Consider the following 142,570-nt stretch of genomic DNA (forward strand, 5'->3'; position numbering starts at 1 on the left):
GTCTCACTAGCCCCCCTTGGAAGAGCACACCAGGCATTCATCAGCCCACACCAAGGGGTCTGGACTTTGATAACCAGAGAGAGAGCTCAGAGGACTGCTGACACAATCCAGGGGTCTTTTTACAATCAGCGTGGATCAGTGAAACCTGGAGAGAAGAGAGCCTTGTGGCATTTGGGAAACACAACAATGACGGCCATTATTTGGCTGAGGTGCTGAAATCATGAGCAGAGCCGCTGGGCTCTTGGCATGACATTTGGGGTCAGAGGTGCCTGGGCAAGAATGGCCGGTTGGTTTGAGTTCAGGGCGCCCCAATTCCAATGGCTCCAGTCTCCACCAAGAAACCTGGGCAAACCTCTCTGTTGGACAGCCCAGGGACTGCCACTGACCTGAGCTGCTACCAAGTATCAGGAGAAGCTTTTGGAACAAATCAGGAACAATTAGACATTGTGCATGCAGGTAGATCGAAATCTATGTCCAAATTCCACAGCCAGTCTTCTGGGATATCAGTTTACAGTCCCTGGGGAGAGGAATTGCTCCCCCGGGGAGTTCATGCCTCAACCCAACTAATTTGAAGCCAAGTTCTTGGTGCTCACCTGTCCTCACGTGGCTCTTCTTGAGCAGTGGGGCCAGGAGAACCCTGGATGGTGAGCTGCAGTCCCACTTGCCCATTTCTTATCAGGGGCTTGTCCGTCTTCTCCTAATCTAGACAGTCTAGGGCGGGTCTGCAAGCACACCGGGACATCTTCCTCCTCGTCTGGATAGTGACTGAGGTTCCGGGTCCATACGGTCTGAATCAGACCAGCCCAGCCCCCTCCCAGCTCTCCCTACTCTACAAGAATTTCCCAAAGTGTGTATGCAAATTTTCTGTAGTATGAGGATTAAAAAAAAATGTATTTTATTGTCATGTGTTTAATTAGAACAGAAAAAAATAGCACACTAAAGAGAGGATTTCGTGGATACGATTACTTAGGACAACACTGATTTAAAATTGAGCAAATTTAACATAGATCTAAAAATATACTGAGCAAATGATGGCACAGGTGGGCCATGCTGCTAAAATAAAGATGGTGCTGGAAAAGCGCTCTTCACTAGGCTCATTCTCCAGCTGAAAAGGAAAACTAGGGTCGCTCAGTTGACCCAAACATGTTTTTTGTTTGTTTTGTTTTTAAGATTTTATTTATTTATTTGGCAGAGAGAGACACAGCGAGAGAGGGAACACAAGCAGGGGGCAGTGGGGGAGGGAGAAGCAGGCTTCCCACCAAGAAGGGAGCCCGATGCGGGGCTCGATCCTAGGACCCCGGGATCACGACCTGAGCCGAAGGCAGACGCCCAACGACTGAGCCACCCAGGCGCCCCTTGTTTGTTTTGTTTTAAAAGATTTTATTTATTTGAGATAGAGAGAGAGCATGAGCGGGGGTGGAGGTTAGAGAGAGAGGGAGAAGCAGACTCCCCGCTGAGTATGGAGCCTTATGGGGGGACTCGATGGGGGCGGGCTCCATGAGGGACTCGATCCCAGGATCGTGGGATCATGACCTGAGCCAAAGGCAGACACTTAACCGACTGAGCCACCCAGGCGCCCCCCAAACACTCTTTCTAACTAACAAGGGCAGTCTCTTTCCAGGAGGATTATCTACCTGGGAAATCTAATTAAGATAACAGTGGTTTAAGCAAATCAGACTTGCATTTCATGGAAATGATTCTGAAATCGAGTTACCAGAGAACATCTAGGACCCCCCCGGTACAATTTGAACGTTAGATGAACTATTGCACATTGCACATTGATACTAAAAAATTATTCGTTGATGATCTGAAATTCAAAATCATCTGGACCTCTGCCCTGTGTTTTTGTTCAATAAATCTGGCAATCCTCCTCTGAAAGTTTTAGTTATTCTCAGCAACTCCAGCTTACCCCTGCATGGCAGTCCTAGCTAATCACTAAGACATTTGTAAAGTCTTTCAAACCCTCCCCTCCGTTCCAGGTTAGGTCTTTATCATGTCTCAGCTGACGTGGCCAAGATCCCCTGATTTGTTGCCCTGTCTGCAAACATATTGCCTCCGATTCCATCTGTGGCCAGAATCCTCATCCCAAAATGCAATTCTGACCCCTGCAAAACAGCCTCTCCCGGGGTTGCCCCTTCTCCCACCGAGGTCCAAGGTCCTTAGCATGTCCAAAACCAACCCCATTCTCCTCCACCATCCCAGCCATCCAGGACTTTGCTTTTCCCTCCCTAGAGTGCACGCTTTTATGTATCCTCTGGTTTGCTTCTGCTGACCTCAGTCAGCAGTCTGGAAAAATCTGCTTTTGATTTTTCAAGAACATTCAAGGCAGCATTTTCCTCAGAAGAGACTTGCTGTCAGAGTCAGGAACTTAGGTGTTTTCAGACCTTAAAATTATCTTAAATTACACATCACTTAGGTCTCTCTTGGAAATTCCAAACACTTCAAATCTGCTTTGGGTCTCCGTCATTAATCCCAGTGTCACCTCCGCAGCACCTCAGCGCTCTCTGCACGTGGCAGAGGGCATCTGGGGGGCACTGGTCACACCGCTGACTCTGGATCTCAGCGATCCCATGGAGCACTTGAGAGGCACGGGGTGGGGGGGTGGTCCTGACTACGGCAGGAGTCTGGGGACCCTCAAGGCACTGGGAGGACAGGAAGAGAGAAAAGTACTATTACAAAGTAGAAGATGAAAAAAAGAAGAAACTTGGCCATGTGGCTTCTTCCTCCTCCTCTTAATTAGAATCACCCCGTATTGAGCAACAGAAGCTGCACCAACCGCTGTGTGCACACGATCTTAACCCACGCGACAGCCTGCAGGCTCGCCACCCCCGATTCTCAAATGTGGAACTGATAACAAGAGACGGGGTCGCATGATTTGCCCCCGGATACCTAACTAGTCAGGGAAATAGCTAGACTTAGAGCCCAAGTCTTCTTACTGTATGTCCGGCACTATTTAGAGAACTCTGCCACCCAACCCCCAAGGCCCCCCCAACCCCTCACTGTCCCAGAAGGAGGTCCTGGACAACAAATCATTTCTTCTTTGCTGGCCGCATGCTCATTATTTTGTACATGACATCTTCATTTGGCTTGGTGTATTGAATTGGTGATGATCAGGAATTTGCCATGAATGTTTTCAGAAGAAAAACAAAATAGAAAAAAGAATGGGTTCTTTAATTGCTACTGGGGCAAACAGCTGGGTAAACAGGGCTGATGTATTTTGCAAAAGGGAAAAAGCAGGATGGAAGTCTGGGGTAGAACTCGAACACTTTCCCTGACCCCGGGGACTATAGAACATTCAAGGCAGCATTTTCCTCAGAAGAGACTTGCTGTCAGAGTCAGGAACTTAGGTGTTTTTAGACCTTAAAATTATCTTAAATTACACCATCATTTAGGTCTCTCTTGGCAATTCCAAACACTTCAAAGTTTTTTTTCTTTCTTTTCCTATTTTTATTTATTAAAGAAATTTATGTATTTATTTGTGACAGAGAGAGAGAGAGAGAGAGAGAGCAGGGAGGGGTGGAGGGAGGGGGAGAGAGACAATCCTAAGCAGGCTCCACACTCAGCACGGAGCCCAATGGAAGGCTCGATCTCACGACCCTGAGATCACCACCTGAGCTGAAATCAAGAGTGGAACACTTAAATGACTGTTCACCCAGGCGCCCCTCTTTTCCTGTTTTTAAAAATTACTTTTTTTATTTTAAGATTTTTTATTTATTTATTTGACAGAGAGAAACACAGCGAGAGAGGGAATACAAGCAGGGGGAGTGGGAGAGGGAGAAGCAGGCTTCCCGTGGAGCAGGGAGCCAGCCCGACGTGAGGTTTGATCCCAACACCCTGGGATCATGACCTGAGCCGAAGGCAGACGCTTAACTGACTGGCCACCCAGGCGCCCCTGTTACATGTTTTGAAGGCAGGAAGTGTGAGCCTCCAACTTTGTTCTTGTTTTTCAAGATTTTTTTTTTTTTTGGCAATTCAGGCAATTTGAGATTCCATATGAATTTTAGGATTTTTTTTCCATTTCTGAAAAAAATGCCATTGGGATTTTAAAAGGAAGTGTATTGAATCTGTAGGTAGCTTTGGGTAGTATGGACATATTAGCAATATTAAATCTTCCAATGGACATACACATAATGTCCTTCCATTTATTTGTGTCTTCTTTAGTTTCTTTTAGCAATGTTCTGTAGTTTTCAGTGTATAGGTCTACCACTTCCTTGGTTAAGTTTACTCCTAAGTATTTTTTTTTATGCCATTGTAAATGGGACTGTTGTCTTAATTACCTTCTTGGATTGTTCATTGTTAGTGTATAGAAATGCAGAACTGACAACAGATCTGTGTATGGATTCTCTAGATGTGGTTTCCGGAGACATAAGGGACCATACCTGTATTATGAGCTATGTTAAGTTTTAATGATTGACAAAGCATCCCCAGTCTATATGACTGTAAATCATTTGCCTCAGGTACTCCTTTAAAACCAACCCTGGCAGGGGTGCCTGGGTGGCTCAGTCAGTTAAGCATCTACCTTCGGCTTAGGTCATGATCCCAGGGTCCTGGGATCCAGCCCCATTATGGAATCTCACCCGGCTCCCTGCTCATTGGCGAGTCTGCTTCTCCCTCTCCCTCTCCCTCTGCTCCTCCCCCAACTTGTGTTCTCTCTCTCTCTCTCTTTGTCAAATAAGCAAATAAAATCTTTAAAAAAAATAAAAATATAAATAAATAAATAAATAAATAAAACCCTGGGAGTTTACATGCGTGTTTAATGGGCCAGCTACAATCATGGATGGGGGACACTCTTCTTGGGTCTGTTGAGGCAGAACCTGGAGAAAGAATAATCGCCGATAACCACCTTCCTTGTAGACATGAGGGTGCTTTAAAGACCCTAGTCTCTGAGTTTAGAGCTCTTTTCTCTCTAGACTTGAATGAGAGGCAGTAGAAGGCAAAGAAAACTGGACAGAAAAAAAAAAAAAGAATGCCTGATGAGTCTTAGAACAGTGTTCTGTGAACATAATTTAGACATTCAGCAAGGAAGGACCAGTGAATTGCAGCTACCAGAGATTAAGAGAACCAAGTGGGATCAAGGTGCATGTGTAAGCTGTGTTGTGGTTTCTTAAGTGATAAGCTGCCTAGCAATAAAAGAAGGGAGAGAAGCTTCCTGAGTGAGAATAAGTGTGAGTAAGGCATCTGCCAAGTAGACACTCTAGAATGTTGAGGAAAGAAGACATGCCCACATGGTGATCTGAGGGAGACATAAGCACCATGAGGGGGTGAGGAAGGAGATATGGGCAGGGCACATTGTTAATGATTTAGGAATTCCTCCTCAGCATTTACAGTTTCTCCTGAGTAATGATCCCTGAGCAAATAGTCACCTTCCTCAGCTCATCAACTGCTACGATTACAGTCCCTAAAGTGCTTTCTTACCACCCTAATTCCTTCTTATCAATCCTGTCCCATTCCGGTCCACCAGCCTTATGGTAACCATGACTTGGTGCATGGGTGTCAGAGAAAAAGCACCAAGCAGACAAACAGGCAGACCCAAGAGACAGAGCCAGAGAGAGAATTCATGAAGCCTTAAACACAGCTGCAGAATTAAAACAAAAATGTCAAGGGAACAGAGTGTTCCAGCTGACTTAACTTCCTGTTGATAAGTCTCCGAAGAGGAGGGGTGAGGTCTGGAGTTCTAGAATTGTGGTAGAGGGAGGGCAGGGGGCCTGGTCAGGGTGCAGGGGGGACAACTGGCAGGCATGGTCACTCGGGAGTTGGGTTCCCATCTGCAAGGCTGTTGACACTCACTTCCTGAGGCTGGCCATGGTCAGAGGAGGCTTTCAGCTACTGCTGTGCCCAACCTACAGAAAACAGGATGTTAGGTTTCAGATCTGATTAAGCCACAAGATGCAAATTCCTTCTCCACCCCACCCCCACCCTGCTCCCGATCACTGCCACCCACACCATCCCCCTTTGGGCAACAGAGATGCATTCATCTCCCTGTGTGACTCCCATCAGGGGCTGTTGGCTCCTTTGCCCATTGCCAGCTAAGCTGTGTGAGATCGGATTTAGTGCCCACCCCATTTTCATTTGAGATTTATGGTCATTTCCATTAGGAGTTCCTTCCTACGTCCTCGGGTGACTGATGAGACTCAACCTCAAATGAGGAAAGAGAACGGTGAAGTAGCTTCGCCCTTTAGGAAGCACACATGTGCTAGGGGCCTGGGGTCCCCAGTCCTTGGAGTGGCCCCTCTGCCCTCAGTCGCTGCAGGTGCGTGGTCGTCCTGTCTCTCTCTCTCTTTCCCTACTCACCCATTGTCTTTCTCTTTGTCGTTGCCTAAAATGCCCATCATAGTGCAAAAAGAAACAAGACAAAACAGAAGCAATTCTGCTCAAGGTCAATAATCACTTATTTTTCAGAAGCAAATACCAAGCATAAAGCACTCCCAGAGTTGATAAAGCCCCCTATAACGAGCCCAGGGTGGATTTAACGTAATGCCTACTCAAAGGGCTAATGTGTGCCCTGGTGCAGCAGACGCTTGCAAACCTGAGCACTGTCCAAGCTGGAATCTGACGATCCCTCATGTCCCCCTCCGCCGCCCTCAGGCTCCTGGAGCCCTTCTTTGCTCACGTGGTTCTTCCACCCAGAGCCCCAACATCCCCATCTCCACCAAGCTCGCCTAGGCCAGCTTCCTCTTCTCTTGCCCCCAGGCTTTCCTCAGGACCCAGCAGCCAAGGTTAACACTGCTTCAGGATATTTAGTATTTAGTTCAAAGTATGATTCAAATGTTCAAGGGTCTACTGTTTACTGCCTTCTCAGATAAATGACACTCTTACAAGGTCGGGACCCGGTGTGGGCCTCCCCAGGGCCGAATGGTATTGGGTCCACCAAGATGAAAAAAATCTTTAGAAGTCTCAAATACGGGGCACTTGGCTGGCTCCCTCAGAGCATGCGACTCTTGACCTCGGGGTTGTGAGTTTGAGCCCCACGTTGGGTGTAGAGATTGCTTAAAAATAAGATCTTTTAAAAGAAAGTCTCAAGTACTATCACAGGTGGGGAAGCAGAAAAAGTGAATGAAGAGACACGAGTAAAGGAAATGTAATAATGACATACTCCAAAACTGTAAAATCGCAGGAAAGCCTTTGGCACTTAACAGTTGTGAGGTTATCCGATGAGATGCGGCAAGTAAACAAGTTGATAAGTGGTTACATTCAGAAAAATAGGTCAAATGCTTGACTATTCCAGAAAAACCCCATAGTTCCTATGCATGAAATGTATGGCATTATTTAAATGAGGGTAACTTAAAACTAGTTTCCAAAATGAAAAAACACCGCTCAAGATAGTGAAATTTCTTCACAATTGAGATATGAAGCCCCTTCCTCCCCCCGCCCCCTGTTTTTTGGCACGTGCAAGCAAAAAAATGCAGAACTGAATCTGAACATAGAATATTCAAGAACTGTTGAATAAAGTACGAACAAGGAGAAATGTGACAAAGATGCATCTGTCCTCCAAGGTAAGGCTGCAGCCAAGCAGAGAACTTTATAAGAAGTGGGTGGAAATCGTAAGCGGATAGCTTGGAATTGGGAGATGGACATGGATGGACTCATGTTGGGAAGGAACCTGCCCCTGGTCATAATCATTCCTTCATGACACAGTACCGATCCCGCTCCCATTACCGCTATGTCAAGAACCAACCACCACTCATCTCACTATTCACTGGCAACTATTTTAAGCCTTTCACATGTATTAACTCAATTAATCCTTACAGCTCTATGTGGTAAATTCTATTACTTTACAGAAGGAGAAACAGAGGGGTGAAATGGTTAAGTAACTTGATCAAGGTCACACAGTAGGACCCAGGAAGTCTGGTTTCAATGCTGGTCTTTATAAACCTCTGTGCTACCCTCTATGTTACTCCTCTTCATGTTCTTATCACATTTTTAGGTGGATGTTCAAGAAGTGGATCACAGTGTGGATTATCTACTTCTTTTGCATGGAGTCAGTGTCCACTCATTCATCCAACCTGTATTTACTCACCAAAGTTGAACTCGGCATTGATCATAGAATTCTGACCAAGGCAGAATGGAATGTGCCTTCATTAAGCTTCAAGTTCTGCAAGAGGATAAAGAAAGTAAACAGGCAATTAGAAAGCAACCCTTGTAAAGACAGGAAGAGTCCAGGCAGGAGGTGCGAGTGGGAAGCCTGTCCCTGGGGGCAGGGGGAGGTCGGGGAGTGGGGGAGGGGCAGCACAGTCAGGACCCTCTCCCTGGGGGAAGCCTAACCCAGAACTGAGGGATGGATCAGAGTTCACTTTGGGCAAAGGAAGAAACTGTTTCAAGCAGAGAACAGAGCTCTTTCAGAGACTTGGAAGCAGTTCAGGACGCCTGGAGTGTGGAGGATTGGGTGTTCTCTGTTGAGAAGAGGCCACTGACTGAGGTCAGCAGGGCCTTGTCAGGAAAGGGTGCGAGGTCCACGTTGGAGAAAGACTGCTGTCTGTAGCGTGGGAACTGTGGGGGGAGATGGTGGGTCAGGCTGAGTGCAAGCACAACAATTGGGAGATACGCGGAGACGAACCAGGACATCTTATCTAGACGCCCTTGGTGGTCGGCGGGGGGACCGATGGTAGGGTGTTTCAGAGCTGGAATGGCAGCACCTGGTTGGTAAAGATGAAGGAAGAATCAGGAATGACTCCCAGGTTTCTGTCCTAACAAACGGATACCCCAAGAGGAAAAGAGAAACTAACAGGTGGGGACACAGGTTTTTAGTAAATTTTTGCAAATGTGCACTTTGCTGGGGTTGAAAAATGAGCATGTAGTGTGCAGAAAACTTCCTACTTTGGGACTCCTGGGTGGCTCAGTCGGTTAAGCGTCTGCCTTTGGCTCAGGTCGTGATCCCAGGGTCCTGGGATGGAGCCCCGCATAAGGCTCTTGGCTCAGCTTGGAGCCTGCTTCTCCCTCTGCTGCTCCCCCTGCTTGTGCTCTCTCTCTCTCTCTCTCTCTCTCTCTCTGACAAATAAGTAAATAAAATCTTTAAAAAAAGAAAAAGAAAAAGAAAACTTCCCACTTTATTCTTTGCCTGTTGTCCGTGTCAAGAAAGCAAGGGGAGGAGTGGTAGGTGGGACCTGGATACTATTCTTTCTCATAGCGTGCTTCACTTTATTGTGTAGAACCATTGCAGATATTTATTTTTAAGGCCATGTGGGTAACCTCCAGCTTTGGACAAGCTCCTGCCCAATCCAAGAAACTGATTCATATTAGTAAATGTCTTTACTGGCAAAACTGCAACAGCACTTAACATTACTAAAAATATCCTAAAAGAAATTGTGATATGAAAGTACTCTATGAAAATATACTTTAAAAAAAAGAAAATGTACTTTTAATTCTGTCAATATGATCCACTTTCTTTCTAGGAGAAATCAGTTTGGTTTTTTTAAGATTTTATTTATTTATTTGACAGAGAGAGACACAGCGAGAGAGGGAACACAAGCAGGGGGAGTGGGAGAGGGAAAAGCAGGCCTCCCGCGGAGCAGGGAGCCCGATGCGGGGCTCGATCCCAGGACCCTGGGATCATGGCCTGAGCTGAAGGCAGATGCCCAACCGACTGAGCCACCCAGGCGCCCCTAGTTTTTTTTTTCATTTTAAGAATAAGGAAAGAGGGGTGCCTGGGTGCCTCAGTCGATTTAATGTCCAACTTTTGGTTTCGGCTCAGGTCATGATCTCAGGGTCGTGAGACTGAGCCCCACACTGGGGCTCCACACTCAGCTCGGCGTCTGCTTGTCCCTCTCCCTCTGTTCTCCCCTGCTCGCAAGCTCTCTCTCTCTCCCAAATAAATAAATAAATAAAATCTAAAAAGAAAAAAAGAATCAGGAAGATAAGGGTGCTTGGGTTGCTCAGTCTGTTGAAGGTCTTGGTTTTGGGTCAGGTCATGATCTCTTCATGGGTTGTGGGATCAAGCCCCGCATCAGGCTCCATGCTCAGCATGTCTGCTTGAGAGTCTTTCCTCCTCGCTCCTGCTCTGCTCCTCCCCCTGCTTGTGCTCACTCTCCCTCTAAAAATGAGTAAATAAATAAAATCTTTGGGGGTGAAAAAAAGAATAAGGAATGATAGAGGATGAGCCACATCTGCTGCCCAAAATTCAGATAGGAATGAAGACACTTCAAATTCTGACAGTGATTACTCTGATTTTTTCAAACTAAATTTTTGTGTTCTCCAATAGGTATTATTTAGTTCTCCCACTCTCTTTTTCTGCCTCATATTCTCCCATCTCTGTTTATCTGTGTGTGTGTGTGCGTGCGTGTGTGTGTGCGTGCGTGTGTGTGTGCGCGTGCGTGTGCGTGTGTGTGTCTGTGTGCGTGTGCGTGTGCGCGTGTGTGCGTGTGTGCGTGTGTGTGTGTGCGTGTGTGCGTCTCTCTCTCTGTCCTTCCACGCCAGTCTCTTTCTCCACATCTCCACTGAACATTTTTTTGAGGAATGCTTCTTTGCCTATGCTGGTATGGATGTCTGATTTTGTCTTCTTGTAAGTTTGTATCTATCTTAATCATTTGGATGCTTTCAGCTATCACAACATACTGTGCTCAAATGGCTTAAACCACAAAGAAATGTGTTACTTCACGTAAGAAGAAATCCAGGGGATAGTCCCTCTACAATTGGCCAATTCAGTGCTTCAACAGTTGTCGGGTTCCTTAGTTGATGAATATTTACTGAAGACCTATTTGTGCCTGGCCTTGATTTAGGTACATGGGATATACACTGACCAGGAAAGAAACAAAAATCCCTGTCTTCGTGGAGCTTGTCTTCTGGCTCTTTCCAGCTTTTCTCATGGTAGCAAAATAATTGCTATAGTTCCAGACATAGTATTAGCTAAGAAAACACCCTATATTTATAGGGCATCTCTTCCTCTGTGTTTCCTTATCCAAAAGCCTAAAGATTTCTCCTTTTATCTCACTGACCAAAATCTCACTTATTTCTCTCTAAACCAATTTCTGGCAAGAGGAATGTTATTTCCATGATTGGCTTAGACTATTCAGGATTTACTTCTTTACTGAGGCTTAAAAAAAAGGGGCGCCTGGGTGGCTCAGTCGGTTAAGTGTCTGCCTTCAGCTCAGATCATGATCCTGGGCTCCTGGGGTCAAGCCCACATCAGGGTCCTGCTCAGCAGGGAAACTGCTTCTCCCTCTGCCCCTGATCCCCGCCCCCACCCCCACCCCCACCCCCGTGTGGGGCACAGGGTCTCTCTCCCAAATAAATAAAACCTTCAAAAAATATATACTTTTTAATTAAAAAAAAAACAAAACACTGATACCAGGTGCCACTCCCTATTGACAAGTGTGGGGCCCAGGCATAGATTTTTTTTTTTTTTTCAAACCTCCTTGGGTCATTCTAATTTACAGCTAGAGATGAGGCTGGTGCTCAGGTGCTCTGCATGATACAATAAGGTTCCTTGGAGGGCTGCATAATTTCCTTTCTAAACATGGAATCTGCCTCAGAAGAAGGCGGCCACAAACTGTTGGGGCCTGCAGACTACCTTCTTTGGGTTTTTGTCAACTCTGTTTCTTGGCATTGATAATCAGACCAGTGTCCTCTCTGGGCTTCCCCCTGCCCCACCCTGGGAAATCCCTGATGGGGCCTTCTCTCAGCTTTGGACACCCAACCCCTTCCTCAGTGCCCTGGAGGTGAGCACAGTCTCCGTCAGTATGTACAGCCTTCCCTCAGTCCAGTTCGGCTTTTCATTTTCTTCTTTAAAAAAAAAAAATTAAATCTCTCCTCCAAAATCGTAAAGATACATGTGTTTGCTAAAACCCCGCAAAGATATTTGTACAAAGAAAGGCTTGAATAGTCTTCCCCTTCCTGTCTCCATCCCCTGTCATACAAGAAGACTAGGTGCTCTCTGCCTGTTGCCTTTCTCCATCACCGGGGACACCAGGCCCCTGGCCACCTGGGGGTGTCTGGGGTGGGGGTGGATCGGGGAGGAACAGATGTGGAGGGACTGGGCAGGGAGTCTGTTGAAATCAAACAAATGGGACAGTTCAATTCTTCCCCCACCACCTTTTCCCTTCATGTTTCAGTTTGAAATAATTTTAAGCATCGAGAAAAGCTATAAGGTTAATACAAAGAATTCCCACATATCCTTCACCCAGGATTCTTTTTGCCAATTATCCTAATAATTTCTCTTTTTTTCAGCTCTTTTGAGGTATAATTGACTAATAACACCGTAATATACTTAAAGTGTACATTGTCATGATTTGATACATGTATATACAATAACCCTTTAATAGACTCTATAGTCAAAGGAGCTAACCCAGAACCACACATTGAACCAGTGGTCCTGTCACTTTCATCTCCTTCAGCCTAGGACCCTTCCTCGCCCTTCCTTTGACTGTGTTTGGAAATGATAGACCAGTCACTTTGAGGAATGTCTTCTTATGTAGCTTCTCCAATGTTTCCTCATGTTTAAATTCAGTTTATGCACCTTGGGCAAGAATATTCCAGAAGCGATGTTATGTTCTTGTATCCCATTGGGTAGCGTGTAATGTCAATCTGTCCCACTGTTGGTCATGTTTACTTTGATCACTTGATTAATATGATATCTGTCAGGTTCGTTCTCCGTAAAGGTACTTTTTCCCCTTTATAATTAGTGAGTACCTTGTAAGGGAGGTATTTTTAAATTATGTAAAAATCCCATTCCTCGTCTCATTTTTACCCACTAGATTTAACATCCAATAGTATTTTTTACCTGAAATTATAACTATGATGATTGTCAATTTTCCTCTAAACTTTATGTTCGTTCATTGGTATTGTGCTGTAAGAGCTTTCTCTTCTACTCACTCCCCTGTTTGTATCAGTTTGGACTCTTGAACTTCTACTTTATTTCATGGGTTATACCTCACTGCTATCATTATTTCTTTTGATCCTTATATTATCCCCAAATTATCCCAATATTGCCAGTGGGAACTCCTGCAAACAGAGTTCTGTGTCCTTTTAACACTTCTCTGTCATTCATTGAGAACTTCCATGTTTTCTGTCAAAACAAGATGTTCCAGGCTTATCGTGTTTGTTTTTTTCTAATCTGCCCCAGCCCTATAATCAGTCATTTTCTCCCAGAAGCCCTGGTTCCTTTAGTGGAGAATGGTATTTAGAAACCAAGATCTGGGTTCTGTGTGCACTGATTGCTACTGGGATGTCACGGCTCCTAGGTTCCCTCGGTGGCTCAAACTAAGAAATATATGCATGTATCTATATATATTGGTATTTACAGCTATCTAGAGACTGCAAACCATGATGTCACACCCATACCTCCCATTCCAGTCCAGGGCCAGAGTTCATCCTAGGCCAGTCTAGTTCATTCTAGTCCCCCCACCCAACCCCTGCATGTTTGTACTTCCCTTGCCCAGAAGCCTGGCTCCCATAGGCCTCAATATATCGACTTATTTGCTCGGTTTCCCTATGTAGCCAATCTCCTGATCCCCAAAGGGCCAGTCAAAAGCCTTCCTCATGAGGTCTCCAATCCCTGCTGACTGTAGTCTGCACACATGAACGTCTTCCCTGTGGTCCCACTGCTACCCTGCTGCCTTCCTCCTCAATTTACCTTCCACACATTAAAAACAGCTACCGGGGTGCCTGGGTGGCTCAGTCATTAAGCGTCTGCCTTCGGCTCAAGTCATGATCCCAGGGTCCTGGGATCGAGCCCCGCATCGGGCTCCCTGCTCAGCGGGAAGGCTGCTTCTCCCTCTCCCACTCCCCCTGCTTGTGTTCCCTCTCTCGCTGTGTCTCTCTCTATCAAATAAATAAATAAAATCTTAAAAAAAAAAAAAAGACAGCTACCATCTTCCATCTTCTGCCATCTGGGAAACCCTCCAGTGCCACTCCTTAAACACATAAAAAACATGCTTTCATGTCAGTGTTTTCAACGCTGTTCCTCAACGATAGTCACTTATGGCAGAATTCACTGTTTTGTTTTTACCACATTCCCAGAATTTAGGGCGGAAGATATACATTAATATTTGCAGTCATGAAAGAATGTTTGTTTTTTGCTCTTAATTTTAAGAAACGGTTAATCAGCAGCACAGTGTGGTCACTTACTAAGAGCTGATTGATCGAGTTCTTGACAATTCTGCTCAAAAACTAATTAAATTACAGCTTAACTTATCATGGCCTTCCGTGATCTTTTCTCCCAGTGGGTCTTTTCTCCCGTTGGGGACCCATCTATGGAAAGGGCTTTGCCTTTGATTTAACGACAAAGATGCTACTAATCTGCTCCACTTATTCATTTATGCACTCATTCATTCACCAAATATCCATCGAGGACCTGCTATGTACCTATGGTTGTCCGTGGTAACATGGGATCCACGACACACAGACTCCCCTGTCCTAGCTACGTCTCTAGTGTTCCTTGTCTTCATCCTGCACTCTCTATTTACTGCCTAGCTGGTCAGACTGCAAGGGTGTGTGAAGGGGGCGTGGGAGAAAGTAAAGGAAGTGGGTCCTGGTGAGACAACCAGCCCCCCAGAGAGGGAGGGGATCCACCTCCTCAGAGCCACTTTCCCTTCCCCTTAGGCTGTCAGAGCAGCAAGTCACAATCCCAGGTGACCCAGCAAAAATAGAGTGTTTACCAGCTCGGTTATCTCCACTCTGGCTTCTGGGGATCTTCTGGAGGGGCAGGAGGGGGAAAAGAGAGGAGCACATCCCCCCGCACCTACTCATGGCTGCTGAAACTGAGCTCTGGGCTGTCTCGCCCTTCCACCCCTCTCTCCGCATTTTCCATTCCTTCCTCCAGCGAAGGCCTCTGCCTGGGGCCCAAAGAGCTACAGAGCAGCTTTCCACTCTGCAGGTCTTGAGACCCCAGAGCAAAGCCCAGAGCATGACAGAGGCCAAGCTTGTTCGCGCTGTGGGTCACGGGTTCTCACTGGGCAAGGGAAGGCCTGAGCAGGGCGTGGGGTGCAGCTGCAAGGTACTTTGGGTGGTTGTGATGCTATCTGGGCCTAACCGTTTCCTTTGGGTAAGCACTTCCGCCCTCCTGTTTGTGAAGCCAGAAACCTGTGCTGGGGCAGCCCCATTCTGAGCCAAAAAGAAGACTAGTGGAGGCAGAAAGAAAAAGGCGCCATGAGTCAGGGTTAGAAGACATGGTAAGAGACTATGTTCCTATCACCCGCTCAGTCCCGCACCTTTAAAAGGAAGAAAAGAGTCACAAGCACAAGGATGCATTGTAAGGTACCAGGAAATTTCCTTTCCTGCTGCCAGCTCTGCCCTAGGGTTCTCGCCTCTCTCTCTCTGTGTGACTGAAATGGGAGGGGAGTCACCCTTAATTCCTAAGGGCAGGGGGCCCGTTCGTGGGTCCCCAGAACGCCCTGCTCTAAATAAAAGAAATATCTGGTCCCTATTCATCTGAGCTTGTACACAAAGCTAAGCATTACAGAAATAGCTACTCTTCTCAGAGTGCCGACTACACTGTAGAGGTCAGGAAGCTGAGGATCAGAGAGATTAAGTGACTTGTCAGAGGAAACCCAGCTAGAAAGTAGCAGAGCTGGAATTCAACCTGCAATCCATTTCTGGAAATTGAGGTCTTGCCCCTATGTTCAGAACTGGAAAACGCTTTGGCATTTGGGCTGTTAGTGTTTTAGAAAGTCAGGCTTTAGAAGGTTCTATGATAGGAAGAAGGTCATGTTTCTAAGACTGGTACCCAAAGCAGCAATCTAAGTGCCTGAAAGACCCACCCATAGTGTTGGGATGAAGAGCTGAATCAGAGCAGGTTTTCCTAGTGTGAGCAAACTCTCCACTTGTTTGCTTTTTGGGATTCTCTGTATATTTCCCTTCACAGGGCTCACCCTGGCCCACCCTGCTGTTGCCCTCTGACACTGCTAGCCCCTGGTAGGGAGTGAACTTGGGTGAGGCCTTGGGATGGGGGCAGGGCAGGCAACCGGACACGGAGGCACCCCTCCCTGACAGCCAATCCCCTTGTATTCACAGTCTTGCACGCATCTCCGCTCTTCCCTCTGTCCTGGGGAGAGGGATCCAGAGCCCAGGGCTGGTGGCCAGTACACAAGCTGGTAGCGGAGAAAGCACCTACTGCAGATTCCAGGTCCCACATCCCTCCCACGCAGCCTCCTCTTCTTCAGGCTCTTCGCAGCAGCCGGGATGACTGGAACAGCCCTGGGGGAGGGCTGCAATGCTGGGTCTTATGGGAATCGGATGTTCAGGATCCTGCCCTTTACTCTAATAGGAACGGCAAAAAAGGCCCTTTAGCAAGCAGCACGTGGGAGCTGAAATTCCCACAGAATCCAATGCATCAGTCAAATCAAGGGGAGAGAAAAAGATTTAATGCTACATGGAACTTGAAAATCCTTGCTTGGACTCCTTGTGGTCCTTCACCCCCCCCCAAACACCTCCCCCCACGCCCCGTACACAGATAAGAGATGGACAGATTGATCGGTGTTTCCTGAAAACGGGACCGTGCACGTGGAAAGAACAGGAGATGAAAAATAGGAAAGGGGGTCCTGTGGGTTCCACACAGAGCGCTGAAGACTCTGTTGAAATAGCTCCGGTCCTGGGGCCATGAGAGAACACAGCCGCATCGAAGGTCCTCTCAATCCCACGCAAGAATGCCGGGAAACCCAGGTATGACATGAATGCCATAATTTTTTTTTAAGGAGGAAAGAAAGCAATAAGGATGCACGTAAAAGAAGGAAACAGAAAAGAGGGGAGATAAAAAGAATAAAATAACAGCTTTAACGTATAGGGCAAGAAAAAGGTATTTTAAAGGAGGGCGAGGTTGAGAAGGGCTGGGACCCCGGCAAAGACCAGGGTCCTGCAGAAACTTCGCGAGGAAGAGGGGCCAGACGGCTGTCCCATCCCCATGTTTGGGCAGATTAATGGAGTCGTGACTCCCTCGCTCGAGTCCTGCCCTGGGAGGGGACAGTATCTGTTTAGATTTGTGTCTAAATTTAAACCCTGATCGCCGGCCTCCCTCCCCCGCTCCCCACCCCTTCCCCCTCCCGCGGCCTCCCCCTTCCTCGTGCTCTCGCGCAGGGCCGGGCCGCCCGCAGTCCCGAGGCAGGCAGCCGCCGGCGCGCCGCCCGCCCCCCACCCCGCCCCTGCCCTGCGCGCCGCAGCCCCGGGTCCGGCGGGCGCGGGGAGCCGAGCGGACAGCGAGCGCGGCCGCCGCGGAGCCGGCACCTGGAGGCCATGGAGGTAAAGCGCGGGGCGGGCAGCGCGGACGGCGGGCGGCGGCCGGGGCGCACGCAGCTGCGGGGCTCGGGGCGGGGAGCGCGGGACTGCTGCCGCCCAGGCGGGGAAGGAGGGCAGATGCGCCCGGGGCTCCCGGGACACCCCGCCGGGCAGGCCGGGCGGCGGGAGGTCCTCCGAGGGAGGGCGCGGGGGCAGGGGGGAGGGGAAGGGGGCCTCCGGGGGGGGGGGGACGGGGGGGGTCCAGGTGCTGGGTTCAGGACGTCTGTGCTTCAGAAGTATGAAGTTAGGTGCAGCGACTTCGTAAATGGGCAAACATGTGGGCCAAAAAAATCTCAATAAAGCAGAAGCCCCTGAATCTGGAGAGTCTGAAGAGATGGGTATTGAAAGAGAAACAGAGCAGGCGACGGACGTGAGGCGCTTCTGTGCCAGGCTGCGGGCTTCCCTTTTCGACTGAAGATTGACCTTTAGGAGAGTCCTCTTGCCTCTCAAGTCCGTCTCTGGCCGTCACATCTTCTGTCAGAACTTTCTGAAAAGCTCCCCTCGCGGGCAGTCAAATGGCGCTGTTTCTGATCAAACTTGAGACTCCCGTGTATGTCCCTGCCTTCTGAGACTGGCTGTGTCAAGGGGTGCTGGCCGCATCTGTGGGGTGCCGGCGGCTTTTCTGCGTGGCTCTTTCCTGGCGCTGTTCCCACCCCAGTGGGGTGCAGGCGCCACCCGCCAGTGGAGGAATGCCCCGTGTATTCCCCTGTCCCGCCCTTCTCCACATTTTGAGGCTTCCATAGATTTTCCCCTTGAAATGGAGACCTGACGTTTAGCCCTGAGCCAATCTTAACAGGACGGGGCTTTTGAAAAAGATGAAAGGAGAAGGTGCAAATGTTAATGTAGCTTCTAAGGTGATTCCCACCCACACTCAAAAGGAAGACTGTTCCTCCTGAGGCTGTAGTCACAGTGTTCCTTCCTTCCCAGCTCCAGGCTCTGCACCGGAGCCCTGGCTGGCTCTCCTGAGCTAGACCCCTGCTGGGCCTGTGAAGCCCTGTGATTTCTCTGCAGGGCTCTCGGTCTGTCCTGAGCAGGCATCCTGCATTCGGGCATCTAGCTCGACTTTGTTGTTGTTTTCAAGGAACAGGGACCATTTTCAGGGAGCCTTTAGAGTGTGGGATCCACCCTCCTTGGAAACATTGGCAAATCAGGGAAACTCATGCAGATTAGGGCTGGGGAAGTGTGGTGGGGACCACACAGCAAAGCTCAGCAGGTGGTGTCCAGGTCCGCCCAAAGACCATCCAAGCCCAAAGCATCAGGATTCTCTCCGGCTGGCTACAGCTTCAGGGCAGAGGAGGGAGATCGCCCAGGGGGGTGCCCAACTTGTCAGGCGGGGTGAATGAAGCCTCCTAAAGAAGTTGCTTCAGAAGTGGGTACCCTCCTCTGGGAGAGTACAAGGGGCTTCAGGCCCTAGGTAGAGGTTCGATATGATTTAGGACCCACCTAATCTCTTGCAGAAATGGACTGGGGATAAGAGCAAAGCAAGCCTTAGGAGTGAAAGCATGTTGCTGCTTGGGGGGCCAAATGCGTGTGTGAAGCCAAATTCGTGTGTGAACTTTGTTCTCGGAAGACACAGAGGGACTCATTCCACAGAGGCACTGTCTTCTCCCTCAGTTGAGGAAGGAATGGTGTGTGGCAGAGGCCCTGAAATTGTCACCTGAGCAACTTCCCGTGTGGCTTGGGGCTGGGAAAAGACAAGGCCCTCCGGTCTACATCTACAAAGGGAGACGGGTGGTAACTGCTGGGGGGATTTTACCAAGATGGGGGTTGGGAGGGAATTGCTTAGCCAGCCAGGAAGCCTGTCGGTTTGCCCTGAGTCTGCTGATTGGCAGTGACTGCTTTTGAAGTTTTCTTTGTCAAAACGACTGAAAAAAGAACTGCAGCTGCTAGCCCTGGAAAAGGAAGTAAAGAGGAAACCGAGAGGCTGGGGAAGTGATGATTCGTAGCCAGGAAGTAAACTTTTTATGGTGGGACATGATATGCAGGAGTGGGATTTGGGAACTCCTGACAAATCTCAGAGTAAACCCCTCTTTTGAGAGATGAAACTGACTTTTGAGGCATGAAGGCACCACTCTATTTGGGGAGAAACTGAGTTATATGACTTCTCAGTATTAGGAATTCAAGCCAGATCAACAAGGCTTACTCAACATTCATTCTCTAGAACCCACTTATCTATTGGAAGTCTTTGGGAAATCTGTTCTTTTTTTTAAGTCACTGTTATCAATATCAGTCATTACTTCAGCCCTCATTAAGCCCTCTGGAATAAACAAGATTAAGATGCCTTTTAAAAGCTCACAGTGCAGTAGGGCAAATGAGACTTACTAGATCCTGTCATGTATGTATGAGTTTTCAAACATGTAAATGCCAAACGAATGACTACTGCAGATGATAAGTGTGCTGGTGTTTTGAGGTGAGACCTGGCAGAAGCCTTGAAAGAATAGTGGGTGGTGAGGAGGAGAAGGCATAGGAATGGGTACAGGGAGAACATGTCAGCTTTGTTCAGGAAAGTAGGCCAGTTGGTTGAGAGGAAGGTAGGGAAGCAGCAAGAGAAAAAAATGAAAGTAATAAGATAAAAACCACAGGGCCTCCAAGTGTAGTGGATGCTGGCCAAGTGGGTGAGTGGGAGCCGGAATCCAAGCCATCGGAGGAAAGGGTTACTTTTTCTTCATACAAAGTCTCCTTGTCTAGCTGTGCCCCCAAAGGGGTGCCTTTTTCTAATTCAGGCAGAGGCCAGCTGCAGGCCTCCAAGGCCAGATAGGGGATGGCCCTGGGTTCTGCTCCACGGAGAGTAGGAAACTCCACAGGGCATTTAGTAAGATGGTGGTCATGAGGAAGCAGGGATGAACTGGCAGAAATGCCAATTCATAGAGTGAGCAAGGGAACCAGGCTGAGAAGCTTCTCTGAGCGTCCATGCAGATTCTGCCTTCAAGAGAAAATAAGGATGGAAAAGATGGAAGAGTAAGGTCCGTGTGTCCAAGGAGAAATCAGAAGTGACATCTGTGTTTCTTTGAGCCCACCAGGGTGCCCAGAAGGGTGGAGTTCCCGAGACACCAAGGAGAATAGTGCAGCTTTTACCTAAGCCTATAAGCCCTTTGTAAGCAGGATCTGTCCTGTTGGTCCTCCGGTCTCCAGAGATTAGCACAGTGCCTCGAATTATAATCCTCTCACTTCTCAAGAAAAGTTTTCTTGGTAAATGAAGTAAGAGAAACAGGGAAGTCCTTGACATCTCAGTGCACCGCTCCAGTGCCTTAGCCTGGGAGGCCTTGGCAGATGCCCTCAGACCCCGTGGCTCTCTCCCCGAGCACTTTGTGCAAGCTGGGCCCCAGTACTAGGCCGACTTGTAACTGCCCAGCTGGCTCTCTCCCTGGAAGGTCCAACAGACACTCAATAAATGCTTTTTGAATGAGTAAATAAATGACTGATGATGGGAGAAAGATGAGATTTTTTTTTTTTTTTAAAGCAAGGTTTAGGTATATTGGTTTTGAAATGCCCAGCAGTCCCCGAGAAATACAGACCTCTTAGGATGCAAATAGGATTCTTCTTTAGAAGAGCTAATGGGGGACATCACTGTGGATAGGAGCCCAGAAGAGAGAAATAAATAGTAAAGAAAGATATGGAGACTTAGGACATCCATATTAAAATAATATTCTTAGTTGTTTAACTATAAATTGTAGGCCCTACCAAATAACCTGAGAGTGCTTGCAAAGAGTTTAATCTTCACGGATGAAATCCTTCATTTGTTCAATGAGTAGGAGACACATGAAAATTAAACTTATTTCCCACAACCACGTGTCTACTATTTAGTTGAACATATGAAGGATTTCATCTGTGAAGATCAAACTTTCTTGCCACTAAACAGATAATCTCTAATTTAGATGGGGACAATTAATGAATCCTTTTCTTTGAGGCTACGCCAAGTCCTTTCCAGATATCATTTGTTCTTCGTCCATTTATTCAGTATTTATTGAGCATTTATTCCATACTGAACCTTGTGTTTGAAATGTTACTTAAAAATCACTGGGCTATCATGTCTTTTTCTCCTCGCAGACTATCAGTATTACTGACGATGACAGAGAAAGAGAGGGAGGGACAGAGAGTGTCTGTGTACCCGTGTGTGTCCCTGTGTATATAATGTGTTCAATTTGTAACCTACTTTTTCACTGATTTTTTTTTTAATTCATTAAATTTTTTTTACCACAATTTCACCAACAGCCTTTGCTGTTTTTGGACCCACCCTCTCGCTGAGCCATATGTTGGCTGCTGGCTGGAGCTTATGGGTCATAATTAGGGATTGCATGGCCTCTGGAAGCTGGGGTTTAGCTCGGACGACTTGTGGGCATCCCCAAGTACCCTCACGTTCCTGTGTGGCTCCCGGGTGCTCTGTGGGACCCCCAAAGTAACACTGGCTTCCACTTAGCCGCCACCTTTCATTCACTGGCCTGCAATGACAGGGGGCATTTGGGGCAGTCCGACTGGAAGGGCCCAGGCCGAGATCACAGGAGGGGTGAGTGTGCATTCCCGGGATGGAGTCAGGTTTCAGAGCCTGATCCGCAGTGTGCCTGCTCGAGGCAAGGAGAGCCAGAGCAGGGTGCCGTGGGAAATCTGAACGCTAGTGGCTCAGCGGCCCAGTAATCTTATCAGGGCCATAGGCGAAAGCATTTTTGTTCCAGAGAAATCTGAAGGCAGCCCTGCCTTCCTCTAGTAATAGCTTTAGGTTTGCAGCCAGCCTGACCACCCCGACTCGACTCACTAGAATCAAAACATTTCAGAGCTGTGGGTGAAAGGATACCTTCTCTAGCTGCCCCCGCCACGTTGTGAGGGAGAAAAGAGAGCCACCGAGGCTGCTGGTGGACCTTTGGAAAGCCAACAGCTTGCAGTGTTTCTCTCATCTGGGGAGCAGAGCAGCCTAAACCTTAAGAAGTAAGATCATCAGTTTCATCACAAAAGCAATATCCACCTCATGTTTGGCCTTCGGGGTGTTATGTAGACATGTTTATTTCTCTGTGCAAAAGAGGATACAAGGATCCTGCTGATACAGGGCTCAGGCTTGGTGGCCACCATCAACCTCACTGCTCTAGGACTTTCCAGGAGCTCATCTCCTGAATGGATCTGCCCTTGTATGCCGGTCATTTGGGCAGTGAGCTCCCCATCTTCTTCCTTTCGGGCTTCCTGAATACGTGTCTTCTGGGAATTGTGGAAAATGACTGACGAGCCAGTGAGGCCCCCCAGATCCTTTTTGTAGAGGAGGGGCTCCAGCCACTGCAATCACAAGGCCCAGTACCTCCTTGGGGAGGTGATGTGGACATGCACAACATGCAGGAGACACTTGTGAGATGCCATCAGAGCCCATCCTTAATGGATAATGTTGGCACCCCCAGGCTGGAAGCATGGAGAAATTCCAAACATTGGAACTCAGCTAAGTATCTGCATTGTCAGATGTCCCCAGCCCTTTGTTTCGAAACTGCTTGTGCCATATCAGGGCCACCCTCCTGGCCTCGGGGTAGCAATCACAGCCCTTTCTCAGACTGGCTCTTCTGTAATCCATCGCTAACAATTCACAGGACACCGCACCCTCACTCTTTAATTAGGTCCAACGGACATGCATTGAGGCCAGGCACCGGGGACACAAAGATAAATGCCTCACTCCGCCCAGCCTTGAAGAACTCAGGTCTAGGAGTGGGGCAAGCACCTAACAGGTGAGTGCAGAACAGAGGTGTGAGCTCGCAAGGACAGAGGAGAAGCGGTGTACCCAGCCCAAGGTTCAGGGGGGCTTCCTGTTAGAGGCAGTTTCTAAGTTAGGTCTTGAGGGATGAGTAGGAGTTGTAGTGCAGAAAATTGGGACGAGCATTCCAGTCAGAGGGAATGACGAGAGCAAAGCCTCTGGTTCTAGAAACAACATGGTGTGCCTGGGGGGACTCCCCGCAGTTCATTCCTGGAGGACAAAGCGAGATAAAGGTATTTGAAGTTGGGGGACTGGATGAAGGATACAGAGAAATAGAAGTTACAGTTCCTGCCTTAAAGGAGCTCTCTTCTATTTGGGGAAACAAGATGTACACACGTGACGTGACATACAAAAATATAAGATAGTATCTTGATAATTTCTCAGGTATGTAGGGGTTCAAAGTCAGCTTCTCTAATGGCAGCTAGAGAAAACTTGCTTCCTCTGCTGGGGATTCCCCCGCCAAATGTGGCAGCCTCCTGGCAGCCCTGCGGGTGCACGACCATGGGGACTTCAACCTAGTGATGAGGTGCACTGCATTGGGCCTGCACGTACACGCTCTTGCTGAGGAAATCCACTTGAAACAGGCTCCAGGCCCCAAGGGAATGCTTTTGGTCAGCCTCACCAAAAGCCACCGCCATGGCACTCGCCTCCATCAGAAAGAGGCCTCTGGGAACAGCCATGCTCACGAAAAACCGCCTTGTCCTGTTCACACCTTTACCTGCAGCCCCGCTCATTCCTCCCACCGTGGTCGCACATCCTGTGCATGGTCTGAAAAGCCAGCGTTTCTCCTCTTCGGCCCAAGGCAGCGCAAGGACAAGCTGAGGTGGGCTCAGTAACAGCAGCCAACCACAGGCACCAGCCAGGGCTGGGCCCAGCAAGCCCAGCGCAGCAGAAACAGGAAGCTGAGCCTTGCGGCCGCTATTACACAACCCCAACTCCCACACCAGAGGTCACCGAGAATTTACATGTCACAATATGCCACAGAGGACTGAAGGCCTCCTCGGGTCCTCCCCTCCAGACCCCCACTGGCTCGTTCTTTCCAAGCACATGAGCTAGAGGGCAGGTCTCCCACCCCCACCTCGCCCCACCTCTGAAATGCATTCCCAGGCTTCAGGTCCCTGGCTCATCTTGCTTTTGAGGTACATTTCGATGGATAATGGGAAATCATTTCTGAGCAGCCACATCGATGTCAGTGTGGGGAGAAACCTAAAGCTTGTCATCTGGGTGATTCCTTCCACTTGTTGAATGCTTCCTAAATACAGATGTTTTGCGTAAGTTTATCTTGTTTAGTCCTCATAAAGTCTTGTTACCTCTGTTTTCTAGAGAAGGATGCTGGGGCTTCAGTATGATTAAATTATGTTCCCAAGGCCTAGAAGGTGACTACCAGAAGAGCCAACATTGGAACCCACCCTATCGGGTGGGATCCTATGGCCCTATTCTTTCTCCTGCACTGGGGAAGCTCTGGCCGCCTCCATAGTATGTGTGTGCTCACAGGGAGGCCACAGGCCCCTGGGCCTGGCCAGTCCTCCTCCAGCTCAGGGCCAGCCCACAGTGGAGGCCAGGTGGCTCAAGGCATGGGGCTTTTAAGGTCTGGCAGAGATTCACTCTGAGCCCTCACTACGTACCTGAAAGGTTTCTGAAAGGTTCCAGCTGTGTCGCTGGATGAAACTAGCGCGGACGTCTGTGGCAAAAAAAGGAAGTTTAAATAAAAATGCAATTTTAGGGCTTAGAGTTTTGAGAGCAAGAAAGAATGTTAGCAATTTCTCCAGTTCCCTTGGTTTTAAAGATGAGGAAACTACACATAAAAGCTTTACCGATGGTCACACTTTAAATCAGTCAGTGGCTAAGTCAGACCTGAGATGAAGGCCTCCTGGCCCTCAGCAGAGGAACTTCCCCTGCACAGGGCGCTGTAGATCGTGTGTGGAAGTCAGCTCATCATCACCATCTCACTGCCCCATTTCTGTGTATTGTCTCCTTGAGGCTCTCCCAAGTCCACACTGGGGGTGCTTGGTTCTCTAGGCTTTACCTAGCAAGCACCATTATCTCTGGGGTGACACAGGCAGGGAGAGGAATGGCCTTTATTGTCATTCTTCTAGCCCACAAGGGCAAGAGATCCAGGGCTGAGGCTGGGAGGCCCAACCCCACAGGTGCAGCCCTGTGCCTTGTTCCTGTTCCTATTGGTCTTCCTGGGAGAGCCCCTGACCCCTGTTTCCCAGTTGTGCCTGAATCACTTTCCGAGGGCTGGACTGAAGTCCTTGGGAGGAGAAAAACAAGGTTGGTTCCAAGCCCTTGTGTTTCCGAGGGGACATGAATGGGAGATGCAGGGAGATGGGGTGCCCCAGACCACAGCAGAATGCCAGGTTGCTGCCCACATGGGGAATCTAGAGCCAGTGAAGGGGGCAGGTAGAGGAGTTGGCTAGGACTGCCATCACACGGCTGCAAACTAGTGGCTTAAAACAATAGAAATTTATCGTCTCGGTGCTAGGGGCCAGATATCTGAAATCAAGGTGCCCCAGGGCCACATTCCCTATGGAGGCTCTAGGGGAGAAATTGTTGCACGCCTCTTCTAGCTCCTGGTGGTTGCTTGAGGTTCCTTGGCTTGTGGCCACAGTAATCTCTGCCTCACACTAACTTCACCTTCTCTGCTCGTGTGCCTCTCATGAGGACGTGTGTCATTGGATTTAGGACCCACACTGATAATCCAGGGTGATTTCCACATCTCAAATCTATAACCCTTTACTAAATAAGGTAACATTCACAGGTTCCAGAGATTAGGGTGTGATCACGTGTGATCATATCTTCTTGAGGGGCCACGGTTTAGGCCACCATTCAGCCCACGACAGCAGACAACTTGCTGTCCATTATAGGGGTGGGGGACTTGGGGGTTTGGCAGAGTGAATCCTTGGTTATTGCAGGCCATATTAAGACACCACCATCTCTGTCACTGCCCTCAAGTGAATTACCAGTGACTACTCATTGGTATCTGTCTTGTGACTGATTTCCTGCCTCTTGGGGAGCCTACAACACCCATATTGGGGTGGGTCACAAACACAGTTCTTTCTGGTCAGACCCACAGTTGGGAGAGGAGGTCCACAGGGTGCTATGGAGCATTTCCATGGGGCTATAAGGGTTATCTCTTCCCAATGAGATAAATATGGTGTTAGCAGCCTGGGAAGAGCTACTTAAGATCGTCCAGGATCATCGCCACCTTCAGAAAGGATTGTGCCTGGCAAGATTATAAAACCGCATTTTGTGTGATCTCATTTGATATTCTGCTGTCAAATGCCTTATTCTTGATTCATCCCTTTATTCGTGTATTTAAGGACACGTTTTGAGCAGCTACCAAATGGGAACTAGGAAGACACAACACCTGCTCTCAGACCCATACAGTCTGAAGGTGGAGATGGGGCAGAGACGGAAGAAATGATACCAAACAATGTGATTGGCAAACAGTTTGGGGGCACATTGACAGGCACCTCTCAGGGTTCGGACAGGCTCATGTGGCTGAAAACAACACAGGCTTATTTCTCTCGTGCTACACGTCTGTCAAGAGTGGGGCTGGGGGCTCTGCTCCATGTCGCTGTTGTCCAGGTCACTGCAACATTGTCAGGTGTCATGGCAGAGGGAAGGAAAGTTCTGGAGGCCCTGCACTCACTGCGGCTCTGGCCTGGAAGGGTCAGAAGTAGCCCACGGCTACACTCAACCACAGGAAAAAGGAGGAGCGATCCTCCCATGTGCCCTAAGTGATGAGAGCTGGAAGTGTCTAATGCACATCATCGGGGTCCTGGAAGAGTCTGACAGAACTTCCAGATCTGGTGATCATTGAACGGGGTCTGGAAGGAAGACTGTGTCTTTCAGGCTGACAAAGGTGTGAAGGCTGAGGAAGAAAACTTGTATCTGTGCCCCTCACGTTCATTCCCTGGGAACTTACACAGGGAGTGTATCAGGAGATATTTTTCCTGATTTCCTATGGTTATTAATATTCATTAAGTGGATATTGTGGGAAATCGTAACATCCCTGAGTGTGTCTTCTGTAAGAAGGTTCTGGTGTTCTCTTTGCCCAGTGGAAGGTGGCAGAGGGAGTGCAAAGGAGGTGACAGTGGTGAATATGAGCAGAGCTAAGCCTTCCACCGTAGGTCAGATGATGCACAAAACGTGAAGAAGGACAGTACGATTTTACCACGCTTTCTTTTTAAAACATTCTCCCATAGCTCTTAGACTAAATGATAAGCTCTAAAAATCCCCCTCATTGGCGCTAGTTCTCCTACAATGAGCACCGCAGGTATTCAACACACCCTTTTGAATGAGGACCAGAATACAACATGAGGTAAGGCTTAGGGGCACAGACCCGGGAGTCACACAGCTGGCTTTGAATCCAGATTTTTCCAGTTTCTACTAGCCTGCGACCTCTCTGTGCCTTGGTTTTCCCATCTGTAAAACGGAAATAGGAATCGTACCTACAGGATTGGGTTGTTCTGAGGATTAAATGAGTTAATATTTGTGTAAAGTGCTTAGAACAATGCCTGGTGCCTATTAGGTGTGACGTGATTGTGCCCTGGGGTAAATAAGTCGGTTTTCATAGACGCCCTTGCTTTGACTGGGACCCAGGATGGACAAGAAGACGTCCCGAGTCCTCCTCCAGGAGAGCGTGTGACTCCCTGCGTGTGTGTGGGTAGGGGGTGGTTAGTGCACACTGCGTGCAGACCTCCGCTGTTACAGCTTCTGGAGGAGGCCGGTCCTTGGGGCAGTGCTGGAACAGTTAAGTCCAGACCAGAAACTGGGAAATGGGGGAGACGCAGACGTGGAACAGCAAATGCAGGCTGCAGGCTCCCACAGCAGCCACAGCCTGCCAGAGGAAGGGAGTATCATGGGCTCAATACATGCATTTCAGGGAAAGGGAGGGAAAAAGAGGAGACAGCAAGCGTATTTTGTGGGTTCATCCTGATAGAGCAGTGAGTGAAATGAGGAGGGAGGAAATGGGAAGGAGACAGTCGGACCACTGAACTATTGCTCCCCTCCCTCTCCTCCCCACCCTCTCCCTCTCCCCCAACCCCCCCCCCCTACCCCCCCCACCCCCCCCTTCTCCTATACCTTGGTTACCTCTTCCCTGACCTGCCCCCACCTTTCACACCTGCTGGGGGGCGGACCAGCATGGGACGTGGGATTCTGGGACTGCTAGGGTAGCTGCAGGGATTGGAGGCTTTGCCGCTGACGTCCATCCTGAGCTGTTGGCTGGGCTGAAGGAATTGAGGGCTTTCACGTGCCAACCAGGGTATTCCGATTTTTCAAACAGTTACATTACTTGTATTACGAAGGATTTTTGGCAAGATGAATTCAGAGCAGGATGAGCTTCCTTGCCCAAAGTGTAGTGAGCTACACCTTGCATCTCAGGTTTTTCCTGAGGGGTGTCTCCAGGGACAGGCTCTGTCCTTAGCCCTGGCTTGTGAAACATTTTTGTTAATGACTTGGATGAAAAATAGAAAGAATCCAGATGACCCACAGCCAGGATAGCTAATATGCTACATGACATATTCAAGTTCAAGTTGATTTATATAGGGTGGGGTGCTGGGCCAAAACCAACCTAGTGAAATGCAACAGGGACGAATGTAAAGTCCTCTGCTTAGCTTTAGGAAAATGTCATGCAGCACTATAGGAGAGACCTGGCTTAGAAATACACATTCGTTTGGTCAGACTTCCACGTGTATTTATTGGGCCTACTGTAAGAAGATGCTGTTGGGATTCTCGGAGTCAAATATAAGGACAGTACTCAGTAAGCTGAAGGTTTAGTAGTGGTGGTGGGAACCTAGACGATGCAGCTCTGAAGACATGCAAGGCACAGATTGTTATGTAAGCAACAAGACCACAGCGCTGGAGGACCTTCTCAGAGGAACAGCATCCTCAACTGGTGCAACTGGGTGAGGCTTCGTAGGAGGGCTGACTTCAGAGTGGGCACTGAACACTAGGAAGATTTTTTAAACAGGAGGCAGGGGTGCAGGGGCAAAGAAGGAACGGTGGGGAGAAGCTAATGTGACGAGGAGAAGGGGATGAAGGACGTGTGTGGGCAATGATGGGTACCTGCAGTGACCAATATGGAGGGTCTCTTAAGGGAGTGGGTGTGAAAGCAAACATGCATGTATGTGTACGTGCACACGGGGGCGTGCGTACAAATGTGCACACATGTGTACAACTACACGGAGGGGGCGTTCCTGCATACGGGGATGGGGAGGGGTAGGGTGGACACTAGCACAAAGACAGGATGAAACCAGACTGTGCTCTGACTAGAAAGACAATGTTGGTGCTGTGGGCATTCTTCAGGGGGAAATGAAGGCCCTCGAGGAGAGGGGCTCTCAGGGTCAGGGGGCGCCGGGAGGCCATACAACTGGTCCCAGCGTGCAGGGGGGGGGCAGATGGAGAGGCTCTAGAGGCCGAAGTACCAGTCGAGGGGCTAAAGCATCAGTGAGAGATGGCCTGAGACTGGAGAGGCGAAGAAGCTGTGGAATAAACTGAGGGAGGGATCCCCAGGGGTTGGTGTTTGGTTGAAGGCTGCCGTGGAGGCAGTGGTGAGAGAGAAAGGTATGCACGGTGCACAGGGAGTGCACTTTCAGTCCGGGCGCAGGGACGAGAATGTTGCTGGTTTGGGCGGGGAGACGCCACGTTTCGGTGGAGGCGTTGTCCGGACATTTAGCCCCAGAGCTTGGAGGGGCTTTGGGCGGAGACTCAGTCAGCGGCCACCTGCACAGAAGTGCTCTCTGAAGCAGGGGAGGTGAGAGCAACTGCACGGAATCAGGCCAAGGACAAGGCCATGGACACCCCTTGCCTGTGAGGGACACCAGGAGACTTAAGAACAGTGAAGGAGCACTTCAGTTTATATGCAGAGGGTGGGGAGTTTGAACCCACCATTAACTTCACACAAACTAACACTCAAGAAAAGAAAGGCTCCATCTCAGGCTTTCCCTCTGTACTCCCACCCATGTAGGACCTAGAGTTTCCACCCCGCACAAGCAGCCTCCCTAGGTCTCTCCTTGGTGGGACCCCACCTTCCTTCCCCTGGCTGTCTCTCACGCTCAAGGAAGGCAGGCCCTGGGGACTGGGATTGTGGTAGTCCAGATGGAGAGAGTGGAGGGAGAGGGGACAGAATTCTTTATCCACTGGGCAAAGGTCTTTGAAGTGCTTTTAGTGGCAATCAGGCCACAGGTCCCACCCCAGATCATTTATAGACCTCCAGCCACACATAGGGAAGGTCTGAATTAGGGATATTCTTGCTAGTATTTGTAAAACAATGTTAAAACCACGATTAACAAAAAAATCCTCTTAGAAAACCCTAGGACTTTGTGTTCAGGGTATTCGCTTTAGCTTTAAAATGTTATTTTATTATTAAACTAATATTACACATCTTAAGGTAAAATTGTAAACATTCATCCTCCTAAGGTAACTATTTTCTTCTTATTTCCTCGCACCTTTCTGATCCTCAATTTGAATCCCTTTATCATTTAAAAAAAAAAAAACTGGGAAAGACAAGTCCCCTTAATGCAACTACTTCCAACTTTGTGTGTCTTTATTACTTTCTGCCACATACATAGTTCTTACAAAATTGTAATCAGTGTATATGCAAGTCCGTATCTTCTGTCTTAATATTATATTATTTCCAAGGCAATACGCTTATTTGACATGGTCCTATTTTCATTTTAAATATTTGAATGGTATTCTGTTATACAAATATACCATAATTTATTTAATTCTTTTTCTATTTTGGGACATGGCATTTGCTTTCACTGTCTCCTTATTGTAAATAACAGAGCTATAAACAGTACATGTATCTTTTTTGTTGTTCTTTTGAATTATTTCTTTGGAAGCAATTCCCAGGAGTGGAATTATTAGGTCAAAAAAATATGAATGTTTTTATGGTTCTCAGTAAGTGTTGCCAAATTGGCCCCCTCCTTCCTTCCTTCCTTAAAGGCTCACTGTACCCGGTGGGCTCAAATTGTTGGCTCAGTGAGATGTGCCAGGAAGGGAACGTGAGCTGAGAGCGACCCATGGGGCCCGGGTCAGTGCAGAGCCCTGTCCTCCCAGGTACTCCTGTGGGTCCCTCTCCACCAGCAGGGAGGGGCAGTAGAAGGCAGGAAGGGGTTGTTGGCACCGTGGGAAATGAAGCAACAACCCGGTACTTCCTGCTGGAGCAGCGGTAGATGGGGGGATATTACGTACCAGTGAGAGGGAGAGTGAGCAAGAACCACCAGAGCAGAGTGAGCAAGAACCTTACCCCCCGGTCAAGGATAGGGGCAGAACACCCTGAGTGTTGAGAATGGCCTCTAGGGAGCTGTGGGCTTGCTCCTAGGAAATCCTTCAGGGTCATGGGCAAGAGTGGTCTGGATTAGGGAGGAGAGACACTCGCTTGCTTCATGAATATTTAATGAGTGCCCACTATGTCAGGTTCTGTGCCAGAAATTCTGCACACAAAGGGAGTAAAACTTGAGCCCTGCCCTCAAGGAGCTTGCAGTCCAGTAAGGAAGTCAGGATTGCAACAGCGTGATCACCTCTCCTTCCAGGTCCGTGCTCAGGACACAGATCTGGGTGTGACCTGCAGGGAGGAAAGGTTTCCCAAAGGAGGTAACACCCGAGCTCAGGGCAGCAGGCTGAGGAGATGGAGAGCCTCTGAAGAGAAGGATGTTCCAGCTGGGGACGCAGGAGAGAGGGGAGTGCGTGAAGTGGCAGACCATGCAAGACCCCAGGAGCCTCTTTCAGACTTTGGTCGAGGGGGCATGAGGATTTCTCTGCCGGGGCACTTAGCTCACAATCACAACTCCAAGGGGGAGCCTGAGGGTCCTTGAAGCTGCATTTGTAGCTCATGCTTTTTAATGTAAATTGGATGTTTCTTTGGCATGACTGATGAGATTATGGGAAACTTAAAGCTCTCCAAAGCCATCTCTTTGGGTCACCACTGATTTGATTCTCAGAGCACTGGGGGGCAGGGAGTCATGTGATCAGATTTACATTTTAGAAAGTTTGCTGTGGCTAGGGTTCGAAGAATGGATTGGAGAGAGCATGGCATGGGGTCCTTCAGGGGGCTGGGCAAGCCATCTGGTAGAAATCAGGCAAGTGTGCAGATAGAGGGAGGTGGAGGGGGCCCCTCCTCCCAGGGCCAACAACTTTCTCCCTACAGGCCTCACTGAGGACTAAGGGAGGGAGAAGCCTGGTTCCAGGGACATGTGCTCTAATGGGGATGCCCAGGTGTGACCATAGCATTTAGAGGGAGGAAAGCCCTGGGGCTGGGTTTCTAGTGTCCATAATGGAAGGCAGCTCACCTGTGCCTCCCGGGCCTGTGAAGGTGTCCTGTGTGTGCTGGAAGAGAGCCAAGCGAGTGTTACAATCTAGCTGGAAGAAGCCAGGCACGGTGGTGCCAGAGTTCAGGGCTCTGGACTAAATTCCATCACTGAATTGCTGTGGGATCTTGGATCAATGGCACAAGATTCGGGGTCCTCACCAGGATGATAATTCCGTCCCTGCCTGGCTTATTGGGAGGATTAAATGAGACAATGCGTTCGTGGTCAAGGCCTTGGAGAAGGTACAAAGGACGCCACAGATCCAGAGTGTTGTCACCTCTGCACTTTGGAAAACACAGGGAGATATCTGGAAATAACTTGGTCCCTCAAAGAAAGGCAGGCGCCCTGGAGCCTGAGAGAGGGAGAGAGGGAGAGGGAGGGGGCTGCAGGGGGAGAGTGGGGAAGCCACAGGGTGTGCAACTCTGCTTGGGTCTCTGCTTCCTCCTCTTCTTGTGGTTTGCCTTTGAAGTTCCAAGAAGCTGTTAGATGAAAGACCAGGTCCGGCCCAGCCCAGGTCACTCGGCTCGGAGGCAGAAGCCATGTTTGAAGCCACAGCGGGGGGCGGGGGGGGGGGGGCGCGGACCAGCAGGGGGCTGGCAGGACTTCTTGACTCTTTGAGTGTTTGGACATCTCTGACCTGATGCCCCCAGAGCCGCACCAGGAGCCGCTGGGTCGTGGGCCTGCCATCCGTACCCGGGGGACCACTGCCCCATCACTCCAGCCGGGAGCTCCGTTCTAGCCGCAGTCAAGCGCGAAGTTCAGGAGCTCTAGGGACCCCTCTTCTACCCAGTGAAGTGTTTTGAGTTTTAGAAACGAAAGTCCCAATTAAGAACAGAGCAGGGAGCTGGGAAGGTCACAGTGCCAGCCCAGCCAACGTCTCTGCTCGTGTGAAGTTGGGCAGTTTTGACAGCGTAGGGGAGAGGGATGCGGGGCACTTTGGTCCTGACCCCATGCGTGAGCAAAAGCACACGTAGTCTGCTGGCGTGAGAGGGACGTTGGGGCACAGCCCAGAGTCAGCTTGCACGGGCCAGGTGCACGGCCTGCTTTAGCTGGTGGGTTTGCTACAGACAGCGGGCTTACTCGGCAGAAGCGCCTCCTCATGGCTCTGGAGGCCAGAAGCCCAAGGCTCACCGCGCTGCGTTCTTCTGAGGCCCCTCCTCTTGGCTTTAGGATGGGTGTCTTCTCCTGCATCTTCACGGGGTCTTCCCTCTCCAAGGGTGTGTCCTAATCTCCTTTTCTTGTAAGGACACCAGTCACGCTGGATGAGGAACTACCCTGAGGACCTCATCCTAACTTAATTCTCTCTTTGAAGACCTATCTCCAAAGAGTCTCATTCTGAGGTGCTGAGGGTTAGGACGTCAACGTCCTATGGGGGACACCATTCGGCCCATAAAAACATCCCCCCACCCGGAGCCTCACCTCCAGCCACAGGTGAGAATGGACAGGTTGCAGGGGAGGTCATTGGCTCTGGACACCAGAGTGGTGGCCCAGGGCCCACCTTCCACTCCATGCCCGGCTCCTCGTGTGACTTCTGTCATGCCTGTCCCTGGGCCATGTCCTGGAAAGAGGGCAGCAGGGCAGCAGGGCACGCTGAACCCTGAGTTGGCAGTGCCACTGCCTGGCTCTCGCCACGTGCCCCACGCTCCCCTCATCCAGGCACAGCTTCTGCCGCCTCCTTCTGGCCCCTTCTCCTGCCCGCGCAGAGTGCAGGGCTGTGCACTGCACCCACGGCATTTTCCAGCCCCTCTGGAAAATTCTCGCTGCTTCCTGGCTGGGAGACCTTTGCTCGTGCTAGTCCCTTGGTCTGGAACTTCACTGCTCCTCCCCAGCATCCCGGGGGGAGCTTTGTTACTATGGGGCTCTTCCTCCCCAGTCACTATCCCTTTCGGGAGGCCGTGTCTACCCGGCGGGACGAAGGGTGAGGCCTGGCAGGACGGCGGCCAGCATGGACCAACCCACTGCCCGTCTGCCCTGGGGGGCCGGCAGAGCCTCTAGGCCTCTCCCAGCTGGTTCTGAAGGGGCTGCTCTCCTCCCCACCTCCACTCTTATCTGGCGGTGGGTCCCAGATGCTTCCTCTCACACAGACAGTCACCAGTGCCTTTGCCCACAGGAGGGCAGCGCCCCGTTTCCAGGCCCCGCGGTAGGGGGGGCAGGGGGTGGGCCCTAGATTCCTCCACCCCAGCTCCTGCTCTGCTCACTCTCCCCTCCTCCTGACCCGTGATTCCCTTCTTATCATCTGGACTGGCGACGACTTGAGTTTAAAAGGAACTGGGCCCCTTTAACGTTGAAACCTCCCTGCGGCCAGATAGGGGAGTGTGTTTTCAGCCAGGAGGCCTAGGTAAGGATATGAGCAGCTGTCAGCCTGGAGCCAGGCCCACCCCTCCGTGGAGAGACCCTGACCATTGGCTGCCCTCGCTGGGGACACACGTGCTCTAACGATGAAGACTGTGAACGACTTCAGAGCTGATGAACATTACATTTTCTTGCCCATCCTTCCGAGTTCACTTCTCGTCTTTGTCCATTTTTTTAAAGATTTCATTTATTTATTTATTTATTTATTTATTTATTTATTTATTTATTTATTTATTTAGTGCGAGCCAGGGAGGGGCAGAGAGAGAGAGAGAGATAATCTCAAACAGACTTCCCCCTGAGCACAGAGCCCGACACGGGGCTCGATCCCACAACCCTAAGACCATGATCCGAGCCGGGAAATCAAGAGTCGGACGCTTAACCGACTGAGCCACCCAGGCACCCCTTGTCTTTTGTCAATTTAGATTTATGTGTTTCTGTGAGTCTCATCACTGCACACAAAACACCGAATTTCTCCAGCCCTTGTTTTCTTTTTGTTCCATACACAACTCTGCGTTAGGAACGTTGAGGACTTGTCATTTTGAATGGGAACGTAGTGGTATATTGCCTTCATGCTCTCTATAGTTTCTCCGACAGTTCTCTCAAATTTAATATTCAGATGGTTTCTAATTTTTCACCTTTATGTGAATAGCAGTGCTATAGATAATTTCGTAGAAACTGCATTTTTCTTATTTCCTTAACGTCTATTCTAAAAATAGAGCGAAGCGTTTTCAAGCTCTTGTTACCCAGTGCCAGACTGTTGTCCCAGGAGAGGGCAGAATTAATCAAGATGTAATGCTAACAACAATTTTTAAAGAAAGAATTTTCCCTGTAATCCTGGCAACTCTGGCTTCTTATCGTTGTGACATATTTTGCCAATCTTTTCTCCCTTGGTTTTGGAGGTTTATCTGCCCCATTGCCTTGTGGGTGCTTATTTTGCAAAGATTTCACATGTATACACATGTTGTGTGATTTCCCTTAATGAGGATCTACCCCAGCAGCCTTGCCATCACTATGTCATCTTCAGATTGAGCCCTCAGATGAATCGTCTTCAGATTCAGGGGCCCTCAGCGATGGTTCTCAACGCTGGACACATGTTAGAGTCACGTGGGAGAGTCTCTAAAACACAGACCTTAGCCCCGTCGGAAGTACAGGAGAGGATCTTTGGTTTCCTCTAACAAGTAGAGGTCCTGGAGTCCCAGAGACTTGATCCAGAAACCAGAACCTCAATCTTTATCCAGTGGCAGATGTCTTCAAACCAATAAATATTTGTTGCACCCCTACTATGAATTGGCCCATTCTGCTAGGAACGGGGGAAAGCCTGAGTAAAGTCTATGGTACATGCCTTCAAGAGGAGTCACGCCAGTGAGAGGGACAGACAGTTCATTGTAGCCGGGGAGGTACTATGGGAGAGGGCCTCGAAGGCTTCTTGGAGGAAGCAAGAAGCTGGGGCTTGGACAAAGAAGAGCTATCCACGTGGAGGGAATAAGGGTGAAGGCTTCTGTGGTAGAGGAACAGCATGTGCAAAGACACAGAGGCATGAAAATGGGTGGTGTGCTGGGGGCATTGCAGGAACACATGGTGGGAAGGGCAGGGCATGGAGTCGGCCTGCCAGGGCCGGGGTCCCAGCTCCACGACAGCAAGTCACGTAGCCTCTCTAAGCTCCCAGTCTGCCATCCACCACATGATGATCATAATGCCTGTCTGGCTGGCTGGGGATTGACCAAAGGAGATCATCTTTATTGAGCACTAGGCATTATTCTTGGCACATAGTAAATGCTCTAGATGTATTGGCCTTTGTTAGTGAGAAGGTGTAATTTTTCAGGAAGGAGGGATGGACAGGGGCCTTAGATTCTATACTGAGAGGATTTATCATAGAGTAGGGACTACAGAGTAGGTAACAGAGTAGGTAACAGAGTAGGTAAGCCAAGCAAAGACATGATCAGACAGATTTTATTTTTTTAATCATTTTAATTTTTTTTTAAGATTTTATTTTTTTGACAGAGAAAGACACAGCGAGAGAGGGAACACAAGCAGGGGGAGTGGGAGAGGGAGAACAGGCTTCCGGCGGAGCAGGGAGCCCAATGCGGGGCTCGATCCCAGGACCCTGGGACCATGACCCGAGCCGAAGGCAGACGTTTAACAACTGAGCCACCCAGGCGCCCCCGATCAGACAGATTTTAGACAGACTGTTTGGGCAACAGAGGGGAGAACGGACAGGAGGGAGAAGAACAGAGGCAAAGAAATCAAGTGGCCATAATCTCTCTCCCAATCAAAGGAGAGGTGAGGGGGCCCTCAGGTGCAGTGACCACTGTGGGAATGAAGAGGCCAGACCAGAAATACAGATTAACTAGAAAACAGCAACTAGGCTTGGTGACCTCTTGGATGTGGGAAGGCCGGGGACAGAGAGCAGAATCTGATGGTTCCTAATTCCACCACCGGCAAGTCTGCTCCCATGCTCGGCCTAATCAAGCAGACGCAGCAAAACCATCCTCTCTGAATGGCCCCGTTGTCCCTGATCTTCCTGGTTCCCAGAGACCAATTCCCAGGGGTTAGGAAGACTGGAGAGGAAGAGCTCAGGGGCCCCTTGTTTCCAAAACTAGCTGGAGGCTACACCTCTCCCCAAGGAAGTGAGCTCAGCTTCCTCAGGCCCCCACTCCTGCAAAAGAAATCTCAAGCTTGGTGACTTGGAAGCTGCTCAGGACCTTCTCTGACAACCATCTCAGGCATCCGGATGTCTTGGGCTGTTGAAGCATATGGGCCAGGCACATCTCTGCCTGGGGAGGGTAGTCCATAGGAGGGAGGTGCTTTGCAGAGAGGAAATGGCTCAAACCAGATATTGCCTTGTTTGTTTTCACTGTGAAGAAAAGAGACCATTTTACTTTCCTCTTTTATTTATTTTTTAGGGATGAGGCAGATATTTTTAATTCCTCTAGTTTCCTGCTGTCTACAGGTGTTTCCTTTGGTCTTGCTGTCAGAAAGAACAGAGCGCATGACATACTCAGCTCTGTTCCTGAGACTTTCAAAAAGTCTCCCTGCTGTGACCTGCGGGCGCCACTTCAAATCCCCTCTGGGCAAGGTGAGGGGAATGCACGCCCCCCCCCCCCCCCTACCTGCGTGTGTTTTCCACCATTCACCTGTGGTGCAGGCAGGGCTCACTCCTGAGAGCCCCTGGTGAGAGGTGCCCATGGGGGGACTGGAGAGGAGGAAGTCTCTGGTCTCCAGCAGCCCCCCCAGTTTTTGCGTCCCTAGCTGATGTGACATTCATGACCGGGCTGCCCAGTAGCTCCAGTAGAATCATTCTCTACTTCTCATTTGTAGGACGGTTCTCCCACCTCCTACAATAGCCTTGTAGAACAGCTATTGGAAAAGCAGAACGTTTATTTTTACCCCAAAAAGTTAGGCACAAACTAAAATTTTGAGGAAAACATCCTGTTTTTCACGCACCAGAGAAACCTTTTGGTGACGGGAAATCCTTTTATAAAGTGAAGAGACCATCAGTAAAGCAACATAATCTCTCTCAATTTATCTATTTTACAATATACATGAATTTATGGAGCCTCCTATCTGTCTTTTACAAATATTTATTGAATACTTTTATTACACAGCTTCTCTTTTATTTTTTTTTAAAGATTTTATTTATTTATTTGAGAGAGAGAGAGAATGAGAGATAGAAAGCACGAGAGGGAAGAGGGTCAGAGGGAGAAGCAGACTCCCTGCCGAGCAGGAAGCCCGATGCGGGACTCGATCCCGGGACTCCAGGATCATGACCTGAGCCGAAGGCAGTCGCTTAACCAACTGAGCCACCCAGGCGCCCCACAGCTTCTCTTTTAAAACCTTCCCCGCCATTCTGTGAGTTGGGTATTACTGGTCCATTATCCTGAATAGGAGACCAACGCTCAGGATGGGTAAGGGGTCTGGTCGCTGCTGAGGGGCAGGAACAGAAGTCTAACAAGTCCCTCCCTCATCCTGTCTGCAGTTCACCCTGATCCCCCTTAGAATTCGATGAGGAAGTCATAATGCCTGTGATATTATTTAATATTAAGAGCAATGAATCAGTGACATCCCTAAAAGAATTACAAATAAATTCACATAATAAACCCAAAAATACCTCCTGGGATTATCCAGGAAAACAGGTCAAATAGGATGAAACATTGTTCCCCTAAATCAGAAGTTGCAAACTCCTGGATCACATGCTGCAGGTGGACATGTTCTCTCCCCAGCGAAACAGGGGTTTCTCCCACCCCACCCCACCCCCACTCTGTGCGTTACCTGCTGGCCTCTGAGGGCGCTGGAGTTTGCATGCGAGGTGTTGCGGGACAGGGGCATGAAAACAGTGCACGGAGGTGCACTTGGGATCAGAACAGGTCTTGTACACTGGGAGCGGGTCCCGCTGACTCTGAAGGAGGTGGCCGCCCCCAGGTGGCTAGCTGCGTTCTCAGAATGGCAGCTCCGGATCAAAACTCACATCATCGATATCTAGAGTACAAATAGACTTCAGAGAACGGAGGATGGCTGTGTCATGTTCAGAATCAGACTGGCCAAGTTTTGAACCCAGCAGCTCCACTACAGGGCATGGGACTGTGGGAAGGCTACTCCACCTCTGCGGTTCCTTGTCAAACAGGATCATAGTAGTTATGTCTTCTTCACGCGGCTGTTGAAGGGATTAAGCGAGCTGCATTCATCCTTGATGTGCCTTGCAGAGAGTAAGCACTCAGTCAATGTTGATTCTTGTCCCCCATTTCCAAATTGATAAGTACACGACTTCGCCGGCGACATAGTCTATTTATCACCAAGGATGGAAATGTCTCTATGCTGAGTTGTCCAAGATCTGTAGAAAATCGGGGTGTGGGACCTAAAGGCAATTACCTGTTTCTCCTTTCTCTTGTCTTATGATTTGTTTTTTTCTGAGTATATTCTGAGATGGAAGAGGACGTTTTGGCTTCGGATTGATCATTTCCTTGAGCAGAGAGCAGTGTGTAATGACAAAGCAACAGCATTTAAAAAAAGTGTATTTGGGGCTCCTGCAAATGGGATAAATTGGCCTAGATTTTACTAAACCTAAAAACAGCTTCAAGGAGCATATATTTAAACTTAGTGACACAGTATCTTTTTTTTTCTTTTTATTTTAATTCCAGTATAATTAACATACAGTGTTATATAATTTTCAGGTGTACAGTATAGTGATTCAACACTTCCATACATCACCCAGTGCTCATCACAAGTGCGCTCCTTAATCCCCATCGCCTCTTTAACACATCCCTCCACCCACCCACACCGCCCCCCCACCAACCATCAGTTTGTTCTCTATAGTTAAGAGTCTGTTTCTTGGTTTGTTTCTCTCTCTTTTATTCCCCTTTGCCTGTTTGTTTTGTTTCTTATATTCCATATGCGAGTAAAATCATATGGTATTTGTCTTTCTCTGACTGATTTATTTCACTTAGCATTATATTCTCTAGCTCCATCTGTGTCATTGCGAATGGCAAGATTTCATTCTTTTTATGGTTGAATAATATTCCATTGTATATATACCACATCTTCTTTATTCATTTGTCTATCAGTGAACACTTGGGCTGCTTCCATAATTTGGCTATTGTAAATAATGCTGCTATAAACACCAGGGTGCACGTATCCCTTTGATTTAGGATTTTTGTATCCTTTGGGTAAATACCTAGTAGTGCGATTGCTGGATCGTACCTTAGTTTTAATTTTAATTTTTCGAGGAAACTCCATACTGTTTTCCACAGTGGCTGCACCAGTTTGCCTCCCCACCAACAGTGCAAGAGGGTTCCCCTTTCTCCACATCCTCGCCAAAACCTGTTGTTTCTTGTGTTTTTGATTTTAGCCATTCTGACAGGTGTGTGGTCATAACTCATTGTAATTTTGATTTGCGTTTCCCTGATGATGAGTGACGTTGAGCATCTTTTCATGAGTCTGTTGGCCATCTGTATGTCTTCTTTGGAAAAACGTCTGTTCGTGTCTTCTGCTCATTTTTAATTCGATTATTTGGGTTTTGGGTGTTGAATTGTATCAGTTTTTTATATATTTTGGATACTAACCCTTTGTTGGACATGTCATTTGCAAATATCTTCTCCCATTCCACAGATTGCCTTTTAGTTTTGTTGATTGTTTCCTTCACTGTGCAGAAGCTCTTTATTTTTATGTAGTTCCAGTAGTTTATTTTTGCTTTTATTTCCCTTGCCTGAGGAGACATATCTAGAAAGGAGATGTTCTGGCCAGTGTCAGAGACCTTACTGCCTGTGCTCTCTTCTAGGATTTTTCTGGTTTCAGGTCTCACGTTTCAGTTTTTAATCCATTTTGAGTTTATTTTTGTGTAAGTGTAAGATAGTGGTCCAGTTTCGTTCTTCTGCATGTAGCTGTCCAGTGTTCCCAGCACCAGATGTTGAAGAGATTGTCCTTTTCCCATTGCATATTCTTTCCTCCTTTGTCCAAGACTAATTGACCACATAGCTGTGGGTTTATTCCTGGGTTTTATAGTCTGTTCCATTGATCTGTGTCTGTTTTTGTGCCAGTACCATACCATGATGCTTACTGCAGCTTCATAATATAACCTGAAGTCTGGAATTGTGATAACGACACAATATCTTTATGGAATTACTGACTTCATCTCCTCCTCCTCCCAGCTCCCTGCTGGGCATATGTGTCCTGTCCGCTGACACTCAGGCCCTGGTTTTGATATCTGGAGAAGACTGACAACTCACTCCAGAGTTGTTTTCACATATTTATTCCCCGCTCAAACCATACCTTCCCAAAAGATTTGGAAAGTAGAGTTTAAAACTCTCGTTTCAGTATTTTAAACATTTTTCTTTATGTTTATCTTATTATATGTCTTGGCAACTTCCCTTCTTTCCTTTGAAACCAGTCATGGGTGGGGTGCCTGGGTGGCTCAGTTGGTCAAGTATGTCCAGCTCTTGATTTTGGCTCAGGTCATGATCTCAGGGTCATGGCATTGAGCCCCACGTCGGGTTCCATGCTCAGTGCAGAGTCTGCTTGAGGTTCTTTCTTTCTCCCCCTGCCCCTCTCCCCATTCACATTCTCTCCCTCTCAAATAAATGAATAAAATCATTTTAAAAAGGAAAGAAAAGAAAACAATCATGGGCAACTCTATAAATCAGTTATAGTTTACTCATTCAAATACACATACGCAATTTGACGTAACTGAAACCATAGCAAGCCTGCTGGGTTTTTACAGGCCATGTTTTTTGTTTGATTTGCCCCCTCCAAATCAGCTTGCCTCCCCACACCCCAGCCTCCAGAAATCTCATATAACACTTTCTGTAGGACACTTCGTATTCTGTAACTATGCAAATGATTGCATATACATTATACAAACACACTCATGTAGATATACACATACACCCAATATGGGGGTGGCTTGTTGAGTTGTTGCTTCATAAAACTGGGGCCATATCATAAGACAGACTTCCGTGCATCTTACTGTTCTCACTTTGCAATTTTTCATGGAAGTTTGGAGGGCTCTAATTCATTCTTTTTAATGGTTTCATAATAACCCGCTCTGTGAATGGACCATAAACCATTTCCCTCTTTATGGGTATTTGCTTTGTTCCCAGTAACAGGGAATCAGCCTCCACGTCCTTATATACTGGGCCTTTTATGTTTATGGAATAGATTCTCAGGAACACGGGGCTGAGTTGCAAGGTTTGTGTAATCTAACTTAATAAATGTTGCCAGATAACATTCCCAAAAGGCTGTAACAACTCACGGTCCCTCCAGCAATGTATGGTGGTTCGGTGCTTCCTTTTCCCAATTCCCAAATAGCAATAGCTGCTTCTCTCTCTTCCCTCCTGCCTCCCCCACCCCCTGCCTGTCTGATAAGCATGAAGAGAAGTCTCAGTGTTAATTTAATTCATAGTTCTCTGACAACTTATAAATTTGAGCATCCTTTATGTTTCTTGGACTTTTGGGGTTTGCTTTTTTCTGTGAACGGCTTATTTATAGATACATTGTTCTTGTCATTTTGTGAGAGCACTTTATGTAACAGACCCCATCTCCTCTTCATCCATGTGACGAACACTTTTTCCAATCTATTGTTTTCTCTTTGCTTCATTTACAGTACTTTTGCCATAAGATTTTTACTTTTTTTTATATTTAGAGGGCCTTTTTTAATAGCTCCTAGGATTTCTCTCTTGGTTAAAAAAGGGAAATATTTCATGTTAACACTCTTTTATCCTGTACTCTGCTGTTATACCGTATGCTTCAGCTAGCTAATCTCAGTGCCTTCAAAATGTCATGAACACCAGAGCCAGGCGTGGGAATTTAGCAAAGCATGCTGTTATTCCAGGCTCCCCTCAGGCCACGTGTCTATCCTCTGGCTAGATCCTATCGCTGATACCAGTCTGGAATTTTTCTACCTCCAGCTCTTAGCCTCTGTCTTCTCTTCCTGCCCCTGACAGCCCCCTCCCCCATTTGCTCCTTAAATGGGATTTTTTTCCTTCCCTTGTCCCAGCTCTCTTCTATATTTTGTCCTTCTTTCTGCCAGGATAGATATGGAATGTCCCTGAACTCTCCATGCCCTTGCTCCAGGGCCTCCGAGGTCACGGTGGGTGGGTAGGGGAGCCCTTCCTGCCGCCTGAGCCGCGTCGCCCACCCTTCCCTGAACATCCAAACTTGTCTCCAAAAGGATGTCTTCACCACCGTGGGGGCTGCCCGAGCGCCTCTTTACGGTGGGGGTTTGCATTGTAAGAACTCAGGACAAACGTTTTTCTTTCAACTCCCTGCTGGATTTAACCCTTCAGGATAAATTCTCACTGCTTTGGCTTCATGTTTACTAACAGCCTGCATTTCTCAAACACTTATTCCGTGCCAGACTCTGTGCTAAGCACAGTGCCCGTGCTCTCACTTGATTCTTAGACAAGACTGTGATGTAAATGTTGCTACCCTCACTTTCCACATGAGACCCCTGACATTTAACGAGGTTCAGTCGCCTGCCCACGGTCACATAAGGAGCAGGGTGAGTATATGCATCAAACATGAGGTTCCAGAGTACTGTCTATAGCAACCTTCGGATCCTGTCTTACCCCCGCATCCTGACCCTATTGTCACTTCTGCTTTCTGGGGCCTCAGATGCAGCAACACTTACAGCCTGTCTTACTCCATGGGTCCTTCGTCATGCCCCGCAGGGATACAACTTCTGTACCATCGTCTTCTTTTTTTTTTTTTAATTTTATTTATTTATTTATTAGAGAGAGAGAGAGAGAGACAGCGAGAGCGAGAACACAAGCAGGGGGAGTGGGAGAGGGAGAAGCGGGCTTCCTGCCGAGCGGGGAGTCCGACGCGGGGCTCGATCCCAGGACCCTGGGACCATGACCCAAGCCGAAGGCAGACGCTTAACGACTGAGCCACCCGGGCCCCCCTGTACCATTGTCTTCTTAACTCACTCCTTATTTACTCCACTCTTGTTTCAAATTTTCCCAGCTGGACTCAACAGAGCAGGGACCATGACTGAGTTTGTCTGTCACCACACCCCCCAACTCTGTTGGTTGATTGCTTTTTTTTTTTTATTTCCATTATAGTTAATATACAGTGTTATATTCGTTTCAGGTGTACAATACAGTGATCTAACGATTCTATACAGAACTCGGTGTTCATCACTATAAGTGGACTCTTAATCCCCATCACCTATTTCACCCATCCCCCACCCTCCCCTCCAGTGACCACCAGTTTGTTCTCTGTAGTTAAGAGTCTGTTTTTTGTTCATCTCTTTTTTTTCTTTGTTCATTTGTTTTGTTTCTTAAATTCCACATACGAGTGAAATCATATGGTATTTTTCTTCCTGTCTGACTTACTTCAATTAGCATCACAGCCTCTAGATCCATCCAAGTTGTTGCAAATGGCAAGATCTCATTCTTTTTCATAGCTGAATAATATTCTGTTGTGTATATATACCACTTCTTCTTTATCCATTCATTTATCAATGGACACTTGCATCGCTTCCATATCTTGACTATTGTAAGTAATGCTGCTATAAACAGAGGAATGCATGTATCTTTTCAAATTAGTATATGAATTTCACCCACTCTCTCTTTTCTTTTATATTCAAATTTCACCCACTCTCTCTTTTCTTTTTCTTTGGGTAAATACGCAGTAGTGAAATTACTGGATCATAGGGTAGTTCTATTTTTAATTTCTTGAGGAAACTCCATACTGTTTTCCACAGTGTCTGCACCAGTTCGCACTGCCACCAACAGTGCAGGAGGCTTCCTTTTTCTCTACATCCTCGCCAGCATTTGTTGTTTCTTGTGTTTTTTATTTTAGCCGTTCTGACAGGTGGGAGGTGATATCTCACTATAGTTTTAATTTGCATTTCCTCAATGAGTGATGTCGAGCATCTTTTCATGTGTCTGTTGGCCATCTAATTGCTTATTTTTCAGGAACTTCTCTAACCTTCACTAAGATGAGGTTTAGCCACGACTTCTGTGGGGATATTGAATCTTCTTAAATCCCACTTGGCTTTAAAACACCTGCAATGATGAACCTACAGAGAAGTCCTTGCTTAACTTAAATGTCTTGACTCCCAAGCAAGCTCTAACAAGGGCCAGTTCTTGGCAATATCAAGTAAAATCAGTGGAAATTAGGAACAGTAACTATTGGCTTCTAAGACACTTCCCACACTCATTTTATTTAATCTTCATAATGACGCTATGTAGCAAGTCTCCTCATTTTACAGAGGAAGAAATGAAATCTAGAGGAGATAAGTCCCTGCCAAGAGGAGCAGATCTTGGGACTAGACTCTCCTTGGGACTCTCCTTGGGATTCCTCACACTGCATCTCACCAGCTGGTGCTTGGATGTCTGACCTCATTACCAGCGCCATGCTGACCCTGAGATGGAATTGAGCACCACTTCCTCTCTGCTTTCTGTGGGCGTCAAGGGGGTCCTGTGGCATTCCCAGATCCTCTGTGTGTGAAGGGGCCTGGAAGTCACTGAGAGTGGAGCCACATCCCCTGGAAAAGCCGTAGCAACGGCCATCCTGTGCTCCCTGCAGTCAGTGAGCAGGCCAGTGGGGGTGTGCTGGAGTGATGGGGTTAAGTATTGCCTGGGATGGCCACAGCCCCATTGTCAAAAGAAAAACCAAATCATCCTGTGAGTCATCTGCCCAGATACCTAGGTGAGGAGCGGATTGGCCGGTGTCTAAAGAGAGCCTTCTCGTGTACAGGCTGTGGGGACGGAAGAGAGGCGGAGAAGAGTATGACAGGAGGTGGGTGCGTTTGTGTCTTGGGCCTGTACTTGCTTCCTGGGCTGGGATCCGTGTATTTGTGGGCTCACCACTGGAAGGACCCTTCTCGGGTTTCCTGTGAGGAGCTTCTGCTCAGACCCTGGGAGCCCCCTGTAGAAATGGAGATCCCTCCTCCTTCCCACGCAGGGGGTCTGCATCACCCCCCAGGGCTTCCCTGTGGGCCCATGAATTCTTAGAGCCCTGGTTCCTGCCTCAACCCTTCCTGCTTCAGACCTGGGGTGCTCTCAAGCTGGCCGAGACGCCGAGCCTGTCCCCTTGGTGTAGGCAGACAACAGTAGGATAACATGCTGAGGGGCGTGAAGGAAAGAAAACCAAAACCGTCGTCACTTCTTTGTATGACCTCCCCAATACATAGACTTCCCAAGAAAACCAGAGTGAGGGTTATTCTTTGCCCAACTGGCCGGCAGCACAGGGAAGAACCTGAGTTCTCTGGGCGTATTGACTTTCGCCCTTTACAGTTGTGCGTCTCTCAGCCTTGTACCCCGGGATCCAGTGTGTGGGTTGTTCTTTGTTCCTGGGTTTTCACCCACTCTCTCTTTAAGGGCTAAACCCTTCCTCAGCTGTTTGAGCCATGCCATCTTGCTGCTCTTCGACTCTTCTTGCCGAAAGAATCACCGGCCCCTGGCTTGCTAACTTGGAAGGAAGGGATTATATCGCATTACCGGTTTGATTCCCGGATCGAGAGTGGGAAAGGGTTCCACTCTTGGACTCATCTTTGGGAAGAGGAGGAGAAGAGCTGTATGCAAAGCTGTTCCGGGTTACCACAGCATTTCCTTGGGATTCCTGGGCTTCCTGGCAGTGTGCTCCCATTCTGCCCGAACTGAGCGGGGCTGCCTGCCTCCATTGCCATCTACCCAAGACAGATAACCTAAGTGTTCCCATTTCTCTTCGTGGTGGCGTTAACGTGAAAAACTAAAGAGCGAGCTAGCTCAGGGGGCCTTGGTAAGCCCCTCATCTCACAGATGAGGAAAGAGAAGGGCAGGGAGGGGCGGGGAGTTCACACAGCTCCCCTGACCTCTGGGTCAGTGGCCTCCCCGCCCCCAGGCTGCTCAGCTCTTGAAATAACTCATCTGGATCTCCCCTTCTGCGGGACAGAGCATGTCTTCCCAGGAACTTAACCTCTTATTCCCACTCCCTGCACCATCTGGACCCACGCATGTTCCCTGGAGAGCTGCCCAAGCCATTCACCTACCGTAGCCCCAGAGGGCATCTGCTCCCACTTGAGACACTGTCCTGCTCAGACTCGGACCTGCTGGGGCAGGCACAGCCCTCGCACTCTGGCTCTGGGGCTTTCCTTTTATGGCCCCTTCATGGTGCAGGGTCCTGGGTAAAAGGCAAGACCCTTCCCCACCTACAGAAGCCTGGTCCTGTCCGCATCATCGCACTTCACATCCTCGAGACATCCACGTGACCCCAGCGCATGAATGGCCCTGCCATGAGTTAGGCTGTTTGTGGCTGAAGTCCAGAATCACACTTGAGTTAGCCAGTCTGCTGTTTTGCGTGATTCAGAAAATTCCTGTTTGTAAATTCCTCTGGTGCTAAGATGCGGTGCCAACCCACCTGGTCTGCCAACTTGTTCTGCAGGGTGAGAGGAAAAATGATCTGGCAGCGGCAGATCTCTACCCAGCCCTTGCAATGCTTCAAAAGCAACTGGCAGCCGCCTGGCATCCCTGTAAGGAGTGCAAGTGGGGCCACGTCCCAACTAACACCGACCGTGTGGCAATCAGTACCTTAGGGGACAACAGCGTGACGGAAAGCTTATGTGCCGGGCACTATGTGCATTATCTGCTCTGGGCTTTATAACCCAAATAATATAATATAAGATGAGATAAGCCTTATTTTATAAGTGGGGAAACTGAGGCTCAGTGAAGTTAAGTGTCTTACCTAAGATCACACTTCCGGTAGGGGGAAGGGTTTGGATTTGAACCCAAACTATCTGACCAAACACTAATTCTCAGCATCCCCATGACCCCGTAGGGGCTGTTATTTTCTGCATTTTACAGATGAGACTCTAAGCAGGGGAGTTGATTGCCTGAGATTCCACCACCCGTGGTGGTAAAAAAAAACCTGGGCTTCTCAGGCCTCAAATTCTGTGCTTTCTTCACCATTCTTGCTTGCTTTATCACATTCATAAGGTAAAATTTGTACACAATAAAATTCACCTATTTTAAGTGTACAATTTGGTGTGTTGACAACCGTATACAGTCATGTAACCACCACCACAAGATACAGACCACAATCGAGAGATAGAACATTTCCATCACCTCAAAAGTTCTCTTGTACCCTTTGGAGTCAATCCCCTGTCCCTACCCCTGGTCCCAGGCAATCAGTGATCTGCTCTTGGTCATTATAGTTTTGCCTTTTAAAAATATCATGTAAATGGAATCATACTGGTAGTGTTTTGTGTCTGATTTATCTCACTTGGCATACCACTTTCGAGATTCATCCATGTTGTTGTGCGTATCACTGGTTCATTCCTTTTGGTTGAGTAGTATTCTATGATACAAGACACAATATGTCTGTTTACCCACTCACCAGTTGATGGACATTTGGGTTGTTTCTAGATCTGGGCCATTAAGAATAAAACTGCTCTAAATATTTGCATACGAGTTTTTATGTGGACATATGTTTTCATATCTCTTGGGCAACTACCTAAGAGTGGGATTGTTGGGTTGTTCAGTTAGTATACGTTTAACTTGGTGAGGAGAAACGGCCAAAATATTTTTCTAGGTGGCTATCCCATTTAGCATTCTCACCAATGGTATGAGCGTTCCAGTTGTTCTATAGCCTCTCCAACATTTGGTATTGTCTCTGGTTGCATCTTAGCCATCTTGTGGGTGTGGAGTCTTGTCTCTTTGCAGTTCCAGTTTGCGTTTACTTAATCACTCATGTGCTTATTAGCCACTCAAATATCTTTTCTGGTGAAGTGTCTGTTCAAATCCTTTGCCCATTTTTTTACTGGGTTGTTTGTCTTATTATTACTAAATTTGATGAGTACTTTTTAATCCCAAAATGTGAATTGCCAAATGCTTTTCTGCTGGAGGCAGAATGGTATTGTGGTTAGGAACACAGGCTTTAGTCGAGCATCTGCGCGTGGATGCTAAGCCTGCCATGAGTAGCCCTGTGATACTGGACCAGTTACTTGAGTTCTCTGTGTTCCCATCAGCAAATTGGTGGTGATTATGAAACCCATGTCCCAGGGATGTCATGAGAATCGAAAGAGATGATCTTAGGGCACCTGGGTGGCTCAGCCGTTAAGCGTCTGCCTTCGGTTCAGGTCATGATCCCAGGGTCCTGGCATCGAGCCCCGCGTCGGGCTCCCTGCTCCTTGGGAGCCTGCTTCTCCCTCTCCCACTCCCCCTGCTTGTGTTCCCTCTCTTGCTGTGTCTCTCTGTCAAATAAATAAAATCTTAAGAAAAGAAAAAGATGATCTTAACACAACACCTGGCATGATAAACATTCAGCAGATGAGCTGTTTTATTACTGTGGAGAAAATACGTAGGAGAAGGTTGCTATTACTAATTAAAAACCAGTTTCTAAAGAGAGACGTGTGAGCGATGGTAGTAGGTGTGGCTAGAAAACTCGGAGCGTCGACAGCGCTGGGTACAATGGGGACCCGAGCAGCAACCGCCCCCCCCCCCAACAGTCACTGCACGCAAGTGTGGATGCAGGTGGGACTACTGTCCTGGAGTGTTCTCAGGTGGCACCTGGAGGGGACCCTCGCACTGTGAATCAGCCCCAGGCCCAAAGGGAGCATCTAGAGCGACGCGCAGAGGAAAAAGAGAGGTCTGGCCATCCACAAGCCTCTGAAGGCTGAAGGCCACACTCCCTTACCCTTCCCAGTCTCCCCTTCTCATGCCAAGGAAGCGAGCAGTTTTGCTCTATAAAACCCAACAGCTCTTTCAAGCGAAGCCACTGCACTCAGCTAGGCAGTTTTCTTTTCTCTTCTTTGAAGGATGTGGCAAGAGGAGATAGGAGTGATCAGTAAATAATAGCTTCAAGACCCATTTGGCCCCATCCCAGCTGAGTAGGCTTCTAGGGCAGGTAGAGCCTGGCCCACGCATGACGTGTCTTTGATGCACGGAGATTGGGGACTTCTGCCTAGAGCGGCCCGGGCAGCAAAGGCGGGGAGGACAGCTGCGGAGCCCGGACCAGGGCTGTGGATTTCAGACCCACTCAGGCAGATGTCCTTCTACTTCGACAAGGGACCCGTGCCTCCCTTTGCCTCAGTTTGCTCCTTGATGAAATGTGTCTGAAAATATCAACAGCCAACTCAAAGATTCCAACACTCAAGACACAGAAATAGACACGCTGTAAGTGTGTTTTAAGTATGTCATGTTTTAGGACAAATTGGGTTGTTAAAACTGGAGACGACAGATACCCAGGGATGGGAACCTGAAATTATGATGGATTGCCTAGCATCGAGTGGAGACCGGAGGCTCAGATTGCTAAGTATTAGACCCAGCAAGGAAGATCTTATTCTCTACCCTCTAGTTACTATTCCAGTGACCTCGGATGAGTCAGTGAGCCTTAATGAAAATATTCAAGTGTGGTAAGCCCACAGCCAACCCTGGCTGACACTTTGTTTCCATTTTCACTTCAAGGTCCTGATCTATATTTATCGAGCTTTTATAGTGTCAGCCCAGGCCTGCTGGCTAACCCTGCAGCACCCTTCATTTCTTCATTCATTCATTTACTGGCATTTATTGAGCACTTAGTGTGGGCCAGGCAATAGGCTGGGGCAGGGGAGGGGAACATGAATAATACATGGTCCCCGTGCTCAGAGATTACAGCAGAAGGAGACAAGCTTGCAGAACTGTGGGCATTGGATCAGCTCTCTGAGCTCCAGCCTCCTTCCATTTCCTCAAACACCTGTTCTTCTGGTTTCTTGGCCTTTGTATCAACTCCCCTTGGAATGCTCTTGGCTACTCCCTCCCTTCCACACACACCTTGCTTGCGTCCCTTCTACTTCTCTCCCCCAGTCCTTTCCCTCCGCATCATTTTCTGCCCCGATGAACAATAAACTGGGGGTAAAACTAAGGATGGTTGTCGAATGCATGGCTCCCTCGCTAGCTTCCGTGAGGAAAGGGCCAGTGTCCTCTGGTTCATTGTCATATCCCGGCGCGGGGCCCGGAGCACAGGAAGGATGGATGGATGGATGGATGGATGGATGGATGGATGAACGAATGAGCCCTAGATGTGGCAAAACAACAGGAGGGAGCAGAGGGCCCAGCACTGCGCCCTGCCCGTGGTGACCCAACCCACAGAGCGTCGGAGGGGCTCCCTGTGGAGAGTCCAGCTTCAGCCTGTGGGGGAGGACGGGAGGCCAGGGGAGCTGCTGTAACAGGAGAGACTGCGGCTGACGGGGAGGCAGGCCCGGGTCCTCGGGTGACTCGTTCTAATCTTAGAAGGTATGTCTCGGCTTTCTGCTGCGGCCCGAAGGACACATGTCCCAGACCCCAGGACACACGCTGACAGTCACTGTCACTCGAGAAGCAGAAATGCCTCCCCGGGGGGGTGGGGGGGTTACTCACAGTGGCTCAGGTGGCTGCTGCTAGCCCGGGTGGCTCCCTGGCCCCCCCCAGACTTCGAGGGGCCCTCAGTGAAATCGGCTTTACCGTGGGACTAAGCAACCTGAGAGGGGTATAGGGGAGGGCATTTCTGGCCTCACTTCGAGGAGCCAAGGATGGCAGTTTGATTTGTCAGCCTCCGTGGGCGAAACCCCCTAAATCACCCCTGCCGGCTCGGCAGTCACTTCTTTCACGCCCTCCCCCTTTGCCCTACAGAGAAGGGACAAAAGCAAAGAGAAGGCCCACCAGACGCTGCCTGACGCACAAGGCTGGGGTTGACCTGCTCCTCTGCCCCGCTGTGGGAGGAGGGACGGGGACAGGTGACAGTGTGTGGGAAGCCCAGCCTGGAGGCCACCTCCTCACCCCAGCACCCTCTCCCCCTCTTTGCAGCCCCCTTTGCCCACTGTCACCTTGTAGCAGGAGCCAGGTTTCAAACGCTTTGGCCCCCTGTCACCAGACTTTCTGTTAACCTGGCCACTGCCCCCAGAAGTTGTCGGCCCTCGACGTTTCTCGGGGCTCAGCTCCTTTCCCGTTCCTCCACATTCGCTCTTCCCAAATGCACCTCATGGCTCCCCTGGCAGATCCAGAAGCAGCAAGGAGGCTTGGCCCAGTGAAAGCATCATTCAGGGCCAGGGTCCACCTCTGTGGGCAGCGGTGGGTTGTCCATGTGCTCATTGTCCCCCTTTTATCACAATGGCAACAGCCTCCAGACTGGGCTCCCTATCCCCAGCCCATCCATTTCTCAGCCAGAGGGAGCATCAGAATAAATCCAGTGGTTTTGCTTAAAACGCTCTGATGACTTTGCACGGCCCTTAGAACAGGGCCCCGGCTTAGGGGGCCCTTCCCATTCTGGCTGCTTGTCTCATCCCTCGTGCCTCAAGCCCTGCACCAGGCTTAGGGAACTCTTGTGCTTCCTGAGCCGCCCCTGGCCTCACAGCCTTCACACATCCTGCTCCCCCCCGGGGGGAGCGGGACCAGCTGTGCTCATCCCTCAAGCTTGGCCGGGTGGGTGCTTCTTCCTGGAAGCCTTCCCAGATGCCTCTGGCCAGGTTGCTGCCCAGGCTGTCTTTTCACCCTGGCCTTCTCCAATCACAGCATCCTCAACTCAATGTCACCTCTCCCCACTTCTCCTCCTCTTTCCCTCCCCCCACCCCAGGGAGGTGTCCTGTGACCACAAGCACCAAAGCTGCACCCAGCGCCCCCTCTCTCGGGCGAACCGCTCAGGGAATTAGCACAACTCCCATACTCTGCATTCACTCACTCATTTGTTCACTGCCGGTCCCTCCACCAATTGTGGGTCCCAGCGAGAGCAGGCACCTTGTCTCCACCACTACGGGCCCACAGCTCAATGCGCACACGGTGGGGCTGCTCAGCAAGCCTTAGCCAGCTTGCCATAGTCTTTCCCCAACGTAGCAAACTGTAGCTTAAACAGTGGAAGTCTATCACCTTGCAGGTCCGGCAGTCACAAGTTTGAAGTGGGTCTCGTTGCACTAAAATCAAGTTGTTGGCAGGGCTGTGTTGCTTCTGAAGGCTCTAGGGGGGAAAGCTGCTTCCTCGCGATTTCCCAGCTCTAGGCTGCCTGCCTGTCTCAGCTGTTGCCCCCCGTCCACCTTCAGGGCCAGCAGGGATGGACTGGGTCCTCCTCACAGCCTCACTCGCTCAGACGCTCGGCCCCCTTCCGCCCCACTCTGCCACATCTAGGAAGCCACCTGACTGCACTGGGACCACCCAGCTCATTCAGGACCATCTCCCTATTTTAAGGGCAGCTGATTAGCAACCTAATTTCATCGGCTACCTTCATTCCCCTTTGCCATGGAACCAACCATATTCACGGGTTTCAGGGATTAGGATGCGGACTTGTTTGGGGGCCATTTTTCTGCCTACCATGCAGATCTATCACACTTTAAATATGTTTTAACTGTCCCTGTTTCCCAGTAGCGCATAAACTCTGGGGTGCAGGCAGCACCCATCGTGGCCATTTCTGTCTCCTCCCACCCAGTGTGCATTCACCGTCATGTCTGTAGAGCCTCACCACTATCCCATGAGGAAGGTGAGGCGGGCATTATTCCCACTGTACAGATGAGGAGGTCGAGGCTTCAAGAGCCCATGTGAGTTGACCAGAGTCACACAAGGAAAGGGGCAGATCCAAGACTATGCTCAGGACCTCCCCAGTGGCCTTACCAACCAGCCTCCGAGCGCTCCCTGCATGAGGTGGTAGCAAGCAATAATCATAATCAGGAGCAGGAGAAGAAAAGGAGGAGAGGAGGAAGAAGATGATGATGGAAACACACTTTCCTTCTCAACAGCACCGCCTTCAAAGAGCAGCGGCAGATCCCTCTTGTGGCCCAAGGACTGCAGAATGGGTGGAAATACATGCTATTGTCCCATCTGCTTCCAGAGGGATCCCCCTATACAGCAAAGCCTGTAGCTGTCCCATCACAATGTTATCAGCTCACCATCGCCTGGGGACCAAAGCCCACACTCCGGAGCACCTCCGGAGCACCGTGGCTTTCTTGCGCACATCCCAGGAGGTAAGGGTCAAGCACAGAGGACGCTCACAGCAGGTGTGGGCTCTGAGGGCCCCTGTCATCTCATGTCTTCCTCATTACAACACGGCAAGACAGGGATTATCAACCCGATACCACAGGTAACGAAACTGAGACTCAGAGACATAGGTTTGCCCAAGGTCACCCATATAGCTGAGACGTAAGTGCTAGTGCCTGAATTAAAACCTGGATCTGCCTCCCCCTGGACAAGCCACGTCTTTCTCTTTCTCTACCTCTCTTTCATCCCCTTTCCACTTAGACCATATTGAACCAATTAAAGTTTCCCAAAGACATATTCGTCTTCCACGCTTTGACCCTTTGCACCTGCCAGTCCGCCCCTGTGCCTGGTCTGACCTCCTCCCTCTCCCCCCACCCCCTCCTTCCCTCCTGCCAAGCTCTTATTTACCCTTCAAGGTTGCTTAAGCATCACTTCCTCCATGAAGCTTTCCCTGATTCACTCACACAACCCAAGTGCCCCTTCTCCTAAGCTTCCACGGCAATGACATGCATTTCCCAATTACAGCCACGGCCTTTCTGCATTATGGTGATTTTATTATTCTGTCTTTCAGCTCCTTGAGCTCCAGGACCATGAACTTTCAACTTTATATCCCCACACTTAGCCAGTGTTGGGCACATGAAAGATGCTCAGGAGATATTCACTGAGTGAGTAAAGAAGTAAACGACCATGAATTGAGTGCCTCCTAAGTATAAGGCCCTTCCCTGGGTGCTTGACCATCAAACTCGTTCTGACCTCCTCACAAACTTATAGGGTACCTGACTGCATAATCAGCCCCTCCAGCAGCAAGTTGGAAGAGACTCCTTAGATGAGTCTGCAGCTGTAAGGCATGCTGGGACCCTGGGAAAGCCGGAGCCTGTGGGTGGAGGATGCTAAACACGACGGAAGGGAAGTCAGGAAAATAGAAACAGAGCTGGTTTCTCTCCATTGGCCTCTCCCACTCTCAAGCCAACAAGCTCTATTGAGAGAGAATTTACATACCATACAATTTTTTTTACGCACTTGAAGGGTAAAATCTGATGGTTTTTTGTATATTCACAGAGTTGTGCAACCATCACTATGGTCAATTTTATAACATTTTTGTCACCTCACCAAAAAAGATACCCCATACACCTTAGCACTGCCCCACCTCCTGTCCCACCCCCTCCAGGCCTACACAACCACTACTCTCTGTAGTAATCTATGACAGAGTAATCTATTACTGCTAGGAATCTACTCTCTGTCTCCACAGATTTGCTTATTCTGGACATTTTGTATAAATGGAATCATGCAATATGTGATCTTCTGTGACTGGCTTCTTTCACTGAGCAAACATCATGTCTTCAAGGTTCATCCACACTATAGCGTGATCAATACTTCATTCCTTCTCGGGTGCCTGGGTGGCTCAGTTGGTTAGGCGACTGCCTTCGGCTCGGGTCATGATCCTGGAGTCCCGGGATCGAGTCCCACATCGGGCTCCCTGCTCAGCAGGGAGTCTGCTTCTCCCTCTGACTCTCTTCCCTCTCGTGCTCTCTATCTCTCATTCTCTCTCTCTCTCTCAAGTAAATAAATAAAAAATCTTTAAAAAAAAAATACTTCATTCCTTCTCATGGCCAAGTAATAGTCCAGTACATGGGTATGCCACAGTTGCCTATGCATTCATCAGTGAGTGGCCATGGACTTGATATTTTGATCAACTCTTTTGATTTGACACAGAGCTTTGGACAGTTGGGATGTGTATATACTCATGACCTATGTCATGACCCTAAGAAGCATAAAATTAAACTTAGCTTTGCTTATTGTTTTAATCGCTCATTATGGTGCACATCAGTTTCTCAGGGATGGTTTGAACACTCAGTGATGGAGTGTCTGTTGAGAGTCTGCCTTGGTAATAAGATAGCCAACTAAAATGGTGGAGTCAAGATGGCCCCACCTGAGCAACAGATTCCTGAGTACAGGAGACAGCAGGGAGCACATCTTAGCCAGCTGGAGCTCCCCCTGAGGCTTCGGTGACCCAAAGGGAATGGGAGAGCGAGAGTAGGCACCAGCCCCATAGCCAGCATTTGGTAATAGCTAACAATTCTGGAACGCTGACTTCATGCCACACCCCATTCTAAGAATTTTACATGCATGAACTCATTAAATCCTTCCAATGACCATATATCACAGGTGCTACCATCATCATCCCCATTTTACAGATAGAAACGAGGCACCGTGCTCACTTGAGCAGCATATATACTAAAAGGGGAGCCTGGGTGGCTCAGTCGGTTGTCTGCCTTTGGTTTGGGTCACGATCCCAGGGTCCTGGGTTTGAGCTTAGCGGGGAGCCTGCTTCTCCCTCTCCCTCTTCCTCTCCCTCTCCCCCTCCCCCTGCTCATTCTCTCTCTCTCTCTTTCTCTCTCTCTGTCTCTCTCTCAAATAAATGAATACAATCTTTAAAAAAAAAAAAGAAAGAAACTGAGGCACAAAAAATTTAGGTACCTCGTCCAAGGCCACAGAACTAGTAAATGCAGAGGCAGGATTTGAACCCAGGCAGTCCGGCTCCAAGCCTGAGCTCCGTGCTCTACTATCCCACGCAGAGCATGAGAACATCGCCAGCTATGCACTCCTCCTGCGATAGACAGGGCTCATTCTGAATCTTCTGGGGACTCTGGGGGATTCTAGCCACTTCCTGGTGTCTCTGGGAGAATGATGGCACAGCCTCCAGGAAACAGGGCACGTGTTGCAGATTGGGTTGGAACAAAGGCTGGTGGATGTAAAGAATTCTGTTTACAGATGAGGAAACTGGGGGTCAGCAAGACCCACGTCCAAGACTAGAACCCAGACTCAAAATAAATGTGTTTTCCTTAAGCTTGTCGAATAGGTAATGGGTTTGATAGAGACATTTAACAGATCTTATCTCACAAATTACATCTATAAGGTCCTACCACTATAATGGCACTCGGGATGAACGTCTCTGTCCCCCTTCTCCGTCGTCCCTGCTGTGACCTGGGAAGGCACCTGGACCCTAACCCAGCCCGTGCCACCGCCACTAACCCAGCTGACCGCACCTGGATGACCTGCCACGCACCTGAGGCTGGGGGCTACGCTGATTCTAAGACCCCTAACGTGTCATAGTGTGTCCCACCGACCGACCAAGGGCTGCTAAATTCTGTCCACGCTGCTGGGCTGCAATCACATCCCAGGAGGAAGTGGGAAGCCCTAAAGGTCCTCAGGTGGGACACGCTGCCTGGCGCAGGGGTCTGTGAGTCCTTCGTGTAAGCACAGTCCCTTACCTGGGTTTCCCCTGGGAGAGACTCTCAGAGGCCAAGGACCTGCTATTTTCAGATCCTTAAAGCCTACAAGTGGGCAGGTAGGGGATATTTGGGGCTTTTGGGGGCTTACATGAAATATTTGAGCAGTGTTCACATACACCGTTTCTATTCCTCTGCCTCATCTTGTTGCTGTTTTTCCCCTTCTTCACCTCCTCTCCATTCCCACCGCCTCCAAAAAGGGCCGTTTACCCTCTAAGGGCCACCACGGTGATCCCAGTATCTGCTGTGACATCTATAGAGGTTCAAGAAATGGTGAAGAAGGGTCTCAGCCGCACGGGGGGCGGACGCGATGCTCTTCTGTGCAGCGACATCCCAGGATTCTCACCGTCTGTCGCCTGAGCCACAGCGCTCTCCCGGCCCCGACGGGATATCCCGTCTGCAGCCTGCAGGCAAATGTCTGCCAGGCCCTCATTGCGGCCACAGGAGAGCCAGCTCAGTACCCGGAGTTCAGTCTGTGGACCCTCTCTTTTCCTTACTCTGTGCATCCTCTGATTTCATCTCGTCCTGTGACTGCAAATACCAGCCCAAACGAGTGCCTTTCCAGGTTCTGGGTTCAGCCTGGACACCTCCTCTGAGCCCCGGACTCAGTTACGTTCGGCTCCCTCTACTGCATCCCCTCCTGGTTGTCTACAGACATTTCAAACTTCCACGACCAAGAAAGAACCGTTCATCCCCCGTCTACCCTCACTCACCTCTCTCTCCCCAACCCAGGAAAAAAGAGCCCTGCATCCCGTTGTCCAGATCAAACTTCCAGGAGTCGCCCTTGGCTGCTCCCTTCCCTTGTTCCCCAGACCCAGTGCATCAGTAATTCCTCACTGTCCTGCCCCCAGATACCCCCTTCTGACCCCCTGCCCGCAGCAAGCCTGGCTACTCCACTGTTAGCGCTCAGCTGGACCGCCTGCAGAAGCTTCTTCCTGGTCCCTCTGCTTCCTTCTCCCATCCGTCCTCCACAGAGAGCCTCTTGTGTGTGACCTAGCTCACACCCCTCCTTGAAACCCTCCGAAAGGCGTGCTGTGCCCTCAGAATAAACTACAAATTGCTTCCCACAGTGTGGCCCCCAGGCTCCCTCTCACTCTTACACACCATGTCTCCCTCAGCCTTTGTTTCTGTCTGTGTTTTCTGCTCAGGAGAGTTTTCCTCCCATCTTTTCCCCAGCTGGGATTTAACTCAGGTGACCCCTCCTCATAAATGTCTTCCCCCACCCCCAGAGATAAAATGCCCTATTTTATCTCTTCCTTAGCATTGAACAAGTCCTCTTATTTACCTGTGTATATATCGCCCCCTGGAAGAGCAACCCCTTAAGTGTAAGGATTCTGTCTTTTTTACCGTGATACCCCAGGGCCTAGAACAGTAGATATTTATTGATGACAGATTATATTAATGACTGAGTAAGCTAACCCTTCCAGAAAAGGTCTAGAGTTCCTTAGCATGTTGGTCTGGAAAGAGCTTGAGCTTTGGTATCTAGATAAGTCTGGTGCTGGCACTTCCTGACTTGAATAGCAAGTTACTCAGCAACTTGGGGTGGTTTCTTCTCCTGGAAGAAGTGTTTTGAGAGTTACTGCAAGTGTACCAAGTGCTATAAAGACAGTGCTTCCCACAAAGCAGGTGCTCTAGGAATGTAGGTAGGTCAAACGGGCCTTCCTGGTTCCCGGTCCAGTGCTGTTTGCATCATCCCAGGATGGTAATGGCTGGACGTTGGGTGAATTGAAGAGTGAGGGATAAGGTAGGAGTGTTAAGGAAAACTCTGGAACAATTGTGGCATCCCAGAGAGACAGTTTGTTGATCCTTTTGAAGTGACAGTTTAAGTATGGTCATGTTGGAAGGGTGTGAATCCCTTAAAGGACTGTGTTAAGATCCGTCGTCGTTCTAAAAGAGCAAAGAAGCAAACATACTCCATACTTTCAAGGCTCTGGTTGTCTGGCCTGTTTCTGGTGAGCAAAGAGAACCTTCCTATTCGCCGAGAGCAGGGGTTCCTCAGCCCCCAAGCCGGTCCTCTCATTGCTTCTCCTCCCAAGCTGTAGATGGAGAGGCCTCCCTTGGTGCCTTTTTTCCCTAATCCAGGGCCCAGACAATGTCAGATACTTAGCCGTTGGACCAAGGAGGAGGGTGGAGACCCCAGAGCAGAGTCAGGGAGGTAGGTAGAGCCTGCGATTCAGGTCTGTACACAAAGGTTCCACTATGTGGATGGTCAGCAGCATGGAAATTGTATTTACTCAACGTGGCAACAGCTCGGGGGAAGTTCCATGCTCTCCAGACACAGGGACTCCTCAGTTCTCAGAAGAAAGTCCCATAGAAATGGAAAGTAAACACCAGAGGTGATTTTTTTTTTTTTCTGGCCTCGGCAAAGTCAGACAGGAACCACACGAGTGGTTTCCAAGCTGGCTGGCAGGGCCAGGCTGGATCGGTGGCAGGGAGGGCTTGGTGAGCAAAATCTGGGCCCAGGAGAACGGAGTGGAGACCCGAAGTCTGGAAAGACGAGTGTCCGCTAAAGTGAGACACAAAGGGAGATGAGTCCAGAAAACAGATTGAAGACATAGAGATTAGCCTAAGAAGAAAGGATGCACTGAGGTCTCAGCAGTGACTCAGACCCAGTCTGGAGGCAGGCCGGGGAGAACCTGTGGCCGGCGTGGTCCCAAGGGGTAAGTTAGGGTGTCAGCGACTCTGGGAACAGGTACAGCCCTGACCCTGTGAGCTAAGTTGGATGTGGGGGTAGGGGGTAGAAAGCACCCTTCGACAAGGACTTTCTACGCTCTGGGCTCTGTGTTAAATGTTTTATGGACATCTTGGGGACAGAGGAAGAACACTTAATCCCAGGGAGGCTGTGGGGTCCCAGGAAAGTCTGGGCTAGGCAGGGACCCTGAAGTCTTTCTCAGTCCAGGTGAGACGGTGGCCTTACCAAACCGGCCTCAGGGCCAGGAGAGAAAGCTAGAGGAGTCGCTCGCTAACCTGGAGCCAAGGTGGTGCGCCTCTGAACCACTGGAGGAGGTTAGCAGCCGTACCCGCCAGAATCACAAGGCAGAAACCCAGGTGGAGCTTCAAGCAGGCTGAGCCTTTGGCTTCTGTCCATCTCCAAGGCCGTGCTTCTCCCGTTGTACCAGTGCAATCCAGTGGCTAATAATAGTTTCATTTCTTACACAGCACTTCCCAGTTTTCAAAGCATCTCCACAAATTATACTATCTAACTGATACCAATTGCTGGATTAGCAGGCGTTGGAGTAAAGCGTCTCATAGATTACTCTGTTTGGCTTCTACTGTGTGACTCTGGCTAAGTTACTTGCCCTCTCTGGGCTTCAGTGTGGCAGCTGGGAGAAGGCAATCTTCTACAACACAGAATAAGAGTCTGGAGAGGGGCTGATGGTGAATGGGTTTGCCAGGCTTCAGCAAGCTCTGGAGTCCTTAGACATTCCAAAGAAGAGCCATTCATTGGGCTCCAGGAAAATGAACTCAGATGTGTTATAATCTTTCCTTCAACCCAGCTTTTTAGCCCTAAATGCTTCCAGTTCTATCACTTCTGAGCCCCTTGCCAAGCCCCATTTCGAGACGAGGAAGTTAGGGAGGAGTTTTTGATCCCCGTACAGCTCTATTTTTATCTGGAATGTATCTTCCTGCACACCAGTGATTGGTGCCTTCGAAGCGGAGGTAAAGTACACTGTCAGCAGGACCCGAGCAATAAATAGCAACGGACAGAGAGACTGATCTGTTATGTGGGCAGGAAGTGAGACAGATGGACAAACCAATCGGCCAAGAGTGGCTCCATTAGTCGCTCTGTGCTAAAACCTCTCCATAGGACCCGAAGGACAAGATGTTTGCCTGTGACCACCCCTATCGTGGCAGGTGTGGGAGGCAGACAGGTGTGAGCCCCGGGAGCTCTGCCCAGCGGGGCACAACTCGTGGGGGGGGCCACGGGCTCCCCAGCTTTTCCCCAGCATTATGGGGAACACTGGCTCCCCGAATGGAGGTGAATCCTTCCACATCTGTATGCGAAGTCAGCACTGGGTGTCTAGGCTGGAACGGGCTTGACCTTGAATTATAGCAGGAAACAGTAAAGATGAACTGGCCTTTCCTCCAGAACAGCCTGTTCTCAGATCTGAAGGTCTGGGTTCCAGCCGCTCCTTCCCATCTCTAAACAAAGCCTTCTTCACAGAGCTCGGCCCCGTTTACTTAATTTTACAGCAAGAGGTTAGTGGGGCTTGGGGCTTGCCTTACCCCTGCTCCAACCAGCCAGGGTCTAGCATGACCAATGACATTTACTTTGGAGGGAGCACCCAAATAAGAAAGGTTGGAGACACCTTCAAGCACAAAAAGGAAGACCTAGGAAGCCTGCGTGCATGTGTGTGTGGCACACAGGGGCGCAGGCCAGCAGCCGGAGGGGCGCATGCCTTGTCTTTGTGGGCCACGAGCCCCGTGCAGAGACCACGGTGGGCTTTCTCGGGCCTGTTGCTGCCCAAATCCTAGTTTCAGGCTAGACGTGAGGAGGGGAAGTGGTCGGGGGCATTTGCAGCTGTGTAAGAAATGCCGTCATTGTGGTCCCCAAAACAAAAGCTTAATGTCTCTAGGACTGGACATTTAAAAAATACTGAAACCAGGTGGTTATGTAGGCCACATGCCACACGTCAGAAGTGGGGTGGCCGTTTACAGCGCTCGCTGACTCACCGAGTGTGTCTCGGTGACAAGTGGCATGTGGGCGCGAACGGTGTCCAGGGTGCGTCTTGGTTGCGTCAGGGAGCCTGGAGGCACCTGGAGGGAGGGACCAGTGACCTGCGCTGGTGGCAGAGCGGGGGCCCACGCATGCTTGTAGCCAACTTGGAGAAACCTAACTTTCAGGTAGTTCCTTCAGCAAAAAGGAACAGAAGGGGAAAGGGCTGAGCTTCTCTCCGGGAGGACACTGTGGAGAGCAGGAATGCATTATGCAAGGACCTAACGTGAATCACCAGAAGGGCTCTTGCAAGGACCCCGCTGCTGGTAGTAATAACAAGCCTTCCAAAACTCTTCACAGTGTGCCCCGCCTGACCCTGGCACTTCAGATAGGGAATTATTCAATCCACGGAAAGGTACAGAAAGGTAAAGCCATTAGCCCTGGTCACCGAGCTAGTAAGAGATGGAGGAACCCAGGGGTTGAATCCAGGTGGTCCGGCTTTCATCTGCATGCTACGTGCCCCTCAGATTATTTCTTGATTAACTCAGCAAATAGGTACCAAATGCTCCTTTGTCCAAGGCACTCACTTAAGTAGAGAAGACAAGACCTATATACGTGTTCAAAGTTCAATAGAGGGCATTTGCTTACCCCGTTCCATACACGTAAAGCCCTGCTTTCCAATGCATTTGCCACCATTTCTGAAGGCCTCTTCTGACCAAGGGAAGGAGACTTCTGTGCTGTCTCTGATATACCCCTTTCCAGTCTGGGTCTCTGCAGAATGAGGAACACTGGGCTTATACTACTTCCCAGATCCCTGGGTGCCCCTTCGGGACAGGACCCAGTCTTATTCCTCTCCAGACCCCCGGATCCACACCCAGGGCCGAACGCGTCATCAGAATGCACTAAGTGTGGTTAACTGGATGGTTTTTAAAATCCTTGGATGCGGGGCCAATTGCAAGATGCTATTAAAATACCTCGCTGTCCCTGCTTCCCTGCTCCAGGCCACAGCTCAGTGGCGCCCAGGAGCAACATGGAGAAGAGTCGAGTGCACATTTGCCCGTTAACTTTGGCTTCCCCTTGGTTTGCCAGGACAGATCGGCAGAGTCCGGCGCCAGTGTGGATGACTCGGCGTCCCCCTCGGTGGCCCAGCTGGCTGGGCGGTTCAGGGAGCAGGCTGCCGCTGCAAAGGAGGTGAGTCAGGCGGCTCCTGAGCCCCTCTTCTGGGAGGGGGCTGGAGGAAGGGGAAGTCTGGGTCAGGCCCAGAGGAGAGGGAGGGAGGACGCTTGGTAATTACCAAATTAGGAAGAGAAGCCAGAGAGGGGTCCCTCTGAATGTGAGGAATGTGGCCAGGCTGCTGGGCCTGTGCAGAATCTTTCCCCACCAGAGCGAGGCTTACACTCTGGCCGGGAGCGGGGGGAGACACAGGCCAGAGAGCTGGAAACATGGGAGTCTGGATTCATTTCCGTCTTGATCATCGGCTGTGGGAGACTTAGATCCTGCCCGGCCGTGCCAGACCTGGACTGGCTCAGAATACAGACGTGCCCATGCTTGGCTCCTGCCCTGGGGTCCAGAAGTCAGGGGCAAGGTGAGAGGGGGGCAGATTCCGAATTGAGAATTGAAGAGGAAGAGAAAACGTCCAGGGAAGTGCATTCTGATAGGAGGCCAGGGATCAGGAAGGACAGGGATCCAGTGACCACCGGACTCCAGGGGAATCCGGCTGGAGAGGACAGTGCAAAAAGGGTTGTTGCAATGCTGGAGAGATTTGGGCTAGATTTTCCCAAGTCACACAGTATGCAGAGCTCAGGAGGAGTGACAGGAAGGAGACTGCACCCCAAGGTGGGCGATGGTCCCCTTGGGGCGAACAGGGGTGCAGCCATCAGGCTTTTTTAGGTGCAGTATTTTGTGCTTTGGTTTTCCCATCTGAAAAATCGGTCTTTAATTTCTAGAGTACGCAATATCGTAAAGGGTGAAGAAGAGAGTGTTGACCTAAGGTGCCAGCAACGCTTGGAAACTGGAAGCAGGTGTCATTTTGAGATGTTGTTTCAGGCCAGTGAGTCTCAAGTCAGAGAGGATGTTCCAGCAGAAAAGAACCAGGCGAGGAGCCAGGAGCCTGGAAGTCAGAAGGGGTGGACAGCGGAATAGAATTAATGCATAGGGCTAATGGGTCCTTCTTAAAGACACGTCACCCCTCCCTCCATCTTTTCTCTCTGGACATCCCTGAACATTCCTAAAACCAGCTTCCACTTACTCCTCTTCCTCCCTGTTGCCTGATGAGCTCTCTCTCTCTTTTTCTCTCTGTGTGTCTGTCTGTCCCCCTCCCTCTAGACACCAGCCTGTAAACCGACAAGAAGGAAACCGCCCTGCTCCCTCCCTCTGTTCCCCCCCAAGGTAGAGCTGGGCCAGAACGGTGAGGAGGTAAGTGCTATGTCAGAGCTCAGGGGGTGCTGGTTATGGATCTGCTTTCTCCTTCTAGAGGAGAGGGCACAAAACGCACACATTTAGGCCTTGGAACCTGCACAGGGAATTTCTCCCTTTCAGATTCAGGGATGAAGCTCCTCTTCTTAATGCTTCTGGAATCCTTTACTTTGGACCCCCAGGTTCCTCTCCACTCTTTCTCATGGAGCCTTCTTTAGGATTTGTTTAGGACTGGAGCACTGTTCTCCAAGCCGGAGAATTTCAACAAAGAGAACAAACGGGCCATAGAGTATTACCACGCCAGGTTCCGGAGTCACCAAGGTTATGTTTCACTCCAGGTCCGACTTCTGTGATCTTCCTTGGGCAGAAGGCACCTGAAAAGATGGGCCACACTTACATAAGGCAGAATTGCCTCCTGGGAGAGAGTACCATGGTTTGGTGCTATCCTTGTAAAGACTAGCTATTGTTTTGGATCACTGGAAGAAAATCAGAGCACACAGAGGCCTCGTTGCCCTCACATATAAATAGCCAATGTTACCAACAAAAGAAAGGCTCTGGTGTCACAGATCCTAGCCAGCAACATATTCCCAGACTGGGTAGGTACCTACCCTTATTTATCTCATGGTAGCTGTAAGAGTGACTTCTCTGCGCTCCCTCCTAGCCGCCCATGAACCTTCATCGTGGTCACGTCACGGTCCCCCAGAAATGAACTTCCATGTTCTCTCGTCCAGCCTGGAAGACCAACCCCAAGAGAGAGCAAGGAAGCCAAAGACAGCCCAGTTCCCAAATCCCATGTCAGCTACCTCTCTCCTCCTTTCTTTTTGGGGACCAGCAACCTGGCGATAAACACTAGATACCTGTGTGAACTTGTGCACCTATGGTAGTGACCTTGAGTATCTATGGTAGTGAACGTGTGGAGTAGAGCGACAGTTTCAAACCTTTCCTACCCAAGGCTTCCAGGCTGAAGCCCATCACAGAAAGCGGAAATTCGTTGCTGCTGGTCAAGTGGGGTGGGGGCTGCTAGAGCCCCACTGCTCTGAGGTTGCTCCCCCAGGCCCTGAACAAGGGTCTTCTCCTGGAATGGGAATCCCAAGAAACACAGTTTTTAAAAACTGAGGTTTTTGTTGGAATTTCTTTGAGCACTAACATTATGATTCTGTGGCTTCATGGAGTTAATAGCCAGTGCTATGACCAAATACATTCCAACAACTTCTCTTTACGGAGGGTCAACTTCTCCTTGTGACTTTCAGCCCTTGGGCTTGGTGTCAGTGCCAGGCCGCAGGCTGAGGCCGTGGCCCTTGGGAGCCTACTGTGAGGCTGCCCCCTGATGACCCGGGCTCGGCCCTGGAGAAGCCCCCGTCTTGCACTGAGCCTGCTTCCTTATTTGTGAAATGGGGACACGAACACTAACCAGACAGATGATGGGGGCTGGACGGGGATGTTTTATTCCCTGGAGTAAAAGCAGAATGAGTCAGTTTAGTTCAGTGGCTCCGGGAGAAATCAATCCACAGGTTCATCCCATGAGGCACCACCCAGCAGTGAAACGGGCTCTAAGAGCCAAGGGCAAGATGAATAGGAGGGTGGATTTTAGAAGAAAAAGTTCTGCCTGGAGTGGCAGGCTGCATGTACATAGGAAGGACATTGCTTCCAGGATCGATGAGCTCTTGTCACCTTGGAAATCACATAGAAATGAAAAGAACCACCAGCTTTGTCTGGCTGGGCTGGAGAGAGGCTTCTGCCTGCAGGAGCCCTAATTCCCGAAGCCTCGGAGGGGGGGCCTTGAGGGCACGGCCCCTGGCAGGCGACTCCTCGGTGCAGGGAAGGGTCTTTGCACCCCTTGTTCATCCTTGCCCCTCCCAGGCCTGCTCAGGCCTGAGACCGTGGGGTGACTCCTCTCTGGAGGACCCAACCACAAGAGTAGTTAGTATAACCGTCTGCCAAAGGGCTGAAAAGCACTCCCATCTGAAAGATCAGCTTCGTAATTTCTAGGCATTACAGGAACGTCATGCGTAGACGTATATACATACATCCAGAGCTTGAGGCAGCAACCCCCCGCCCCCGCCCGGCCCCGTCCCCCAGGACGGTGCTAGACCCAGCCTCTGGCCTGGATTCCTGTGTTAAATGGCAAAGGAAATGCTGCCCCCTGCTGCCAAGCTCAGGAACTGCACCAGCGGCTACGGCGGAGCCTTCCCGCTCTGCGGCTCGATTCTAATCAGCACGGACTTCGTGAAGCCTGAGCTGGGTTCCCAGCGCTGTCCTATAGCGAAGCGGCTGCGTTATCGAATGTCCCCTCTCTTCGGGAGGTGGTGGTCGCTTGGGGAAGAGAAGAGTTTCTGGTATTACATAAAGTGAGCTTTGTCAGCAGAATCTTTGCCGCCGTTCCCAAAGCAGTGTCTTCAGAAACAATGGGTCCTGTGAAATTTCACCGTAAAGCACAGAAATTAAAAACAACTGATTTGGGGCTGGAAGCCGTACTCCTCAGGGACACGTGGCTCCTTGCAAGACTGCTCTCGGAATACGTCTGACAGTGTAAATTCATGCGCCTGGAGGTGCGTTCACGCTGGAGGAGTCCTTAGAATCATTTTTTAAAAAAAGATTTTATTATTTATTTGAGAGAGAGAGCATGACCAGGGGAGAAAGGGCAGACGGAGAAGCAGAATCCCCGCTGAGCAGAGCCCAGGGCTCAGTCTCAGGACCCTGGGATCATAACCTGAGCCGAAGGCAAGACACTTAACCGACTGAGCCACCCAGGTGCCCCTAGAATCATTTATTCTAACCCAGCTGCCTGGGTCTTGGTTAGGAGGCTGAGGCCCACGGCACCCATCTGGCTCCTGTCAAAGCCCAAGTCCCAGCTGAAAACTGTACCACTCCAGCACCTCTCCCTCAGTGTTGGGCCTTAAAAAGGCCACAAGGAGTTTGATTGAGTAAATCTTCCTCCTTCCATCACTAACGTACAATCATCTCGCTCAATAAATATCTCAGAATATCTCCAAGAGATGGGTGTTACTCTTCTTTTTATGATTCAGGTACACTAGGACACAGGGGCAGGAAACACATGTAGGGTCTCCAAACTGTAGACAAGTCCGTTTTCTGCCTTGGCCTCTCCTAAACCCCATGGAAGCCACCTCCATCACCATCATCATTGCTCTTATCACTCCTGCGTGTGGAGATCAATATATCTGTGGACCCAGACTCAAGTTACAGGGATTGTACACAAAACAAGGAGTCCATTTTTTTTATTTTTTATTTTTTTTAAAGATTTTATTTATTTATTTGACAGAGAGAGACACAGCGAGAGAGGGAACACAAGCAGGGGGAGTGGGAGAGGGAGAAGCAGGCTTCCTGCTGAGCAGGGAGCCCCATGCAGGGCTTGATCGCAGGACCCTGGGATCACGACCTGAGCCGAAGGCAGACGCTTAACGACTGGGCCACCCAGGTGTCCCCAAGGAATCCATTTTTTTTAGATAAAATTAACTGCAGACAAGATTCCTGACATACATTCATCACAAAAATATCTCCAACTAGCAGAACGTAGGTATGGTTTTCTATGTATGTATTAGCCATTGACCACTTCTTAGAGGCCAGAGACTAAATCATATTCATCTTCACATAACCAACACAATGCCCGGAATGTAGTAGAGAGTAAATGCCTGCTTAATGAAAATGAATAGTCAATGTTGGGAGAATGATAATCTATAAATAACACATTGGTGGGATTTTCCAAAATATCATTTGTTCAAGGGAAGGTTTTCAGTTGTATCTCTGTGAGGTTTTAGCTTTGGTCTGTGGTTTCTTATTTTATTTGTGCAACCAGAGCACATGGTCATTTCGCCCTTTCTCTTTGGAATTCCCTCCTGTTGTTGGCTCACTTTGTTGAGGGTCGTGAGATGACAATCTCATGCCCTCAGACATGGTCTGTTCTCTTGTAATGACCATGAAGTCATCCTTCCTGGAACAGGAGGCCTCCTGTATTTCAGACGTCTGTTCTGCCGGCTCTGATTCATAGATTCAAGTGGTCTGGCCAACTGCGGGATGTGGGGGGGTGGAGGGGAGCCTACGCTGGCCCAGGCCCCAACGAGGTAAGTGGGAAGCTGAAGCTAAGTGGGAAAGTAGTGACACCAGCTTCTGCCCCTCTTCTTCCACCTGTGCCTTGTGAACTCCAGCCAGAAGGCCACCTCCCTTCACCTCGCTCATTTGGTTGTTTTGGTCCATTTGCTCTATAGAAATCGTCGCCCAATGCAAGCCATCCTCCTAAAATCAAGGTGAAGAGCTCGCCTCTGATTGAGAAGCTTCAGGTAAGTGCAAAATGGTACTCTGACCCCACCTCATCTCTTATCCAACATTTGCGTGTGTTCGGGGCTCCTGGGGGTAGCACCTGCTGTCACCTGAAGAGTTGATCTCTGATAAGCAGCTGTGAAGGATGAGGAGCTCTATCCAGGGGCAAAGGGCTAATATAAAGATTCCATCCAGCACGAGCTCATGTGGTCAACAGCTAATGGTGGTTGGTGGATAATGGGGTGTCCCAAGAGTCTGGAAAAAGACATTAGAGTGCAAGAAACGCTCCAGGACTAGCCAAGTCCTCTCGCCCTAGGCCTGAAAGCCCCTACAAACCGTTTCAGTCGTACACAGGGCTGAAATTCAGCGGCTAGGCGTTGCACTGATATGGCCAAATCTGTTGTTTGGAAAGCCTGCCTCTCTACCTATCACTTTGTGAGCCCAGAGCCCTCACCACTGTGCCCGCAATTGGCTGGCTTTCCTGGGGGTGTAAATGAACCTTGTGGCACTGAACTTGAGCTCACGGTCTTTGGGAGGAGACAAGATTTTCACACATGATACAATAAAAGACATAAACTCTCAGAGAGTAAATACCGAGATCTAAATTGTGTTGTAACCACCTGACTCCTACTGCTCTAAATCGGGGTTTCTCAACCTGGGCAATATTGGGGCAGGATAATTTTGTGGAAGGGCACTGCCTTGTGCATTGCAAGATGCTTAGCAGCATCCTTGGTCCCTACCCACTAGATGCCGGCAGCACTCTCCAACAAGCTGTGACAATGGGAAACATCTCTAGGCATTACCAAATGTCTCCCAGGGACACGACTGCCTCCCACCCCCACCCCCACCCCAGGTCAGAACCACTGCTCAGGAATTTTAGAGCAAGGGTAGAGTAGAGTGGACAGGAGTAGTTAATGCATGCTTTATGAAACGCCTAGACCCTGAATCGGTCCTCCAGGATGCGTGGCTGGAAAGGAAGGAGGAAGGTGCTCCTGATGTGGGACCAGCGTGAGCTAAAGCACAGAGGAGGGTTGGCATAGGTCTGGGTGGGGCCTGTGGAGGCTGCCCCGGCTTTCACCGCGGTCTCTGTGCAGCCACCCGGGAGAACAGCAAGGCTCTTGTGCACCATATCCTCCCATCTGGGTCCAGCTAAAAAAACCAGCTCATCAGCTTTGCTACAAAGCCGTTATTAGGGGTGTGTCCAGACAAGCAGCCACAGCTTTTGCAGTTCCACCTCTGGGAGAGCCCAGGGATTTGGCCCCCAGCCTGATCTGGGGTTAAGAAAAGCATCTCTGGTTTCTGGCCATGAGCCCTACCCTGTGCAGTGTGGGAGGGGACTCCCCAGAAGTTGAATTCCTACTGAAAAGCCCTGATTGCCCTCCAGCTGCAGGGAAGGAATGGGGCTGCCTGTCACGCTGGGAGGCTGCAGGGATCTCATGTGCGTAAGGAAGATCTCTCAGAAGGGATCCAGGTGTGCACACCCCCTCTCATAGCCAGCCCAGGGGTGCAGCCCAGGACCCTCACCTTTGCCTCCCTGCAGTCCAGCTCAGCCCTCATCCGAGCACCAGAAATTCGTTCCCACGTGCTCTCTGCCCCACAGTCTTGGTCTCCTTCCCCTTCCCTTCCCCATCATTGAGGAGCCTCTCTGGGAAGCACAGCAACTGAGAATAAGGTTGTGATTGCTAATCATTCAATCTCATTAAGAATGTCAGCAACAGGATGACAATTTGGCCAGATCCCACAGGAACCTTACTTTTGGGGAAGAGGAGGAGAGGGAGACAAGAACTAAGAAATGCATCATCCGCTAGACTTTTCAGCCAAATATTCTATTAGATGAGTTATGAAGTATGATTTTTCCTCCCTGGAGTAGTCCATAATTCAAAGCTCAAGTTTCCTGCTGGCTAGCAAGATGTATTTTTATTTGCAAGCAGTCTTACAGAGGGAACTTTCCAGCTTGAACTTGGGCGGGGAGGGAGACCTCCTTTAACGCCCGGCCCTGAAGCCCTGTCACCAAGCCTGCCCCTTGGTACTCATCACATGCTGCTTTTTTAACATGGCTCGGGCTCACAGCATTGCTGTGTAGCTTTTATATTTTTAATTCTTTTTTTTTAAGATTTTATTTATTTATTTGACAGAGAGAGACAGTGCGAGAGGGAACACAAGCAGGGGGAGTGGCAGAAGGAGAAGCATACTCCCCGCTGAGCCGGGAGCCCGATGCGGGGCTTGATCCCAGGACCCTGGGATCACGACCCGAGCCGAAGGCAGTAGCTTAACTACTGAGCCACCCAGGCACCCCTATATTTTTAATTCTTACCAATGACTCAGTCTTGTCCAGCTCTGGAGGGCAGGGGGTGGGGGTGGGGTATGAGCGGGTGGTGGCAAGAGACAGTGCCTCCAAGACCAGGACATGATACGACAATGGATACTTGGTTAGGAAGTGACACAGAAAGCCTCACATTACCTGGTTACCTGGCCCCAACCAGTTCCAGGCCACATACCCAACAAGCTCAAGCAGAAACTCTCAGGGTCCCGCACCCCAACTTGAAATGCCTCCCCTTTTCTTGGCAGGCCAATTTAGCTTTCGATCCAGCAGCCCTGCTACCTGGGGCCTCACCCAAGAGTCCTGGACTTAAGGCTGCGGCGTCACCATTCCAGAGCCCACCTTCCACCCCCAGCAGCCCTGGCGTGCGGTCTCAGGAGCCAGAGGAGGTGCCAGTTAGCTTTGACCAGCCTCCTGAAGGGAGCCATCTGCCCTGTTACAATAAGGTAATGTCTGGGTCCAAAGCCCTGCGGCGTGTTGGTGGAAATGCAGGCACTGGGCAGTCCTGAATCATCTCTGCCGTGGTGTTGTCCTGGGGAAGGGAGGACACACGTGAGCTGCCGTCAGAGTTGGTTCTCAACAGAAAGGAAACTTCTCTGTGCCTGAGATGGCCCCTCTCTCTAGCCTGCCTCTCTCATCCCCTCTCCCAGAGCTGTGCCCTCACCCTGAAGGCACCCCTGGGGGACGGAGCGCTCTGTCCTTCGTGGAGAGAGGGCTGAGAATTCAGGACGGATCCAAGCCGCACAGATAGTTGTGTCAAAAACTGAAAACAAAATCTGAAGGCCTGATCAGTGATTCACACAGAGGGTGGGCAGGGTCGTTAGGACTCCAAACCACACTGCTCTGGCTTGATGTAAATACTTTTAAGTGCCCCAGTATGGGTTCAGATCATTCTTACCGCAGCTTGCCCCATTTAAAGACTAGCCAAACTGTTCCCTTTGCAAAAAGATGTATGTAAGGTCCCGTTCTGTAGATGCCCTGAGTGTGCTTTCTTTCGTCAGATCCTCGGCCCTACTACACACAGTAAGAATCAGAGATACGGTCCAGTACTGTCCAAGCAGGTGCCCGGCAAATCTGGGCCGGTGCCCAGCAAGGGCCAACATAAAGGGATCCGATGCCAGGGAATGGCAAATGGATAGAACTTTAAAGTAATGGATGGAAAGAGTGGGGTCCTCTGGGCCATTCCAGAAAATCCATGGGGGAGAAGGTCAAATGTGTAGAAACAGGTAGAATCCAGGGAAACAAACTGATGCTAAGTCTTGAATCTGCTGGCTGGGGATAGGGCGGAGATCCTCCAGCTCCGGGTAATGGAGAGACCCCCGACAGCAGAGAGGAAGCCAGGGGAGAGCCTCCTTTCTTCACAGGATGCTCACTAGGGAGGGGGGCTGGGAGGGAGGAGGGGCCGCCTGTTTGTAATGGGGTCCGGGGTAGAGGGGAGTGCTTTAGGGCAGCAGGGTGTATTCCTGAACCCTGCTGACGGTGAGGTCAGGGCCAGTCCTTGATAGCCTGCAGGGCTGGCCACACCATGGTCTCAGGAAAGAGCCTGGGAGGCCCTTATAAACCAAGTATTGACTTCAAATTTCTGAAAGGAACTAGGATTGACAAATACCAAAACATAAGCCAATGGGAAAATAAGACTTACAAAAATAAGATGTAAGGTTTATGAAATAAGATTTCATCTACATTTAAAATTTTAAAGCACACACCACTTGAGTAAAGTACGACATCCAAATAAACATTTCCACTGCACTTCTGGCAAAGTCCAGTGGGCCTAGATGAGGCCCGAGTGATCCTGAGATTCACACACTTCCCAGATAGGAGATGATTTTGAGCGGCTCTGCTGGAGGCTCCTAAGGCATGGCTTCTGCTCATGGTGGACCTGAGCCCAGGAAAGTGAAGGTGCCTGTCTGTGCAGCTTTCCTGGGGATTAGCCAGCTCTGAGGAGGGCAGGGAGGGCCAGGCTGGGGAAGGGGACGGAGCTGGTCACCTGCTGTCCGGCTCTGTCCCCATGAGGTCCCTGAGCAAGGCCAGGCCATCTGCAGGCCCCTAACCCTCTTGTCTGTTGGGTTCACTTTTGTCAAAGTAAAATGTCCTAAATGTTAAAACATGACTCTTCCATAAAATAGAGATTTTAGTCAGCTTGTCGGATTTGTGAAGAAACCTATAATATGGTAAAGTTCATTCAGAGAACATTCAAAGAGCCGGTTATTTATAGGCAACCGACAAAACAAATGTTAGAATTAAATTGCTAAATTGGACACCAAACGGATTAATGTTTTACAGGATAATAAAAGTATAGGTAGGCTATCATTTTTAGTGGATGGAAAGCATTTGCGTCATCACGAGGCAAAAACCTACTGGCTACCCTGTGACTTCACATAGCACACAGGGGTCCATTCTGCTGGAAAATCAAATGACCCTTAAAGGCTGGCTGACGAAGCAGTGCTTTAGGCTGACATCGAAAGACATGCAGTCCCCTTCTTGGCCTTTTTCACAGGTTGTGGATAATTTCTCTTAACTCGTTCTTCCAGGTGCGGACGAAGGGCTCGATAAAAAGGCGCCCTCCCTCCAGACGATTCCGAAGGTCTCAGTCGGACTGTGGGGACCTGGGAGATTTCAGGGCCCCCGAGTCATCCCAGGAGAATGGTGCCAAGGAAGAGAATGGGAATGAGGTGTTCCCATCCAAGAGCAAGGCCCTGGCTTCCCCTCCCCCCGGCGAGGGGCCGGTCGGGGAGGAAGTGGGGGGGCAGCTGGGGTCTCAAGAGAAGCCTCCTCTGAGGAGGACGTCCAGCAGGACGGAGAAGCAGGAGGAGAAGGGCAGGGCCGTGGATGAAGCCCAGCACCCCCACAAGGCTGTGGGGGGCTCTGAAGAGGAGGCCAGCCCACATCCAGCCCCGGGGGAGGCTGTCCAACCAGCCCAAGCCTCCAACCCAGAGGCAGCAAACGGAGGTAGGAGCCCCAGAGAAGAAAAAGCAGCCGGAAAAGAGACAGCGAAGTCTGAGGAGGTGAAGGTGGAGAGAGCAGGAAATGAAGAGGAGGAGGCCAGACAAAGGAACCGAGACCCCAAGGGGCCGGTGGACGGAGCAGTGGGGGAGGCCTCACCAAGCCCCCCTGAAGGGGGGGAGGGCCCCCGCACCCCAGAGCAGAGCAAAGGTGAGGAAGGGGCCATTCTGGAGCCCGGCTGCAACCCCCACCATGAGGCCCCCAAGACCAAGGTAAGTGGCCTGCACGTTCACCTGGGGAGGCCAGGGCCAGAGCATGTCTGCTTATACTTCCTCACAAATCAGCGCAAATATGCAGAAACAAAGGCCCTGTTGCGGATGGTGAGGGGACAGAGACACAAGAAAGGGAAGTGTGCCCCGGGCTCTGTCCGCCTTCCTGCCCCCTCGGGAGTTCTGGGGTGCTCTGGGTATGTATGGAGACCAGGCACGGCTCAGTGACTGAGGCCCGCACACAGCTACTGAAGGCCCAGGAGGCAGGGCTCTGGGCTCGGCTCACTGCTGGGGGGCTCAGAGATGAAAGGGGGTGCATCTTTCCATCAACTCAGGCTAGCATGGGAGACCAGCAGCTCCTTAGGGCACACTGAGGAAGGTGGAGTGTGGCCGTGGGCAGGGGGTTCTCCGGGGGAAGCCCAAAGCACAAGCGAGGGAGAAACAGCGTGCGTGCGTGTGTGCGTGCGTGTGTGTGTGGCATGTGGGAGGAAGTTAGAAAAGCTTCAGGGTGAAGATGGCATTCGAGTGGGGCCATTTGAGGAGGAAGCTTTGTGTTGGACACCAAGTGCACAGAGGAAGGGGTACCTCAGTCCCTGCCCACCCCCACTTCCTGGCCCTTCAGCAGCCCCCCCACCCCCACCCCCACCATTCCCAGGAAGCCCTCTTGAACTCACTTACTTGTGTTCAGGAGCAGAATGCCTTGCTGAGACTCAGCAGCTCCACGAGAGCAGCTCAGTGTCCTACCCTCCACCCCCAAACCTGACAATCTCATCAACAGTCACCCCCCAGTGCTTTGCTTCCCCCTCCGTTAGAACATTCATTCAGTACATTCACTCACTCATTCCTTCCCTCGGGCGGCCATCAGCTTCCTACTACATCACCCTCTTACCAGGCTTCCTGCTTCCTCATTTTCTGCCTATATAGTTCATTTCTGTACAGCAACCAAAGAGGTGTTGGGGTGTGTGTGTGTGTGTGTGTGTGTGTCTGTCTGTCTGTCTGTCTGTGTTTCGATCGTCTACTCACTGCTAAAGTCACTCACCTCCTCTGTTAGCTTCCTAGGGCTGCCATAACAAATTACTGCAGACTTGGTGGCTTAAAACCACAGAAATGTATTTTCTCACAATTCTGGAGGTCAGAACTCCAAAATCAAGGTGTTGGCAGGGTGGGTTCCCTCTAGAGGCTCTGAGGGAAAATCTGTCCCATGCCCGTCTCCTGACTTCTGATGGCTGCTACCAACCCCTGGAATCCTTCCTGGCCTCTTCCAGGTCCTGCTGGTGGTCGGCAGTCCTTGGCACTCCCTGAGTTGTAGACCCAGCCTCTGTCTTCGCATGGTCTTTCCCTGGCTCTGTGTGTCTCAAAACTGCTCTCCTTTCTCTCATGAGGACACCAGTCCCTGGAGGTGGGACCCACCCTAAATCCAGAATCGTCTCATCTTGAGATCTTTAATTACATCTGCAAAGATGCCAGTTCCAAATAAGGTCACATTCGCAGGTACTGGGGGTTAGGATCCGACGTAGCTTTGGGGGGTATGCCACCCCCTGTGCCTCCCCACCCCACGTCCCACGGCTTCCCGGTGCACTCAAAATCAAATCCAAACCCTTCGCGAGGCTGTTGCCCAGTTGTCCCTGGCCTTTCCCCTCACTGTGCTTTAGCCATGCGGATGGTTATTTTGTTCGTCAAATATACCAAGATCACTCCCTGCTCAGAGCGCTGTTCTGCTGTTCCCCCACCCCCCGCCCCCGAGACACCTCCCCTGACCCTCACACGGCTCCTTCTCACCCACCCTTCAGATGCCCCTTCGGCCTGTCTGGACCACCCCGGTCACTCTCTTGCACTATTCTACTCTGCCATCATGGTGCATATCACTATTTCACATGCTCTTATTTATTTTATTATCATCTCCCTCTACTCTTTTTCCTTCACTGCATCCCCAGCCCCTACCACTGAGCCTGGAACACTGTAGTTCTTAAAAAATATATTTGTTGAGTGAATGAGTGAATTTTTAAAAGAAGAGAGAAAATTGCTTGACCCAAAGGAAATAATCTCTAATGATACAACTAGAGTTATAAGAAGGGTTGATGTGTTCGGAGAGGGCCCTCACATTATTCCCACTCAAACTAGACTGGGGAGAAGAAAGTAGTAGGAGTCCCAAAGACACCTGAGGTATGGGTGAGACTCCTCTGGGAGGGCTGTTAAGCAAAGATGCTTCACATTTCTTCAGCACCATCCATTCAAAATGAGCGATCTGATCCCATCAGCCTGGAGCTCTTCACCAGATATCCAACCCAGAGGCAGCAAACGGAGGTAGGAGCCCTGGAGCTCTTCACCAGATGTCCAGAAGGCAAACACTTGCCCCAGATCCTCCCTTCTTTTTGAGGATGAAGCCACCGAGTCCACGTGGTCACCTGCCAGGGGTGGCTCCACCTTAGCTTCAGGCTGGGAGGTGCCCGTCTCGCCAGGAGAACTTCCCACAGCACTGGTCCTGAGGCGTTAAGGAGTCACCTTGGTTGCAAAGCTTCAGGAAGGTCTCCTGCAGAAACTAGAGGAGCTTTGGAACAGGATCCCCCAAAACCTCTTGAGCCACCTCTATATTCCCAGCCTGGCAGAGCCCTGGCCAGGGAGCAAGATGCCCACACCCTCACAAGTGCTCTTCTTCCAAACAGGAAGCCCAGGGAGGCACTGAGGATGTCCACCCACCACCTCTCCACGCTTTCCGTCTCCTTCTCCATCACGGAGACACAAAATCCTGACACCCTTAGCCCAAACCCCTGGTTTTAGAGAGGAAGGACCTGAGGCTCCAAGGGGGAACACGAGTTGTCCAAGGTCACAGAGCTCAATGTTGACACGATGGACACCAGCTGAAGGCTTCAGAATCAGGGACACCACACAGCACCTCTCTGCGCATGGGCATCATTCATTCAATCTGGGAGGGGCGTTGCCTCCCGTCCTCTCTTGTCCTTGTCAGGCTCAGTCAAGGTTAGAAGCAAGATGCCTCAGGCAGTGGTGCAAAAGGATTCACCGGTGCAGTGATGGTGAAGGGGGCTGCTTGGGTCTCGGCTTCCCTGCACACCCCATGCCTGTCCCAGGCCTTTCGTGGGTCCGGCAGAGGCAGCAGACGGCTTCGCAGCCCCCTGATCTAATCCCCATCTGGTTCTTTGGTAGAAATACGTTGATCAGAGAAACTAATTGGAGTCCCGCTCAACATTTACCAAACAGCAGTTACCCATGGTACTATGGGACTTACTGGGGGTTCCAAGATGAAAAGGACAGAGGCATAAACAAATAGTAACTAAGGACAAATAAACAGATGAACAAAAAACACAAATAATGACAAGGCAGTAGAAGAAATGTAATTCTTCCCAGGAAATTGCTATGCTCCGTGAAGCACAGAGGATGGGGCCGTCCCTTCTTCAAGAGAGAGAGCCGGGCAAGGCTCCGGACGAGGCCCCAGGTTATCAGCCGTGTGAAAGTGCTAGAAAGGGTTAACTCCTAGTGCATAGCCCCTCAAGAGTATTTCAACGTTTTGTGCTTAAGGAATGAGCCATTCTGGGAATTTCAGTCACGGAACAGGCTGGATATATCACATCCCAACACTTGGGATTCGGTTTATCTCTGGAGAGAGGGCACTGACGAGGATCCAGCTCCCATACTGTAAATAAACCAAACAAGTGTTTCTCCAGCACTCACTATGTTTCCAGTACCGTGTAGGGCACTCAGGTATGCCAAAGATAAACTTCCCCAAGCCACGGCATTCAAGATGTTTGACATCACATTCAAGACCTTGTAGGACCGGGCGCCTGGGTGGCTCAGTTGGTTAAGCGACTGCCTTTGGCTCAGGTCATGATCCTGGAGTCTGAGGATCGAGTCCTGCATCGGGCTCCCTGCTGAGCAGGGAGTCTGCTTCTCCCTCTGACCCTCTTCCTTCTCGTGCTCTGTATCTCTCATTCTCTCTCTCAAATAAATAAATAAAATCTTTTTTTAAAAAAAAAAGACCTTGTAGGACTGACAGTAACCCCTGACTTCCTAACCGCCTGGTTCCATTGTTCGTCCAAGGCATTCTCCTTGATTTCTCAATATTTGATTTGAAATTTCTTTCTCCCTCAGCTGATGAGATACCACCTTCTCTTGAGCCTCAGTTCTTGGCCTTCTCTTCTCACTTCTCTTGGGACCACACTCCCCCGCTTTCCCTCTTCAGCCCCTCCCTTAGCTTTTCTGGACCGAACTGCCCTCCCCACTGACCTGCTCTGTCTTTCTGGATCAATCCACAAAGCTCAGCCACTCTCACTCCACATCCTTTGCCAAGCAGCCCGGACCCCTTATGACCTCTCACCAATGGGGCTGAGCCACATCCATCTTCCCCCGCTGCCTGGAAACTCGCTCACTGCATTCTATCAGCCCGTTTTCACCTACCTTCCTCAGTCACTCCTCCCTCATCCCCACGGGCCCTGCAAATGACCTCACCGCCTATGTGACTGAAAGGAAGGGCAGCCTAGTCCTCTCAAAGTACGAGTCCGAGGACAGGTCCCTTCTTGACAAGACAAACCCACATCGGCTGTGATCTGGCTTCCCCCAACTGCCATTTTCTGGACATTTTTACAGGACATTTGTGGAGTGTGTCTGCATTTTAAGTGAGGGATCACACTAAGAATTTCCCATCCATCCAGGTGCTCTTCCAAGTTTCTAGCTCCGCACTAGCTCACCCCCTTCTGCCTATAGACCTTGCTCAGTTCTCTCCAGTCCTAAAGAAAAATCCCCTGAGTCTGTCCCTCCCCCACACACCCAGTGCTGTCTCCCTCCTTTGTTTCTCCTTGTGATCTCACGCTTCTCTCTGATGTGAAGCTCACAGGCGCTTCCCTGCTCCCCTGCCACCAAAGAGTAGGCATTCTCACCTTGGTGAGGTGTCAGCCCTGCCCCGGAGGCCACCTGCCACCGTAGTCTCTGTCTGGTGGGCCGCCCCGCCAACTCCCCTCCCTCCCTCCCTCCCTGTCTCCTCAAGAAGAACCGCCACATTTCACCCTGGCAGGCTCCTCTGGCCCCCACTACCACGCTCCAGCCGTCATATTTTGTGAATGATCCCTAAGGTTGGCCCTCACCATCAGCCACTGAGCCCCTCCTGATTGCTTAGCACCAGCCTGGCCCAGGTCCCAACCACACACCAACCGACCTCTGCGCTTGGACACCTGCCAGTCAATCATACTCAAAACCAAACTCGTCCTACTTGCTCTGTTTCTTCACTTGTATTCAACTGAAACCCCACATTCCTTTGTTATACTCACCCATTTCTGCTAACGAGGTGCTCACGTTTCTTCCACCTCCCTGCCTAATCAGCCCCCAGGTCTTAGGGGGTTTGCCAGGGAGGGCCTTTCGCTTTCCCTCCTGCCCCGTCTCCACTGCTGTGACCCCTTCCTTATCTCTACAATCACCACTCGCTCCTCAAGGAATTCCTGGTCTCCAGACCCACCCTGTACGTTAGCACCAAATTCATCTTGCTGAAAATGGCGTCTCAGCGTCTACTCTCCTACCCCAAACCCTTTGATACCACTCATTGGAGAATCGAGTTCACCCTCCTCTCCATGCTGAACTTTCTCCCAGCCTTTCGCTCTCCCCCATCATGGGGCCCATGCCTCCAGCCAGCCTCCATGACCCACCATTCCATAAGGTGCAACGCATCGTCCCACCCGTCGGGCCGTCCCCTCCACCAGAAATGCCTGCACCCCCGACTGAGATTGCCCTCACTGCGGCCTGGAAGTCTCTGTCTTCCATAGGCCTTCCCCGACTGCTCCGGTGAGGAACACCCGCAGTGACTCAAGTACCTCCTCACACTCAGTACAGCACGTTCGGGTGGCCCAGAGCACATGCCACCTGATGCTGTGGACGCATTCCTAAATGTCTCTGTTTCCCAGCCAGAGAACCCAAGGTGGTAAGGCCTGGTGCAGCCCCAGCCCAGAAGGAGCTAAAAGTCATACTTTGGGTTGAATGTTGAACAAATAGCTATTTTCCTGTCCTTTTGCTAAAGTATCCACCTTCTATTTTTGATTCTTTGTGTTCTTTTTCCACCGTTATGTCACCAAAGTTTCTTGAGCAGTATAACAGGAAGATGAAATTGAGTGGGAATGAATTAGTAAGTAAGAAGCTAGGGCAGGAAGGGCATGGGAAGCCAGGCATCAAGGAATAGGCAATGTCACCTAATAGTTGAGGGCTCAAGCTCTGGTCCCTGGTTTTAAATCCTGACTCTGTTACTTCCTAGCTGTGTGACCTAGGGGAAGTCACTTGACCTTTCTGTGCCTTAATTGCCCCGTCCGCAGAACAGCGCTAACAGAAGTACCTAACTCATCTTGCTTTTGTGAGGAATACATGATTTGATGCTCGTAGAAACCTCCGTCAAGCACACAGCATTATTATTACCATTACTACTGCTAGTGTTACAATTCTTGCTGGATCTGGTATCACCAAGGAGGTCTGTTGAGTGTCAGGATTTCCCCTACTCTCTTCCTAACTCATCCTTTCCTCCTGTGTTCACAGGATAACACCCCTGTCCAGGACACTAAAATGTGAAGAAGAGCTCACTGTGCCTAGTGATGAGGCTGCTGCAGACATCTCTTTTGAAGGAGAAGCAACAAGAGAAAGAGAAAATGAAGCCATCGCTGAAGCAGAATTCGTGGAGGGTCTGGAGGCAGCCCGAAGATATAGATTGCGTTGTTTCCCGTCTCCACGCCGAATGTTCCCTCGCAAAGATCAGTCCAAGGGCAGCAGGCTTTAATCAGCTTGAGTTTGTGTCACTTGATGGACTTGGTTTAAAAAAGAAGAAAAAAAAACTTATTTAAAACAATTTACTGCGGCGACAGCTCCCAGGGATACTGGTCAACCTGTGGGGCCTGGATCCTATCCACAACCACCTGTCCCTGTGGCTGACCTCGGAACTGGATTCTAATTTAGCTTCTCATATTTTGTTTTGTGTAAAGCGATAGCCTTTTTAATGTTCTGAAGCTTTTATGATTCTCAGATGGAAGTAAAAACTAATTTCAGGTGCAGGAAACAAAAGAAAATCGTGTTGCTGAAAATATAAATCCCGTAAGTTACAGAAGACCTTAAATTGTATCAAGACCCTTGAGACAGCCTCTCAGCTTTGTCCAAATTGGAGCAGGCCAACCAATTTCTAAAGCCTTGGCCTGGAAGAGATACTTATTGCAACATTAAAAAATATGTATCTGTTCCAGCAATAGGAACCTTTCCTGTCCAGGAGTTTTCAAGTGGCTGGTACACTGGGAGGTGACAGGCTCAGTCCAGTGGAGGCAGGGAGCAGATCTCCTGGAGAAGCAGATGCCAGGTGTCATGGCCCTTCCTCATCCTGAAAGCAGAGCAAGGATACCTAAACAATGCCTGGCCTCTGATGTAGCCTGCGAGGATGAAATTTGCACTTTCAGAAGGAGATCCTTGAGCACGGAGTCGATGTTTCCCGGGAGGTGCTCGAGTGTCTGTTTTGAAAGGTACATAACGAAAACATCCTTCCTAGCTTCCCTGGGAAGCGGCTCTTGAATCAAAGCCCAGACTCCCTTTCCGGACTCAGGAGGAGTGGGTTGGGTCTTCAGTCTGTTCTCACTGGGGAGCTCTGGCTTTAATGTTGTGTGTGGAAAATGCAAGGGGCTTTGCAAGGAACAGGGGCCTGACTACCCATTCCTTGACTAAGCTCCTCTCCCCTCTTGATGCAAAGATGTTACTCCAAATAAATGTTTAATCTTTAGGGTTGGTTCTTACCCAGAGTTGTGTATTTCAGTGTCTCATTGTGCAGCTGTGGCAGGTGGAGCAGCTGTTTCTCTGGAGGTCTGTTAGACCACTTCCTACCCCGACGTCAGAGTCGTCTCCCGGACAAAAAGGCCTTATGTCACGGCTGGTACCTCAGCGTTCTCATCCCATTACAGTTTTCCTAGAACTCCGGGATAGTGTTCATACGTGGGATATATATTTTTTCAAATTTTAAATACATGCATCTTCTAAAAACTTGTAAATTAGTCAAGTCTGATATTTTAAGTTTTATGTTTTAGCAGAATTTTGGAGATAAGTGTGTTTCAGTTATTTTGAGGTCAATATAATCCATCTCTATCCATCCCTCCACCCACCCACCCATCCATCCATCTGTATCTGTCCTTCATCTATCCATCCATCCATCTATCCACAGAGATGTGTACGCCCTGAAACAATACATGATTTTATTTACATATGTCTTTGGGTTGTTTATACACACAACCAGGCCAGGGTCTAGTGAATGTGTTAATGATTGTGAGCGTGTGTGACAAAAAAGGGGTATCTGCCACTTTCCTTTACTTGAAAAAGGAATGGACCAGAAAGCATGGGATGTAGATGTGAAGGTGAAACTATTTTTTCGTCTGGAGGCACGACAGTTTACAGCCGCAGATGGTTTCATTCAGGCTTCCCTAATAGGCTTGAAGGAAAACACTGATTTCTTCACAGCTATAAGGCTCAAGAATCAGAGTCATTCCTCCTTTAGCTCTGTCTTCCGGCTTGAATTTCATACTGTGTCTTTCCTTTCTCCAAAAAGGGAGCAAGGGGAAAAAAACCCTGGAAGCTATGAAGGGAGATGCCAATATTTAATAGGGGGCTGTTATACTATTTCAGCTGCATGTGGAAACAGGTAGCCAGATGACCACAGGAAGCCCAGGGGCCTCAGAACTCCATTCTCCTCCCTGAGCTCCCCCCAGACAAACCTCAGTTTGCCAGTCAACTAGACACTCAAAAAATAAAGGGATAAATTAGTAGACAGGCAACCTGTTCACCATCTTCTTTTGATTAGATACTCCTGGGAGTGTAACAGTTTTAACACAGTTGAATGAATGAGGACCTTAAGTTGCTAATGAAAGAAACTGGCTGATGAAAACCAGAAAACTGTATCTATGAATATCTCTCTCTCCCTCCCTCCCTCCCTATATACGGAATAATATAAATTAAAAATCTGTGGATAGACCTAAACAATACTCAAGCAATATCAGAAACCTCTCTTTGTTCTTGGTCTCTGCTTTCCTCTGTGTTGGCCATATTCCCAAGCAGGCTCTTCACAGCCTGCAAACCCATGGAAAGAGCTTATTCTTTTCCAATAACACTGGCAAAAAAATCCTGCAAAGGTTTTCTATAAATGCTGTGTGGATCACTGGTTCATACCTGAACCAGTCTTTATGACGGAGGAGCTGTGAAGGTCAGACTGGCCAGGCCTGGGTTGTGTGACCTCCGGAGCTAAGGGCTAGGTAAGCCAATCCTGTGCAATCTGCAAGGATTCTGAATGGGAACAATGGGTGTCAAATGGGGTGCTGTTACCAAAGGAAATTATGCTGGAAAAAAAACAAAAAAACCAACAACACATGTGTCCAAGAGGGCAAGCCCAGACATACCAAACTACTATTCCATTGTTTATTAAAACATTAAATTTTGTTTGACCCCTCAACGAGTTCTAATCAACTTTGTGCTCTATGGACCAGGTAAAAATAATGTGAGCAGAATGCTACTTTATAATGTATGACCAGGTGGCTTCTGAAGATATCAAGAGCACTGAGCAAAATGCAAGTGCTACTCAAATAAAGTGGAATTCGTTTTCATAAGCCACCACTGAATATCAGTCTCATGATTTCATGTAATAATAAATGGCTGATCCAGAGCTAACCTGGGGCTCCATGAGGGTATAGTTGATGTCTGTATTGTTCTTCATTATGCACAGTGCCCCATGCAATATAGGTGCTCAATAAATAGTTGTTAAGTAATGAATGATTGCACTGATGTCAGGGCTGGAATAGATTACTTTCAATATCGATTGGGGCCCAACACCTCCCTCATCCGATACCAGAGGCCTGAAATGTCATAATTAGCAACTCTTCCACTGGCTTCAGTCTTCTTTCCCAATCAAAATGCATATCCTGAGAGAAGTAATATTTTAAGTTTCCTTTGTCATCACACCTTGGGTTGAGTTGGTTCTTGAAATCCTTCCCAGAGGGGTTGAAAAAGAAGAGCAAAGTATAGAAAAGTCTAGGGGCAGGAGACACACTTTTCTGACTTCCCAATCTTGCTTGGGGCAACCCAGGTTCCCACTCAGCCCAGTGATGTCCTGACCAGAGAGGCTATGGTTGCTGAGAAGACTTTTATTCTGGCTCTACCCTCAAATCCCAGGGGAACTGTGGGAATTCTGGAGAGGCTCCACTGTGGTCAAATGTGGCAGGAAACTATGGTTCTTTGAGACTCCACAGAGGAGGAGACAATGTGTATGTTTTATGCTCTCAGTGAAAAGGGAGCCACGAGGGTAAAAAACCATCTACCTCAAAAACCAGAGCATAAAGACTTCTTACTCCTTCTAATCCTGGAAAGTTGTGGGCTTCTCTGTGGGAGCTGTTAACATGCTGGTCCTGGCATTGCCAGGGAGATGCTAGGAGGCAAACAGGATGCAGAAGGAAGGGGCCAAAATGAGCAAGGGTCCTCCCTGGTTACTCCTGTAAGTAATGACTCTGGCCCTTCATGGTGTCATTTTACATAAAAATTTGAGAAAATTACTTGAATTTAGGTAAACCTGTAATATCAGTTATCACACTTCTCAACTGCTTCTTTTTAAAAGAATGAGTGGACTGGATTGCACTTTAACCAGCATTCAAACACAAGACTCTAGAATGACTATACATGGTTGGTACTCAAAAAAATAGTAGGAGCTCCGACACTAGTCATTACTATTGGACTGTCTAAGGAACCCATGAGTGCTGGATGGTGCCAGGCACTTCCCCATCATGGCTGCACCTGACCCCTCAGGAGTGATGGTAACAGCCTTACTGATGACCTTCAGAAGTAGCTGGGCTGAAAAAGCAAAAGGGCCTGCTTTGCATTGCCTCTGATTCTGTGTCTTTTCTTCTACCAAGCACAGAGTTCTTAAAGTGTGATTTAAAGATGCTAATTATCCTTATTTTTTTATTATAAAAGCAATACATCTTTATTTTAGAAGATTGTGGAGGAAAAGAAAAATAATTAAGTAAAAAAATATTTATAATTCCACTACCGAGAAATAGCTAGTATTAAGATTTTATGGATTTTTTAGTTTTTTAATCTGCATATATATATGTTTTAATTCTCGCTTGTTACAAAATTAAGCTCTCACCACATGTTACTGTGCATCTTTCCTTTTTGTAACATACTATCATGAGCGTGTCTTCATAAACAATCACACTTCTGATCATGAAAACGATACACTTTTGTCCTCTTCTAATGCAGCCAATAACATCCAGAGCAAGACCAAGTCTGTATAAAACGGAAGGACAGTAAGATCCCCTTGTGGAAATGGTATTCTAGTAGAAAAGTGGTTCTTTTCACACTCTCAGCCTTAGATTTCTATCACCTTGGGGCTTCAGGCACTCTCAAAACTTAAATCAAGTGAAAACTTTTGAATGAAAAAAGAAAGGACTGAGGCAGCTCCAAAGATTCATTTCTGATGATTCAGGGGCTGCAAAATTCAGAGGAAGGCATGAGATAGACCTCAGAAAAAGAATCACTGAGGGAAACCACGTAGAAATGTTGTTAGTAAAAAGGAGCTGAAGCTATTATAGGATATTGGACTGGAGTCTGGAAAAAGACACACATCTTCAATCAGATTCAAGTTTCCATTTGGATCAGGGCATGGCTTGCGGTGGTGAAGCAAACCTGCCAGTTATGACAGCCATGGTGGCCTAAAAGTCACTTAGAGCCTAACCTCATGGGCAGCAAATAAGGCTCAGCACACAGCCCTCCAGCCCCGGGTGCCGAGTCAGCAGGAAGGGTCCCCTGAAAGGCCGACCCGTGTGACTGAATTGTATTCTCACTTCCAAAGACTAACCACATCAGGTCAGAACAGTCTGCGCCACTCAGGTCTAGATTGGGTCTGAATTCAGTAACATGCCAACTGATTTTAGTTATGAAATAGGAATGAAAGTGATTGTTAAATCCATTCACAGTGTCAAGGCATCCACCCTGACATCATCCCAGAGTTATTCTAATCATCTCCTAACGGACCTACTCTAATTTCATCATCTTCTTTTCATGCATCTGACTCCAAGTCAAAATTATCTTCAGTCGTACTTTTAACATTCCCACCATTCTCAAAAGCGTTGATGCTTCCAGATCCCTTTAATAAAATTAAAATATTAAAGCATGAGTTTCAAAGTTCTCCTCTTTCAGGTTCTCTTCTTCCAGGCCGGTTTCCATCTTACTTACTAACCAGCCAAGCTAAGCTCATTGGCATGAAATTGCATCAAGAGCCATAAAAGTTGTCAAAGTGGTCATCTCCTTTGACCATATTACCTCAGGAAATCAGCTAAAACGTGAAAAAAGTATACACACAGATGGGCCAATCAAGCAATATTTACATCGATGGACACCACTTACGTAGCTTACAGAAAAATAAGAATATCGTGCCCTATTGTCTTGATGGAACAGGATGAAGTCATTACAAACGACTTAAGGGATAAGAAAGCAGGTGTGGGAAATTCAACAACATTTGAGAGTGGACACCGGCAGAGGTAGGCGAGGCCTCCAGCCTTGTCATCTCTCATGGCACCATGGCGAGTGGACGGAGCGGGCTTCAGCCCAGGCAGGGCAGAGTGAGCCCATGGTCTCACGGAGAGGGCGAAGCGGATTGCTCAGGACTCTGCTGGGGGCATCCGAACCTATCCTCAAACTACAAAAGGGTGAGTTCAAAGCTATGTTTAGCTCTGAAACCTTGGCTCAGTAGGAGGAAGAAAGGTGGTCTCAGACAAGGAGAGGGTGTCGTTAAAGTTTTACATGCGATCAAAGCAAATAGAGGGCTTAGCTTGGACAGGCTGCCCTCCTCAGCCACGTCCTCCTACTCCAGGCAGCAGCAGGGCTCCGGGATCTCTACCGGGCCAGATTTGGCTTTTCAGCTTTTGCTCTTTGATTTGAGGTGTTTTCACTTGTATCCCCGCCCCCAGCCCCTCCACCCCCGCCCAGGGCGCGAGCTCTGGTCCTGACCTTCCGTCACTGAGAGACACCCCAGGTGCCGGCGGGCCTCAGGAGGAAGGGGGCGGGGGAGAGCGGAGAAGCTGGTGCAACGGAGAGCTCCCCAAAGGTGAGGGGCAAGAGCACCACTGGACCCTCGGAGGACTGTCAGACAGCTGCGGAGAACAGCTTCCACGGAAAAAGGAAGCTTGGGGTCCGGAACCCGCTGCGGGAGCCAGGACCCCCGCAGCCCTGGGGGAGTCGGGCCTGGGTGGGGGCGGGGGCGGGGGCGGGGCGGGGGCGCGGGCGGGGCCGCAGGCGGAGGGGGCGGGGCAGGGGCGGGGCGGAGGCGGGGCGCGCTACCAGCGCAGGGTCCCTGCCGTCGGCTGCAGGGGGCGCACGCATCAGGGGTCCTCCGCGCTCCCGCCCCGCCGGGACCCCCGTCGCCCCCGCCCACTAGCCGCCCCTTCCGGGGCCTTCCTTGCCCACGGCTCCAAGCGAGCTACCTGAGGTCCCGGGCCTGCGTTCCCTCTGCAAAGGGAGGCGGGGAGCACCTAGGAGCAGGATGTCAGGAATACCCAATGAGCTCCGTACCTGCAAAGCCCTCAAAAGGGCGGACGGTCCCATATGAATGTTGGGAAAGTTCTCTTTTAACCCTCCTCTGGGGTTTCTTCCCCGCCCGCTCCGCCCGCCTTCAGCCGCGGCTTGCGTTCGTGCGCTCAGCCCAGCCCGACGGGGCCCCTCGCGCCCAGCGAGCACTGGCGGAGGCGGGCACCCGGCGGCGCCCTCCCAGCCCCGCTCCCAAGCCCGCCGCCACCGCTGGGTGCAGTATGGGCCCCGGCGCAGGGTGGTGCGACCCGCCCGGCTCCGCAAAATCTGCGACGAGAGGGGCTCCGAGGCCCATGCCTGGATGGGTGCACGGTCCAGGTAGTGGAAGAAAAGTCGCCGGTCGGGTTGGGTGGGAAGCGCAGCGAGAGGCGGGGCGAGGCTGAAGGGAGGCGCCGGGAGCCGCTTTGCCGAGAGTGGCTCGTTGGTCTAGGGGTATGATTCTCGCTTCGGGTGCGAGAGGTCCCGGGTTCAAATCCCGGACGAGCCCAGGCTTTTCTTCCGCTCCACACTTTATTAAATTTAAAACCTTTTTTCTTCTTCCTCACACAACCCATTTAGAGGCTTATATGAAACCAACTACTATGGTCCCTTGAGCTTGACTGTTAATTCCCCCAGTTTTGCGAAGCAAGAAATCGAATGGGATCAATTTGTACCATACCGCCACTGCGCGTCGGAGCGCTGCGCGTGAGAACCGCTGTACCCTTAAAGCACGCGCGCTGGGAAACAAGGGGCGCCTCGTGCGGAGTCCTGACCCCCCTATCACAGCCCCGCACGTGGTAAGGGCGCCGGCGACTAGCGGTCCAGGACAAGGCGCGCGCGGTCCTCCTGGCGACGCCCAACACCCGGCCTGCGGCTGGACGCGGGCCGGGGGTGGGTGGGAGGAGTGTTTAAACCACACCTGCGGGCAACCGCGAACGGAACTCTGTGTCACTTGCACACCGGCGCGACTCCGGAACTAGCAGGGGTGGGGACAGCGTTTTCAGAGTATCACATTTTCAAACTTTCTACGTTTTTACGTTGTCGTCTTATACTATTTGGGTGTACAGTGTGCAAAAGTTCAAAAAGTCTCAATTTTGTGTTTTGCAGCAACCTGTATTTATTACCAGAATTTTTAGTAAGAAAAGGAGGGCTCGTCCGGGATTTGAACCCGGGACCTCTCGCACCCTAAGCGAGAATCATACCCCTAGACCAACGAGCCGGTGTAACTCGGGTGTTCCTGCCATGCTAAAGGAAGGTGAACTACTTAGTCCGGCGCCCCCAAGCGGTTATTTGTATATTGTGTTTATATCCTTCGCTTGTTTTTGTGTTTTATATAGGTTTTCTATTTTCTTTCATTTTTACTTTTTATCTTTAAGAATCTGATATAGAAGAAAACAGCGGTCTCATTACCATTGTAATATACTTACCTCCCATTTCAAAAGACATAATTCTTTTTATATTCGTGGCTAATAAATTGCGGGCTATCTGTGGCAAAGTCCCTGTGGCAGGAAGACTCCAGAGACTCTCTTCTTTACTGAGTTCTGGACGTTGTGCTTTCCAATAATAGTAAAATTGTCGGTTTCTTGTCTATACTTTTTATCCTAGTGTCCAAGACGCCAGCCAGTCTTGTGAAGTCCCATCTCTGTGTTTTTACTCAAAGTGTTCTCTTCAGCTGGAAAATCTCTTTCCTCTTGGGTAAATCCCAAACTCTAACTTTCCCAGAGAAAGATCCTTTAACATATTAAAATCAACTGTATGTGATATATAATTGGCTTGCAGTCTTGTCTCCTCTAATCATAATTTACTGGAGGACAACACTGAAATCTGTGTAACTGGCAACCAAATGTATAATTCATTATGATTGGTGTCCAATTGTCCCAATACTTTTACTGCATGGCTTGTTCACTATATTTTAAATTCTTAAATACTTAGTATTTAAGCTTATGCTAACAAAGCTGCTGCTCAATAAATGACTGCAATTAGTTTCAAGTTTCTCAACAAAACAAATCTTGGTACTTGAACAGCTAGTAAGTGTGAACTGTCAACAAATAACAACAACAGATAGAAGGGTGGCTATCCGAAATAGAACCTATTCACTTATTTTGTCTCATATCAGTTTATTCATTTGCCTGGTTGCTCATTCATTCAACAAACATTAGAAGCACTATGTACCAGACACTGAATTGCCAACTTTCTTCCTATGGTTTGACACTAGCAAATTATAGTTCTGGGTCTCTAACATTCCCCACCCTTCTTTGTTTTGTTTGAAACTGTCCTAACCTGAGTCTTGAGTTCTTCTTAGGGCTCAAGGCAAGGAGAATAAGAACACCCTTTAAAATGTTAATTAATTCTAGGTGCCAGCTCGCTTCATTCATCAAAACCTAACTGGAAAAAAATGTTCCCTAGACACTTAAGAAGTTTATATTTCTCATGAGAACGAGGAAACTAAAAAATATAACTTGTAAGGTAAACTACTGTAACCACTTCAGATTTCTGAAAACCTGAGCTCCTACAGTTACTATGCTCTCCTTTCCCACTTGAATTTACTATAGTTATTATCATTTTCAGGGTTTTTTTTTTTCTTACTCCTACTTCTCTCTACTGATTGGAAAATAGTTTGTCTATTACTCTTCAGACTCCATTACAGTATCTCATTTGCCTCTCACAAAGGTGCGGAAAAACTGACAGTAACAAAACTCAGGATATCAGTTGCCTAACTCACAGGGAGAAACATCTCTATCCTGGTAAAGGAATGCCTGTGACCCCCTCCAGGGCACATCCTTCCCTTGTAGTACACAGATTGTCACAGTGTACAAGGGGACAGAGGATCTTGAGGAACATTTTCTCCAAGTCACAGCGAATGAAAAAGCCTGGTGACATCTACTTTTACTGACAACACCTAAGGATCCCTATTATTCTTGTTCCCCCAATTTGGTGCCCAGAAACACCAGAGACACTAGAACTCTAATCTTCAAATTTTCAATATTTGCTAGCAAAAAAATGCAACCCTTCTCCTGAATTAAGCCATGCTGTCAACAGAAATATTAATGAAATTGATTTTGCTTCAGGCAAATCTTTTTCAGGATGGCCTGGGATTCATTTTTTACTCCGTCTGATATTTATTCATTAATAGTCAAATTCTCGGTGTTCCAGGAACCTCTTGCAATCACTACCCACAGATCAGTGTTCCAATTCCTGTGGCAACAGATCTTAAAAAAGACAAGCAAGGAAGGAATGCCCGTGAGAATACAGGAGGGGGGCAGGATCCCACCACAATCACAAAGATCTGCTTGAAATTTTGAAAATTTCACCCTCTTCCTACTTTGTCCCGTTAATTCCAGCTCTAGAAAATTCTGCCCTTATATATTTGCCAGCAGTAGATGCTCCTGAGCGCTCCTTATCTTATCTCTATTAAGTGAAGACATAAAGCCCTGAGACGTTCCCCAGGCAAACCCCTCCTCACTACTGCGTTTATTGTGCGCTGCGTGAAAAAGGAAGTCTGTGAGGCCAATGGGCCTGTGTGTCAGTAACTATTATCAGAAGGCCTCTGCACGTGATTTTTTTTCTTATTATTGATTCTGTGGGGAAAATTCTCCCCAAGGAGCCCCTTCTTTTCAGAGGCAGCCGTCCATTCAAAGGACCCTTCTGACCTGATTGGAAGTCTTCAGTTGATTCTGATTGTGTTGTCTGAACTGCATGCGCTGGAAAAGGGGAGTTTCCAGGAGGAAGAAAGGGGTACGTGAAGAGAAGGAGGTCTGCGTGAGGACCTCGGACTAACAATAATGACTGGAATCCAAGGGGGTTTTTGGCTTGTTTTCCCATTTACTCTCCACAGCAGGGTTAGAAACTACAACCTTGCATGATGTTTTTTGGGGGGTTTTTTTTGTAACTTCTCTAGATTAATTTAATAAACATTCATTCATCTCTTCCCCCAGCAAAAATGTATTGAGCATCTGCGGTGTGCGAGGTGCTGAGTATATTCGTGAACAAAACAGAAACAGCCCCTGCCCGGGTGGAGCAGACATTCTAGTGAGAGGAGACAGACCATAAATATAATGAAGAAAGAAATTGTATAGGGAGGGTGTGTGATTTGAACAGGGTGGTAAGGATGGGCCTCTTTGAGAAGATAACATGCGAGCAAAAGCTGGAAGAGGAACAAGGTGTGAGTCATGCGCATACCTGGAAGAACCAACTGGGTAGGAGGGGGCGGCCAGTGCAAACACCGGGAGACATGGGTGTACCTGAAATGTTCCAGAAACAGCAATGAGGACAGTGCAGCTAAGTGTGAGGTTAACAGGAGACCAGGATGACTCTGCGCCAGGCTCTGTCTTAGGCCCTAGGAAAAAAAGTCCCTTGTGTCCCTTGAGGGGACCATTTTATATGGGAGACAGACAAGTAAGTGGATAATAGCAAGCAAGTGGGCTGATATGATAAGAGTAACCTGTATCGAGAACTTACCACCTAATACACTGCTCTCAACTGTGTTCGCAAAGACCTTGAGACATGAGTCCCATTTTAGGTTTTAAAATCGTTAGATATCTGAATGAGTACAGAGCTGTACCGGGTGACAATGGTCAAGTCTACACAGGGCAGTGTAGGGAGATATTAGAGACTACAGGAAACCTTTTTAGAGGAATTCACCCTCAAGTTATGTTCTGAAAGATGGGAAGATAAACTCTTGACTGTCAAGGGGCAGAGGGGGGAGGCCTAAGGCCCGAGGAAGCCATGGGAACACAGCCCTGCAGGCTCGAGAGGGCCTGCGTTGGAACTGAAGGCAGGTTTGGGTTGCATGGCTGGAATGTGGGGTGAAAGGCCCCAGGCAGGCGCTCACAAAAGCATTCTGCAGGGATGTGCATGCCAGTCAAAGGGTTTGGACGTCATGCTAAGGGCAATAAGGAGCCAATGAAAGGCTCTGAAAAGAGAGTAAATGGGAAATTCATTCTGTCCACTCTCTGGCGGTTGTGGAAGTTGTGGAAATATCCATGGAAAGTCCAGCCCCCTGCAAAACACCTCAGAGTCCAGGTGTTCTTGTTTGTTCTCTCTGGACAGGTCTTCCTCCCTGAGGGGGTGCACACAGGCTTTGGGGGACAGGAGAAGATCCCAAGCGAAGCAGGGAGAGAAGCTGGCCGGGGATTTGAAGCTAGGGAAGAAAGGGGGGCTGGTGTACTCAGTCTGGGAGTGGCCACATCTGCTGTCACCCAGGAGTCCCTAGGGAGGCCTGACAGCAGCTAGTGCTCAGATAGACCAAGCCCTCTGACCCTTCCAAGGGAAGTCATTTTTCCTTTACATCACATATTTGAAGGGAAGGACGTTCTATTGACTTGAGACTGATGGCCCGATGTTTCTTGTGGAACACCTTGCTGCCACAGCAGCCTCAGATTCCAAGGAGCCCTTCTGCAGTTTCCCTGACATCGGTCAGCATCTTAAGCTATGTCCAAGGCCCAGCTTGTTAGCCGTCCTCGAAGACCAGGTTCTCTTCCTTGGTTTTTCGTTTTGGTCGACCGGTAGCATTATTGTCCACTCAGGCTAGAAACTGGAGGTCGTATCTGTCTTTCTGGATTCTTTTTTCTCTCTTTTTTTTAAGATTTTATTTATTTATTTGAGAGAGAGAGAGAGCGCACACACGCATGAGCATGAGCCGGGGGTAGGGGCGTGGGGGAAGAGGGGGAAGCAGACTCCCTGCTGAGCTCCATCCCAGGACCCTGGGATCAAGACCTGAGCCCAAGGCAGACACTTAACCAATTGAGCCACCCAGGCACCCTGGATTCTTTTCTCACTCACCTTGTCTGCTGTGGTCAACCTTTTAAAACACAGACCTGAATTTGTCATTCCCCTTTTACCTCTCCCTAGTGGCCACAGGATAGACAAACCCAAGGCTCTTCAAAAGACCACCAGCATTCTCCTTCCCTAACTCCTCTGAAGTTCCAAACCACAGAAGATTTACCCACTATTTCTTGCACCTGGTACTGCTTTCCCGTTTCTGAGTTTGCTCTCCTACACCTTCTCAGTGAACCTTTATTCATCCTCTAAAGTCGGCCTGGGTGGCTCAGTCATCAAGCATCTGCTTTTGGCTCAGAGTCCTGGGATCGAGCCCCCGCATTGAGCTTCCTGCTCCGCGGGAAGCCTGCTTCTCCCTCTCCCACTCCCCCTGCTTGTGTTCCCTCTCTCACTGTCTTTCTCTCTGTCAAATAAGTAAATAAAATCTTAAAAAAAAATAAAGTCCACCTCACATGCTACACCCTTTCTGCATCTTTCCCACACACCTCTTGCACCATTGGTTCCCAGAAGAGGAAGGTGTGTTGAGGTATATCACAGTCAGAGATGCCTGTAACATGACATGTGTCCTTGAGAAACAATGTCCCTGTTGGCCTTGGGTTTCTCCTTCTCTTCATTTAAAAAAATTTAGTACCTGTAATGTCTACACTGGAGGCCTACGTGCTTCTTGAAAGTCAAGTCTAGGTGTTCTACATCTACAGCACATAGTAGTTACTCACCTACCGCATTTGTATTCAATCCAACCTGTGACATTCCAGACACACTTCATAAGGATCTTGCAGAGAAAAATAGGGCAAAATGGTTGTCATGCTTTTTTAGTTTTCTCTCACTGCTGCTAATGATTATGAGTTTGCTTACAAGGCTAGTAGGCTAAAACAGCAAAAATATCAGTTTGTCTAAATTGACTTTAGACAAAAACCCTGAAATGAGAGGTTATATTTGTGTTTTCTCACCATACTCTTCTCCTCCTCTTGCCCTAAATGTCCACATTTTGTTCCCTCCTTCACTCTATTGGCCGCCCACCTAGATTCTTCCTTTTCTTCATTCACTCTCATCTTGTTATGCTCCTGTCCCTCCTTCTGGTGTGCCTTTCGTAGGGTATTCTCATAAGGATCCTTCCAAACACTTTTCACCAGCATTTATGGGGCAACCGGTGAGCAGCAGACACCGTTCCGGGCCAAGGGAACCAAGTTGAGCAGAGTCAACCAAGGCACTTGAGGCTCAGGAACTTCCCCATTCCGATTTTTATTGACAAATCAAGGAACATTCTGTCTGCAAAACCAAAACAAACTAAAAGCACATTCATTTGTGTTCCAAGTAGCAGGAAAGAGTTCCCGGTTTCCAGCCTTTCTTAAGCCGAAAGAAGGCCTCCTAAGAGGAGATTCGGGCAAGATGGAGACTTCTTTTTTAAGCTAGCTGATTTCTCAAATTGCAACACATAAATTACCCAGTCGAGGCGAAAGACAGGCCTTGCAAAGGGCAAGGCGGGAGATGTGTTCCAAGCGGCCGACTGAATCATCCCATCGTCCCCCCCCCCTTTTTTTTTCCTTTGTAAATGGAGTGCTGCTTTTTCCTGTAGGTGAGGCCCAGAGAAACCTAGAAGGGCTGACCCTGAGGCGAGCACAGACCCGGCAAAGACCCGCGGCCAGGAGAGACTGTGAAGAGATCTGCGGGACTGGACCTCCGAGAGACAGAGGAGACGGCGGCAGGCGGTCGGCGGGCGGGACACGCACGGACACCCAGGCGGGCGGAGGGCCGGGCGGCGGGAGCCCAGCACCTCCGGAGACCCCGGCCTCCAGCGCCGGGAACAGGAGCCTGGGTGGGACCGAGGGGGGCGGGCCCTCCGGACGAGAGGGGCTGATGGACGGTCGGTGTCCTCCAATGGCATCCTCCCGAGGACGCGGGGCAGGCCAATGAGCGGACCACGGGGGCCGGCGCGGGGCGGGGGTTGCGGCTGGGGCCGGGAGCGGGGAGCGTGGCGTGGAGGTGCCAGCGGGCGCGGGCGCGGGCGGCGACGAGGCCGGAGGTCCTGCGGCGAGCCGAGCGGAGCGCAGTGGGGGACTGGGGCCCGGGGCGCGGCGGCGGCGGGAGGACGATGGCAGCGCCCGCGGGAGCCGCGACAGTGCTCGCAGCCCCAGCCCGCAGGCGCTGGCTGTGGTCGGTGCTGGCGGCGGCGCTCGGGCTGTGTGAGTGATGCCGGAGCCGGGGCGGCGGGGGCCGGGGCGGCGGGGGCCGGGAGCCGGGGCGGCGGGCGCCGAGGTGGGGAGGGGGCGCGGCCTGCGCGCTCCGGGGCCGCGGGAGCCGCGGGGGTGGGGAGCGCCGAGGCTTCCTTCTTCCCGGTCCCTGCGTGTGCAGGAGGAGGGGCGAGCTCCCCACCTTGCTCCCTCCTGGGGGACCGCGGGGGCCGAGGGCCGGCGGGCGGCTGCCTCTAGCTGGAGCGGGGTCGCCCGCCTTCCCCGCGTGTGACCCGGGGTCGCCCCGGCCCTCCCGCCTGGGATTCCGGTTCGGGGAACCCCGGGTTCTGGCGTTCTCCACCTTTGGGAGGTGGCGGAAGGTTGCAGGCTTTTCTTTGTTGGTTTATTTCCTTGTTTTAGACGAATGTCTTATTTTACCTTGTAAGTTCCATTTCGAATGCCCTCCAATCCGTTTTTTAACCCTGCGTGAGAGAGGAGCCCTGGAGTCTCCTGGGTCTCTTCTCCAGTCGGCCGAGCACCCACCGCGGGGACATTTACATTACTTCTGGGTTAGGAGGCAAAGACTGGGAATACCACTGAAATGACCTGGCTTAAAGGAATTTGGTCAAATCCGTAATAACGCCAGGCAGAGTCACCACGGTTTGACAAGACACAGGACATTAAAAAGCTCATTTTCCCTTTTTTTTTTACTGACCTTTTTTCTTGCCAAATTTCATGGGTCAACTTAAGGTAAACCTCAGGCTCGATTTATTGCACTGGATGAGTTGTTTTATGGACATCTGAAGTGTTGTTGGTCATAGGACTTTTTTGTGTTGTTGTTCAAAGCAAAGGACTTGTTGCTGCCTCAGAACGTGGTTAAGTAATGGTTCTAAAGAAGGCCAACTCCTAAGAAACCACGTCGACTTTTTCGTTTCTTTTGTTTCACAAAATGTCAGTTGCATCACAGTATCTGAACACAAGTTTATTCAGTAATTTCTTTCATGGAAAAATCCTTCATGAAATCTTTGGAACCAGGAAAGCTATCATTTAACCAATGATTCCAAGGGTGGTGACGTATAAAGGTAAAAGTCTCCTCATCCTCTGGAGGTTGACAGATGCTGTGTAAATGTCTCCTTTGAGGAAAAAAAGGTTAAAAGTGTGTGTGGGGGGTTTGTTGGCAATGGTGACAAGATTTGTGTTTTAAGTAAACAGGTAGGAAATAGCCTAAAAATGAGGTTGATCAGAAATCTTGTGTGCTTCAGACAGAATAATTACACAGGAGAGGTCAGACATTGCCACTGAGGACAAAGCGGTGAGGGCGATCTTAATTAGACTCAAGGTACTAAAAGCAGAAGTGAAAAACTAAGTATTAATGGATATTAATATGAAAAGATCATCAGAATAATAGCTGCATACACCTTGGGTGTGCCCAGCTCTTCAGTAAGGAAAGATGAATGTTAGTATGTGAAAATCAGCCAGTAATGTTCCTGCTTAATTTTGGAAAACCATCGAATGTTTCTCCTTGCCAAGTCGTCTTTTCCTGGTCATGGATAGTGTCCATGGATAGGAGTCCACTTTTATAGAAAACTTTCCTGAATTTGATCCAGATACAGTTATTCAGCAAACATTTATTAAACACCGTGTAAGAATTAAGCACCAAAAATACCCTAAGGAAGGACAGTCCCTGCCCTCCCATAATTTACAGGGAGAAGCACAGTGAGATAAGTAATATGAGAAGTTCTCTTTGACAGTGGGGTGCCCTGAGAGCCCTAAGGAGGGCCATTATCTTAGACTGGAGTCCAGGCCACTGGAGGAAGAGATGCATTGGTAGGTTGGTGTGGGAGGTAGGAGTGTATGGTGGGAGAGAGATGGGGGGCACTTGAGGCAGGAGAGCCAGCCAGAGGCATTAACTCACAAAGGACCTCATTTGCCATTTGTAAGGCTGGATTTTTATCCTGTGGGAAGCTGGTGAACGATTTCTTTCTCTCTGGAGACGTGAAGAATGGGTCGGAGCGATGTGAGATTGAAGAAACCAGAGGGCTATTGTAATAATCCAGAGGAAGATGAAGAGCTGAATTAAAGCAGTGAGATATGAAGAGAGGACACACTTGTGAGCTAGTTAGGAAGTAAATTTGATAGGGCTTGCAAATTGATTTGCTGTGGACTTGAAAGAGGAGTGAAAGATGATCCTAAGGTCTGGGGTTTGGGAAGCTGGGCCCATTTTTGGCAAGTGGGGCTTTGCACAGATGAATGTGGGATTGAGGGAACAGTGATGATGAAGTCACTTTTGGGTATGTTGAGTTTCAGATGCAGCTGAGACATCCTAATAGAAGTGGGCAGAAGACAGTTGGATGGATGGTTCTGGAGATGAGAAAGTTCTGGTTGGAGATACAGATTTGGAAGGCATCATGTAGATAGTTAAAGTTATGGATTGCTTGGATGAGGTCACCAACAGAGAGTGTATTGAAGGAAATAGCAGAGGGCCAGGGACAGAGCCCTTGGGTATATGGAACCTGAGAAGGATGTCTGATGAGTAAGTGAAGAACTGGAAGAATGAGGTGTCTTAGAAACCAAGAGGGAATGAAGTTTTAAGAGGGAGTGGTTAACAATGTCAGAAGAGGAGATTAAATCCGATGAAGATTCATCGGATTTGGCAATTGTCATGTCTTTGGTCCCCCATCAGGAGGAATGAGCACACAGTATGTGAAGAATAAATCTCAATAATTTGCACCACCCACTTCAGTAAATGGTACCACCATTCATATAATTGCTCAACCCAGGTCTAGGATCCACCCTCGATTCCTCCCTGTCCTTCAGGGACAACAAATCTTAAGTGAAAGATAAATGTGAAAAGTACGTCCTTCATCAAGCCCCACATCCAACCTCATCTGCCATCTGCTGAGTGTGTTTGGAATTCACCATGTTTCTGTCAGCAGTCCACTCTTAGCATTTTAGTCAAAATCACTCAGCTGGTCTCCCTGTTCCTCCATCCTGCCTCTTTTTAATCCATTCTTCACCCAAATGCAAGAATGATTTTTATAAAAATATGTTCAGATCATCTTGCTTTCTTGTTTAAAAGCCTTAATGGCTTACACTCTGAATGACATACCGACTTCTTCCCATGGCCTGCAGTGCTCTGTGTGATCTAGTTTTCTGCCTCTCTGACTTCAGCTTGTGCCATACGCACCTTGCTCACTATATTCAAGCCACACTGCCATCTTTTGCTCTTTGACATTCATTCCCACCTCAGGTCCTTTGCACTTGCTATTCCTGCTGCCTCTTCCTGCTCTTTCCCCAGGTCTGCCCATAGTTGTCTCCTTTTCATCATTGAGGGCATAGATGTCACTTTTTCAGAGGCCTTTTTCCAACCACCCTATCCAGAGGAGTTCCCCGTTATCATTTCCTGGTCCTTTGTTTATTTCTTTGTTGTAATTTCTAACTACTTGGTTTTTCTTTGTTCCTCTCTGAGAATCCAGGACAGAGATAGTGTTTGTCTTGTTTATAGAAATATTCCTAGCACTGGGGCGCCTGGGTGGCTCAGGTTAAGCTTCTGCCTTCAGCTCAGGTCACGATCCCAGGGTCTTGGATCGAGCCAGGCATCGGGCTCCCTGCTCAGCGGGGAGCCTGCTTCTCCCTCTGCCTGCCACTCCCCTGGCTTGTGCGCTCTCTCTCTGACAAATAAATAGATAAAATCTTAAAAAAAAAAAACTTATTAAAGAAATATTCCTAGTGCTTAGCACAGTGGATATGATAGACACTAATGTTTGTTTAAGGGCAATGAGGCATAGGTATGTCTCGAGAACAGTTAGTAGTTTGTAATAAACAGGATTTAGCCTGGTATATGGTGGGTACCCAATACATGTTCCTTGAAAAAAGGAATATTTTTTCCAAGTGTGATTTTATGTATTATCTGGTTATTTTCACTCTTTAAGTGCCATTTCATATTTCTTTAGAAATGTATGCAATGAATTAACATTCTTCCACTACTATAAACACTGTAGTTTTGGAATTTCTGGTTATTATATATTTAAATTATTTTATCATGTTTGTTGTAGCCCTTAAGTGTTTTATCAGTAGGACTTTCATTTGATGCTTGTTGACAAAATTCAGACTTGAGATACTACCTCTTCAGTCAAAAGGCCACAAATTTCACTACTATTCCCTCAGCCTTTTACTTATTTACTAGTTAGGATAATAAAACAAAACTTAGTCCGCGGAAGCCTGGGTGGCTCAGTTGTTAGCATCTGCCTTCAGCTCAGGTCATGATCCCAGGGGAGCCCGCTTCTCCCTCTCTGGCTGTCCCTCTCCCCACCCGTTCTCTCTCTCTCTCTCTCTCTCTCTCTCTCTAATAAATAAATAAAATCTAAAAAAAAAAGAACAAAACTTAGTCCTTAAAAAAAGAATTCTACCACTTGTTTTTACCCTAACTCTAGGGATAGTCACTAGGCTCAGAGACTGCCAAAAGAAGAAATAAAAACAAATCTTAAGTGAAAGAGAGATATATGTGAAAAGTACGTGAAATGAAAATTTGTGTTTTTACAGAGCAAAGGCACTAAATGAACACCTACTGGGTGCCTGGCGCTGTTTTTAGTTACTGGGATACAGCAGGGAGACTGGATCCTACACAGGGTGCCCATACTGAAAATGAATAATACAAGGACAGATTAAATTCCTGACAGTCACCACTTTTAAGAAAATAATTCACCTATTAAAATATGATTCACCTGTTATGAAAATTTGCAGAATTAAAAAACTATAGAACACTTATTTGTATTACAAAATAGATATTTTTTAAATTTACAAAGGATACGTTGTGGGATTTCATTAATGGCTGATCTTTCCTAATGAGCTTTTAAAATGTGCTTTGATTGGGAAAGACTTGATATATGCAGTTTTTCAAAAATATTGTTGCATGCCCTCCATCTAGAAAATGCTGGCCTACCTGTTAAATATTTCTCACATTCCTTTCTCTTCCCACTGAGGCTGATATATGTGATTCCATGGTCACATTTTTCCTGGATGATTAGAATCTTCTACAGGGCCCCAAGGGTGTTTTTATTTAAGTTGTATCTTTTATCTGAGAATTTGAATTCTCTGTGTAAGACATGCATCTCACGTGTACCTAAACCTTGCAAAGATTTTAATCTTGTTCTCTATGAACACTGGCATCATTTGAAATGAGACAATAAAGGATTTGCTCTGACAGAATTTATTCTAGATTAGTTTGGTCTTTAGGCTCCATCAAAGGGAATTTAATTTTTAGAAAAACTAGAACTATCTCCTGAGGTCTCAAGTATCATGGCTCCAGGTCTTGGTCCTTACAGCTGATGAGATATGAAGCTTTCACGTATCTTGTGTGATTTTCCCCTTTATTCCTTTTCCACTCATTTTGCCAAGTGCTTGATATTAGCAATGCCCTAGAGTCCAGACCACAGTCCTTGGGATTTTGACTGCCATAAGAGGGCAGAGGGCAGTTGGCTTTGGGACCATTCATAGTGCCTAAGTTGAGAAATTTAATTGTCTCTTGGGACCTTTATATCTTTGCCCTTAAACCTCTTTATTCAGTATCTTTTTGAATGCATGTGGCTGCTGTAATTTTTAGTCACTTACAATTTTCCATTGGTCCCGTTAAGTCTTTATCAAGAAAAGAAGGATGCTTTCGTTAATAAATTCTCCTTCAATAACTTTATTTATTTGTCTTTCAAACTCAGACTCTTTAGAAATTGTGAACTTTGTAATACCTCTGATTGACTGTCTGGGCACATAGTTGGAATACACTTGGCCCTTGAACAACACTGGGTTAGGAGTGCTGACCCCCACACAGTCGAAAATTCAAGTATAGCTTTTGACTCCTGAAAACTGCTAAGAGCCTACTGTTGACTGGAAGCCTTACCAATAACATAAACAGTAGATTAACACATATTTTGTATGTCATATGTATTATATACAGTATTCTTAAAGTAAGCTAGAGAAAAGAAAATGTTAAGAAAATCATGAGGAAGAGAAAATACGTTTAGAGTACTGTACTGTATTAAAAAAAAATCCATGTGTAAGTGGACCTATGCAGTTCAAACTGGTATTGTTCAAGACTCCACTGTAGTTGTCTAGCAACTGTGATACACTGTATCCAGTTATTAGGTTTAGCTAATTGAATTTAGAAATGTACAATGTCTTTGTTGAGCCTGAGCTATTTATTACTGTAGTAATTGCCGCATAGATTGAAATCCATGACTTGAGCTTTGTTAGTATCATGCTGTAACCAACTGAACAAACTTTGATGAACTTGCAATGAACATTGTTTATACTAGGACCCTGATAGTCTGGAATCTGGGAAATTTATTATGTGCAATTTAAAAACATTAAAAAATGCTTTTATCAAAAATAAGAAATGTATTCTTTTCTCTTCAAACATTAAGGAACACAGTGTGGAGTTATGTCACTTTAACATAATCTTGTGCTTTTTCCAGATAGCACCTAAAAAAGGTGCTATATTGTAGACTAAGCTTCAGTGAGAACTTTATATGACCCTGTACCATACAGTGTCTTATATTTACTCACTCTCCAGTCATATCCAGGTTATATTTGCTATATATCCTTCTTCAAAGGGTGTTGCTCAGAAACACTGGTAAAGGACTCCGTTTCCTAAGAGAAAAATGTATTAAAATGCAAATATTTGAGATCTCCTAAATGGCTAAGAATGGCAGAGAGAGTGAGTGAGTAGTTAGGGAGAAATTTTGTATTAATTGATATTATATCTGTCAATATAGATATAGATGTGGATCCTGTGTGTGTCTTCTGTCAGATATAGTTCCTGTTTCTTAGCCCTTAGAAATTTGGCTGTACAGCTGGTTTCAGGTTGTTCTTTTGCTCTGCCCTCATTGACTAAGTGCTTCCTATGTGCTAAGCCTCTACGAAGCAACTTGTATGCATTATCTCATCGACAATTCTGTGTGATAATTACTCTTCTTCTGAATTTTATAGATGAGGAAACTAAGAATCCAGTAGGTTTCTTGTGGTCACTTGTCCGAGGTCCCAAAAAGTTAATATATGATAGAGTTAGGACTCAGCGGCCTCTCTGCTATATTATAGAATTTCTCCTTCAAAGTCTAACCATTTTTTAGCAGGCTTTTGGCATATCTGAAATGTTTACAGAGTGTCTTTACTCTGTCCCAGGGTATCCAGTTTCCTTCTCTTCGTGGTAATGTTTGTACAAGAATCGTGGGGTGGCTGGATTACTGCTGACTCTGCTTGGAGGGACAGAGCTGCCGTGTGGAAGGCATCCTTACTAACAGCAGAATCTGAGCCACCCAGTGCTTAGACTGCTCCGCAGGGATTTGTAATGGTGTGGTTTTTGTAGGTTCTTCTCACTCTTATACTGATTCTTCTGGCTAGGACACAGTGTGGATCCATTTAGCCAAGTGTCTGACACCACTCTAGGCTCAGAAAGGTCCCTTGCCCCTCATCAGGAGGCACTATGTATGGACCTAGCCACTGAGCCTTACCTTCCTGCTTGGGTTGAGTTCTTCCCTGGAGGCTGTGCAAATCCGTCTACAGTTGAGACTTCTGGCAGGCTTGCCCTGCAAGATGTGCGAACAGGCTCTGGGTCTTCGCACCAGAGGCACTCACTGGCGCCTTTGCCCGGCCCCTCCACCCCAGTGGCAGAGGTTCCAACGTAGTTCTGCTGCCTTGCTGAAGAAGCCCAGTGAGGCTTGCTGAATTTTACACACTAGAGAAATCAGAGAATGTATTTTTTTTTAAAGATTTTTACTTACTTACTTGACAGAGAGAGCAGGAGCATGCACAAGCAGGGGGAGCGGCAGAGGGAGGGGGAGAAGCAGACTCCCTGCTGAGCAGGGAGCCCAATGCAGGGCTCGATCCCAGGACCCTGGGATCATGACCTGAGCCGAAGGCAGACACTTAACCGACTGAGCCACCCAGGCGCCCCTAGAGAATGTATTGATAGTAAGCAGAGGTGATACCGACTATAATCAGGCTCTAGTATATGGAGTTAAGAACAGAACATGCCGAGGGGCAATTTCTTGTTCTCATTTCAGATTGTAGGTCCACAATCTCTTAGCAGCAATTTCAAACCCCCAGATCTCTGAAAATTGAAACTTTTTTCCCTACGTTTGATACAAACTCTTGTGGCTGCAAGATTTGACCTGTACTAATGAGAGACTATTTTTAGCCATGATCCCACTTGGTATGACTAATCATGTGTTTCACTACAGAAATACTAATGCGTTTTATTATGGGATGCTGCCTTGGACCCCGCTGAGGCTAGTAGATGATATAGAGTGTACGCATTATGTTCATTTTTTTTAAATCTGAAAAATTCTGTGTCTGAAACACATCTGGCCCCAAGGGTTTTCTGTTAAGAGGTTGTGGGCCTGTGCAGTATTGCATCTCTGACATTTTCTTCTACTCTTGTAAATACTAAGAACTACAAAACACATTTTTAGTTCTTTAAATGTTTTGGTACATCAGGATGATGGTTTGCCACTGAAATGCCTTCATTCAAATTCCTTTCTTAATTTATGCTAGTTTGGACCTGGCCTCCCCATTATTGAGGGGTTCTGCGTCTGTAAACAAGCTCAAGTCTGGAAATTGATTGAGGGGATGTAACTTTCTGTGTTTATGACTCTATTTATTTGTAAGGTTTTATTTACTTATTTGTCAGAGAGAGAGAGCACAAGCAGGGGGAGCAGCAGGTAGAGGGAGAGGGAGAAGCAGACTCCCCACTGAGCAGGGAGCCCCAGGTGGGGCTCGATCCGAGGACCCCGGGATTGTGACCCGAGCTGAAAGCAGATGCTCAACCGACTGAGCCACCCAGGTGCCCCATGACTCAATTTAGACTTTGGTTCACTTGACCTAGAACTTCTCTGCTTATAAAGATCAAGTAGGAATTTAGTAGGCTGCCCATCTGTATCTCTTCTAGGAACACCATGATCGTCTAGCTAATGCTGCATGCAGGTCTCTGTGAGTCAGACTGTTCGGATGGCCGTTCATCTGCGGTCTGTTATGGTTACCATACCCCCCGCTGGCTATCAAGTGCCACCACTTGGCCCCTGCTCCCCCAGGATGCAGTCACTTCCATTGTATTTAGGAAGCATTGCCTGCCACTGAAGGTCTGGCCTCCAGAGCAGAGCGATCACAGAACTCTTCAAGGATGCTGGGTCTCCTCTCACAAATTTATTTCTCACAGTCATGGTGAAAGGTGTGTCTTCTGGACCCTCCAAGGGTGGGTGAGTAGGTCTTAAATGACAAATCCACTCTAACGTTCCAATCTCCCTAAGCCTTTGAATCCCTTCCTCTATATTAAACCAAGAAGGGTCTGGTGCTTCAAGGTCATTTACTGTGGGCCCCTTATGGTCCACATTTCAGCCAAGGAACTGAAACAAACTATTAGAACTCTTAACTCTGCCGAGTTGCAACATGAAATGCAGAATATCTGTTTAGTGGGCCCGTATCCGTAAATTTGGCCAGATCCAACTTCGTTTCTTTTACTCTTATCCCACACACATTCCCTGGATTTCTGTCTGTATAAATTAGAAAAGTCAAGTAGTGATTTGTTTTTTGTTTTTGTTTTAAGATTTTATTAATTTGGCAGAGAGCACAAGCAGAGGGAGAGAGAGGGAGAAGCAGGCTCCCTGCTGAGCAAGGAGCCCAATGCGGGACTCGATCCCAGGAGATCATGACCTGAGCAGAAGGCAGACGCTTAACCAACTGAGCCACCCCAGGCATCCCTCAAGTAGTGATTTGGAGTGTAGTGGGTCTCCTTGTGGGTCGTCCTCTGTGCCTATAGGGACCTTCTATGATTTGAGTCCAGTTACAAATCTGGAAGCCAAGAGGAGTGGTGGGGTGGGTCCTGAGGAGAATCAGCTGTGTCTTTCAGGGTAGCTGCCTCAGGGGAGAGCTTTCCTGTTCCTCGGGCAAAGCACTCGACTCCTCAGACGGGTGGAGCAGTTGTTTCTACTGGCAGAGAAGACTCATTAGTACTTAGGGTTCGATGTCTCCAGCTTCATCAGGGCCCCCAGTGTTCAGGGTTCTGTTCCTTCCCAATCAGTGCCCTCACTGTAATAGTAGACATCCCCTGAGGTTGGGAACTCAATGTGCTTTGTAATTCAGCCACTCTCAGGATGAGATTCTGGCTTTGGTTTCAGCAGCCTCAGCTCTGTGGCTAAAGGAGATGTGGGGGGGGAGGGAGGCAGGGCCGCCTGGGTGGCTCAGTCATTAAGCGTCTGCCTTCGGCTCAGGTCATGATCCAGGGTCCTGTGATCGAGCCCCACAGCGGGCTACCTGCTCGGCAGGAAGCCTGCTTCTCCCTCTCCCACTCCCCCTGCTTGTGTTCCTGCTCTCGCTGTGTCTCTCTGTCAAATAAACAAATAACATCTTTAAAAAAAAATAAAGGAGATAAGGGTCTCTTCAGGATAGAGAAGTTTTGTGATCATTTATTCCGTGCTTGAATTTGGAATTTGAATCCCTGAGCTCATCTCTCCCTTTTCCCCACCTCATCTAGTGACATTAGGAACAACCAGCCGGTATCATTATATTCATTAGTTTGATGAATGTTCAAAGGTATTATGTACTTGGTGACCCTTGGTCCAGCTGGTGACCCAGCCAAGATGATACATGAAATTAACCATCACACCGGTAATGAATTATAAAAGATAAGCCATACCTCCAATTGTTGACTTCCCCTGATGGTAAACAGTTCTGTTCTTTGCTCTATTTTAGCACTTCCGATTCACACCTCAAGTCAGTGATGTCTGACTTGGGCTTCCAAACACCTGTGTGATATCTTGATAACGACCACCTGATATTGCTGAATCAGTGACCTGTTCCAGGCCATTTTCTTCTGGACTTCTTTGCTTTCCTTGACCTTGTTAACTGCTCTGATCTTAATTGCCTTTGTCTCTGTGACATTACTTTTGATTCTCATCGCTTTTCCCTGTCCGCTCCAAGCCCCACTGTCGATTTTCCTCAGGTTCTGCTCTCAGCCCCCTGATAGTCTCACCACGTGCTCATCCTCGGTGATCTTCTCCACTTTTGTTCTTTTTACTACAACCCATATTCAGTAGATCTAGGCATTCAGTAGCGATTTGTAAATGGTGACTCCCAAATAGGTCTCCCTCACTCTGAACTGCAGACTCTTACCCACTGTCCGTATCCATTAGACTGACCAGAGGCATCCCAAACTTTGTATGTTGAAAACTCAACTCTGTGTATCTCGTTTCCCACACTGAGCCTCCAATCTACCCCCCGATTGTTCTCACTGTTCTCTTTGCCTTTCCCTCGGCCACCCAAGACAGACCCTTGAGCATTATCTCAGAATCTTCCCTTTCCCTCACACACCATGGATTTAAATCAGAGTCTTGCCAGTGGTTACCTTCTATTTCTGAATTTACCCCTTCTTTTTCATGGTGCCAGGACAAGCGCCAGTCATTTGGAGTCCAGGTTACTTGTGAGAGCCTCCTAATTGGTCTCCCAGTCCTACATGTTCCCCTCAGGACTACCCTCCCGACCGCTGTCCGAGGGATCTTTCATGGGCAGGTGTCATCATGCTACTCCTGTGCTAAGACCCTCCATCCCTGTTACCTCCAGGATGAGCTCAGGTCCTTAGCTTGATTCATATGTCCTGCCCTCATTCCCTGCCAGCCCCTTCCTTGCACTTCATTGATTGTTTACAACATTTCTGCATGATACTCGTTCTGTCTTCTTGAATTTATGTATGATATATTCACTGTCCCTCTTGATTACCCTTTGTATTTATTTACCTGCCTAACTCCTGTTTAGCCTTTCCGTCTCCAGTGCAGTGTCATCTAGCAGATATTCCCCAGGTGAGGCCAAGCACCCTACCTCTAAGCTTCCTCTCTATCACTTTATATAAAATTATCTTTTTGTTTATTCATTTTTTTTTAAGATTTTATTTGAGAGAAAGAGCACGAGTAGGGTGGGGGAGAAGCAGACTCCCCACTGAGCAGGGAGCCCTACAGGACTCGATCCCAGGACCCTGAGATTATGACCTGAGCTGAAGGCAGACACTTAACCAACTGAGCCACCCAGGCACCCCTCAAATTATCTTTTTATAAGATTGCCTCTCCACATGCGGAAGCTTTGTCTTACTCATCTCTAGGTCTCCAACACTTAGCACTATACCTAGAACATAGTAAGTGTTCAGTGGATACGAGGTGAACTGTTAAACTGAACCCCAGGTGGGAACTGTAAGCATTAGAGCAGAGACTGAGTGAAAATAAGGAGGCAGGTCTTTCTAGAACTTGGGGACTTCGAAATCCAGGGAGTCCAGACACTGGATTTGCTGTGATAGGGCTCAGGGGGAAGCTGTCTAACCAAGTTCTCAAGGGCGTGAGCCCCAGCAAGAACATAATGTTAGCTTATTAACTTATAATGGCATTATAAATGCTGGGGGACTAGAGTAGTTAAGTGGGTGGGGTTGGTAGTGCATTTTTCTCCCTGTGCAAAGACAGACTGTCCTCACAAGATTGCCCAGGGAAAATGGGATCAGCTCAGTGGAAGCCAAGATGGTCTGAAACAACTTTCTCTCCATGGCAGTGATGTGGTTTGAAGTGGTGGGGTTCAGAGCCCACGGCCAAGAAAGAATTCTTGAGACATCTTTGGTGCAAGAGGGTGGTTTTATTAAAGTTGGGCAGAAGGGCTGCACGTGGTTGTGAGGAATGGCTGATTATAAACTTTGGAGTTGGGGGAGGTAAAGACCAAGGGAGGTTTCCAAAAAGGACTTTCATATGCTAAAGAAGATTTACAGGACCCTGGAGGCCGGGCTATTGTCAAGCTAAGGTTGTTTTCCCCTCTAGCAAAGCATGAGACAGTTGGGAGTTCCTGGAGGAAAGTTATACTCTGCCTATCTCAAGTATTTGTCAATGGGCTGCAGCTTATAAGGAATTTAAATTTTAATCTACATTTCCTTCTGCCTTTGTTTCCCACATCAGCAGGAATATAACTGATGGATGCACTGGACTGGTTAAGTCATGCTCTTCACTGGAGAGTGTTGCACTGTGCTGACCGTCACACTTTAGGCATGAAGAGACCACCTAGAAACCTTTGACGGGACTGTAGAGTTTCCCGTATCTTGAGTTTTCCTAGACTGAGAGCCTGTCATTTAGAGTGGATTCTACAGATGAGCATTGAGTGTTGATACTTCCCGTTTCAAAATTCATTGACCTCTTTGTTTTTCTTTAAATAATCAAGTTTTTACCAGATTTCAAGGTATTTACTATGTTAATGTTACCTGGAAAAAACACTGGACTTTGGAGTCAGGGTGCACAAAAATGAACACAAGTGTGGCCCAAAGTAAAACTGAGCGTTATTGCTGATCTCCATTGCTCCTGTTGGTATCCTCCCTACTATTTATAGCTGAAAATATAGTATTTTTTTCCTTGTCTCTTCTTTCTTGGCTCTCCCACTAGAGTGTAAATCTACACCAAGGCCCAGAAAAGTACCTAGAACACAGCCGGAATCCAGTAGATGTCTGTTGAATGTATTTGTTGGTCACCATTAGCAAAGTGTTGCTATTTATTAAAGTTTATTAGTTTAAAGTTTTGAAATGGAGGAGCTTTCTGAATTTTTAAAATAAAAATTAAAACTTTCTAGAATTTTAAGGTATTAACGTACCTTCTAAAAGTGTGGAAGTTGAGCTCTGAAATTTGCAGTAGGTGCTGCCTTCCCATACTCATTGCCATGGCACCCCCGCGTTGCCATGGCACCCCCCCCAAGAAAGCCTGTAGAGGGGAGCCCACTGAGCAGCTGGTACCTGGGGAATGCAGCCAGAGAGTTTGTTTTGTACTTCACTCTCAGGGAACGTCTGGATTTACCCTTCATTTGTCATATCCCTGGTGAGCACAGTCACCTGTAGGGAGTCCCCAGGTGTGCGATCTCTCTTGAGGAGTTGTTTCTTAGTGCTCTGAACATCTGCTACACCAACCATCTCTCCTACCCCCTTGTCTTTCTGAACCTCGTCATTACCAGAAAATGCACCAACTCCCAAATCTCACCCTATTCGAGCACCACCTCCTTCTTAGAGTCCGACTGTGGTACTTTCTGGAACTCCTTGCTTCCGATGCCTCCCCACTCTCTTACTTATATTAGTCACTTCCTGGCTGCTCCTCTGTCCCTCTCCAGCCTAGAGTCTGTGGTCCATTGTTAGAACCACTCCCTTGCAAATGCTCCTTCTGTCCCTTCATTGTATGCAGCGAGGACTACTTTGGGGAAACCCTACCATCTCTTTTCATCTACTCAGAGTTTGGTGGACAACTCAGCAGGGACCTTCACCCTCCTGATCCAGGTACCGAGCCCTTCCCCCACTCCTGGCTTGGGCCCTACAGACTATGTGGCCGATGGCAGCAAGTACCATGGGAAATTTCTGGACTAGGATCATGCCTGTGCTCTGTGTTCTAGAGTTGGCAGTGTGACCAATCATTTGTACTTTATTCTGGAGCGTTCCCAGAGTTACTAAGAAAAGTGCTGTCATTGCTTTCAAGGGGCCTACCCATCGCTCACCTCCGGCCTGTGGGTGAGATGGCCACAGAGCCGGGCCACACAGAGCTTTGATTTGGCACCTTAGTTTTTCAACCTGCTCTGTTCTTTGATCTGTTAAGAATGTGGGTCTGCCTTTTATAATCAACACAGACCACACTGGCAAAGAATATAATGGAAATGGTTCACCAAACAACTTTTGTCAGGAGCCCAGTTAAGGGAAATGATATTTGTACCGGATTGTTGAAGTGATACGCAGTCCATTTATTTCTGTAGCGTTTCCACATTTTGTCCTTGGTTGGGCTTTGTGCTTGGGCACTTGCACTTTGGCCCCTTACACAATTGCTTTCTTTGAATTTGTTGTGGTGTCATGTTGTTAGCTTTTTTTTTTTTTTAAAGGGTGTCAGGAGAGCTTGCTTTATAAAACTCACTATTGGGGTGCCTGGGTGGCTCAGTCGTTAAGTGTCTGCCTTCGGCTCAGGTCATGGTCCCAGGGTCCTGGGATCGAGCCCCACATCGGGCTCCCTTCTCGGCGGGAAGCCTGCTTCTCCCTCTCCCACTCCCCCTGCTTGTGTTCCCTCTCTCGCTGTGTCTCTCTCTGTCAAATAAATAAATAAAATACTAAAAAAAAGAAAACTCACTATTTACTACTATAGGTTGTTCCTGGGGACACGCCCCTTGCATTACTCAGGGTGCCCTACCTAATAATGTACATGAGAAATCTCTCCTGGACACTGGCCAGGAAAAGCTTTGTTTTAGCCAGTATATGGACCATATCTCCTGCATATCTGTGTTCTATTCTCCTACCCCCAATATCGGCCTTTTATTTTAACTTACATTTTTCCTGATTTCCGTATTTTATTCAATATTTATATTTATATGTATTTATAGTAAGCAACATCAACTCCTTCATATAAGTGGGCAGAGTTTAAGTAAACGTAATGATGCCTCTTGTTTTCTGTCAGTGGGTCGTACTGTTGTATTTTCTAGTGCTCTGGTCCTGGTTAACTTGGCCTCTGTGTCTGGACTCTGCATGAACAATTGCTGAACGGTCTTTACTTACAGATTACTTTAGAACACCTTCCATTTCAAGAAAAATAGATAGATCTCATTGAGGTGGGCTGGGCAGCCTTTCTAGCCTCTCCTTCTAGCACTGTTAAACCATCGCCGAAGCCAGCCAGCCCACTCGCATTACTGTCTACAGCTGAGGAGGCTGACATTTCAGCTGTGGCGGGTACAATGGAAGGTGGTGGGAGTGGCCTCTGTCTGTACTCAAGGTGATTAGTTTACGATTTTATTTATTTGAGAGAGAGATAGCATGAGCAGGGGCAGAAGGAGAAGCAGGCTCCCTGCTGAGCTGGGAGCCCAACGTGGGACTCCATCCCAGCACCCTGGAATCAGGATCTGAGCCAAAGGCAGATGCTTAACTGACTGAGCCACCCAAGCACCCCTGCATTCAAGGTGCTTAGAGTCCATTTGGAGATAACAAATATGCATGAAATAAATGGGACCAACATTTTTGGACTCCTTACTGATGCAGCAGTTTTTCAGAGAAAGGAGGGGCTGTTGTCTATTTTGAAGGTAGCTTTTAGAGCCCAGAAGCATCACGTTGCACAAATATTCCTAAGTGTTATCGCAACTGCTTATTTGTCAGAGGCATGTGTGGAGCTGACCATAGGCCAGGCGTTCCTTTAAGCTGCTTACAACCCTTAAGTCATTTCACTCTTGTAATAACCCTGTGAGGTAGATACTATTATTAGAACACATTTACAGTAGAAGAAACTGAGGGGCTCCTGGGTGGCTCGGTCCATTAAGCATCTGCCTTTGGCTCAGGTCATGATTCCAGGGTCCTGATACCGAGCGAGTCCCACATTGGGCTCCCAGCTCAGCGGGCAGTCTGCTTCTCCCTCCCCCTTTGCCTCTCCCCCTATTCATGTCTCTCCCTCTCTCTCAAATAAATAAAATCTTTTAAAAAATTTAAAAAAAGAAGAAGACGACAAAACTGAGGCACAAAAGGGGTCTTTGCCCCAGATTACACATCATTGCGATTTCACATAGCCCACTGGCTTCCACGGTGACAGACCACATAACCACGCTGGTAGGTTTTCAGGAAAAATTGTGATAGCTTGTTAAAAAATGTACCTTACAGGGGGGACAACTTTTGACGTGTAAAACAGATAAGATCCATTAGAAAGTATGACTAAATGAAGTCTAAGAGTCCTGTAGGAACCTGCAAGTAGATAGATGGTGCATCTACCACCTCCCTCTGAAACAAGCTCATAGGCCTTAATAACAGTCCTTTTCATGGACCCTTTACAGCAGTGAGTGAACATCATTATCTGCTGGTTTCATTATATGTGTTTCCTTTTAATTGGGAGTGAAATCAGAGTCAGTATTGTTGTGGGCACTGCAGAGGTAGGATGGGCCCCCTCCCGTCCCCACAGTATCTGGTTCAGGTGTAGGAACAAAGATGTCAACATATGTATGCACCCAGAGGGTATAAAAGGTTTGCTCCGCCTGTCATGACGCTTTCTGAGAAGAGCAGGGCAGGCTTCCCAGGGAGGTTCAAAAGTGGCTTCAAAGAACAGGGACAGGGGACTGGCTTTCCTTTTACCGTGATGAGATGGCGGGGCTGGGGCACGGGCTCCCATCCTGCTGCTGGGTGGTAGTTGGTTGTAACCTCCTGCCTGATCCACAGGAGGAATCACCTGGACTTTCTTACCACCCTGCCTAGGGACAGGAGAGTGGGACAGCTTGGAACCTTGTCAGCAAACATCAGACTTGTTATTACAAATATATTTTTAAGTGCTTATCATTAGATACATTATGGGGCAGAAATGTTGTCCATGGACTGAAGTAAATACCATGTCACATTAATCTAATATTGCAGATGAGAGGTTCTGCAAACTCTAATGTCAAGAATGTTTTTGGAACTATCATACAAGGCCATGTCCTGTGTGTCTTTTAAAAACATTGAAAATATTTAACATGTCTTACATGTTTGGGTTAACCCTGATGCTGAAATATTTGGTATTCCCTTGATCATTAATAGGCAAAGAAGCCTTTTTTTTTTTTTAGTCTTATTTTTATGGCATTAATGATTTTTAAGTTTTATGACATTCTTTTTATACTTTATTAAGCAGATGCTTAATTTTCTTATTTTTAAATTTAATAAATGGGACTCTTATTTTATTGTGCATATCTTGGATTTTAGGTTCTGGGCCAGCTGTTGGGAGGCGGCAAATGTGAATAAAATTCAGACTTTTAGATGCCGAAGGCCTGGGAAAGACTGGGAAACAATTATCAAGAGCTGTGTTATAAGTAAACAGAAAACAACATCTTTACCTTTAGGATTTGTGGTTTACTGCAAATCTTTAACTTTAAGACAGTTTTTCACATTTTAATATCTCTGACATTGGGATATGCCTTACAATTGTTGGTGAGTTAGAGCCAGCATTTTTAGTTGCCGATGGCACATAAAATAATGTGTCTTACCATCAATGGCATCTTAGAATTGATGAAATATGCTAATTTTTATGACTTTATGTCTTTTCAGGATAAGTTCATTTAAACTTCAGAAAAAAGGGGTGCCTGGGTGGCTCAGTCATTTAAGCATCTGCCTTCGGCTCAGGTCATGATCCTAGGATCCTGGGATCGAGTCCCACATCAGGCTCCCTGCTCAGTGGGGAGTCTGCTTCTCCCTCACCCTCTGCCCCCCGTTCATGCTGTCTCTCTCACTCTCTCTCTCTCCCTCAAATAAATAAATAAAATCTTTAAAAAAAAAAAACTTCAGGAAAATATCCACAATCAGAACCACAATTGGGGAGACTTTACAGATGTGATTGTCTTGGAGCTGCCTTGAAGGAAAAGTAGGCGTTGGCCCAGTTTGAGCGAGTGGGTTGGTAGAGATGGCATTCCAGACAAAGAGAATACCGTGCACAAAGCATGTTGTTATGGAGTGTACTGTGTTGGAGAAAGGGTTAGGAGTTTGGTGTGGCAGAGATGTTGGAGCTGGGGCGAGATGGGGAGACGGATAAACTGGCAGAATGGTAACCTGGAGCCAGCCTTGGAAGGACTTGGCGTGGCAGGCAGGGGAGTTGAGCTGTATTGATGCACCTCTGTAGCCTCGTAAAGCAGCCTGCCCCAGTTCTCGTCAGCGAGGGGGTGGGCAGCATTGACATAGTTAACAGAAGATTGTAGGTAATGCAGTATGTCAAATAAAATCAGTAGTATGGAGCTCTCCCAAATGGAAGGAGCTAGCTGGATGCCGTGGAATTAAGTGGAAGGGAGAACTTCACTGAATGGGGCTATTTCCTTTTGCCCCAGTTGAGAGTGGAGTTGGGGTTCGGTGGCCTATTCTGGAAGCCTGTTTCTGGACTACCTCTACGACTGCTGGTGAAAAATAGAGAATGGCTTTCATAGGGCAGGCAGTTTTCATCTAGCCGGGTGGAAATTTGGGGGGAAGCATGTGGGAAGTGGTGTTTCTAAGCTGTGTTTGGCTTTCTCCTAAGGGTCATTTATTCTGAAATTCATTCCTAAATTAAGAGCTATTTATTCTTACTTTCCTCTAAAATATAACATCTGGTAGAGGAAGATTTTATCACAGAATTTTTAAAAATAGGTTTTTGGTTTGTGTGTGTGTGTGTGTGTTTTTAAGGTTTTATTTATTTGTCAGAGAGAGCGCACAAGCAGGGGGAGCTGCAGGCAGAGGGAGAAGCAGGCTCCCTGCTGAGCAGAGAGTCCCATGCAGGACTCGATCCCCAAATCCTAGGATCATGACCTGAGCCCAAGGCAGACGCTTAACCAACTGAGCCACCCAGGCGTCCCTTTGGTTTGTGTTTTTTTTTCAAGTTTGGGAATTTGATCCATTATAGGAGATATTTGTTCAGTTTGGGTCTCCAAATAAAAGAGGCACAGAAAATTTGTTCATCAGAGAGCCACTGAGATACAGAGTTGGAAGACCAATGAGGAAAAGTTAATGGAACCAGAATTAAACAGTATAGAGAACTGCTAATTTTTCTGTTCCTGGGCGCCTGGGTGGCTCAGTTGGTTGAGCGACTGCCTTCGGCTCAGGTCATGATCCTGGAGTCCCAAGATCAAGTCCCACATTGGGCTCCCTGCTCAGCGGGGGGTCTGCTTCTGCCTCTGACCCTCTTCCCTCTCATGCTCTCTGTCTCTCATTCTCTCTCTCTCAAATAAAATCTTTAAAAAAATTTTTTTTCTGTTCCTTCCAGCTAATTGTAACATTCATTATACCATCTGCAGCCCCTGAATGTATCGTTTTACGCAGCATTTTGCATTGTTAAACTAGTGGAAGGGACTAGTCTATTAAAAACATTTATTAATTTCGTTTCACTTCTAATAAAAAGAATTGAATACTGCTGTATTGGCATAGTTCAAAGTTAAAAATGAGAGTACATGGTAAAAAAATCTCTCCAGAGTCCTTGCTGAGGAGGCTAACGTTAGTTTCCTGTGTGTATCATTCCAGAGATATTTTATTGAGACATGAGCAAACCTGTAAGTTGACAGTATCCCATAGACGTTCACCAGCTTTTTTAAACAGTGGTTTTATTGAGATATAATTCACCTACTATAGAATTCACCCCTTTAAAGTGTAAAATTCAGTGGTTTTTAGTATATTCACAGAGTGGTGTGGCCATCATTACTACCTAATTTTAGAACACTGCCATTACCCCACAAAGAAATCCAGTGCTCTGGGCACCTGAATGGCTCAGTGGGTTTAGCATCTGCTTTAGGCTCAGCTCATGATCCCAGGGCCCTGGACCTGCTTAGCGGGGAGTCTGCTTCTCCCTCTCCCAAGGCCCCCCCCCCTGCTCGTGTGCATGTGCTCTCTCACTCTCATTCTCTTTCTCTCACTCTGGCTTGCTCCCTTTCTCTCTCAAATAAATAAATAAAGTCTTAAAAAAAAAATCCCGTACTCTTTAATGGTCACTCCCCATTCCTCTCTACCTGCAACCCGCACTGATCTATTGTTTGTTTCTGTGGGTTTGCCTATTCCGGAAATTTCTTGTAAATGGAATCTCTGATATGGGACCTTTTGCATCTAGTTTTCCTTAGGATTGTTTTTCAGGCACATCCGTGATATAGCATGTATCGATACTTCAGTTCTTTTTATGGCTGAAAAATACTCCATTGTGTGGACATACCTTACTTTGTTTACCTGTTCACCAGCTGATGGGCATGTTTTCAGTTTTCTTGGATATACACTTGTACAATTGCTAAGTCATATAGTAACTCTGTGTTTAATCATTTGAGGAACTGCCAAACTGTTTTCCAAGGCCCACTCCATTTTACATTCCCACCAGCAACATAGAGTTTAAATTTCGCCTCATCCTCACCAGTGCTTGTTAATATCTTTTTTTTGTTGTTAATATCTTTTTGATGATCATTATCGTAGTAGGTGTGAAGTGGCATCTCATGTGGTTTTCATTTACATCTCTCTGATGATTAGTGATGTTGCAGCATCTTTTTGTTTACTTATTGGGTTATTTTTGTATCTTTTTTGGAGAAATATCTATTCCAGTCCTTGCTCATTTTTTAATTGGTTTGTCTTTTTATTGTTGAGTTTAAATCTTCTTTGTATATTTTGGATACAAGCCCCTTAGCAGATATAAATTTGCAAATATTTTCTCTCTTTCTGTAGGTTGACTTTCTTGATGGTATCCTTTGAAGCGCAAAAGTTTAATTTTGATTTAAGTCCATTTTACCTATTTTTTCTTTTATTGCTTGTGCTTTTGGTGTCATATCTTAGAAACCATTGCCTATGGGGTGCCTGGGTAGCTCAGATGGTTAAGCATCTCTTTGGCTCAGGTCATGATCTCCAGGTCCTGGGATCGAGCCCCATGTCTGGCTCCCAGCTCAGTGGGGAGTCCGCTGCTCCCCCTGCTTGTGCGTGCTCGCTCTCAAATGAATTAAAAAAAAAAAAAAAAAAAAAAAAACAATTCCCTATTACAAAATAACAAAGATTTCCTTTTTTTTTTTTAAGATTTTATTTATTTATTTTGACAGAAAGAGAGAGACAGCAAGAGAGGGAACACAAGCCAGGGGTGGGGGGTGGGAAAGGGAGAGGCAGGCTTCCCGTGGAACAGGGAGCCCGATGTGGGGCTCGATCCCAGGACACTGGGATCATTACCTGAGCTGAAGGCAGATGCTTAATGACTGAGCCACCCAGATGCCCCGATTTACTATGTTTTAAGAGTTCTGTAGTTTTAGTTCTCACATTTAAGTCTGTGGTCCATTTTGAGTTAATTTTTGTATTGGTGTGTCTATGTTTCGGTTTTCTCATTTAATAATATGTCTTGGAGATCATTTCATATCAACACTAAGGAACTTCCTCATTCTTTCTTATGATACCACGCTATTCCCTTTTATAGATATACCAAATTTATTTAAACAGTCCACCCATACATAAACATTTGCATTTGGAAATTATTTGAAATATCAAATGGCTCGAAAAGTTATTTCATATCAGCCTCCTCAGAAATGGCAACTTCAACCATTTGACAGACTTTATTGTTTTAAGCATTTCTTGCCATCTAGAGAAGCCTTTGAGTAAATGCCAGTCCTCTGGGGAGTAAGACTCCAAAGAATGGTTTCAGGAGATTTCATTCCATGAAATGTTTATAGTAAGTCAGGAGGCAGAATATTTCGTTATCTGAAAATACTTGGAAAAATACTTTTGGAGGAATAAGGTGCTCAAAAATTTTGTTGTACATTTTTAACTATATTTGGTTACAGATGACTCCATAGCATGTGTCATCCTTTTGCTTTTTTGCTGCATAGTTGTGTCTCACATCTATAAATCTAAGTGAATAATAACCTAAACTTTGGGCAATTCAGCCAGGCACTCCATAGGCTCTAGAATGTCTGGAGATTATGACATGTGGGTTTCTTTTTTAAAGAAAGTAAGCTTGGGGGGAAATCTTAAAATACACCAACACTTGACTAATCTGCAGAGGCTTATCTGTCTACTTGAAAGTAAGCAAAAAAAGGGGGGGGTGAGGGGCGCCTGGGTGGCTCAGTCGGTTAGGCGTCTGCCTTCAGCTCAGGTCATGATCCCGGGGTCCTGGGATCGAGCCCCGCATCGGGCTCCCTGCTCGGCGGGAAGCCTGCTTCTCCCTCTCCCACTCCCCTTGCTTGTACTCTCTCTCGCTCTGTCAAATAAATAAAATCTTTTAAAAAAAAGGGGGGGTGATGGACAGCTAAGATTAGTCCATTCCTTCAATTTCTTGAGCTTTACTCATAACACAGTTCTTCATAAAGAAACAATTTCCTCTTATTTTATACACTGATCAAACTAGCATGATGTCATAAAAACAAAGAAGTTCAAATCCTTTTTCTGTTCTTGGATTTAATATGGATCAGTTGCTTACCTTCTCTGGGCCAGAGTTCTTTTATCTGTAAAATGAACTCTGAACTAGTGAGTTTTTCCAAGCCTATAATAGGTCAGAGCAATTAATTAGGAGGTGCAGGAGGGGCCACTGAAGGCAAGCTGCTGTTAGCTGATGACTTGATTGGAGTGGAGCAGATAGTAAATAATTAAAAGCATTTACCAAAGTTTGAAAATAATCATGCTGGGGACATCTAGATTGGGGGAAATAGCCCTGCATATCCAAGTGGCCCCAGAAACATCACTAAATTATATTATGTTCCTGACGTTCATACAAGTCCTGTTACCAAATAGCAAAAAAACCAGTTAAATGAAATACTACATTCTTTTTTTCCCCATTTTTATTTTGATGTAATTTCAGACAGACAAAAAAAAAGTGCAAAAGAATGCAAAGAATACCATTTACCCTTCACCTGGGTTTCTCAAATGTTAACATATTATTTCATTTTCTTAATCCCTCTCCCTCATGTGTGTATTTCTCAACTATATGAAAACAGCAGAAATGCCAGTCCTTTATCCTTAAATACTTTGTGTGTGTGTGTGACCATTGTCATTCAGTACTTTATTATTTATTTATAGATTTATTTATCCATTTTAGAGAGAGAGAGGGCACAAACGTGAGGAGCAGGGAGAGGGAGAGAGAATCTCAAGCAGACTCCACACCCAGCATGGAGCCCAATGCAGGGCTCGATCCCACAACCTTGAGATCATGACCTGAGCTAAACTGAGAGTCGGATGCTTAACCGACTGCACCACCCAGGTGGCCCCTATCCTTAAGTAATTTAATATTTCCTGAAGACTAAGGGCATTATCTTACATAACCACAATGTAATTATGAAAATCAGGAAATTAATATTGACACAGTACAGTTCCCTGATATACTGGTGTTATTCAGATGTTGCTAGTTGTCCTAATAATGTCCATTATAGTAGAGAATCATGAGTTTCCTTGAGTTGTCACATCCCTCTGTCACCTCAGTCTGCCTGAGTCTTTTTTTCTTGCATTTCCATTAACATTTTTGAAGAGTACAGGCCAGTTATATAGCAGGATGTCCCTCCATCACATTTGTCTGATGATTCCGGTTATGCATGTTTGGTGTTCTGTTCTCAGTGCATGATGCAGGGAGGCATGTCTTACCAATTTTTTCCATTACTGGTGATGTCACCTTTGATCCCTAGTTAAGATGGTGTCTGCCATATTTTTGCACTGTAAAGTAACTATTTTTTCCCTTTGTATTTAATAACTATCTTGTGGAGGAATACTTTGAAAGTGTGTAAGTATTGTTTTTCTGCAAACTTTCACTCTATTATCTTTTTATGAAGACAGAAAAGATAATACTTTTTAGCAATATTTCCATCAAAATGGTTGTGGTGTTACAAAACAACTTCAAGGAGGGGCGCCTGGGTGGCTCAGTTAAGCCTCAGGTCATGATCGGCCCAGGTCATGATCCTGGGGTCCTGGGATCGAGCCCCACATTGGACACCCTGTGCTCAGCAGGGAGTCTGCTTCTCCTTCTTGCTCTGCCCCTCTCCCTGCTCGTGCTCTCTCTCTGTGTCTCACTTTCTCTCAAATAAATAAAAATCTGTAAAAACAAAACAAAACGACTTCAAGGAGTTTGTGGCAGCCATAGGACAAATATAGCCATGCAGAATTCTGAATTCTTCCAAAGAAATTAGATATATGCACTACTTAGTTTTTTAAAAATGTTCCTCACATACCTGAAGTCAATTTGTAGGCTTATAAATGTACAAATAATTTGGTCTGTTAGTAGCATTGTTACTTTTGAAAGATTTAGAAATGAGTCACACCTGGAAGTTTTTGTTTTGTCCAGGGTTGTGGGTAGAATGAAACAAACAAAAATCCTTTGAGGGGATGTGCCTCTTCCTTCCCTCCATTTTCTGTTTCTTTCACATCTCCACCAAAAAGTCCACTTTTACCATATTGCCCTTCTTAACTACACTTGGTGGTGCCCGCTTCCCACGGGGTCAAGTTCCAACTTCTCAGTGTGCCTTTTCAACTTGAAGGCTTTCGTCTGTTCCAGCCAAATTAACCTACACAGTTCGTTTGTAAACATCATCTCCTTTTTCTCTCTCTGCAAAATGCCCTCCTATCCATCTGTCTTGGTTCTTCTCAAACTTCCAGCTGAACTTCAAGTGCATTCTCCATGAAACATCCCTGACCTCTCCATTTTTCAAACTTCAACTTTAAATAACCACAGATAGTCTATTTGCTACTCTAAGGAGAGGCTTTCATAGGAACTTTTTAGGGAAGATGAAGTGCAACAAACAAGAAGTCAAGTACAGACCTGGTAGCCTGTGATCCCTGTTTGGAGGACCATTTTCCTGTGTCCTGCATTGTGCCCAGACCCCACAGATTGCTAGCACTCGGCATCTGTTTTATATGTTCTTGTGGATGTGTATGTTCGTGCAGAGTATCTAATGAGATTGCATCCCCCACAGAACTAGCTAGCCCTTCATTTGCTATTCAGGAAATTGGTTGTTTGATATTAATCTTTTTTATTATCTTTTTTGTTATTTTATTCTAACAAAATCAGCATCTCAATAGGATTGGGGGGGTGGCAAATGTTTTCAGTTCTCTCTCATATTTTATTTTCTATCCAAGGGTGAGCATTTATACTTTGAACTCTTTCTGGCAGTGGTAAGTTGGTGCTGATTAATCTTGTTGACTGAGGTTAAACATCCATTTAAGGGCAAGTTGGTTTCTTTAATTTACTATAGGGGAAAACATGCTTATATGTTTGATTAACAATAACTTCACATTATAGGAATCCTAAAAATTCAGCTGTTATCAGTTTGTTTACTCCTGAAATGTTCTTTTGAGGGCTTTGTGACCACCAGGAAGTATCCTGTGTGTTGGGCACGCGAAGGCCGAGTAAGATGTAACTCCACCCCTCAAGGATTCTTGAGTCTAGGAGGGGTGCTCCAGATAATTGCTGTACTACTTAGTACCAGAAAGATTTTGCCTCTCACTTGAAGGTGTGGCTTCAGTAATCAGCAGTCATAGAGAGATGTACAGGAAATATTGAGTAGCTGGGCAGAAAAGGTAGTCAGATCAGGGAGGAGTTTACTAAAGTCACATTTGGGTGGAGTCTTGAGATTCTGTACGATTTGAGACATGGGCCTCGTTCCCAGCTCAGGGCATCTGCGTGCCATGTGCCCGAAGCTGGGCCATCTGCACGGCCTGTTGAGGTGAAGTGAGAGCAAGCGATACCAGCTCACCAGGAACAGCCCTTGCCCTTGTAAAGTCAAAACGGGCGGTGTTACTTTGAGAAGTCTAGTGTGCCATGCTGAGGACTGTGGGCTTGGCGACGTAATGGGGCAGCTTTGAAACTGGGTTTTAAATTTTAAAAATTGGCATGGATAAATTTGCATTTTAATTAAGAATCTGCCCAAAGGATAACCAGGGAGTAGACAACAGCTATGAGAGTACCTATAGGGCTCTAAAAAGGATTTGGTATTTCCTTCCCCATTCCATTCACTTCCCCTGTGTGGTTTAACTATGGTTAGTCTCTTTGTCCAGCTTTCGATTGCGGTGGGAGCAGGCTGTGTGGTCTTAACATCTTCGTAGTAAACTTTCAAAAACCAAGCAGAACAGTAGTTTTCAAGCTCTCTTCAGTAGATTCCTAGGGAATTCTGGCACCTATGCCTTAGAGCTTCCAAATGTTTGATGTACATTTCTTTTTTTTCCCTAAAGTTTATTTTTTAACAGTTATTAAGATAATAACGAAGAACAGCATACATAGATATGAAGTCATAGGCATAATTTGGGGACGTTGAGACCACTGCCATGTTAATTTCAGCAGCTATGCATTCTTCAGGATAAAGCAGATTATTGTAATTTCTGTGTATACATTTCTGTGTATACTCGTGTGTGATTAAGACAGTAGTAGCGCACAGCCCCAGTCTTTTAAGAAATTCACTTCTGTGAGTGTGCACTAATGTGGTTTTATAAGGGAACATACCGGTACCTACACTCAACCAAATGCCATGCAAGGCTTGGCTCATAGGCTTCAGGTGCAAGTGGAGCCGATAGCTCAGTGGTTACAAGTTTAGAATCACCTGAGGGCTTTTTAAAAAATCCTGATGCCCAGGCCACACCTCTCACCAATTAAAGCAGAGTTCCTGGGGCTAGAGTTGGGACTCGGACATCAATATTTGCCTTTATTAGACTACTTTTTTTTTTAACTTAAAGATTTTATTTATTTGAGAGAGAGAGAATGACAGATAGAAAGCACGAGAGGGAAGAGGGTCAGAGGGAGAAGCAGACTCCCTGCTGAGCAGGGAGCCCAATGTGGGACTCGATCCCGGGACTCCAGGATCATGACCTGAGCCAAAGGCAGTCGCTCAACCAACTGAGCCACCCAGGCGCCCAAGAGACTACTTTTCATAGCAAAATTGAGAGAAAGGTTATATATCCATATGCCATATACCCATATTCTCCCAGGCATGCATAGCCTCCCTCATTATCAACCTCCCCACCAGAGTGGTACATTTTGTTACAGTCGATGAACCTGCACTGATACATCATAACCACCTGTAGTCTGGGATTTACATCAGGGTTCACTCTAATGTTGTACATTCTGTGGGTGTGCGTCCATCATTACCATGCGGAGTATTTGAGTAGTTTCAGTAGGCATCAGTATTTCTTAAAGCTGTCTAGGTGATTCCAATGTGCAGCCAAGGTCGAGAACCATTGTGCTGTATTGGAGTTCTGGGCCTTATTTATTATTGTGAGTTTTGAGTACTACTTATCTGACCTGTATGTGAAAACTACCTCTGTCTTCTTTATACATTCGGTTCCCCATGAGAACTCGTATTTTATTTGAATAAAAGATTCAGTTAAAGCTTGGTAATGAGCATAGTGAAAAGAGCTCGGCTTTGGGGTCGGAATGTCCTAAATTCAACTTTTGGGTCCACATTTGCCAAATAAGTGATTCGGGCAAGTTTCTTAGCCTCTCTCAGCTTCTGTCCAGTAGATAACACCCAACAGTGTTGTTGAAAAATAAGAAATGTTCCCTAGTTCAGTAATGCTTTACCCATAATGACCACTCAGTAAGTGGTGGTTTTTCCATTGCACCCTTTTTGCCTTATTTTGGAGGTGAGGAATACCCTTCTTGTCATTGACCATAGGCATATTCTTTTCCAATCACATGGTCTGTTGTTGGCTCTGATATTTTGTATTGTTTTTTTCTGATTTGGATTAAATTGTGGTTCAAGTATCTTCTAACGTACTGTAGACCTTCTGATAAGATTTGAGAGCTCAGTAAGATAGATTTAAGTACAGTGGTCTTTTGCTTGAATGAAATTTTATAAGCCATTTCAGCACGTGAGCAGTATAAACTCTGTGAGAGTGTTATTTTTTAATCTGTAAGATGTGCCCCACAGAGGTCTCAACATGTTCTTTACGCTGAGCATTTTTGGTCCCCTGGAATCTATCAGAAGTAAAATGATCTGATGTTTTACTTTCATCTGTTTGCTGAGAGCTGAGAAATGCTAGGACACCGGGTGCAGATGACACAGTTCAGGTTGGCTACAACCATGGCATTTGTGTTGACTGCTTGACTGTTTGCACATTTTGGCCTTTTTAAAATTAATTAATTGATTAATTTTTATTTTTAAAGAGATTTTATTTATTTGAGAGAGAGAGAGTACACGAGGGGGGGGGAGGGTCAAAGGGAGAAGCAGACTCCCGACTGAGCGGGGAGCCCAATGCGGGACTCGATCTTGGGACTCCAGGATCATGACCTGAGCCGAAGGCAGTTGCCCAACTGACTGAGCCACCTAGGGGCCCCATTTTAGCCTGTGTAAAGTCTACGCTAGCACCACGCACATCGGGTGGGGGGGGCAGGTGCTGTGCCTCTATCACCACACTGTAGAAATTTGTTTGTCTCCATGAGACGGTCAGTCCATTAAGGGCAGAGGCTGAGTCCTAGTGTGGTTTGAAAGAATGAATTGTTGATTGAGAAAAAGAAAAGCGGTAGCAGGAAAGAAAAATGAACAGTACATACATAGAGGAGGGCAAAGAAGAAATACCAGGGCTTTAAGGAGTCAAATGATTAGTTAATGACTGGCCTGATTCAGGACCTTTTGAATGTCTCTCATTTGAGAAACAGAAAGACCTCTGTTGGTGCAAAAAAGGTTAAAGATAGAGATGTGGCCGGCTGGATGCTGATCGTGAGTGGAAGGAATTGACTCTGAGAGGAGTTTAGTAATGCTGTGTGTTAGTGGAAGTACACAGACTTCTCTTTTACTATTATTTTTTTCAAGATAAAGGGTTTTTTTGTAGACTTCTCTTTTATTATTTTTTTTCAGGATGAACGTTTTTTTTTTTAATTCAGTTACTTAACATCCTGTGTTCTATTAGTTTCAGGTGTACAATATAGGGATTCAACAGTTCCATACATTCCTCAGTGCTCATCATGGTAGGTGGACTCTTAATCCCCTTCACCTCTTTCACCCACCCCCCGCTCTGGTGACTGTCAGTTTGTTCTCTATAGTTAACAGTCTGTTTCTTGGTTTGTCTCTCTCTTTTTTTCCCCTTCGCTAGTTTGTTTTGTTTCTTAAATTCCACATATGAGTGAAATCATAGGGTATTTGTCGAGAATTTCTCTTGCTGGCTTATTTCACTTAGCATTATACTCTCTAGATCTATTCATGTTGTTACAAATGGCAGGATTTCATTTTTTATGGCCAAATAATATTCCATTGTATTATACAGACGACATCTTCTTTATCCATTCATCTGTTGATGGATACTTAGGTTGCTTCCATAATTTGGCTATTGTAAATAAAGCTGCAGTAAACATAGGGGTGCGTGTATCCCTTTGAATTGGTGTTTTTATATTTTTGGGGTAAATACCCAGTAATGGAGTTACTGGAATATATGGTAGTTTAATTTTTAATTTTTTTGAGGAACCTCCATACTGTCTTCCCCAGTGGCTGCACCAGCTTGCCTTCCCACCAACAGTGCACGGGGTCCGATTTCTCTACATCCTCACCGACACACTTGTTTCTTGTGTTTTTTATTTTAGCCCTTCTGACAGGTGGGAGGTGATATCTCATTGTAGTTTTGATTTGCGTTTACCTGATGATGAGTGATGTGGAGCATCTTTTCATGTGTCTGTTGGCCATCTGATGTCTTCTTTGAAGAGATGTCTGTTCATATCTTCTGCCCATTTTTAATAGGATTGTTTGTGGGGTTTTTTGGCATTGAGTTGTTACAGTTCTTTATATATTTTGGACACTAACCCTTTATCAGATACGTCATTTGCAAATGACAGTCAATAGGTTGTCTTTTAGTTTTGTTGGTTGTTTCCTTTGCTGTGCAAAAGCTTTTTATTTTGATGTACTTTCAATAGTTTATTTTGCTTTGTTCCCCTTGCCTCAGGAGACATATCTAGAAGAATGTTGTTACAGCTGATGTCAGAGAAATTACTGCCTGGGTTCTCTTCTAGGATTTTTAGGGTTTCGGGTCTTACATTTAGGTCTTTAATCCATTTTGAGTTTATTTTGGGGTGTGGTGTGAGAAAGTGGTCCAGTTTCATTCTTTTGCGTGCAGCTTACCTGGTTTTCCCAACACTATTTGTTGAAGAGACTGTCTTTTTCCCCACTGCATATCCTTGCCTCCTTTGCTGCAGATTAACTGACTGTGTGATTGTGGGGCTTTTTTTCTGAGTTCTCTCTTCTGTTCCATCGATCTGTGGGTCTGTTTTTGTGTCACTACCATACTGGTTTGATCACTACAGCTTTGTGATATAACTTGAAGTTTAGAAGTGTGATGCCTCCAGCTTTGCTTTTCTTTTTCAAGACTGTCTATTCTGGGTCTTAAAGTAGTACATACACTTTCCTTATTGAACATTTCAAAAGATGAGTCTCCTTTGAGTCTCCTTTCAAAAGATGATTCTCTCATCTAGATTGGAAGAAGACTCTTGAAACCTATCTAAACTTCCTCCAAGATAGTTGTCAGCATCCTAACTAGGCCCTGAGTAATCTCTGCAAACAGTGTTTGGGGCATTATCCTAAGGGCATTTGTTGTGAAGCAAGTATATTTTTTATGGCTGAGCTTATCTGAGTTTAGTTGGTATGTTTTATTTTTCTTTCTTTCTTTCCTTCCTTCCTTTGTTCCAACTTTCAAACAAATGTTTGTTGAACACATTGACAAAAGGCATTTGTGAGGTAATGAGAATATGATGATGAACAAGGTAGACACAGTCCCTACTCTCCTCTGGTTACAGACAGCCAGTCATTCCAGTAGACTGTAAGGGGGGGCCTTCACAGGGCCAAGCTGGGCAGGGCAGGATGTGGGGGGGGGGGGGGGGGAAGCACAGGGTGGGGAGTTTGGGCAAAGGCCATGAGGAAGTCACTTGTAGTTTGAGGCCCGGAGCATAACTGCAGACAGAGTGTAAGGAGTGTGTTCCTGACAAGTGAAAAGCTTAATTAATTAATTTTTTTTAAAGATTTTATTTATTTATTTGAGAGAGAGAGAATGAGAGATAGAGAGCACGAGAGGGAAGAGGGTCAGAGGGAGAGGCAGACTCCCTGCTCAGCAGGGAGCCCGATGTGGGACTCGATCCCGGGGACTCCAGGATCATGACCTGAGCCAAAGGCAGTCGCTTAACCAACTGAGCCACCCAGGCGAAGATTTTGTTTATTTATTCATAAGAGACAGAGGCAGAGGGAGAAGCAGGCTCCTGCTGAGCAGGGACCCCGGTGAGGGACACGATCCCAGGACCGTGGATAACGACCCGAGCCGAAGGCAGACCCCAACCATCTGAGCCACTCGGGCGCCCGCTTAATTTATTTTTTTTAAAGATTTCATTTATTTCTTTGAGAGAGAGAGAGAGCATGCACAAGCAGGGGGAGGGGCAGAGGAAGAGGGAGAAGCAGACTCCCTGCTGAGCAGGGAGCCTGATACAGGACTAGATCCCAGGACCCTGGGACCATGACTGAACCAAAGGCAGACACTTGATGAACTGAGCCAGCCAGGTGCCCTGAAAAGCTCAATTTATTAATATTTAGGGTTCATTGAATAGAGTATGTTTTTAATAGTCTCACTTACTTTGTACTATCCAGCTGAGGGAGGTCCAAAATAGAGAGCCTGGTTCATAGAAGAAAGGAGCCCACTTTGGCGGCAGAGTGGCCCTATTCTGAGGATGGGAGGCCTCTGGCCCAGCATCTGCATGGTTTCCACTGACACACATCATCCGTTGGCTGTACTTTATCCATCCTGCTTGTAGGAGTCACAGTTGATGCTGTGAAGGAATCCTGTGCTGAATGCTTTCTCTGGAACATTCTGGAATTTAAAAAGCAAATCTCTTATCAGCTTACTGATGTCTGTCTGTCTGTCTGTCTTTCTTTCTTTCTTTTAAAGATTTTATTTATTTATTTGACAGAGAGAGACACGGTGAGAGAGGGAACACAAGCAGGGGGAGTGGGAGAGGGAGAAGCAGGCTTTCCCACGGAGCAGGGAGCCCGATGCGGGGCTTGATCCCAGGATCCTGGGACCATGACCTAAGCTGAAGGCAGCCGCCTAACGACTGAGCCACTCAGGCGCCCCTCTTCCTTTCTTTAAAAACACAATTTTTATTATGAAAAATAAAATATATACAAAGGAGTGTGTGTGTGTACAGTTTACAGAGCTAATGTTAAAACGAGCCCCCATACCCTCATGACCTACCCTAGGAAATCAAACGTTACCAGTAGTGTGTGCCTTTTTCATCCTGCCCCCTCCACCCTCTTCCACTAACACCCACCATCTGAATCGTGTTCCGTGTTCTTTTGTTTTTCTCTTTTAATATGTTTTAAAAGGTCATATTTAGGCTTGTGTTAGGAGATATTATGATATCAGATTAACACTGTGTACCAACAGCCAACAAGAGATAGGCTAGAAAGCTATTTAAATAAATTGCGTGATTGTACTCTTTTAGGCAGGAGAAAACACTGGTAACATCAAAGTGTTTCAAAAAAAAGTTCAAAACAAAAGCCTTCTTTCAATTTCAAGGAAAAACGTAGTGGGGGTTGTTGAAAGGGTGAGGTTTTTACGAACCGGGTACTACAGATGGAACAGCAGTGATATGACAAGGAACTGCATCCATCGTTAAGTTTTGGGGCCCCTGTCTACGCCTTGAAAGTGTTTATTCATTCATAAGAATGCTATTCCAGTGTATTTCAAATGATTTTATGGTATGAGAGTTTGAATTTACTTGGCGTAAGACCATTTGGCATGTTAATTAGGAGGCATTATTGACATTGCATTACTTCAGTAATTCAAAATACTGAAATAGGTCATGTTGGGGTGCCTGCCTGGGTGGCTCAGTCAGTTAAGCGTCTGCCTTCAGCTCAGGTCATGATCCCTAGTTCCTGGGATCAAGCCCCGCATCAGGCTCCCTACTCGGTGGGGAGCCTGCTTCTCCCTCTCCCTCTTCCTGCCGCTCCCCCTGCTTGTGCTCTCCCTCCATCCCCCTCTGTCAAATAAATTAAAAAAAAAAAAAAAGATCTTAGGGGAAAAAAAAGAAATTGATCATGTCAAGAAATAGACCCTTGGCCAAACTATTCTTGAATTTGCTTTTTTCGTTGTGGTTGCAATGGATGTTGTTTTGTTGCTTTGTTTTTTTCCTAAGCTGTTGTGGTTCTCCATCCAAAAAAGAAGAATATCAAATTTTGGGTATCACATTTGATTACTGTAGAATGACCCCTGGTGAGTTGATTCTACAAACTTTTTGATTCCTCGTCAGATTATTTTTCAGGCTTTTCATTTGAATTGATCTCCTACAAGAAGGGTTGTCCTCGTTCCGTATCTTTCCCTTTGAACGGGAGCGTAACTTAGCAGGATTCCTTCCCCCAGAAAGAAAGTAAGCTCAGCGCCTGTTACCATTTTGAAATTTACATGTAAGTTAATATATAACTCAGAATCCAAAGTTGGCAGGATATAAAAAACGTTTATACATCACTTAATCTTTTTATTTCATTTCATTTCACTTCTGTGTTTTTATTCCTGAGGCAGTTGGTTTTTCCAGAATTCAACAGGAGACTTTTCCCCATCTGAATTTTGAATTAAAGCTTTAATAATTCTCACAGCAATATTTGCCACTAACCTAAATCTTAGGCCGAAAAGATCCCTATTTAATATCTCACTCAGACTGGGATTCCAGGCCCCAGTGGTGTGGAGCGATGGGGTTTACAACACCAGTTTCTCCACATCTCCGTGGACAGTTGCGTTTTTAGCCATTTTAACTGACTCTCTTTCATGACTGTGAAGACAAGCCATCTGAATTCCACAATAATTTTACTATGTATTTCCATAATACTCCCAGTGACTGGGGGGTGGGGGGTGGGGAGAGGCTGGACAGAGCAAACCATTCCCAGTTGTTTAAGAAACCAGTGAGCTCATCCCTTGCTGAGCCACAGGGCATGCAGCGTGAGAGAGAAACCTGTCCTTTGCCCAGAGGGCGCAGTCCCATTCCTGCTCAGCGCAGGTGCTCAGAACCCGCAGCGCTGTGCTTGGCAGAGCTACTGGCCAGCCGCGGGCCTCGAAGCAAGGGTGGCCACTGAGCAGCTGGGCAGAGCGCCGGCCTTGGCCCTCCCCACCGGGCCTTACTCTGCCCTTGTCTCTCATGGCATCACGACTCCCCAGGATACCTCCCATCTCTTTGTCCTCCGCGTTCTCTGTACGTGGGGGCGCTCATTGTGGGCAGAGCTGCAGCGTGGCTGAGGGAGGAGACTGGGAGGTGAGGTCTGAGCAGAGGCTAGAGCTGGGCTCCTAGTTGGGCTACAGTTGTGGGCCTGTGAGCCTGATCCTGGCGAATGCAGAGAACCCTTGGAGTATTTTGAGCAGAGGAGTGATACAGTCTGATACGTATTTTAAAAAGATCTCTCTGGCCTCCCCATGGATTGGCTGCAGTTAAGTGGGTGAAGGTGGAAGCAGAAACACCAGTTTAGGAAGCCACTGAAATATCCCAAGTGAAAGATGATATGGCTTGGACCAAGATGGCGGCATGGGGAAGGCAGGGAGAGATCACTTTTGAGAGACGTTTCTAAGTAGACACAACATGTTTTGTGATAGCATGGGGGCGAGTCGTGAGGGAGAGAGTCGTCAGGAAGCCTCAGCCCCTGGAAGGCTGGTGCTGACATTTACTGAAACGGAAGAGGCCATGGAACGGTGGGTTTGAGAGTGGGAATCGGGAATTCAATTTGGACATAATCATTTGAGATGCCAGTTAGATCCAAGTAAGGTTGTTCATAGACGTGTGTGTGTGTGTGTGTGTGTGTGTGTGTGTGTACATGTACATACAGAGGTCATCAGCATTTAGGAGATAATTACAGCCTTAAAACTAAATGAGGCCATCAAAAGTAGAGATAAGAGGTCTGCGGAAGGGTCTGGAACTCTTCAGCATATGGAGGTCAGGAGAACTAGAAAAGGAGCAGGCAGTGAGATAAGAGAACCAAAGAGTGATGTTTCAGAAGTCAACACTGAGAAAAAACAGTTGTTCCAAGTGGGGAGCGATCAACTGTGTCAGATGTTGGGGTTTGAGAATTGACTGTTGATTTAGCCACATGGAGTCATCGGATTGTTTAACAAGAAGAGTTTTAGTGGAGTCCTGGGAATAAAAGCCTGAATTGGGTTTATTCAAGAGAATATGGAAGGAGAGAAATTGGGCACAAAAGAGGACAAACAGCCATCGCGGTGGGGAGATGCAGGGTCAAGATTGTTTCCCGTAAAGCTGGGATATAAATATAAATATGGGCAGTTATGTGGCTGATGGCAGTAACTCGGGAGAGAGTAAAAAATTCTGGAGAAAGAGGGAGAATTGCTGGATTGACATCCTTAGTTAGGCAAGAGAAGATGAGGTCCTGTGCACAGTGGGGCGGCCCTGAGGAGCGCAGATGTTTCCCTGTGGTGGCGGAAGGGAAGAGCTTGTGGGCGCAGCTGCGGGGAGTTGGGGACCTGGGGACATTCTCTTCTGATTGCTTCTGTTTTCTCAGTGAAATAGGAAACACAGTCTTGGGTGGGAAGTCAAGGTTCGAGAGGAAGAGTGGCAAGTAGATGGACTGGGGAAATGGGGAAGGATTGCTGGGCAGCATTAAGAGCCCCCTTTGAAGTTACTGGTCCTGAATTTCAGGTGAGACCAATCAGTGGGATTGTGTGCTTTTCTCCGTCTGTAGTCCACTGCCTCGGTGAAGATGCAGGGGGGCAGGGGTAGAGGATTGGGTTGAGGTCTGGCCAGGAGAGTGCATGGAGGGGAGAGAGAGAGCCAGGGGATGAGTCTAGTCATGCGCCATGGAACCAATCTGAGGAGGACGAAACGAAGACGTGCTGAGCATGAGAGACCGTAGAAACTGGAGGGTTGATGGATTTTAGGTTCTGCTGTGGCTGAAGGATCAACAAAGTTCCAGGGTATTGGGGGAAGTGCTCTGCAAAGACAGGAGGTGGAGTCAGGGAGTAGAGAAGCCTGAGATGTGGAGGGGGTGCTCGTATTAATAATAGGGTCTCGGGCCATGGTTCTCAGCCATGGGCAGTTCGGCCCTGAGGAGATGTTTCGGTGTCTGGGGACATTTTTGGTTACCACAACTGGAAGGGGAGAAGATACCACTGACATCTAGTAGAGGCCAGGGACTGTGCTAAACATCCTGCCATGCATAAGTCAGCCCCTGAGCAGAGAACAGTGCAGCCCAGTTTTCAACAGTGCGGAGGTTGAGGAGCCCCGGCCTAGGGTCGGATGTGGGAATGGGTGGCTGGGATAGGCCTGAGGATGATACTATAGGAAAAGAGAAGATAAACAAAGAGACTAGGGCTTTGGAAGGTTTTAAGACTAATGGGATCTCCAAGAACTGGGACAAGGGTAGTGCTGGTGAGAAAGAGGGAGCCAGGGATGGGAAGATGTTAACTAGCTAAGTGTGGAGCCATCTTATTTTTTTTGGAACTGTTGATTGGCCAGAGTTGGAATTCATAATCCTGGCTATAAGAGCTGCATGTCCTAATTAGCCAAAGAGTGACTTTTTTTTTTTTAAGATTTTATTTATGTATTTGACAGAGAGAGACACAGCGAGAGAGGGAACACAAGCAGGGGGAGTGGCAGAGGGAGAAGCAGGCTTCCCACCGAGCAGGGAGCCCAATGCAGGGCTCGAGCCCAGGACCCTGGGACCACGACCTGAGCCGAAGGCAGATGCTTAACGACTGAGCCACCCAGGCGCCCTTTTTTTTAAGCCACTTGTTCATTAACCAGCTCTCATAATTGAGTCTGTCTCAGATAGATTGTCTAAAAGCCATTTAGGGATTTGGTTAGTCTTTATGATCAAAATTCAGTGACTGTAAACTTGGACACTTGGCCTAGTTCCATCTTTAAATAACCTCTCAGGTGTCAGATTTTGCAGGCCAGCCTTGAGGCCGGGATCTGGTTTAAGAAAACCCTTGAGGAGACTTTTATTTATTGACTTTGTAGACTGGCTTCCCTTGCAGTGCTCACCACCGTTGAGAAAACTAGTCAAAATGACCCGGAGTAAATAAGGACTAGAAACCAGTGCTACTTTCTGAAATAAGCTGGTCAGATCGCCTGGTCTTGTGCTTTGTCCCTCATTTTGAACTCAGATGCCTTGGGGCTGCTTTTCTGCCTACCCACAATGGCAAGGAACATCTTTTGTTTGCTTCTTGTTTGAAAGAAGGGCTTGTTTTGAGGTTTGGACCACAAATAATAATCCATTGTTCTCTGTAATAATAATCCACCCTCTTTAGCAGAAAAAATCTGCTTGATGCAGTGTGGCTATCAGTTTATTTAAAAGAATAGCCAAAAGTGCCCATTGTGTCCTGAGAATAAACATTTGGAAGATGGTTGGGAGGACTGGGGGAGTACTCCTGTTCTCCTTGGCCTAGAGTCATGGTTAAGACCTCAGGAAGAAAAAATTCTGAGTATGATCATCAGTCCCGGGTGACAGACAGTACCCTTCCTTATTCTGCTCATCTTCTGCATTCTAAGAATAATTGGGACACTTCAGATATGGATTCTTTCCAAACTATGTCTTTAAAAAAAATCTTAGGGGCGCCTGGGTGGCTCCGTTGTTAAGTGTCTGCCTTCGGCTCAGGTCATGATCCCAGGGTCCTGGGATCGAGCCCCACATCGGGCTCCCTGGTCCGCAGGAAGCCTGCTTCTCCCTCTCCCACTCCCCCTGCTTGTGTTCCCTCTCTCGCTGTGTCTCTCTCTGTCAAATACATAAATAAAATCTTTAAAAAAAATAAAACAATATCTTATTTGGAAGATAATCTTTTCTACGTTAGCTTTAATTGGTTTCATTTTTGGCTAAATAATTTTTTTTCTAACCTTCATTTAATCCATGAAAATGTCTTTTTTGAGTGAAGATTATTTTAGCAGCAATCCTTAAAATTCTTACAGTTGGCTCTGCTTACAGATTTGAAAAAAGGAGCTATTTTTATATTATAAGTGATAGACATTTTAATGACTATTTCTGGGCTTAGGCTAACTGAATAAACTCAATGGGTGAAGTGAAAAGGTGACCCAGCGTGGTCGCTAGTTCTTGAATACATATGTATCAAGCACGCTGAAATGTAACAGTAGATACCATTTCATTAAGGAAAGCAAAATATGTTGTGCATGTTTTTTGCCTTAAATCCCTTATAGGAAAAGGGTCAGTTAAACAATAAATATGGCTTTTTAAAAAGATTTTATTTATTTTTGCGCACGCGAGAGAGCGCGTGTGTGTGCGCCCGTGTGCACAAAAGCGGGGGGCGGGGTGCAGGGAGGGGCCAAGGGAGAAGCAGACTCCCCACTGAGCAGGGAGCCCAACTCAACTGGCTTAATCAACTGAGCCACCCAGGCACCCCTGGCTTTTTTCTTTTTCTTTTCTTTTTAAGATTTATTTATTTATTTTAGAGCGGGGTGGGGGGCAGAGGGAGAGGGGAAAAAAAAATCTCAAGCAGACTCCCCAGTGATCGCAGGGTCCAGTGGGGGGGGTGTCTTGATTGCAAGACCCCGAGATCATGACCTGAGCTGAACTCTATAGAGTCCAGTGCTTAATGACTGAGCCACCCAGACCACCATAAATACGGTTTTAAGTGAAATGATAGCTTACCTAGAATAGTTTTAGTTGCATTAAATACGGAAAATGAGAAAAGTTCAGTGTCCTAGCAGTTGAAATTTAACAGGTAAATAGAACTATTTAAAGAACTGAAAAAAAAATAGGCCCTCTGCATTATTAAAAGTAGACCATCAGGGAAGCAACCAAGATGTCCTCCGAGAGGTGGATATCCATAAAATGGACATTATTCGACAGGAAAAAGAAATGAACTGTCTTGCTATAAAATGACATGGAGGAAACTTAAATAAACATTGCTAAGTGATAGCAGCTAATCTGAAAAGGCTACGTTTGCTGTATGATTCCAACTATATAGTGGTCTGGAAAAGGCAAGCATAAAGAAACAGTACAGAGATCAGTGGTTGCCAGGGATTGAGGGGGAGGGAGGAGAGGAGTGAATAGGTGGAGCACGGGGGATGTTTAGGACAGTGAAATGATTCTGTGTTTTACTATAATAGTGGATACATTGTCAAAACTTGTGAATTGTGTAGCAGAGTGAGCCCTAATGTCAGTGATGGGCTTTCGTTAACAATAATGTAACGATATTGACTCCACAACTGCCACAGGTACTACACTAACAAAAGATGTTCCTCCTAGGGGAAACTTGGTGGGGGCGTGGAGCGAGGGAGTAGATGGGAACCCTCGGCTTCCTGCTCAGTGTTTCTGTAACCCTAAAACTGCTCTAAGAAATAAAATCTGTTAATTTAAAAGAAAACATAAACATTAGGTATAGCTGAACTAGTGAAAATATCTTCCTACTGAAAAACAAAAACAGAATCCCAGACGGTCAGCAGTTTATCGTGCTTGTCGGAAGGACCTGGCTGGGGGACTCTTCGGCCAGAAATGTGTAGTACACGATAGCAACAGATATACCGTATATATCAAATAACTTTCTCGTTATCTTTGTTGTCTTCTCTAATAGATATGGACTGTGGTATTTATGCGAAGTCCTACTCAAGCTTTCCTTGTTCTTTCTCCAGTGACCACTGGTGCATCAGCCTTGGAGGTATATACACCAAAAGAAATCTTCGTGGCAAATGGGACACAAGGGAAGCTGACATGCAAGTTCAAGTCCACTAACACCACCGGCACGTTGACTTCTGTCTCCTGGAGCTTCCAGCCCGAGGGCACCGACACCACTGTGTCGGTAAGAATGCTCACTTCCTCCTGCTGAGCCTTCCTCCCGGGTTCTTCGCTGCTGTAGTATAATGAATATCCATTCTTCTGATGGTTCATTTCCCACACGAGTGTGTTGACGTAGATTCCGGGGCCCTTCTCTAGCTTCAAACTCTCCAGGAAAAAAATAAGTTCAGCATCCCTTAAAGGCAGTTATTTCCTTGGCTTTACATGGATGGCACTCTCCTCCTTCCAGCCCCCTGTTCTTCTCCATCAAATCCCCTTATGGAATTTCTCTTCCACCAAGTAGCTTCTAGTTGACCCTGCTGACTAATCCCGGTTTATCCTCCACATTTCAGCTTTCGTTTACCCCATTTTTATTTGTATTTCTTTGAAGTATTCCTATTTTATACACACACACACACTCCTTTCTGATTTAAGTATGAAGGTTTTTGATTTGTAGTCCATCTGATTCAGCAGTAGTCATGGAAAGTTACTGTGCGGGGGCTATGTAGGGTCCTCAGAACGGGAACAATTAGGGGTAGGAATGAATGGTACATGGGGGACTTCAGACTAAGGTGAGGGGCAGAACAAAGACGGGCCCCGGAGAGCTGACAGGAAGATTAGTCAGTCAGTAGCTGAGTGCTAGCTGAGCAATGGGGTGCTTCCACGTGGACTGACCATCCTGATTCTTTCTCTTTTTTTAATTTATTTTTTAAAGATTTTATTTATTAGAGAGCATGCAAGAGAGCACAAGCTGGGGGAGGAGCAGAGGGAGAGGGAGAAACAGGTTCCCCGCCGAGCAGGGAGCCTGACGTCGGGCTCGATCCCAGGACCCTGGGATCATGACCCGAGCTGAAGGCAGATGCGTAACGACTGAGCCACCCAGGCGCCCCAACCATCCTGATTCTTGTCTGGAGGATGGGGATGAGCAGACCTCCCCCTGGGGCTGCTATGAGGGTCACAGAGGATTGTTCAAGTCAGGTGCTCAGGACCATGTCTGGCTCCTGCAGTGCTAACGTGCACAGTTTATCTTGTTTCTGTTGTTGCATCTGCACGTGGACGTGCTTTAGCAGGGTCTCACATTTCAGGGTGTCGGTCCTCGGCAGGGACAGAGTCTGCCACTTCTCTTTGAGATAAATTCTTCTTCTGCATGATGACGAGTTACATCGTTGAGCATTGTCTGGATGCTGAGCCCCCCACATGCCTTCTGTCACATTGCCTCCTCACCCTTGCAAGGAACAAGTGTCTTCCCCACTACAGATGTGGGGGGCACGGGAAACTGCTCAGAGGGTCATGACCTACCCAAGGTCACACCACACAAGCTGGAATTGTTCAAACCCTGTTTTGTTTCCCTCTAGTTGCTCTGTTATTTCCCTTACATATCCTTTCTCTCTCAGATGGAAAAATTTGTTAATAATATTTACTGTCTCTAAGCTTTAAGGATTGCTTAAAGCAGTGTTTCTCAATCTTTTTATTCATTATCACCTTCCTAAGGAGTCTTTTTGAAACATGGTTTCCTAATTTTTGTCCCCCTTCTGTGAAATTCTAAGACCACAGATATACTGTTACATCTTTATTTGTGCTTTATTTGTAAAAAGAGTAAGATTTTTTTTTTTATCCTTCTCCACCCTTAGAGCCAGTATTTGCCCCCACTGTGAGAGATGTCACCCCTGTTGAGAATGCATGGTCTAGAAACTCTAGAAGCTGCTGTTTGTTCATCTGTGGAAGTTTTGAGTGTCTTTTTGCTGAGAGTCTTTGTGCTAAGAATTTCCCCTTGATGCCTTTCCTGAAAGAACAGAGTGACTACCTGCCCATTATTTCTACATCATGAGTTCCTGAGGGTCTCCTTTGGGAGAACTTGGGCTGTGTATAGAGATGACTGCAGCCCCTGGAATAAAACCATTTTTATGTTGAGCCTAAGTGGCTTCATTTTCATATGTGATGTCATCAAAGCTACATATTTTCTGTTGAAATAAGTCTCCAAAACAAAATCTCTGTTGCACTGGGTGGGAATATATATACCTGACTTCCAAATTCTTTTTTTTTTTTTTTTTAATATTTATTTGAGAGAGAGAGAGAGTGAGAAACAGCATGAGAGGAGAGAAGGTCAGAGGGAGAAGCAGGCTCCCCACTGAGCAGGGAGACCAACGTGGGACCTGATCCCAGGACTCCGGGATCATACCTGAGCTGAAGGCAGTCGCTTAACCAACCGAGCCACCCAGGAGCCCCCTGACTTCCAAATTCTTAAGTGGACCTGTGTCCCCCAGGATGTGCACAAAAAAGGAAGATGCCCTGCATGTTATGCCTGAGAAGGAAGGAAGGCTGGGGACAAGTCCAGGAGTGTAGATTTAGATAACTTACTCACTGGTACAGCTGGGTGTGATTCTGTATAAGGTAGCACAAGAGTGAGTAAGAGCAGGAATCATGCAAATGTCATGGGGAAATAGTCTGCTTCTTCTTGTGAACATGGCCCCAGTGCAGAACATGCTTCCTATAGATGCAAAATCAAGCGCACATAAGTTTACCCAAGAGAGTCCGAACCAGGGCGCCTGGGTGGCTCAGTTGTTAAGCGTGTGCCTTCGGCTCAGGTCATGATCCCAGGGTCCTGGGATCGAGCCCCTGCATCGGGCTCCCTGCTCCACGGGAAACCTGCTTCTTCCTCTCCACTCCCCCTGCTTGTGTTCCCTCTCTCGCTATGTCTCTCTCTGTCAAATAAATAAATAAAATCTTTTTAAAAAAAAAGTCCAAACCTGTGAAGGTTTCCCAACTGAAGTCTTTGGTAAGAGTGGATGTGAGGGGCATTGTTTAGTCTATAGGAAATAAAACATCACCAGGAAGACACCCAGTGGTAATAACTCTCTCTCAAATAGTTGGCTCCATGTATGCTCAAAACATTTTTGTCAAGTGGGTTGAGGCAAGTCTGTAAGACTTAATATAAAGAACATGCTGTATTTGTCATGAGCATATTAGGCTACTCAGTTTATACTTACATACCAACCTGATTACAGGTAATTCCAGAATGCTTAGCTATTGATATAAGATCTTTTAACATGAAAGTATCAGAATATGTTTAATAAGATGAGCTGGATGCTTTGGTTTTTACAGATTTCCAGGAAAATTCAAGCCTGACATAGGGCTTGACAAGGATTCTTTGAGAAATGAGTTCCTTTGCTAAAAGCAGGTGTGAGGAAAGTTAGCTGAAGGCAGAATCTTCAAAGAGAAGCGAGGACATTGCGGTGTCTGGGCTTCCTTTCACACACCTGTAACATTTCCTTAGGAAACCAATACATAAGAGGGAGAAACCCTTCAGATTAACTAACTGATCTGTGAACTTTAGGCTTTGCTTACTTCAGGTCTTTGTAGAACTAAATGGTAAACTTTGTGAATTCAGACCGAAACATTTAGATTCACAGGCTCAGTCATGGTGTGGTCACTGGCTCTGAAGGGTCAGATGGTCCTGACTTTGACTTTGGATCCACCCCGTTATCACTGTGACCTTGAGCAAATGGCTTCCTTCAGTCTCCTTTTCCTTATGTATGAAAAATGGGGAGGGGAGCCTGGGTGGCTCAGTCGTTAGGCATCTGCCTTTGGCTGGCGTCATGATCCCAGGGTCCTGAGATCGAGCCCCACATTGGGCTTCCTGCTCTGTGGGAGGCCTGCTTCTCCCTCTCCCACTTCCCCTGCTGTGTTCCCCTTCTTGCTGTGTCTCTCTCTGTCAAATAAATGAATAAAATCTTTAAAAGAAAAAAATGGGGAGTAATCATTTCATCAGTGGCATATTGAGAAGATTTGAGATAATAATGAGTTTATTTCTTCAACTGAAATAGGATCGAACCCTGTGATTTCTAAACTCTGGTCTGGCTTCTATTCCATAGCTCACTTGTCATATGAAGTTGTATTTCTTTCTCTATGAAGTCTTTTGAAAAGAACCTTCCACAGCATGCCTGTTACACAGTTTAGAGTGCCTGCCTTTGAGAAGAGCTCATGTGTTCTTTTTTTCTAATTGCAGTTTTTCCACTACTCCCAAGGGCAAGTGTATCCTGGGAATTACCCACCATTTAAGGACAGAATCAGCTGGGCTGGAGACCTCGACAAGAAAGATGCGTCAATCAACATAGAAAATATGCAGTTTATACACAATGGCACCTATATTTGTGACGTCAAAAACCCTCCTGACATTGTTGCCCAACCAGGACACATTAGGCTCTATGTCGTAGAGAAAGGTATCTCCTTGAGTGTTTTGGCAGTGGTGGCACAGTCCCTTCTATCTCAGGCTTAGGTGGAGAGCAAGTCTTAAATTTCCGGGTGTGTTGGGAAGGAGTGTGTTTGTACTACATTCAAGCCCCTGCCCCCGTATACCTGCGGCTCGCTCACTGGCACGGGTTCAGGGCGCCCCTGCTTCCCCAGCTGGAGTAGCCGGGTTCTTCATCTGTGTCCCTGGAGCCCACTGGTCCAAATTCAGCAGTGTTCATTCTTTAGTATTAATTAGAAGTCAGACCAAATTCACGGTGGTTGGATGAGGTGGGCAGTGGGAAAGATTAATATTGCTTCCATATTCCCCGAGAGAAAGTTTTCACATCTGCAAAAGCAGGACAGCTTTTCTCTTCCCTTTTTTGGAAAATAAGCAGGAAATGCAGGTTCTGGTGTCTCCTTTTGAGACAAAGTCTGCTTTGTTGGAGAGCCAGGTAAATTCACACCCCTGGAATTTCTCTGACTTTAGAGCATTGAGAGGGAGGGATTGTGTGCGTAGAAATGCTTTGCTCTGTAGCTCATTCTTCATCCATTAATATTTGTACTTCATCATTTAGACACTAGGTGCTCATAATGTGGACAATAAAAGAGGAAGTGGAAACTGCTAAAGCACTTGCTTATTAATTCAATAAAATCCCACTTCTTCTCTTGGTAGGAAAGTACCTTAAAACGATTTTGTTCTTTCTCTCTAGAGATCTTGCCCGTGTTTCCAGTTTGGGTGGTAGTGGGTATAGTTACTGCTGTGGTCCTAGGTCTCACTCTGCTCATCAGCATGATCCTGGCTGTCCTCTATAGAAGGAGAAACTCTAAACGGGATTATACTGGGTAAGAAACAGTGCTTTGGGGGGGAGGGGAGAAGGTGGGGGGAGGGAAGGAATAAAACTGGTGTATATTTTGTGGAAAAAGAAGAGTGAAGTATGAGCTACTGTTTGCTTTCACATTGGAATCGGGGAGTGTGTCCTTGGGGGGCAGCGGAGAGCAGTGGCCTGTGGGTAAGCGTGGGCTGTGGCACTCTGCTCGCTCCAAAGTGCCTCTCTCAGGTTCGGTGCCACAGACGGACCACAGTTAGGACCACAAAGCCACAGACGTCCCTTTCCCACTGTCAGTGTGGTTTGAATCTCTTGGTAGTAATCGCACAAGGTTCTTCTTTTCAGTTGGGTGAATATAAAGCACTAGTCCCAAAGCCTGGTGCTAATAAACAACTCCAGCAGATGTGATGATGAGGGCTTTTCCCTTCTGTTGTTTTGTAAGCAGTTTTATTGCTTTGATCATTCTCGAATGCATGGCTGGACTTCTCCAAACTGGGATAACAAAGAGTTGAACACCACAATGTACCAGCAATAAAGAGAAGTAGATTTTCTTTCTGTTTATGGCTTCTCAAAGAGAGCACCTCGGAGCAGAGGGTGCGTGTCTAACTGAAGGACCTTCTCTCTCCCCCGCTCCAGCTGGACAGCTAGCCCATGTAAGCTCTGTAGGACTCCTGGGGTAAGACCGAGTGGAGGCCGGATTCGGGCTGCAGCACGAGCCGGGCCCCCTGTGCACAGGCTCGTCAGCAGCCTGAAGGGAGTGTGCTCTGAGAGAATTGCATGCCCTGGCCCCCCGTGCTGCTGGGCGGCGGGAGCCCTGGCCCCCCGTGCTGCTGGGTGGTGGGAGCCCTGGCCCCCCATGCTGCTGGGCGGCGGGAGCCCTGGAGCCCTGGGCCCTCGTGCTGCTGGGCGGCGGGAGCCCTGGAGCCCTGGGCCCTCGTGCTGCTGGGCGGCGGGAGCCCTGGAGCCCTGGCCCCCCGTGCTGCTGGGCGGCGGGAGCCCTGGAGCCCTGGCCCCCCGTGCTGCTGGGCGGCGGGAGCCCTGGAGCCCTGGCTCCCCGTGCTGCTGGGCGGCAGGAACCCTGGAGCCCTGGCCCCCCGTGCTGCTGGGCGGCGGGAGCCCTGGACCCCCCATGCTGCTGGGCGGCAGGAGCCCTGGCCCCCGTGCTACTGGGCGGTGGGAGCCCTGGACCCCCGTGTTGCTGGGCGGTGGGAGCCCTGGCCCCCTGTGCTGCTCCAGTCTTTAGGAGTGCCGTGTTCTAACACGTTTGAGTTTTCAAATTCGGATCTTGTTTGCTTGGAATGCTTCTGTCCTGCTGACTCTCTCTTCCCTTTTGCATGGTGAGTGCTTTATGATGAACTGTAACTGGAGCGTTGGTTTTCAACATGAGACTAATCCAGGGTAGTGACCCGCCAGGGTCTGTAGTTCTTGCTTTGGGAGTCAGAAGGGGGCAGAAAAGCGTGCCTTAGAATCCTGCATGGCATCGTGAATGCTGCTTCTCTTCTTACTGTGGTTTTTTTTCCCCCCTCCCCTGCTTTTTCTACCTTGGTGTGCCGGGATCAGATCCTGCTTCTCTTCCACTTCTTAAGGAAGGCTGACATAGAGGACACACTGGGACTGTAACGGGGCTGGGGTCCTCTTCCACTCCCACTAGACACATGGTAACTAATCCCATTGCTGTTAACATTGACGTGTATGTATTCAGCCCTTCCCC

At 47.7% G+C, this 142,570-nt stretch overlaps 2 protein-coding genes and 2 non-coding genes across 10 annotated transcripts in view; 3 read left to right on the forward strand and 1 right to left on the reverse strand.

Annotated features, from left to right (window-relative positions):
• Window positions 1-16,483: 16,483 nt before the first annotated feature.
• On the forward strand, window positions 16,484-82,364 carry RCSD1 (RCSD domain containing 1). Of its 7 annotated transcripts, none has more exons than XM_025877850.2 (8): window positions 16,484-16,590; window positions 63,018-63,119; window positions 64,254-64,343; window positions 68,567-68,638; window positions 71,187-71,384; window positions 73,470-74,153; window positions 76,372-76,454; window positions 80,673-82,364. In XM_025877850.2, exons 1-8 carry the CDS (start codon window positions 16,528-16,530, stop codon window positions 80,908-80,910), a joined length of 1,530 nt encoding a protein of 509 aa, XP_025733635.1. In that variant the 5' UTR covers window positions 16,484-16,527; the 3' UTR covers window positions 80,911-82,364. The 7 variants fall into 7 exon arrangements, with proteins under 7 accessions (XP_025733635.1, XP_025733636.1, XP_073756068.1 ...); XM_025877851.2 differs by lacking the exon at window positions 16,484-16,590 and adding an exon at window positions 16,993-17,163; XM_025877849.2 differs by lacking the exon at window positions 16,484-16,590 and adding an exon at window positions 53,818-53,968 and having other exon boundaries at window positions 76,814-80,814.
• A 5,779-nt stretch (window positions 82,365-88,143) lies between these two features.
• Window positions 88,144-88,215, forward strand: TRNAP-CGG (transfer RNA proline (anticodon CGG)). The gene has a single exon. It is a non-coding gene; the product is annotated as a tRNA-Pro (tRNA).
• A 639-nt stretch (window positions 88,216-88,854) lies between these two features.
• Window positions 88,855-88,926, reverse strand: TRNAP-AGG (transfer RNA proline (anticodon AGG)). The gene has a single exon. It is a non-coding gene; the product is annotated as a tRNA-Pro (tRNA).
• Window positions 88,927-95,438: 6,512 nt separating this feature from the next.
• MPZL1 (myelin protein zero like 1) overlaps window positions 95,439-142,570 on the forward strand; it is a 59,716-nt gene continuing 12,584 nt past the window's right edge. Inside the window, exons 1-4 of the mRNA XM_025878000.2 lie at window positions 95,439-95,668; window positions 135,661-135,827; window positions 139,809-140,022; window positions 140,743-140,875. Coding sequence (XP_025733785.1) covers window positions 95,578-95,668; window positions 135,661-135,827; window positions 139,809-140,022; window positions 140,743-140,875 — 605 coding nt within the window. The 5' untranslated portion in view covers window positions 95,439-95,577. The remainder of the gene's footprint in view (window positions 95,669-135,660; window positions 135,828-139,808; window positions 140,023-140,742; window positions 140,876-142,570) is intronic.

This window comes from Callorhinus ursinus, unplaced genomic scaffold, assembly GCF_003265705.2.
Source record: "Callorhinus ursinus isolate GAN/ISIS: 27379988/994484 unplaced genomic scaffold, GSC_fseal_2.0 scaffold13, whole genome shotgun sequence".
NCBI lineage: Eukaryota > Metazoa > Chordata > Mammalia > Carnivora > Otariidae > Callorhinus > Callorhinus ursinus.

Coding starts and splice junctions, on each gene's coding strand:
- RCSD1 (XM_025877847.2), top strand. CDS start 53,879: ATGTTATCAGCTCACCATCGCCTGGGGACCAAAGCCCACACTCCGGAG. Junction 64,344..68,566: donor TGGGCCAGAACGGTGAGGAG/GTAAGTGCTATG, acceptor TTTGCTCTATAG/AAATCGTCGCCCAATGCAAG. Junction 68,639..71,186: donor CTCTGATTGAGAAGCTTCAG/GTAAGTGCAAAA, acceptor TTTTCTTGGCAG/GCCAATTTAGCTTTCGATCC.